This window comes from Pinus tabuliformis, chromosome 5_2 (assembly GCF_031772625.1).
Source record: "Pinus tabuliformis cultivar Carrire ecotype Pingquan chromosome 5_2, CPIR1, whole genome shotgun sequence".
Taxonomy (NCBI): Eukaryota; Viridiplantae; Streptophyta; class Pinopsida; order Pinales; family Pinaceae; genus Pinus; species Pinus tabuliformis.
In genome coordinates this window covers 241127496-241271674 of record NC_142306.1, presented here as the reverse complement: position 1 = coordinate 241271674, position 144179 = coordinate 241127496, and positions in this window count along the sequence as shown.

The window sequence follows — 144179 nt, the reverse complement described above, 5'->3', positions numbered from 1 at the left end:
CTTGATCTGATTGTATCCACTAAATCCATCAAGAAAGGAAAATAAATTTTTCCCTGCTAATGAATCTAGTATTTGATCAATGAATTGTAGTGGGAAATGATCTTTCAATGTTGCTTTGTTCAGTTCCCTATAGTCTACAGATATTATTCATTTTCCATTTTTCTTTGGCACCACAACTAAGGGAGAAACCCATTGACTATCAGAGATAGGGTAGATAAATCCTATCTGTAATAGTTTATGCAACTCCTCTTTCACTATCTCCTTTATCATTGGATTCATTCTTGTTTGCGGTTGATTCTGGTTTGATTGTTTCATATGTGTAAATATGATGGATACATGTTTTTGGATGGATTCCTTTCATATTTGTATAGTCCAGGCAAAAGCTTTTGAATATTTTTGTAATAATGCAATTACCTATTGTTCTTGTGATGATTGTAGATTATTACCAATATTTAAATTCTTTCCAGGATTGATTTCAATGATTTTGCTTTGAGAATTGGTAATTGAGTTGACAGGAAAAATGCTTTCAAATGAATTTTGTAATGATTGAATAGTACAATTTTCCTGAAAACATTGATTTAGAAGATGATTTGCAACTTCATATTGTGTTATTCTTAGTTGCTCAGAAATATCAGGTTCTGAGATAAAAAAGGTATATTAAATCCTCATTTTTTTCTTCTTCTCTAAAATTAAAGGCTTGATTAATACTTAAAATAGGTAGAGCTTCTTCTTGTTGATCATCAGGCCATGATAGTAAAGAATGTGATCGAGAAAGAGGATAGAGTGTGATATGTTTCCTTTTATCTCCATGTGCTATGATCATGCTTCCTGATCTGCATCCAATGAAGGCATCTGGTGTGGCTAACCATGGTTTGCCAAGAATTAAAGGATGGCCTCCTAGATTAGTTTTTGGTTGCAAGATTAGAAAGTTTATAGGATATTCCCATGAATCCAAAGAAACAATGATGTCTTCAAATATTCCTTCCGGTACAACTTTAGATCTATCTGCTAGTTCTAAAATTGTAGTAGTAGGTCAGATATTTGACAGTTTTAAATACTTCATAGTTTATATTTTCATGACATTTATAGCAGCTCCTATATCAATTAAAGTTTTAGGAACTTTTTTTTTTTTATTGAAATGGTAACCATATGCATCCATGTATAAATATATTTTTCAATTTTTGTTTTTGCAGACATCGGATTAGCGAGTTTTCCAATGACTTGGATTGTGGGTATATATCTTTTCTTTCTGCCATTTTTCTTAATACATAATTCCTTTATTGTTTTTGTATAAATTGGAATATCTTTGATAGCTTGCAACAAAGGAATTTTGATATAAGAATTCTATAATTCATCTATGATATGAAATTTGGGAAGAGAATTTGAAGTTTTCTGATCAACTAACCTTTCTAGGAAAGGTGGTGTTTGAGTCATAATAGTTTTTCTTTTCTGAATTTGATTCCTTTGATTAGAATTTTTAGATTGTTCTCCTTCTTCAATTTTTTCTTTTATGATTGGTGGAGAATCTTTTTGGAGAACTTTTCCTGACCTCAAGTGGATATCTTGAATAAGAAGAATATAATATGTAGGAAATAATGTTGTTTCTTCCACATTATAGGCTGGCCTCTCCACTCTGTTACTCAGATTTTCTATTGGCTAAGCTGGTAATTGAATTGGTCTGGGTGGTGGTTGGTTAGAAGGCAACTAAATTTACTGAGTTTGAGTTAGTGCAGACATTGATTGTTGTGTGAATGGATTTGATTGAGGGGATTACTGATATGGAAATGATTGTTGAGGATATGGTTGTTGATATGATTGTTGGGGATAAGATTGATATTGTTGAGGGTAAAATTGTTGGGGAGGTTGGGCTCCATAAGCATATCCTCGCCAACTTTGTGAAGGTTGTTTTTGGTTTTACTAAGGAGGCCAAATCTTCCATGGCATAAGAGTATTCTATGAATTTTGATACTGAAAATTTTGGGGAATTTGTTGAGGAAATTGTTGACATTGTTTGTTCTTTTTGTTGTTGTTTATTCTTTGCTTTTAATACATCAAATTGTGTTCTTAAGGTGCTCAAAATATGCATTTTAAAGTTTTCTAACAAACTCCCTATTTTTTCTCTTGCCAATCCTCCTATTGCTGATTTAGAAGCTCTAGAAGTTATATCTCTTTTTACTTTTGGCTCTACCTCTAGAGTACTTTTGACATAATTCAGCAATTTCATCAAAAGGTAAGTATGCAATATCTCCTTTACCCATCACATTGAGAATATCAAGATACTCATCTCATATTCCTTTAAGAAAAATTGTTCTAATGGTATCAGGACTTAAAGAATGTTGTTTGGATTTTTGCAGGTTGTAAAGAAATCGTTCTAAATATTCTTCCATACTCTCATCTTCTTGTTGAGATATTCTAAAAATAGCTTAATTTGAATCTCTAGGCCTACAATAGGCTTGATATTTCTTATGAAAAATTTTCTTCATTTCTTCCCAAGAAGTAATAGAGTGTTTTCGTAATCCCATAAACCATTTTAATGCAACTTCTTTAAGAGTAGCAGGGGAAAAACGAAGCTTATGTGTATCATTTGAATCACCATAAGTTCTACATAAGATATACAATTCATGAATGAATCAGGATCTTCAGAAGACATTCCATAAAAATTTGGTAAAATTGAAGCTGGAATATTCTTCATTTTTACCTCTTCTCTTAGAATTTCTCTACTATGTACAATTGAAAATCCAAAAGTAGCTTCTTCATCATTTTCTATTTCTACATCTTGTCTTCTCTTATGATCATATTCTCTTTTGGCATCTTCTTCTATTTTCCTTTATGCTTCTCTTCTTGCCTCTTCTTCTCTTCTTCTTTTCCATTCTTTTTGTTGCTTTTCATATTGTAACCTTTCTTTTGGAGTGAGGATGTTAGATCCTTGCCCTTCTTCTGCCATATCTTTTTCAACAGTTTCAAATGTTTTAGCAACAACTTGAGGTTCAACTTGTTTTATTTGTTCAAAGATAGACTGATCTATTTATTCAAGAATAAGCTAATCAATTGGTTTTCTTGTCTCTCTTTGTTTTCCTATGGAAGATGTTCCTATGTGTTTATGTTTTCTCTTCACTTCATAAGCTAACAAAGTTTGTATTTCAACAAGAGTTAACCTTTGTCCCGAATGTTACTTTTCCTCTAACTCTTCCAAAGTTGGTTTTCCAACAATTGGTGTAGTTAATTCAAATGGGGGTAGTCCTGCTTCTACCAGTGGTTTAGTAATTGGCGGGTCTTATTTTGTGTATTTACCCTTTTCATCTCTTTGTCCAGGCATAAATGACCATAATGAAAAATCCTATTTACTTTTTATGTTTTTGTTTTTGTTTAAAGCTTCCTATTTTTATTACCTCTGAATATGCTTCCCCGGAAATGGCGCAAAAAATGTAAGGACAATTTACTAAGTAAACTAACACGTGTTTTAACTGTCAATCTGAGTTTGTAGACATGGAAGCATGCCCAAAGTATATGGATTTCAGGTGAAGTCAATTTAGGAAGGCAAGACTATAAGGTTAAAGGAAGTGCATATTACAAATATATTATAAGTTCTAAAAGACTAAAAAGTTTTTGGTTCAAGATGTAGCGAGCAAGAGAAGAGGCTCCTAACTTAGGAGGTCATGGTTGTCCTTTCTCACAATATTTTCCCCAAGAAGAGAAACTAAAGAGCAGTGGTTTGTAATGTGTAGATAGCAAGAGAAGAGGCTCCTAACTTAGGAGGTCCTAGTTGTCCTTCCTCATAGTTTTACTCCAATAACATTACCATTGCATCAAATAAAACTGGAATTCAAGAAATAATACAAGAAACGCGAAAATGATGATTTTAGCTATGATTCATAACTTGATAGAAAGAGAATTTAACTTAAATTCTTGTTTGTCTGTTCATATTCAAATTTGAGTTTAAACTAACATTATCCCAAAATCACACAAAAAACATCAGACATCTAAATAACTGAATCATAAATCTGAGATAAGAAATATTGAAATTAAAATTACGTTAATTTAATTAAAGTGTACTTAACTTGGTATGGGGGGCCTCCAACCTTGCCTTGTACACCTAAGGAACTCTCAGTTATAGCTAACTTATGAAAATATCTACAACATGAACAATAACTTAGAACAATAGAAAGTATTCTTCAAATTATCAAAAAGTCTCCAATATTCTGAATACAAAATTACATACATGAATGGTTCATAAACTCAGTTTAAATAAGAAAATCATCAACAAACTTTGCTACAATGGCTCTAACAATCTTTATCTATCCTAATCCATCCATCCAGGTTGAAATCATCAATTCTGGTTCACAAAATTAGGCAAAATCCCAAAAAATAATATTCTGCCCCTTTTTAATAGGGATTTCTGAATGACAGGTCAAGTTTGACCAGCATTGACCGGGCTTGTGTTTTCTCAGTTTGATTGAACCAATAGGCGTTCCTCCATCCGTGGTTCCCAAGATTTCCAAATATGTGCTCAGATCTCGCCTAGGTGTCCTACACATATGACTTTAACAAATCTATTACAGGAATTTTTAATGCAGTCCAAATTTACTCTTAAAACCTAATTTTTACAAAAAATTCTAAAAATTGGAAAGCTTAATTTAGTTACTTGAATATGAAAAATAAGAGTAAAATAAAGCATATTTAAGTGAAATAGGATGGAATATGGTGGTAAATGGATGGGTTTAGGATAGGCAAAAATGACCAAAATTAAGGGCCAACAACATGGAAGCAGAGACTGCGCCAAGCCATATACTATGTTATAGGTATGGTCGGCTTTGGAAGAAGAAACATTTCGACGTAATGGACCTTTGGGGATCTTGTAGGGGACCTCAAATTTAGGTAGAGGGATCTGTAAGGTGCCATTTGGTGATGATAGAGGCTCAATAGAAAGTTTGGGTTGGGGATCCGCCACTGACTTGGCAAGGGGCTGGTCATATTGGCACGATTGAGTCTGAAGGTTGACTTGTTTAGTGTTGACTTCATCAGAATTCATATATGGTAATTATTTTGGCCATATTTGAAGGTGGAGGAGCTTCATTACACTGTGTGGCTTGGGAAGCTACATATCCTTGATGGGGAAATGGATTGGTAAGCACAACGGGTTGTGATGAAGTAAGAGGGGAGGAGGTGGAGAAATGGACTGAGGTCCTCTAGAAGTAGTGGCTTGAGCTTCCCATGCTTGGCACATTTGAGGTAAAAGGTGACACTCATGAATTTAGTGGACAAATACTCATGACTATAATAGGAACAAGTTTTATTCATATGGAGAGCCTTGTTTTACTTGGGTTGTCCACCATATTGTTGGGTTATAGGAGTAGGCCGGTCACCTTGAGGGGCACTAGGTGGTGGAACTTGGTTGTGTTGGTTACCTTGAGAGGTTTGGTTCTGGTTATCCTTCCTCTTATTATTTCACTTGGGTTGGGGGGATTGGTTGCATTTTTCTGAGCATACACTTGACCTTGAGGAGGTAGTTATTGTTGTGGCAGAGGTGGAGGAGGAATAGGAGGTTGGGGCATTTGTGCCAGAGGGGCTGGAGTGCTAGGTGATGCATAAGGATATAAGTAATTAGCAGAAACATTAGGATAACCAAGCGAAGCAACAACTGGACCTAGCATCGAATGATGTAGATGGGGATATGCATATGACGTGCTTGTACCTTGGTAAGTGTTGCCATGGGAAGGAGCAGGAGGAGGATAGGTGTAAGTGGAATTGGTCCCCCCTTGGGACTGACCATAACTCATATGAGGTTGAGGGTATGGTGGAGGTTGAGGGTGTGAGATAGATCCAATAATACCATCAGTAGCATGAGATGCCCCGATGTATTAGCAGCACTAGGATGAGGAAGATCGAGAAGGATAATATAAACATATCCTAATTGTGCATAGATCAGGTCATATTTTAGAGCTACTTGTAGTGCTTCTTCCTCAAACTGGGGGAAGTGGGAGGCAACATATTTATCAATCGGGGCTAAAATTGATATAAAGAACCAATACATATTAACACGGTCTTCAAATTTAGGAGCCCTACACATGCTCCTCCTACGTTGCCATTATTGAACATGGTTAGATAGGTGTGTGGTAGAATTTTGACAGAAATAGGTCAAGAGTTCGATACCAATGTCATATCGGAGGGGTAATTGGAAGTATGACATAAAATATTTGGCTTGATTCGTTAAGGTCAAATGGAAGGCATGTCATTGGTCCACATACCACTTAGAAGTAGCTCTACTAAGGGTGCATTGGAAAAGATGAAGACGAATGGAGTCTTTAGTGATGGAAACAGATGAACATCACATATGAAAAGAAGGAACATGAATTGTGGGATATTCTCCAGGATTACCTTCAAACTTTGGGATGTCAGAAGGAAGCTTGGTAGGAATAACAGCCAACTGGGGTCGTGGAGATGAGGATCATTGATGAGTTGGCTGAAATTGGGGACGCTCAAACCAACCATATAGGGGAGCAATGGGAGGTTAGTGACCATACCGGTAGAGTTTCCGCTTGTGAGGTGATCTGTTGTTGAATGTTATTTTTGTTGTGCTAATTTCAACTTTAGATTTAAAATCAAATTCTTGTCAATTTCTTCTTGTGCATAGGTTCTCTTATGGTGTTTGTGAATGCAAACAGGTACATTTTATCAAGTCTTATGTTAAGTTAATCAAAATAACATGAAAATCAAGTGTTGAACAACAACAATTAAATGTACAACAAACCATCAAATTGAACACTTAACACAGTGTTTTGAGGAAGGAGTTCATCCCTCTTGGGCTACATCTCCTTGGTCAAGCTTACATGGCTTATGCCTCTGTATTAGCTCAATAATGGAAAAGGTGTTGTTTACAATGCTCTACTACTCTTGAAAACTACTTCAATGTGCTCAGAACACCAAAATCAGCTAGGAACACCTTTTTCGGATCCCAATTTGGTCAAATTTTGCCAAAGTTATGACCACAACTGTTTTCCCTAGTAAACCTCCTCTAAAACTGGAGGAACTCTAGTTAGTCCTGCTAAAAATGGAATTAGTGCCAAAATTGGAGGACCACTGAATTATTTGCCAAGTTTAACTGCAGTTTAATTATGGGTAAGCACGTATTAACTAGGTGTTAATCCAGATTAATTAGCGATAATCGCATGGTTATCTAATGGTTGGCTTGTAGTTTATGCGAAAGAGGTCACATGGTGGCATTGAATTTCATGGTTATGGTTTTATGTTGCATTTTATGGTTCATCATTAACTGTAGCTGTTACTGATGCATGAAGTGTTTACATGGGAGGGGGCTGGCCTGCGGGCTAGCTCCCTCCTAACCCTCAACTGCAAACACGTTAAAATTTAAATAACACAGATGACCATAACGGTTAAGATCCAAAGCAGTGGTATAACCAAATGTCATGGAGTTTGTTGAGGCGAGGTTATGGGTTTGACCCCACTAACTTGCCCATTATTTTGCCACACTGCACGTAGATAGCCAGTGCTTCGGGAGGGACATGTGGCGGCCTCCGGGCTTGCCACTTGTCCCCTACTCATTAGTCCACCATGTACCAATAAAAACGCTCCAAATAATCAACCTGCAAACCAATTGAATTGTGCCACTTGGTAAGTCCTGATTGAAAATTGACGACCATTGACTCTGCCCACTCACCTACCACGTCAGCAGTACAGACTGCTGACTGTGCAGTGACTACATTATTTTTCTTAAAAAATTCCTCTGTTTGAAAAAGTGGTCAATAGGTTTTATATTTCTCATACGAACTCTTTTTTGAACAAAATGAGTTGAATTGGGATTGTATCACTGAGGTGAACGTGGCCATTCAGGTTTTGAGCGATTCTGAGTACTTTGATGTTTGAGCTAATTTTTGCCCCTAATCTAGATTCCAACCACTCCTTCCCACTAATAGGATTTTGGACCCACAAAAGCTAGTTATCTTATGAGAGTTGAATACTCTTCTTCTTCCCAAGTTCTATCAATTGATTATACTTGGAAAAATCTCCATGAAAACTACTTGGGTTCACTGACATGCCTTGCCTTGCAAATGGCTTGGCACTTCAACCAATGTTCTCCTTTTGCTGCTGACCCAATCCAATACCTGTTGGTTGCTTGTTGATTATCGTGTTGTACCAAAGTGATCCCTCGGTGCTTGGAAAGCTGACTGATGGCCTTCCCACTGAGAACCATGTTCCTCCTTTGAAACCATTTTTCCTAGTTAAGCTCATCTAAGTGAACTACAACAATGAGTTCCAATATCAGTGATAACAAGAAAAGACATGACCATTCTTTTACCTCCACGGTTCCAAATTCCACATCTGGAAGAATGCATTCACCATCTCTTTCACTTCTAAGCATCAACACATCAAATCACATTGTAGACCTTTTGATATTTTACAAGGGTTGTAATTTTTTTTGGCATTTTTGTCCACTTTCGCTTCTTGATTCCATCATCCTCCAGTATTAACATGTTGTTCATGTCATGATTTGAGAATGAAGGCTAATCATGAGCCTCTTTCTCAAGTGTGGACCTTTCAAAATACAACGACCTCTTGTCACAAGAAACACACTCATCTTGTTTTTCAAAGTTAATGGTGTTTGAAAAACACTCATGCAAGAATATAACTTGACGACCTCTTCCTTTTGCTTCTTCAAAGCAAAAAATGTTACATCGTGTGAACATTGCCATGTACTCTTACATCTTGGTGTGTAAACCATCTTGGTGTTTAGTCGATGGATTACTAAACACAAGTTGACAAGACATGCTTCTTCAAACCACTGACTTTCAAGTCAAGAAAAAACATTTACAACAACTTGACGATTTACAACAATAATTCCACATTCTCATCAAAAAAATCGTCACATCTCCCTTTCATCTTTGGATACAAAATAAACTCTTCCAAGTCGATAGAACATACATGTAACAATCAATAGACCACAAAAGTCGGCACTCATGCATGTGCAAATGATCAACATCCTCAACTTGACAACATACATGTTAACAAAGCAATCAACCAACACAAGTCAATCACTCATGCATGTTTAAGCACAATGAAACTATTAAAAATTCCACCGTTCACACACACAAAATCTCATGAATGTATAACAATTCTCAACTCTCTCATAAGTACAATCACAATTACAAGAATCCCATTGGTATGTACGATTACTTAAAGAGCTGAAATGACCAAATTTGTTGCAATAAAGTGAGTCAACATACTCCACTTTCAAACACTTTCCTGGCGTAAACATGCAATTTCAAGAATGCAACATGCATGCAAATTTGTAGTTACAAATTGCCATCCTTTCTACATCTAAGTGAGTCAACATAACTCTACTTTTCCAACATCTTGCTTCATGCAATATGTACATACTTTCAACATAAAAGAAATGCATCCAAATAACAAGGAAATGGATCAATAAGGCAAGATTTGCATCAATTATCAAAAGAAATGCAAGGCCTTAATTGGTTAAGAAATATAACCATCCCTTTCCAAACCATTTCAATGGCGCTTCTTTCAGCTGCACTTCATCATGTGTATCATCCTGACCCACATTAATTATTGTTAAAATTGGAAACTAGGGCCAAACTCCATGTGGGTCATCTTATTAATGGAAACTGATATTTTTCTTGGATCCCTCTCATCGAGAGGTGTAGGATTGATCTAAAGATCATCCAATTCCGATAAGTATTCATGGAGATATGAATTTATTTGTTATGGGACAATTCGTTAAGGTCGGCCAGCAACCAAATAAACGCCACTTATGCTCAACGTTTTAGTATAAATAGAGGTGGCCTTCAAGTCATTTCAACACACTTGGGATCTCTTCCTCTATACTTGTCTTTGGATTTTAGTAGGAGGAGAGATCCTAAGGGATAACGCTGCCCTAATCCAGAGGGCAGAAGCTGGAACTATCAGGAACTGTTGAGAACAACTGGAATTGTCGGGAACTGTCATAACTATCGGGAAAGTTGACGCAGAGGGCAGAAGTCGGAATTGTTGGGAACTACCGAGAACAATTGGAATTGCTAGGAACTGTCAGAACTTCCGGAACTACCAGAAAAGCTGACGTAGAGGACAAAAGTCGGAACTGCCGGGAACAATCAGAATTGCCGAGAACTGTCGAAACTGCCAGAACTGCCAGAACTGTCGGGAACTGTTGAAACTGTCAGAACTACTGGGAAAGTTGATGCAGAGGGCAGAAGCTGGAACTTCCGGGAACAACCGGGAATAGCCGGAACTGCCGGAACATCCAGGAAAGCTGACGCAGAGGGTAGAAGCTAGAACTGTCGGAAAAACCGAGAAAGATGATGCAGAGGGCAGAAGTCGGAACTACCGGGAACTATTGGAACAGCTGCGAAAGCTGACGCAGAGGGTAGAAGCCGGAACTATTGGGAATAGCCGAAACTATCGAAATTTCCGGAACTGTCGGGAACTGTTGGAACTACCGGGAACAGCTAGAAAAATTGGAACTGTCGGGAACTTCCAGAGCATCTGTCTCTGAAGGAGAGCAACATGCAAGGGACATCTAACTAAAATTGGGACAGTTGTAAGGTACTCAGCAACAAATACACCAAGCATGCAATGTCACAGCTAGCATGCAAGGGACAGCTAGCGTGCAACAACAAGCATGCTAAGGAGAACAAGCATGCTAGGGAAAACAAGTAAGCAAGGGACAACAACCAAGCAAAGTGTAGCCAGCACATAGGTCAGTATGGAAACGTGGTGCAGCAATGGAACATAATGCAGTACAATGATGGGTACAGTCATGATTAATGAAGCATGATGAGATGCAGCATAGTGATGATGGGTGCAGCATGGTGCAGCACGGTGAGGTGCAACATGATGATGAAATGTAGCACAATGATAGGTGAAGGAGTCACCTTGGAGAATCAGTTGAAGCAGCGTGTCTTCAACTGATCTCATGTATCATCTTCTTAGAGATGATTTATGCTCTTATAAGTCAAAGTGTTGACTTCTGTTGTAAACGTACTATCTCTCTCTCTCTCTCTCTACTAAACTATTGAAGAACATATAAGAACAATTGATCAAGGGTTTCCCCACATTGGGGTTTGTCCCTGGCTAGCGCCACGTCTTGTGTCCTCTTGTCTTGGCTTGTCTTCTGCGATTTATGTTTATGTTCTATCTGTAGTTTACTTTAATGCTGATGTGATTGCTAATCTGGAAAAGATATTGAGCTAACAGTGAAAATTGAAATAAATTGCTCTAAGCATAGAACATACCTAAAATTAACATGGTATCAGAGCTAAGGTGAAGACAATGCCCAAGCAAGAGTGAAAGAGCAATCACCGAAGACAGTTGGGAAAGGACAAAAGGATCAGTGGATTCCTCGTCCCTCTTCAAATTCACCGAGGGTGAAGTCGAAGCAGAGAATATTATCAGAATGGCACAGTGGAAGTTTCTGATGGCTTATCCAAAGATCACTTCATTGGGAAGTCAAGATCTAAGGGTGGAAGGAAAGGCAGATTCCTTGGTTGCAATAAGTTCAGCCATTATGCAAAGGAGTGTCTGAATGGTAGAGGCACATCTCTGGATGAAGATAAAAATCATTCCAGGGACATTTTCAATGATCAAAGGAATGACAGGTAATGCAGGTCATCAAGGAAATGGCCGACTCTTCAAAGAAAGCAAGGAATCCCAGGTATGAAGAATCAAATGTTGTTTTTGATAAGATAAATAAGTGTTATCTTGTATTGGCCCTCTCCTTCAGATTCTTTGGGAATCTCGCTTATTGATTGTAGTGATTCAAGGCACTTCATCGGATAGAAGGGTGCACTCTCTAAATTGGTAGAGATGGAAACAATCGTGGGCTTATACTTGGAGCCGATGCCACCTATCCCGGAAAGGGTGTAGGGAATTTTACCCCTCAATTGAATGAGGGTAACTCGATTTATTTACAAAATATCTTTTATGTACCTGATTGCAAGAAGAACTTGGTGTCCATTTCAGCAATGGAAGTCAAAGTTTATAGGGTGGCACCCATTGATGGAAAGGTACGTGTTTGAAAATAGCATTTTCAAAGATGTTTTTGAGTTCAGGGTTGTATCAAGTTGCAGGAAGTCCACTAGGGACCATGTCCATTGACACATAGCACCAGAGTTCTGTGAGTCAGTTGGTGACAGGGATGCTTGAATTCAAAAAGAGCATGAAAGTACATGTCTGAGATGTACCAAAGGAAAATATTATAAGGGGACCACTCCCCTCATGTAGCAGGTCCACAAGTTTAGAACAACCCGAGGCGTTTGAGATTCATGATCAGGAATATCACGTATGCAGGTGGAAGAAAGCCCTCTATGGCTTGAAGCAAAATTCCCTGGGCGTAGTATGAGAGGATTGATAGCTGTCAGATGAAGCTGAGATTCACTAAGAGTGAAGCCGATCCAAACCATTGTTTGAAGGTTGTGGATGATAGACCTCTCATACCAACACCTTTTGATTACGATCTATTTCAAACAGGTGTAGACCCTCTCACTTGCAGAAGTAAGAGGGAGTTGGATTCCAGATGTGGAATGGTAAACTGCAAGCCCGTGACTACCTCGAGTATCTTAACTTTCAGAAGTTATATGGTGATGATGCTGGACCAGATTTGGGAAATGCCTCTGAGTTTCATAAACTCATCTGCATTGATGTTCTTGGTGATCTTCTGTCTGGAAATATGTTTTGCAGTTAGCATGGTGAGCTCATATTTGGTTGAGCCTCACTGGATTGGTGCCAAGAATCTTTTGAGATATTTTCAAGGCACAATCTCTCATGGATTCAGATACACTGCTGGAAATATGAAATTGCATGATTATTCGAATGCTTACTAGGCAAGCAGTGTGGAGGATCACTAGAGCACTTCTCAGTACTGGTTCTCTTTGGATTCTGCTTTGATATCATGGATGAGTATGAAGCAGAAGTTGGTTGCTATAAGCACTGCCGAGACCGAATACATAGCTATGAGTATGATCTCGTGTGAAGTTGCATGGTTGTAGAAGCTCTTAAGTGAGCTATTTGTACACATGATGAATACCACTGTGATTCTCTGTGACAACCAGAGGGGGGATTCGATTATTGAGGAATCTCATATTCAATGATTTCTCCAGTAGATAGACATCAGATACTGCCTTATCTAGGATATGTTAAGTCGATGAGCGAGGAGGCTCCATCGCATTAAGATTGATGTACAGGTCATAAACATTTTGTCAAAGCCCCGAGGAAAGGTCAAATTTGTGACTTTCCCGAATGACTTGGAGTCGTTGAGAGACCTTCTTATAAGGGTCCTACATGTTGCAACATACGAGCAACTAGGGGACTTGGGGTACTTACTGGAGCAACATACGACCACAGGGCAAATCACCCTCCCCTAGTGGCACGCTATGTACAGGATGAAAAGTTCAACCTTCCCCTGTGATACCTCGTGGCGATTGTGGAACATGATGATTAGTTCTCCTGTGGGTCAGGATGATTAGTTCTCCCATGGAAACTATAAAACAAGATGATTAGTTCTCCTGTGGGCCGGGATGATTAGTTCTCTTGTGGCGATTGTGGGGAAGGATGATTCGTTTTCCCGTGGATAGGATGATTAGTTCTCCTTTCAAGGCATCCTACCCCTGCAGTTTGGGACTCATGGGAAGTACCTCTCATCTGATCAATGAGCAGGGAAATGGGGTTAGGGACCATAGTAGTACTATCGATGGACACATCGATGTATCTACCGTACTCCCTATGCTAGGATGACCTCCATTGATCTAGGATCAGTATGAGTGGTTTGAGACACTCTCTTGTGATACTGATCTGGGATCAATAAAACCGATTTTGGGTCAGTAAGAGTGATGTGACACACTCTTTGCAAATGAAATTGACTTCGGGTCAGTAGAGAATGGTATGAGACATTCTCAATCAATTCTTCTTCTTCATGGTTTAGCAAAGCAGAGCAAAGCAAAGCAAAGCTCAATAGAGTAGAGTAGTGCAGGGCACTGATGGCAGAGATAGTATAGTCAGACATATGGATCAGCGGATGGAGTTCTACCTAGTTGAGAGGGAGTGTTAAAATTGGAAACTAGGGCCAAACTCCATGTGGGTAATCTTATTAATGGAATTTGATATTTTTCTTGGATCCCTCTCATCGAGAGGTGTAGGATTGATCTAAATATCATCTGATTCCGATAAGTATTAATGGAGATATGAATTTATTTGTGTTATGGGACAATTCGTCAAGGTCGGCCAACAACCAAATAAACCCCACTTGTGCTCAACGTTTTAGTATAAATAGAGGTGGCCTTCAAGTCAGTTCAACACACTTGGGATCTCTTCCTCTCTACTTGTCTTTGGGTTTTATTAGGAGGATATATCCTAAGGGATAACGTTGCCCTAATCCAGAGGGAAAAAGCTGGAATTGCTGGGAACAACTAGAATTGTTGAGAACTGTTGGAACTGCCGGGAAAGCTGAAGAAGAGGGAAGAAGTCGAAACTACCGGGAACAACTGGAATTGCTGGGAATTGTTGGAACTTCCGGAACTACCCGGAAAGATGACGTAGAGGGAAGAAGCCGTAACTGCTAGGAATTGCCGGGAACTGTCGGAACTGCCGGAACTACTGGGAAAGTTGACGCAGAGGGCAGAAGCCGGAACTACCGGAACTACTGGGAAAGCTAGCGCAGAGGGTAGAAGCCAGAACTACCGGGAACAACCAGAACTGCTGGGAACTGTTGAAACTGCTAGGAAAGTTGATGTAGAGGGCAGAAGCTAGAACTGCTGGGAACTGCCGGGAGCAACCGAGAATAGATGGAACTGCCAGGAACTGCTAGTACAGCTGGGAAAGCTAACGTAGAGGGCAGAAGTTGAGACTTCCAAAACTGTCGGGAATTATCGAAACAACTGGGAAAGCTGACACAAAGGGCATAAGCTGACACTGTCGGGAACTGCCGAAACAACCACGAAAGCTAACATAGAGGGCAAAAGCCGGAATTATCAGGAACTACTGGAACTGCCAGGAATAGTCAGAACAACTAGAGCGTCTGTTTCTGAAGGAGAGCAACATGCAAGGGACAACTAACTAACATTAGGACAGTTGTATGGTACTTAGTAGCAAATACACCAAGCATGCAATGTTATAGCTAGCTTGTAAGGGATAGCTAGCATGCAACAACAAGCATGCTAAGGAGAACAAGCATGCTAGGGACAACAAGCAAGCAAGGGACAACAAGCAAGCAAGGTGCAACCAACACATAGGTCAGTATGGAAACATGGTGCATCAATGGCACATAATGAAATACAGTGATGGGTACAGTCATGATTAATGAAGCATGATGAGATGCAACATAGTGATGATGGGTGCAGCATGGTGCAACACGATGAGGTGCAGCTTGATGACGAAATGTAGCACAACGATAGGTGAAGGAGTCACCTTGGAGAATCAGTTGAAGCAGCATGTCTTCAAATGATCTCATGTATCATCTTCTTAGGGATGATCTATGCTCTTATCTAGATAAGTCAAAGTGTTGACTTCTGTTGTAAGCATATTATCTCTCTCTCTCTGTTGAACTATTGAAGAACATATAAGAAGAATTGATCAAGGGTTTCCCTTCATTGGGGTTTGTCCCTAGCTAGCGCCACATCTTGTGTCCTCTTGTCTTGGCTTGTCTTTAGCATTTATGTTATGTTCTATCTACAGTTTACTTTAATGCTGAAGTGATTGCTAATCTAGAAAAGATATTGAGCTAACTGTGAAAATTGAAATAAATTGCTCTAAGAATAGAACATAACTAAAATTAACAATTATGGAATCTTCTTTTCTATTCTTGCCAAAATGACCCCTGTCTACAACATGACCCTGCTTATGGCAATGAGTGAAAAATAATTTCATCTTCTTTTCAACACGGTTTCCATTATCCAATGGACCTCTAGCTTTTTGTCTCTTTTGTTTTGAAAGTTTCCTATGCATGGCTATCCTCTTCCAACACCTCAAAACAGTATGGTCATTCAAACCACAAAAGGAACATGTAAATTTTCTCCAAATCTTATGTGAATATTTACCATGTTTATCATAATCGAAAGCAGCTTGATTAAAGGAAGATTTATACCTTACACATTCACCTTTGTTTCCTTCTTGAGGATGTGAATTTGATGAGCTAGTGGCTTTCTTTGGAATACCAATACTGGTTTCAATGACCTTAGAGCTTTCAATGTCTTCTTGTTTTCCATTTCCACTAGTTGCATGCTTATGAGCATATTCTTGCAAAGTGGGCATATGTTGGAAATACTGGGGGGGGTGAATCAATATTTCTTTTCACTTATCATTTTTATCAGTTAAAAACATTTATATTTGGAACACAGAAATAGATAACAGTAATATATGCTTTTATTAATGTGATCTTTGCAATAAATCAAGTACAATATATATATATATATATATATATATCTATATATGGTTTCAATCAGTTGCCAAGCACCAACTTGGACTCTTTGTGAGGCTCCAACCTCTAGAGCACCAACTCTGTCTTTCAAGGCACCAACTTTGAATTTAGGAGCACCAACTCCCAGGACACCAATCCTTTCAGTTCTGAGGCACCAACCTCAAGGGCTCCAACCCTCTGTTTTTACTGCCTAGATCTGTTTGGTTGTAATTCTCTGCTCCCAACCTTGCTGGACCTATGATTTACTTTTTTCCTCTTGTTCCTTCCACTTCTACCAGAACTTCAGCTCCCTTTTTTTCTTACAGTTTGCCAGCGACATTAAACTTTCCTTGTTCTCTGTTTTATATGCCTGATACATCTGACCTTTGGCTTCCTCCTTGCTCACTTGAGCTTCGGCTTCCTCAACGCTCGCTTGACCTTCTGGCTTCCCTCCTCTGGTCGCTTGAGCTTCAGCTTCCCAATCTATGCTCGCTCGTCCTTTCATCTTCTTTTCATAATCACGAGTTGTGAACTACCATTTTGTTCTGTGATTGATTCCCACAGTAGATCATTCGAAATGATACATCTTATCGTAGATTTATATGAGTTTCACCAATGGAAAGACGCGTTTAGTGGAATGAGGCCAGCGGACTTGAATATTAAAAACATAGTGAAGAGTCTTCCATATTCACAGAAATCATATAGGCTATACCCATATAGAGGTCCCACATGCCACATCATCCTTTTATCGTAATCGCAACTTCTGGAGGTTCTTTTATAAGTCACGTCTATAACATTGCCGATGGCTGATTACCGATTTCCCCTACTGGATGTGATATGATTATAAATTGTTGTTAATAACTACATTGGGTCCATAGCTCCATCGCAATTAGCGGATTTAACATCCCTTAGAGACTAGGGATACAATGGATGCGATATTACATTTAGTCATGTTAAATGGTGCATTCGGGTCCGTAATATATATCGCAATTGGCAGTCTGGCGGTGTCAATTATTTTTAACATTGCAATTCAACAAATGCGATATTTAAATAGGTCATATTATAATGTTGCAGCGGGTCCGCATATATATATATATATATATATATATATATATATATATATATATATATATATATATATATATATATATAGATATATATATATATATATATAACCTTCCCACTCTATAGCATTGGTTATATAGAATTTAACCACATGAAATCCTTATATCTGCGCTATTTCTATTATAATGTTTATATAATAGAAATACACAATAATCATGCGTAACTTACCTTTTCCGCCTTTTTTACAGCCTTTGCACATTTTCCGATGTTTGCCTTTTTCGAATCAATCCTCCATCGTAGATCTTACCATCCCATCTGATGGTCCCAGACTTAACCCGATCAACCCAAAATCGTCCGTTGATCCTTCGTCGTCGATCAACCCACGCTAAATCCAATGACCTACATGCATTTCGGGTGAGCCACTTGTAAGAGAAATAACCACCTGAAAAAGTGGTTTTCTCTCTCCACCCGAGTGCTATGTGTCGCTCAGTTAATGGAATTAGGCTCTCTCCTCTAAATACCACTTACCGCCTAGCGTCCACTCGATAACCACTTCCACTATTACAAACCCACCGGTTAACTGTTGAATGCGGTTACACAAAGTAATGACTCTCCGCTGTTTGCTTCTCGTGGTTTCAAATGACTCTTCCTCTATGCTTCTCTTGCTCATTTGATCGGTCTTCCCTTTGGATTCTGATAGTTCTTCTTTGGCATATATTACATGCGATGCTCCTCCGTTAATTGCTCTTATACTAGCTTCTCCTCTTGATGCATGTTCCTCTTTGTTCCTTCTAATGAACTTCTTCCCTGCTTTGATAGCTCTTCTCTGATAGCTCCTATGACTTCCGATATTCTCTCTAATAGCTTGATTGTCTTGGCTTTCCTCTGGTTTCTCCTCATGGCTTCTTACTCCGCTTCTCCTAGAATATTGCCATATTGACATCAATGAAAATCTAGGCCAACAATCTCCCCCTTTGTTATTGATGGCAATATTCTTCTTCTCTCCCCCTTTGACATCAATGGCAAAGGAGTGCACAAGGACTTCCCCTGTACTACAACATCTTTATGAATCAACTTAAGTGACACTAAAGAGATAACCCCCATCTTTTGATGAAGATATTCAAATGCTTCTTGAGGAAGAGGTTTTGTGAAAATATCAGCTATCTGCTCCTTAGTATTGATATATTCCAAGATGATGTTTTGTTCAACTACTTGTTCACGAAGGAAATGATACTTGATTGGTATATGTTTGGTCTTTGAGTGCATCACTCGATTTTTGTTGAGGCTGATCGTACTTGTGTTATCACAATAGATATAATTGGTTGATTTGTACCTATGTTGACATCTTTTAGAGCTTCCTTCATCCATAGTATTTGAGTACAACAATCTGTGGCAGCTATATACTCGGCTTCAGTTGTAGATAGTGATATGGATGTCTATTTTTTGCTGAGCCAAGATACTAAATAGTCTCCCAGGAAGAATGCATTTCCACTATTACTTTTCCGATAATCGACACTTTCGGCCCAATCAGCATTGTGTATGCAATCAAAGTAAGAGTTGAGTTCTTAGGGTACCAGAGACCGAAATTAGGAGTTCCTTTCAGGTATTTGAGAATTATTTTTACAGCCAACAAATGGGATTGTTTAGGGTTGATTGAAATCTTCCCTCCATTCCTACTGCTTGCATAATGTCGAGTCTCGTAGCAGTTAAGTACAGAAGGGCTCCAATTATTGACCTGTAATGAGTTGCATCCACTAGAGGGGAGTCATCATTTTTGCTCAATTTGCAACTTGTGGTCATGGGTGTGCTCATGGGTGCATAGTCTTCCATTCCATATTTTTTAAGCATGTCTTTAAGATATTTGGCTTGAGATATAAACATGCCTACCGTGGTTTGAGATACTTGTAGTCCAAGGAAGTGAGATAACTCTCCTATCATTGACATCTCGAATTATTTTGACATATTTTGAGAAAACTCATGGCTCATCTCATCATTATTACTAGCAAAAATCAGATCATCAACATAAACAAGTGTGACTAGTAACTTATCCTCATACGTCTTTATGTAGAGATTACTTCTTGCCACCCCCTTCTTGAAGCATTTTTGTTGTAGATAGTGATCCAATCTTGCGTACCAAGCTCTAGGAGCTTGTTTCAACCCATATAATGCCTTTTTCAACTTACAAACACAGTCTTTTCCTTTTGTTAGATTAAACCCTTTTGGTTGCTCCATGTAGACTTCTTCCTTGAGTTCCCCATTTAGAAATGCTGATTTTACGTTCATTTGATAGATTTTGAATCCTTTTGAGCAAGAAAATGCCAAGAACATCCTGATAGCTTTCACACGAGCTACTGGTGCAAATGTTTCTTCAAAGTCAATTCCTTCAATTTGTGAATAGCCTTTACAAACAAGCCTTGCCTTGTTTCTGATGATTTGTCCATCTTCATTCATTTTTTTTTTGAACACCCGCTTGGTTCCTATTATGTTTTTGTCCTTTGGACGAGGTACCAACTCCCATGTCTCATTCTTCTCAATTTGAGACATTTCTTCTTCCATGGCTTTTACCCAATGAGGATCCTTACTTGCTTGAGTAAATGTTTCTGGTTCCATCATGGATAGAAGAGAAACGCCATTCTTCTTTGGTGTACTAGTCATCCTTCTTTGGGTTTGCATCCCTTCATCCATATTGCCAATAATCTGCTCTTCTGGGTGATATTTTTGGAGAATTTCATCTTTGAAGGGGTTTGAGATGGTTCTTTTTCCTTGGTTTTTCCTTGGTATTTTTTTTTTTTTTAGGTTCTTCTTCTTCAATGAGAGGATCAACTTCATGTTCTTCAATTTCTTTTTTTGGAAGGTATCCATCAATTTTTACATCAATGTTTTCCACTATTTTCCGTAGTTGGTTACTGTAGCACATGTAGGCTTTGCTTCTTATAGAATATCCAAGAAAGACCCTTCGTCAACCCATGAATCAAATTTTCCTGGTGAGTCATCATTGATTTTTATGAAGCACTTGCTTCCAAAAATCTTGAAGTATTTTACTGATGTAGGTCATCCTTTCCATAATTCATAAGGATTATTTTCATTATTTGGTCTCAATGGAATTCGATTCAATGTATAGATAGCTGTCTCATCTGCTTCTTTCCATAATTTCGTCTGCAAGTTAGCTGCTATTAACATTGTTCTTTCCATTTCTTGAACTGTTCGGTTTCTTCTTTCAACTACGCCATTTTTCTTTAGTGTTCTAGCATCAGAGAGTTCTCTTTTAATTCCATGTATTTTACAGAACTCATCAAATTCTTTTGATGTGAATTCTCCCCCTCTATCTGTTCTGAGACACTTAATCTTAGAGTCCTTTTCATTTTCCACAAGAGCTTTAAGATTCTTAAAACACTCAAATGCTTCGGATTTATATTTTATAAAATATTCCCACATAATTTTAGTATAGTCATCAACAAATAAAGCAAAGTACCTTTCTCCTTGGAGTGTCAGAGTTCTAGTTGGTCCACATAAATCAGCATGAATGATATCCAAATGCTTTGATGTAGAGAACTCCTTGGTCTTGTGACTTGTTCTAGTTTGCTTTCCATGTTGACATGGGCCACATTCTCCTTGATTTGGTTTGAATAACTTTGGAATGTCTCGTACTACTTTAATCTTGTTGATATTGATCAAGTTATCGAAGCTTGTATGTCCAAGTCGCTTGTGTCACAACCAACTTTCATCTGTTTGACTTAAGTAGCATTTATCTTCTTGAATATTTTCTAGAATATAGATGTTGTCTGGTGTTCTAACCCCTTTCGCCACAAGTTCCCTTAAGGAAGAGTTTCTTATTTCATAGTCTTTGGTGATAAAGACAACATTATGTCCTTGATCACAGATTTGGCTAACACTTAGGCGATTGTGTTTGAGCCCATTTACTAGCAAATCATTTTGAGCTTTTCCTTTTCCATTAATAAGAGTAATAGTTCCTTTTCCAGCAATTTTGGTAGATACACTTCCAAAGGATACATTTCCTTCCTTTTTGTTCAATGAGACAAAATTCCCTTTGTCCCCTGTCATGTGTCTAGAGCACCCACTGTCCACAAACCAATGATTTTCATTATTTTGAGCACATAGAGACAGGCCACATTTATTTGTGTTGGGATTCTCACTTCTTGATTTTCCTCTTTTGAGTGGGAAATTTTTTTCATTGTGTCCATTATTATTACATAATGAGCAATTCAGATCAAAATTGGCCAAGGGATCAAAAGAATTGTAATTCTTGATTTTTCCTTGCCCTTTGGGGCCATATGGTTTGTTTATTTGATCCTTCAGTTTTTGTGTGTCATTCTTATGAGCCATGCAATGTCTAGCTTGATGACCAAAATTTTTTGCAATGGAAAAGTGCCCAAAAAATATAGTTTTGTACCTATTGTAATAGCCATGATTTGAATGAACATTCTTCCTTGGAGTTATTCCCGCTTCATTATTTGGATTTGAGATGGGTCTTTGATGAAATATTGTTTTTTATCTGTTGTAACATCCATGATTTGAATAAACATTCTTCCTTGGAGTTACTCTCTCTTCATTCTTTGGATCTGGGATGAGCCTTTGATGAAATAATCTTTCTTCTTTTGGGTTGTTGGAAAGTACGTCGGCATAGCTTTTCGCATTATTCTTAGTACTTGACGATTCTCCTTTAAAACCTATTCCAAATTTGTCATGTTGAGGTTTTTGGTTATTTAGGATAGTGTCAATTATTTGAGAGCTTTTCCAACCCTTTTTAACTTGCTCCAATTCCTTCCTCAGAGATACTATTTCAGCTTCACATTCTTCACAAGCTTCTTCTTTTTCTTTTAGCTTATTTTTCAAGATATCTTCCCTTCTTTTTGTTTCCTCGTTTTCTACCTTGAGAGAAATGATTTTATTCCATAATTTCTCATTTTATTCAATGACACTTATTAACAATTCATCTACATTTCCATCTAGCCCTGAGTCATCATCATTTGTGAATGCCATGAATAATACTTCTTGGCTTCCAGTATGGTCATTTTCTTCATCTAATTCTTCATTAATTCATCTTCATCAAACTCATCTTGCTTAGAGAGGAAATTTTCTTATTGAACCCTTTCTTTTTGTATACCATCCTTTTAGAATTTTGTTCATCATCACTATCATGCTTATGAGGACATTTTGCAGCATAATGACCTATTTTTCCACACTTGAAACAAATAATAGGGTATTTACCTTTTAGCTTAGATCCTTTCTTCAACCTTCATACAAATTGCGCCAATTCGGATTCAACATCAGAGTAATCACTACTGACATTCCTTTCTTTCCCCTTTTTTGGTTTTGAGACCTTGAACGTTGCATCTTTGGAACTTGGGCAACCTTTTCTCATCTCATAGGCAACAAGGATTCCATGGAGTTCATCCATCTTGAGAGTATCTAGATCCTGCATTTCTTCTATGGCACTTACTTTGGAGTCAAATCTGTTTGGGAGAGATCTTAAGACCTTTTGAACAATGGTGCTTTCTTCAATGTTTTCTTCCAATCATTTAGGAGAGTTGACCACTTCAGCTACTCAGAGAAAGTATGATGCAATATCTTCTTCATCATCCATTTTCAGACTTTCAAATTTTCTTCTATGAGTTTGAAGCTTTGCCTTCTTGACTTTGGAGTCCTTGTCGTATAAGCTAATTAGCTTATCCCATACTTCTTTGGTAGAGTTACAATTCATGACTTTTGTAAATTCAGAATCAGTGATTCCACTAGTGATGGAGTTTAAGGCTTTTGCATTTGTAGCGTAGACTTTCCTCTCGTCTTGATATGTTGGAAGAGTGGAAGGAGCTATGTACTCATTTAAGACCGAATTCCAAAATTCAGGTCCAAGGGACATTAAGTAGTAGGACATTCTCTTTTTCTAGAAACCAAAATTTGTGCCATTGAACAGAGGAGGTCTTCCTGACACTTCTTGATTTCTCATCATGACTAAGAATCCTTCTTCAAGCTGTTAGGCTGATATGAAGAAGCTCGCTCTGATACCAATTGTTGGAAATACTGAGAGGGGGGTGAATCAATATTTCTTTTCAATTATTATTTTTATCAGTTAAAAACATTTATATTTGGAACACAAAAATAGATAACAAGAATAGATGCTTTTATTAATGTGATCTTTGCAATAAATCAAGTACAATATATCAATATATATATATCTATATATATATATATATATATATATATATATATATGGATATATGGTTTCAATTAGTTACCAAGCACCAACTTGGACTCTTTGTGAAGCTGCAACCTCAGAACACCAACTATGTCTTGTCAAGGCACCAACATTCAATTTAGGAGCACCAACTCCTAGGACACCAATCCTTTCAGTTCTGAGGCACCAACCTCAAGGGCTCCAACCCTCTGTTGTAATTGTTTGGATTTGTTTGGTTGTAATTCTCTACTCCCAACCCTGCTGGACCTATGAATTACTTATGTCCTCCTGTTCCTTCCACTTCTGCCTAGAACTTTGGCTCCCTTTTTTTCTTACAGTTCGCCAGTGACATTAAACTTTCCTCATTCTCTGTTTTATATGCCTGATACGCATGACCTTTGGCTTCCTCCTTGCTCGCTTGAGCTTCGACTTCCTCAACACTCGCTCGACCTTCTGGCTTCCCTCCTCCAGTTGCTTAAGCTTCAGCTCCCCAATCTACACTCGCTCGTCCTTTCGTCTTCTTTTCATAATCACGAATTGTGAATTACCATTCTGTTCTGTGATTGATGCCCACAGTAGATCATTCGAAATGATATGCCTTATCGTAGATTTATATGAGTTTCGCCAATGGAAAGACATGTTTATTGGAAGAAGGTTGGCCGACTTTAATATTAAAAACATAGTGAAGAGTCTTCCATATTCACAAAAATCATATAGAATAGGCTATACCCATATAGAGGTCCCACATGCGACGTCATCCTTTTATCGCAATCACAGCTTCCGGAGATTATTTTATAAGTCATGTCTATAACATCACCGACAGCTGATTACCAATTGCCCCTACTCGATGCGATATGATTATAAATTGTTGTTAATAACGATGTCAGGTCCATAGCTCCATCGCAATCGGTGGATTTAACATCCCTTAGAGACTAGTGATACAACGGATGTGATATTACATTTAGTCATGTTAAATGGTGCATTCCGGTCCGTAATATATATTGCAATTGATAATTTGGCGGTGTCAATTCTTTTGAACATTGCAATTCAACGAATGCGATATTTCAATAGGTCATATTAGAATGTTGTAGCGGGTCCGCATACATATCGCAATTAGTGGTTCGGGGGTGACAACCCTTTATAACTTGTGCTATGAGAGTTCCTTACCTTTTCTGCCTATTTTACAACCTTTGCACATTTTCTGATGTTTGCCTTTTTCGGATCAATCCTCCACCGTAGATCTTACCATCCCATCTGATGGTCCCGACTTAACCCGATCAACCCAAAACCATCCGTTGATCCTTTGTCGTCAATCAACCCGCGCTAGATCCAACGACCTACATGCATTTCGAGTGAGCCACTTGCAAGAGAAATAACCACCTGAAAAAGTGGTTTTCTCTCTCCACCCGAGTACTATGTGTCGCTCAGTTAATGGAATCAGGCACTTTCCTCTAAATACCACTTACAACCTTGCGTCGGCCCAATAACCACTTCCACTATTACAAACCCACCGGTTAACTGTTGAATGCGATTACACAGAGTAATGACTCTCCGCTCTTTTCTTCTCATGGTTTCAAATGACTCTTCCTCTATGCTTCTATTTCTCTTATGATCGGTCTTCCCTTTGGATTCTGATAGTTCTTCTTTGGCATATATTACATGCGATGCTCCTCCGTTAACTGCTCTTCTGTTGGCTTCTCCTCCTGATGTGTGTTCCTCTTTCTTCCTTCTAATGAAGTTCTTCCCTACTTTAATAGCTCTGCTCTGATAGCTCCTATGACTTCCGATATTCTCTCCAATGGCTTGATTGTCTTGGCTTTCCTTTGGTTTCTCCTCATGGCTTCTTGCTCCGCTTCTCCTAGAATATTACCATATTGACATCAATGACAATCTAGGTCAACAACATAAACAAATTTCATTCCTCATGAACACAAACTTCACAAGCTTGAGGTAATTAACAGGTAATGAAAGTCCTTCTTGGAACATCTTCATGTGCCTCCTTGGCTTTGGAGCATTCTCCATCACGTTGTTCATAACCAAGACCCCAATACCTAGGCCTTTCCTTAACAACAATTGGCTCAACTATGCCTTGTGCATGTTTGTCAAACCCTTTACCTTCATAGCCAATCTCCATAAATAATTTGGACCCTATTCCTCTAGTGTGTCTTTCAAAAGAACCAAAACATTCATTTTGAGAGGAAATTGAAGATAAACCTATATTTCATAACTCATTTTCATGCACATACTTGGCTAGGGCTTTCTTGGCATCATGGAGTTGAATCTCCATCTAATGCATCTTTTCAAAGAGCTCTTGCTTCTCCTCCTTCATGGCCATCAATTGCTCTTGAAGTATAGTGTTCTCCTTCCTATCTCCATACAAGTCTTGCACCATATCTCTCATGATGATAAGCTCTTGTAACATCTCTTCATCAAAGAATTTTGATAAAGAAGAGGGATTAGAAACATCACTTGTTGAAGTTGCCATCACAGTTGTAATGCATCAAAAATCCTCACAAATATGTAACCATTAAAACCCTAAATGCACAAAACTCAAGCGATCAAGAAAACAACATTGTCTCTGATACCAACTTGATCTATTGTTGAATGTTAGTTTTTCTATGCTAATTTCAACTTCAGATTTAAAAACAAATGCTTGTCAATTGCTTCATGTGCATAGGTTCCCTTATGGTGTTTGTGAATGAAAATAGGTAAATTTTATCAAGTTTTATGTTAATCTCCTAAGCAAAATAACATGAAAATCAAGTCCTGAACAACAACAATCAAATGTACAACAAACCATCAAATTGTACACTTAACATAGTGTTTTGATCCACCATATACCTATAAAAATGCTCCAAATCATCAACCTAAAAATCAATAGAATTGCGCCACTTGGTGATTCCTGATTGAATGTTGACCACTGTTGAACCTGCACAGTCACTTGCCATGTCAGAAGTATGGACTTCTAATTGTGCAGTGACTACATTTTTTTTTTCAAAAATTCCCCTGTTTGGCAAAGTGGTCAACGAGCTTTATCTTCCTCATACTAACGCTGTTTTGAACGAAACAAGCTGCATTGGTATAGTATCACTGAGATGGATGCGTTCATTCAGTTTTCGAGTGATTCTGAACACTTTGATTTTTGAGCTAATTTTTGCCCCTAATCCAGATTCCGATCATGGGGTTACCTTGGTTACCATCATGGTTTGTTGGTGCTTGACATGGTGGCGGTACAGGGTTGGGAAGATGCAGAATCAAAGGAAGAACTAGAAGAATCGGCAAAACCAAAGTCTGAATGAGGATTCAATGAAGGACTAAGAGGATGAACTCTAACTCGACAGGGAGGAATAAGACATCCTAAAGGAAACTAGGTGCGAAGGCCATGAAGTCTCCATGAAAAACACCGAGGGGGCACAATGATTTCAAGGAAAACATGACTCGATAGAATAAAAGGTGATGATATGAGAAAATTAGCAACAAACAACAAGAAAACACCTAGTGTAGTGGTGCCAAGTGTAAACTGACTATATTAATATTCTACTCTAATTCAAGCAAACACATCCTATCAAAGAAAAATGACCTCTAGCCTATAGGTGATCTAAATCCTCAAACAAGTCCTAAATCTATTGTTTCATATGGCTTTCCAAAAGACTTCTTACTTGATGGATTCTTATCCCTGAAAGTAGAGTTTTCCAGAGAAAGCTGGGGTAAAGAACCAATTGTTGCCTGTAGCTAGTCCTATAAGGTGTTTTTCTATGATTAGTCACTATGGTTATTGTTTAGTCTTGAAAATGTCATTCATTTCCATTACACTTTCACTATTATGTCCATTATATCACCTCCATTTCACTACTATGTCACCACATTCATCCCACTTTCATTATCATTGGGCCACATTTATGTTTTTCCAAACTTTATTAATTCTAAGCTTTTAAAGTGAATTTTTGGTTAAAAATTAGAAAATAATATGCATATGCTTATACCTAACAAACGGGTTGAGATTGTTGACATGTGTAGGTTGAAAGGAGGCTTCTAGAAGACCCTTATGTGGCACTCTAAGGCCAAATTCAAATTTGAGTGGAAAGAATCATGGGATCATGAGGATATGTGTCACATCTCCTAATTATATTATAACTCTAAGAAGACATTTGTCTTATCAGTTCCTATTTTGATTAGGACTCTAGAGGTAGAGGGAGAGATTCATGGACTCTCATTAATGAGATGGCTTCTCATCTTTTTGTATAAATAGGAGATCTCTCTCCTTCATTTGTTAGTTCTTAAGTCTTAGTTTGTTAGTTCTTAAGCTTGTTAGATGTGAGATGGCTTTTGAAAGCTTTGGAGAGCTTTGTTGTACTTTGTAATTTTGAAGACTTTGAATAAAGCGTTGATGTTCTCAACATGGAAGGAGATGTGAAGTAGATGTCATGGAGCATATTAGAATGTAAGGTAGAGTAGATTTCATTTTGTAATTTTTCTTTGATTTTATTATGTCATTTGATTTCTTTCAAGTTTGATAGATTAGATTTTTCATTCATCCAATTTTAATTCATGCAAGTGTATTCAACCGGTTGATTATGGATTAGTTTTTTTCTTTATATGTTTTTGCATCAACTAGTGACATGAGATTAACCTCTCCGCTGACTTTGCTTTTCTTAGTTTTTTTTAATTCTAGTTCTGTTTTGATTTCAGTCTTCTTTACTTGCTTTGTTAGTTAGTTTAGAAATCAACTTGCTCATATCATTGATGGTTACCTCTGAAAGCCATAGCTAGACCACTGGTGAGGGATCGAATTATGAATGTGTAATTTGATTTTAGTTTTACTTTTCTGCAATTAGATATTAAATTGCTCATATCATTGTCGGTTACCTCTGAAAGCCATAGCTAGACTACTGGTGAGGGATCAAATTATGAATGTGTAATTTGATTTTAGTTTTACTTTTCTGCAATTAGATATCAGATTGCTCATGATATTGATGATTACCTCCTGTTGTGGCCACCAACAACCCCCCTCTTTGTTTAGTATTAGCAATAACACTAAGCAAATGGGGACTCTTAATAAAAAAATTCAAAAAACATTTTATAAAACTTTTTGTATTCTACTCCTTGAAATTATGTCGCATCGCGTGGAGAAGATAAAACACCCCCTTATGAGAATAATAAAAACTGCGAAGAAGCGACGCGAAATTCATCGAATCGCACACATTAAGAAGCGCTCTTAAATGAAAATCTTAAGAAATCTCCGACGGCCGATGTGCAACGTCGCATATCACAATATCGTATAAGCAGCACACAATGATTTAATGACTCATGCGATCCGCGATGCTGCGATCTTGCGATATCTGCGATAAACGTGATCTGCGATCTGCGATAATCCGATCTGAAAAAATTTGCGATGACACATCTAGGTAATGCGATAACGCGATGCTGCTATCGCCCATCGCAAATTTCCTCGGCTCAACATTCTAGAAAAGTTGTCTATAAACCAAAATTAGGCGCACGCCTTAAAGGAAATTAATGAACATATGCCAAAGTGTCAGTGAAGGGCAGTTTTGTGTTTTTCGAAGAGTCAGTTCACGATGGGTGTCATGATTTTATACATTCATAGAGGTTAGAGCTTTCATATCAGTATTTATTATCATTACTCTTTTCCTTTGCGTGAACTGCAGGAATGAAAAACAGGAAACAATATGAAGCAATGAGCAGGAAACATCTAAGGAAAAGGGGAAAGCGTCAATGCTCAGAGAATAGAGAAGAGATGCCTTCATGAATGGATCTCGCATGAAACAGAACCACAGATTCCAGAGTATCACTCAACAGATGCTGAGGTTGATAGGTGATTCAACATTCAGGGTCAGAAATCTCACAAAAGCAGCATGTTTACAAAAAATCCTGAAACTTCTACCCGGTAAAGGAAAAAGGCGTTAAAGAAAGAAAACGCACCAGAAAAGCTCGGATCAAAGAACAGAGGCAGTTTTCGATGCGCGATTAACGCCTAGTGCTAATTGCGCATCGCTAAGAAAATTGTTCAGAAAGCAAAGTCCCTAACTTGCTTAGTCATTCGCAAGTCCGGAAACTGAAATAGCAAAAGCAGAAGCAGTTTGAGGGAAATTTGGGTTGTTGCCAAGTATATACGCAGTAAATTCGCCCAAACAGAAGATAATTCTCAAAAATATCTTCTATTGTACTAAAAAGTGGTGCCAGCGCTTGCCATTTCTGTTTGCGTAACTCAAACAAAAGTAGAAGGCAACCAGCCGACTCTTCCCAGGCGAATGTTGAATGCTCGCAACATTTAAGGAGAAAATGCAGAAATAGTTAGGAATTAGATTTAGTTTTTAGAAATAGTTTTTCTTTAGAAGAAGGGCGGTCATTTAAACCGTATCCTAAATTTATTTAATTAAGTTAATTAGTTAGCAGTATTTAAACCCTTCTCATGCATTTGGAGAAGGGTCCAGAAATTTGTCAAAAACTTGTCCTCAGAACATGCACTTTTGCACCCTCGGAGGGGGTTTTGATGAATGGATGGATCAAGGTTTATTAATGTTTGCATTTGATATCTGCTACTGATGTTGCACTTATGTACTCTTAGTAGATGTTAGAGCAAGGAGAGATAAAACATTTTTGCTTGAAGCTTATGAGTAGGATCAGTCATAAATGGTACTTTTATCTCTTGACCATTTCTGCTTATATTCTTAAAGTGATATACAGTTTTAGTTGTTTATATGTTATTGCATGAATGTGTGAGTTACCATTTGGCACTTTTGTACGGTGGAGCCATTTATTTATGTCTGATATATGAATAAATTATTATGCGATATGTTGTTCACAACTGTTTTGCCTAACTTTTTATGCAAAGTAGTTCATCTTAATTGATTTCTATTCTTATGATAGCTGAATGATCTTTATTACCAGTTATTGTTTGAAATCTCTTTAGATTGCATAATAGAAGAAATACACCCCGGGTTAGCATAGACTAGATGTGCTATTTTTCATTAGATTACAATAGCGTAAAGTTAGTTTAAAAGTTTGAATTAGATTAGCTTTAAGTATTCTTAGATCAGCAACATCCAATTCTGCACACACACACCCTTAGATTGGGAAACTGGTCCCATTATCCCCAGTCGGACCCGCTATACCAAACGGATAAGGAGCTGCCAACCAAGGTCCGAACCGGGTGGGTATCCCCCTCGTTGTCGACCCGATTTTCGGGGCTTCAACACCTCCGAAAGCCATAGCTAGACTACTGGTGACGGATTGAATTATGAATGTGTAATTTGATTTTAGTTTTACTTTTCTGCAATTAGATATTAAATTTCTCATATCATTGTTGGTTACCTTCGAAATCCATAGCTAGACTACTGGCGAGGATCGAATTATGAATGTGAAATTTGATTTTAGTTTTACTTTTTTGCAATTAGATATCAAATTTCTCATGACATTGATGATTACCTCCGAAAGCCATAGCTGGACTAATGGCGAGAGATCGAATTATGAATGTGTAATTTGATTTTAGTTTTACTTTCCTTGCAATTTTTTATTTCTTTGAGTACAATAGCTTAAATCGCTTTTCTATATTTAGACAGCAACAGAGATAATAGTTTCATGATTAGTAGTTCATTATTTACTTGTTTAAATAGCAGCACAGTTTCCATTCTTGTTCAAGCATTACTGTCATCACTAGTACATTCTAAGACCTTCTGAATTGTTAAGTTCTGGAAATCATTATAGAGGACATAATTGCCTTAAAATCTATATCCAACTTTCCTTCTAGAGACTTAGGAATAGGATTTCCATTTGCATTAGACACTTTAGGAGATCAACAAGAACAAAACCCCAAAACAAAACAAAAACTATAAAACAACGAAGTAAGAAAAAGGTTAACTAAGCACATATGGTGCACCACACTTCATCAATTTACGATACCCAGATTGATAATTTATGTAGAGAAATTTAAGACGTTAAATTGCATAGATAGTTATTTTCACCCCATAGGGGTGGTTGAGTCTTAAGCTTCTTGGTGATCAACCATCGCACGAGATTCCCTGCCATGGGTTGGGTAGCCTCGAGGAGAACCGCTTGCACGATGACCTATCTTAACCCCCTCTGAATCGGGTTTCTGACGCACTCCATATTTGGACTGTGGGATGGTGAAGAAGTTTAAGCTCCCTAATATGTCAACTTCTATGTCTCAATGTAAGTGATCGATGGTTGTTATTGGAACCCTATCCCATCGATCCTACACCTAACTACATAGATTGTTTTGCCCCAGTGCCCAAGTGGGCTTATCTATGTGTGTTGAATTATTAAGGTGCAATGTTTCAAGTCTTGGATTGGCGGTGTTAACCAAGCTCACATTTTCTTAGGGTGTGTGTGTGTGAAAATGATGTGTCTATTGGACATGTTAATTGAGCATGTTTTATGATGCCATGTCCTACTGAAAATAAAGTGCTAAAAAACCGTAAATAATGTTGAAAATGGACAGTAAAATGAACAACAAATCAAAGTAAACAAACCCCCACCCAAGAAGGCTATCAAGTAGCTAAAAAATAGGTGGAAAAAAAGCTACTCAAAGATACACTTATGGCCAAAGGATCTAATTTCTGAGGGATTATGATGTAAAGGAACTAATCTGTTGTAAATGGTACAGACAAACAACAAAAATTAGAGGTGAAAAATGTTGCAAAGGATAGGCAAAAAGCTTTAAAAGCTAAGGAAATTCAAAGGGATCCTAAGGGGGAAGGAAACACTAAAATCTAAAGGGATTAAAATGATGAATAAACCTATCCAAGAGGGCTATAAAACAATGGAAAAAACCCTAGAAATCAGTGGTTGAAAGTGTTGTACCCTAGATTCCTCATCTCAACAAATCTCTTCCTAAATGATGGAGGTGTACTCTAAACCCTAGGGGGATTTGTATTTCCTCAATGAAAAATTACTAAGAGAACATAGGCCTAGGGGTGGCTTAGGAAAGAATAAAAACCCTTCCTAGTACACATGTAGCACAATATATTCTGAACAAATTTATGAAAATGCCAGAATGCGGATTCTGCCCTGAAAGTGCATTGGAAACAAAAAGGGTCCAAAAAGTGCATTACAGAACGTAGATAATGGTCTAAAAAGTGTGTTTTACTCTCGCAACTCTTGCTCAATAGATTTCACCCAGATTTTGTTGTCCCCTGCTTGGCTTGTACCTATGACCTGCGGAAAGATGCGGAAAACCAACAAAAACCAAAAAATTCCAAAAAACAAAGTGGATTTAAAAATAGAAATTGAGAGGCTAAAAATAGCTAGAAAAACACTCAAGAACACTAAAATGAAAGTCACCAAGGATCTAAATTACTACACTAGTGGAGTTGTCATTTTTTGACAACAATTTAGCGAAATACCCAATGGAGTCATCATTTGTTGATGACAATTTTAACGAAAGACCTAGTGGGGTCACCATTTTTTAGTGTAAATATTTTGGAAAAGTGTACCAAAAATTCTTCACTTAATTCACCTTGTGACAAGTGACCCTAACAAAAATATTTAACCTCTTTTATGCTTCATATCTGCAACAAAGCATGATAAAAACCTACAAGGAAATATCTTATGCAAGCCCATAACATATAATAGAAAAAAAGAGAAGTGTAATAGTCTAATAGAAGCTTTTAAATGAAATATAATTTTATTGAAACACCTAGTGAAAAATATTTACAATATGAGTATGTAAATTCCCATATATGGGATGGGTCCTTTTGATGGCCTTGTGCTTCAACAATCTTGTTCTTCTCTCTCAAAATGCAGAAAACCCAAAAGTAAAGTGGAACTCAAGTGGGAGTTCAAATGTTATGAGATCATAGTGGTGATGATGATAGATCATGGTGAAGAATGAATGGAAAACCGTCTTATTTATAACAAAGTATTGGGATCAATCAAGAATTAGAAAGTAATAAAATATTATTGACAAAATCAAAATCTCGCCATCGGGAATACTTTATTATATTTTTTGGAGAGTGAAAAGATATTCAAAATGGTCAAATATCTTTATTTAGAAAATGGTTGAAGTAATTAACAAATAAAATGATTTATTAATCAATTTACAAGGATTAAGAAAAATGTGAATTTGAAGTAATTATTAAATAATGGTTTAACATTTATTTCAAAAATAAAAATAAGGAATAATAAATAAATAGTGATTTATTTAATTATTCCAAGGTGATTTGTCAAGTGTGTTAAGAAATAATTATCAAATAATGATTCAATAATTAATAATAATCAAATAATGATTCAATAATTAATAATAATCAAATAATGATTCAATAATTATTTCTAGAGAAAACTAAATAAATAATGATTTATTCAATTATTCTCATGGGTTTTTTTTAAACAAAATTAATTTAATAAAAATCGTTTACTAAATTATTCCCTATGGTGAAAGTGATTTTACTATGTTAAAATTAATTCTACATGGTGTATTCTGATCCACCTAGTTAGAAATGGCTAGGTGATCAGTTTTTAGGTGATAACAAAATGGAAAAGACAAGGAATGTGAAAATCTAAACTGCCAAGAATTCTTGGTTTTCAATTAAGATTTTATGTATAGACATGCCAACAATGTTGGTTTTCATGTCTATACTTATTATTATATATTTATTTTTAATTAATTGAGGAAAGAAAATTACAGTTTGGTTGGGAGATGAGGAGAAAAATCTCCTTTCTCAACCAACTTGAAATCATAATTATTTTGCAAATATTTGACAAATTCTTCTCTTGTTAAAGGTTTGTGATATAACCTTAGTCTATGACCATTAACAAGGAAGGTAATATTTTCTTCATCAATAGTCTTGATTCTAACTGCTCCATTATCAAATATAGTATCTATCTCATAAGGACCAAGCCAATGAGTCTGAAATTTTTCCTGAAAAACTTTGAATTTAGAGTAAAAAATAAGAGCCCAATCACCTGGCTTGAATTTATTAGCTCTGATAATGCCATCTTGATCTTTGTTGTTGGATTATGCTAGTTCTTTGGATAACATATTGTCGGATCTCATCTAACTCATTCAATTGTGCTAACCTTTGTTTTTGAGCTTCAGATAGATCAAGGCCCAATTTTGTTGTTGTTCTGAAAGTCTCCACTTGGAACTCAATTGGAAGCAAGACTTGCTTCCCATAGACAAGCTCATAAGGAGTGTGTCTAGTAGTATTTCTCCATGTGGTATGGTATGCCCAAAGTGCCTATGGAAGCCTTTATGCTCGATCTCTTCCATGCAAGTGTACAGTCTTTGTCATAATTGCTTCAAGTATTTTATTGGTAGATTTCACTTGCACATTGGCTTGTGGATTATATGGAGTAGACTTCCGATGTTTGATATTTTAGTGCTCCATTATTTTCTGCACCAACTTGGATATGAATTGAGTACTTTGATCTTTCACAATTTCCCTTGGAACACCAAAATGAGTAAAAATATCCTCAAAAAGAAATGTAACTACAACATTTTCAGTAGAAAAATAAAGGGGTTTATCTTCTACCCATTTTGTAACATAATATGTAAAAACAAGTATATACCTTTTCCGCTTAAATGGAGAATTTATTAGACCAATGAAATCTAGATCCCATTTTTCAAAAGGCTCTAGAAGTACTTGAAGTTATAAATGCATCTCGTCTGATGGAATGGGTTTTCTCATTCTTTGGTAGCTATCACATCTTTTGATATATTCCTTGGCATATTTAAAAAGAGAAGACCAATAATCATTAGGGGAATTTTGAGGTCTAAAATGGGCCTCCTAAGGAAATTATAAACATTAGTGGAAATAATAAAATAAGATTAGTTTACATCATCAAATTTTGGAGGGAAAAAAGAAAAAAAATATTTTTTCAACTCATATTTTCAACTTATCTTCCTATGGGTTTACTCAAATTTCAAGCAGCAACACTCGTTGGATGCATAATTTGATTCATCATCCAAGGAGTACCAATATTGCACTACTTTTGATTGACCCCGCTACGTGAAAAATGAGAAATACATGGAAAACGTTATCATAATCACGTTTTTCATGTATTTCTCATTTTTTGTGTAAAAGGGTCCATAAAAATTATGCAACATGGGTACTCCTTGGATGAGGAATTAAATTTTGCATCTAATGAGTGCTCTTGCTCAAAATTTGAGTAAAACCTTAGGGAGATAGGCTGACAATATGAGTTGAAAATGTTATTTTATTATTTTTTAATCTTTTTACTTTGTTACTCGAAAAATGGTGAATAATCCCACATGGCTGACAGCTATTGAAAATAGCAACAAGAAATGTTAAAAATAGAATCTAGAAATTCTAGTTTAATTTTTCCTTGAATAAACTTGAGAATTAAAATCGAATTCTATTCTCATAGTAACGTGTAAATTTAATTAAGTTTAATTAACTTAATTACTTATGAATTTCGAGTTTGAATTCTTTTTGAAGTCATGTATATGAAATCCCTATATTTTATGGGTCTGGGATGAGTTAATTGTGAGTTGTAATTAGATAACTCAGTTTACTGAGTTAAGTTCAGTTAAATTAGTTCCAAACTGTTTGAGGAACTAATAGTGAGTTAACAGTCAGTTGGCGCACATTGATTTCCCATTAATATGGGCTAATCAACCATAGGAATTGCACAAGGAAATAGGGGCTTGGAGAGCTGGAGAATTGGCTAAGTGTTGGCCAAGAGTTTTCTTGTGAGCTGGAGATTGATTTTACTAAGTGTTGGGATTGTTCTTATGAGAACAAACATTGTATTATCATCTTGGATTTCTGATATATGAAATATAGATAGTGGGGTTTTGAGTTATGTCTTTTCCCATATACTTATTGTGTTATGTGTCTTTGATTATCTTCCTCTTGTCGATTATTATTTTTATCGATCTATTGGCTTTCATTGAATGAAAGTAGAAGTAGATTCTTGTCTTTTACTTTAGTACATTGCATGGGCTTGTGAATCTACAGGATTTTCTACATGGTATCAGAGCTAGATTTGTAGAAATTTTCATACTAGAGGAGATTTCAAAGTTTTCAGTTTTTAGTTATAGGTGAAATTCAAATTTGCAATACACACTTCAGGATCGACAGATGGCGTTCTACGGTTTGCCGCTCGAGTATGCCTTGGATGGAAGCTTAAATTATATAGCTTCAAAGGACATGATGAAGGCTGTGTTGGAAGAAAATGGCTTGAAGGAATTCATTGATCAGGACATTCCTAAGCCAACGGCATCGGATGCTCATAATCTGGCCAAATGGAAGAAGTGTGTAACAAGGGCAAGGCGGATAATCCTTTAGGGATTTTGAGACCACATTGTCTCGAGTCTCCATGGGAAGGAAACTGTACATGCTATGTGGAAAGCATTGAAGGACCTTTTCCAGAACAACAGTGACCAAAGGAAGTTGGAACTCAAAGATAAGCTTCGAAAAATCAAGATGGAGGCAAGTGACTCAATTCCAAATTACTTGACCAAGTTCACTCAATGTCGTGATGAACTTGGAAGTTTTGGAATCACGACTATCGAGGATGAGATGACAAGCCTTTCTCTTCTAGGACTCCTAAAGAGTTGGCATAGTTATCAAGACTTTGTCAATGGTCGGGAGAAGCTGTCAGATTGAGAACGACTGTGGTTGGATTTGATGCAGGAGGAGATCAGGAGGAACATCAAACATGGGACCTCTTCCAGGGAAGTGGAAGAGGATTTTTCCTTAGCGAGAAAGGGAAAGAAGTCCCACGGCGAAAAGGGCGGAAAGAATATGGAATTGATGAAAGTCAAGTGTTTTCACTGTCACGAGCATAGGCACTATACCAAGAACTGTGCGCAAAAGAAAGCAAGCAAGAAGGAGACGATAGTATCGGTAATAGATGAAGCTCTAGCTTCATAATTCAAACTTGATTTCACTCATTGCATGCATGGTCAACACTGCCATGGGAGGTGTGTGGTATCTTGATAGCGGTGCCTCATTCCATATGATGGTGAATAGAGATATATTTAGTGACTTTGAGGAGAAAGACCTCATGCAGAGCATAGAGTTTGGAGATGATGAGAGGTATAGAGCTACCAGGATTGGTACGGTTACCCTTTAGAGGGAGTCTAACTCCCCTCTCAGGATCATAGATGTGATGTATGTCCCAGGACTAAAGAAGAATCTTGTTTCAATCATGGTATTAGAAGATCATGGCTATTATGTGGTTTTTAGTAAGGGAAATGTTTTCCTTAGGCACATCACCCAGGGATAGGTGAAAAAGATTGGTGCATGGGTTAAAAACTTGTATGCTCTTGAGGTTCAAGATGCATGCAAAGCCGTGAGGAGCAAGGCAAAGGTTAGAGACTTGGTGGTTTAGATGGAGAGTAAATTACATCTCAACATGCAACCCCAAAAGAAGCCTCAGAAGAAGCTTCAGGAAGATGTGGAACAACCACAACTAGAGAAGCTGAGAGGAGACCGAGTGGAGAGACCCACTCAAGAAGAGAGGAAGTAGTCTCAGACAATTTTGGAGCAGCCACAATTAGAGAAGTCGAGAGGAGAATGAGTGGAGGCATCCACTCATGCAGATACCTCTAGTAGGGGGGAATTTTGAGCCAAGTGGGTAGAGGGATCACATGTAGCCATACTTCCAGGTGTGAGGTGGGGCGATGTGAAGTGATAGTCCCAAGAGGGCTGAAATTGGGTAGGGTTCATTGAGAGGTTTTATCTCATGGATCATACCTTACTAAGGGAGCCCAAAGTACATAGTAGCAGGAGGAATCAGTGTGATTGATGCAGTCAGAGATTAGAGTGACAGAGGCTAGAGTAGTCAGATACTGAAGAGCGCAGAGAGGGTCGACAAGAGTGTAGAAAGGAAGAGTCAACAAAAGTGCAGAGTTTTCAGCTGAAAGAGGCAATAACAGTCAGAGAATTTGATGACAGATGCATCATACTGATTTAGGTTGGATGTTTTTTTGTTTCAGGAGTTGTTGGAGCAACAACACTAGAGAGAAGTGTTGCATGCAAAACATTCCAAAGTTCCAGGATCGGGATCGAGTTGAGTTCCTTTCTTGGAGTATTGAAAATAGATACAAGAAATGTTAAAAATAGAATCCAGAAATTCCAGTTTAATTTTTCCTTGAATTAAACTGAGAATTAAAATTGAATTCTATTCTCATAGCAACTTGTAAATAGTTAATTAAGTTTAATTAACTTAATTACTTAGGAATTTCGAGTTGGAAGTATTTATGAAGTCATGTATATGTTCTCCCTATATTTTATGGGTTCAAGATGAGTTAACTGTGAGTTGTAATTAGATAACTTAGTTTACTGAGTTGAGTTCAGTTAAATTAGTTCCAAACTGTTTGAGGAACTAATATTGAGTTAACAGTTAGTTGGTGCACTAATGCATTAACTAGTGCTACTCTAGTTAACTGAAGATTCCTTCATCGAAAATTCATGCATGTCGATTTTGAGAAAGACCTAGTTGACACTAGAGTGCAGGGACAATGTACAATCAGTTGTATGATTTACTGAGTTGTTCAGATCATGCATGCAATCAGGAACTGAACCTTGAAGGTATTGCCCAATTTTCGATGCACTGGTTTCCCATTAATATGGGCTTATCAACTATAGGAATTGCGCAAGGAAATAGGGGCTTGGAGAGTTGGGGAATTGGCTAAGTGTTAGCCAAGAGTTTTCTTGTGAGCTGGAGATTGATTTTACTTAGTACTAGGATTGTTCTTGTGAGAACAAGCATTGTATTATCATCTTGGATTTCTGATATATGCAATACAGAAAGTGAGGTTTTGAGTTGTGGCTTTCCTCAGATATTTATTGTGTTATGTGTCTTCGATTATATTACTCTTGTCGATTACTATTTTAATCAATCTATTGGCTTCCGCTAAATGAAAGTAGAAGTAGATTCTTGTCTTTTTCTTTAGTAAATTGCATGAGATTGTGAATCTACAAGATTTTCTACATGGTATCAGAGCTAGATTTGTAGAAATTTTCTACAACATCATCATCTTGAATCCTATTGGTTCTTATAAAGTTTATTTTGGTTGTACATTTTTCTTAGGAGGCCCATTTTAGATCTCAAAATTCCCCTAATGATTCCAAAAGAAGACTTTATAAACATTTATTTTATTAGCAAAGTGTCCTCTACATGGTTCATCATGGAAAACTTTCAATATCTTTGGTACTTCATTTTCTCAAACACGTCTTTTGATGATTAAGTAATTAGGTTGAGTTTGATATAATTCTCCCTCTATCCAAGAGTAAGGTGCACTGGATTTGATAAATTTCTTCTTTTCTTTGGCTGATAATTATGGGGGTAACTTTCTTGTAGCCAAATAGTTAGCAATGTCTGCAAATCAAGGAATTTTAGTAGACACTCCAAAAATATATTTGTCAGGAAAATCATTTTTTATAGGAGTATCATTATTAGCATTCTACATTCTAGAAAGGAAATCAACAACTCCATTTTCTTTTCCTAACATTTTCTTGTAACAACAAAAACCATCAAGTAATCATGTCATTAGTAATTGGTTTATTCATTAAATATCTAATAGAATAATGGCATATATGAATGAAAGTTTCATAACTAGTGATATAATTTCAAAACTTATTAATGGCATGCACAACAACTAAAAACTCATTTTTTGTTACAGTGTAATTTAACTTTGCGGGAGTCAAATTTTTACTTCTGTAATAAATAAAATAAGGAGTTAGATATTTGTGTCCCAACACAACTTCTAAAGTTGTATATAAAGCATTAGTTGAAATATGAAAAGGAAGAGACCAATTAGATCCTCTTAAGATTGGTTCTTCAATGATTTTATGCTTCAATGATTCAAATTCTTTCTGGCAGTCAAAATTCCAAACAAAATCACAATCTTTTGTAAGAAGTTTAAAAAATGGAGAGGCTATTTTTGTGAAGTTTTCTATGAATCTTTTATAATATCCTGTAAAACCTAGAAAACTTCTAACATCTCTTTGACAATTAGGAACTAAAATTTTAGAAATTACTTCTACCTTAGATGTATCCACCTTAATTCAATCACCTGAAATATGGTGGCCTAAAACAATTCCTTCATTAAACATCATAAAACATTTCTCATGACTTAATGAAATTTTTTCTTCCTTACACTTAATGATAACTTTTTCTAGCTTTTTAAGGGCTTCTTCAAAATTATTTCCGTAGACAGTGAAATTTTCCATTTAAACTCCTACACAATCATGAATTAGATTAGAAAATTTACCTAAGACTACTCTTTGGAATGTTGCAGGTGCATTATATAACCAAAAGTAACACCCTATAAGCATATGTACCCCATGGACATGTAAAGTTTATTTTGTCTTGATCTTCTGGTGCCAATTGGATTTAGTTATATCCACTAAAACCATCAAGAAATGAAAAATATTTCTTCTTTGCTAAGGTATCTAGTACTTGATCTGTGATGGGTAGTGGAAATTTTTTTAAAGTAGCCTTATCCAATTCCCTATAATCAATGCACACTCTCCATTTTCCATTCTTCTTTGGAACAATCACTAAAAGTGAAACCCATTGGCTATCTAATATCAGATAAATGAAATTCACATTAAGCAGGTTTTGTAATTCCTCCTTAACAATTTCTCTCAGATTGGGATTCATCCTTCTCTAACGTTGTCTAACTGGTTTGGCATTTTCTTGAATGTAAATGTGATGCATACATTTGTTAGGATCAATTCCTTCATATCAGTATATTCCAATGCATACACATAATAATGTTTTTATAACATCCTTATCAATTGTCTCTTTTGAAATTATTTCGGGTTTTTATTAATGTTTAATTTTTTCCTTAGAAAAAATTATACTAAGGAGTTTCCAAACTTTTCCATAGAATGTAAATCCATTTGATGATATGATAAATATTCAATATTACATTGCTCTTGAAAACTTTGATCTTTCTCACAATATGAAGAAGAATCATTATTATTCATCAAATTTATCAATTGATCTTCCTCATCTATTTGTGAAAGAGTAAATATTGTTTGAATGTCATCAAAGTCTTCATTATCATCTAATACCCAAACTTCACTTTCAACTTTAGTTATTGTTTTTTCAAGTGGGTAAAATGTGAATTTCTTAGTAGAGCTACCATCAGAAATGTACATATCACTAGATTTGAAGATTATGAATGCATTAGTTGTAGCTATCCAATGTCTACCAAGGATCAATGGAAGTCCTCCTAAATTATTCTTTGGAGTTAAAATCATAAAATCAATAGGATACTCCCATGAATCTAGAGACGCAGACACATCTTACCATCTGGCTTGATAACAGATCTACCTGCTAATTGTAGTAAAGTTGAGGTATATTGGAGATCAAGAAGTTTTAGTTGATCCGTATTTTGTTTTCTCATAATATTAATGGTTTCTCCTAAATCAATCAAGGTGTTTCAGATTTCAATACCATTAATGTTGATTTTTACGATAGGGCTACCAGGATCTAGATATTTTTGGACTATTTGTTTCCCCGTCATAATATCTACAATATTTACTACCAATTGACTTTTATTGACTTCTTTTCTTTTTCTTCTTGATTTTTTAATGCATATCTCCTTGATTTTTTTTGCAAATATAGGTATTTCTTTTGTATTTTGGAGTAAATGAATTTTGATGCAAATATTTTTCAATTCATTTAGCATATCATATTCTCGTAAAACAATTTGTCTTTCTATTCCCTTATCAATTTTGAGTCTTTTAGGAAAATGAGGATTTTGTAGGGAAACAAAAGGTTGTTCTACTAGAGGAACTGTAGAAGCTGGATTTATTTGGTTGTCAGCTAATTGTGTAGAAACATCTTCCTTTGGATGAGTCTTTTCTTTTTCAGTAACCTTATCCTCTTTAAATTCTTGGATGACAACTAGTGGTGCTTTATTTTGAAAAACCCTACTAGATCTAAGTTGGACATCATTTAGACCTAGTGGGGCTATCATACAAGCTTGAAAACTTTGACACTCAACATTATACACGGGTTGTTGATTTTATTAATTGGATCTAGAAGTATTCGAGCAGGTAGTTGATTGGATTCCTGAGGAAATGGAGTGGATGGTAATGGAAGTGGTTGATGTGATGGTTGTGTTTGAAGTTGTGGTGGAGTTGGTTAAGGAGGGTAGTAATGAGGTTGGTTTGGGGGATATGGTTATTGAAATTGAGGATACTGGGGATTTCTACCACAAGAATTATGCCAACCTTGGGCCTAGGATGGATTCTCAGGTTGAGGTGGCCAAGGTTTCTAAGGTGTAGGTGAATTCAAATTTATTTGTGGTTGTGCCTATGATTGATATTAAGTATTAGGACCTTGTGCCATACCTGTTTTTTAAGACTACCATGGTAATTTAGCAATAAAGAAAAGTGATTTAGCTTGACTTGATCCAGCTTCATCCTAGAAGAAAACCTTACGCCTAGGTATTGAAGGACATTCTTTTGTATCATGATTTTTAACACATATGACACATATCTCTACATTATAAAGAGTACATTCTCTCAGAGCATGCTTTTTCCTACACCTAGGAAAAAAAATAGATAATGCAACATTCTTGGCTTTTTGTGTGTTTTGTATCTTTAGAGTATCTAGTTGTTCACTAAGGTTTCCAAGGATATCTTTTTTGAAATTATCAAGTGGATTTCCTAATTCTGCTCTACTTATTATTCCATATGCATATTTACTAACTCTTGACATAGCTGGATCTCTTGGATTCTTACCATATCTAGCCTTACCTCTTGAAATATGCTTGCACAACTCATAGATTTCATCAAATGATAATTGGGAAACATCTCCTTTTCCCATTAAATTGAGAAGATCAATCCACTCATCTTATAGCTTTTAGCATAAAATTGTTTAGTGTCTCTTCATTTAAATTGTGCATCTTATCCCTTTTGATATTGTAGGAAAATATTTCCACTAGGTCTTCAAGGCTTTCATCCTCCTTTTGCATCATCTTAAAGACTTCATCCTTAAGGTTATGGTGCATACAATAATATTTGTATTTTTCTAGGAATACCCTCTTCATTTCATCCCATGTTCTAATAGAGTGTGTTCCTAGACCCATAAACCATTTAAGGCTCCATATTTTAGAGTACATGGAAATAATTTCAATTTTGAGTATCAAATAAATAGCCATAGGATCTACATAATACTTCAAAATAAAAAATAAATGTCTCGGGATCCTCAATTCCTAAGCCATGAAAATTGGGAAGAATAGAAGGTCAGATATTTTTCATTATGGTTATGGTATCTTCATCAAAGATAGGGAATCCATAAGGGTATTTTTCTCCCCTTCCTCCTCTACCACCTCATCCACCACCTCCTCTATTTCCTCCTCTGCCTCTTCCCCCACCAATCCTAAGTTCACCATCTATATTGTGTACTTATCCTTCCCCTTCTCCTACCATTGTAGATTCCTCATAGCTAATATAAGGTTCAACAATAGGATTGTTTGCTTCTTCCTTTGGTTCTTCTACTAATGGTACCTTGGAAAAATTTTATTCCTCTTCCTCACTAGGGACTTCTAACTCCTTTCCTAAGAGTTTTCTCTTGTTGAAGAGAGAGAAATATAAATCCTTCAGTAGGGGATGTATGTTCTTCAACTACAACTTCCGTGGAAGAAGTTAATGAATCTCTAGATTGAATTTCAGACCTATGTACATAATGAAGTCTATGTCTACTTGTTATGGATGGAATGTGAGTATCAATGGATGTTGTGGCACTATGTGGTCTAGTGGATGTGGTTGGTTATGTTAGTGTTGAACTATTTCCTCTACCTCTACTTATAAATCTACCCCTAGAATCTCATTATCTATATATGAGTCCTAAATGGTTTTAATACGATTTTAACTATGCATCTAATATGATATAAAAACCAAAAATAAAGTCCTATATACACTTCCCCAGCAATGATGCCAAAACGTTGGGTAATTTAATTGGTGGTTAAATTAATTCATTAATTGTCAACTAAGGTTTGTGTACTTTGAAGTGCATGTGCACAATATATGTTGGGATTTCTATTTTTGATTAAAATATGAAACTGAAATGTAATTTCTATTGAGGAAAAGTGCATCTAGATTAACTCGTATCATTCCTACACACATGTTATTTCCGTCAAAATTGTTCTTTCAAAAACAAACTAGTCTTAAAGGTGAATTCAATTGAAAGTTCTATATTATTGAGTTGAATTGAAACTTATTCTCCTTGAAAAAATCAAAATTTACTCTACTGAACTGAATTGAAAATATTATTCTAATGAACATAATTGAAACTGTATTCTACTTGCAACAAATTGAAATGTTATTCAAGTGTTGTAAATTAAAGTCTCTACTCTATTCAACAAAAAGAAAGCTTTAATCTAAGTGGCTTATGATTTTACCAAATTCAGAATTGCATTAAGAAATAGAACTTGAAAGTAATAATCTGAAATACAACTTTGAGGAATATACTAGTGTGTGTAGCTATGACTAGAATCAATTCAGTCATTTACTCGTAAATCTAAAACAAAAGAATTGAAATGAGCAAATCAAGAAAATAAATATTTTTGATTTTTTATCATATGTGAACACTCGACCTATACAAACCAATCAATGTAAAATCACAAAAATCAAGGCAATAATAGAAAGTATCTAACTATTTGTAATGGAAAAGAGACTACTCATGAAACAAATCAACAACTAAACTAACTTACAACTCTTCAAGGGGGCTCCTATTGAGCGTAAGCATGAAAGGACTTCAATTAACGAGTTATTCACCCACACATTTAATCACCAAAGGAACATAGTAATTCTATTAAAATTAGAAGTATTTAATATAAAATAATTAGAGAACTTAAACGTGTCCATTGTCTCACTCCAATGCCATTTATATTCCTCTTATGAATAACAGTTTGAAGAGTTATGAGTCGAGAAGCTAGTTTATATCTGACAACTAAGTAATTAAATCAAGACAGGAATCATGCTTCTCATGATTTGATATGAGAAGAGAAAATAGCGAGAAGATTTTTATTTTGACATATCGTAATCTTGGATTCCAAACTTCTCTCATTCAATCCCATGCTCGCTTGGCGATGCTACAATCTTCCTTCAAATTCTACGCAAGGTTGAAGTATTATAACCAGAGTCGACTTTTGGTTTGACCATTAGATTTATTGAACCTTGTGAGTTGCTAGATCAGTGTAATAGATGGATTCCCATACCTCAAATATTTTCCATATACCTATATCCTTTATTCCTCCTCAAATGCTCTGCAACTTGTCTAACCATGGATGTAGCTGCAAAATGAGTGCATCTTGGTAGCTATAGAAAAGTTTTGATTAAATTTCATAAAGAAACAATAGATTATAAACCATGAATGAATGATACCTTTTATTATGTCTGAGCATATATGAAGTGATCTTTCAACTTGAAAATGTAGCAAAACTATCGTGAAAATGATGGAAATGAAGGTAAGAGGATATAAAAAAAGAATACAATTCAAGACTTCAACACATCCCAAGCCCTTAATCTATCTCTAGACCTCCAAAATAAGTCACCTTGAGTCATTGTATTAGAATACCTTGTAGGAAGCATAGTGAAGCTTTCCTTGTGGTTGAAATCCCACTAAAATCATGAGGAAGGCTATTGAGGTGATAGTGGCAACCCTTCCTCATTTTTTCCATAGAGTTTGTCCCTTGCCTGGTGAGTCCCCTCACAAGGCATGCTATATTTTTTGTAAACATATCTGGCACCATTTTCGTGGAGGTTTTGAGTAAAACTCCTCGTAATATCAATTCTAAGCTTCAATAAAATCTTTGTGAGAATAACCTAAAGATAGAAACATACATCCTCATTTGGTGACTCTTAAATAAAAAAAATTCATTTCCCTTAGTAGTTTGTTTGAGGGAACCATAGCTCTAAGAAGGAAAAAAAAACAATTGCAAGATGACTACATCCTCAAATTTCCCTATAGCTTCCAAATGCCCTATGTTTAGGAGCCTCTTCGACACTTCCTCCACCCCTGGCACAATGGTTAGGTCATGGATTAGCATAACATTCAAACCATTGGATGTGAATGGGTTCCCTAATGCTCCGCATATGTTTTTTGATAAGTATGGGGAATGACTACCAAAATTCAATGGGATAACTGTATGCATGAATTTTATTGGGTTGTTGGTGGAAGGCCAATAGAAGAGGAAGAAATTTTCATCAATGTTATTTTCCTTATCCTTAGAAGGAATTGTTAGGGATTGGTACCTAGATTTACCTACCAAACATCTTAAAAATTAGGACCTTTCCATCAAGCATTTGACAAGAGATGAGCTATAGTTAATGAAGGAATGCAACTCTTGGCTAAGTTCCAAGGAGCTAAGAAAACTAAGAATGAAAGTGTCAATGATTTTAAACAACATTTTAACAAATTTCTTAAGGACGTTCCTCTCTTATACAAACCTACTAATCAAACCATCCTTGACCAATATATAAAGGATTTTCATAGACATATGTCCTATTCATTAAAATATAATGGACCCAAAACCCTAGATGAAGCTAAAAACTATGCTGCTAGCATTGAACATAATTTGAGTTTCTTTAATATTAACACGCTTTCATACTCAAGGGCCAAAGCTTATGTGAGTCAAAGCCAAGTACCCGAGTTGATCCAACCTTGCAAGATTTTTCTCAAAAATTTGATAAAGTCATAAGTGAGCTAATGCAAGGGTTTATGACTATCATAAACAAGCTTTCAATCTTAGAGAGGGAAAAAGGATCCTACCAAAATTATCCTCCTAAGCTACAATTTAGTAATGACAAACATCCTAAGAGAAACCCTTACAATGGCAAGAATCCTTCACAATAAAATGTGCCTTATACAGTTGCCTCAATTAATGTGGTTTCCCAAGAAAGGTTTCATTGGTGTCAAATAAGGAAGATGGCTATAAACTTAGCTCCTCATATAAATCGATAATCCATCAACTTACTATATAATTCCTCCCTACTTTACACCCCCCCCCCCCTTTTTCTTTCTTTCCCTCCTCTTTTTTTTTTGTATTTTTCATTCTAAGTCTTGTTCCAATTTATCCTCTTCCTCCCATCCCCTCGTAATTGGGTTCCTTTATAATACATTTCCCTTATCCTTAACTTTATCCTCTCTTTTCTCCTTATTCAAAAAGTCTCTTAGCTATTTTTTCATAGTATATATATGCATTCACATATTTGAAGCCACCCATCCTTTCTACCTTCCCCCTCCTCCTCCCCCCTTTTATGTTACTTTTAATCTTCACCCCTCCTTTCCTATTTAATTCATTATATTCTTCCTCCCTTCCACTTTTTAGCACATGCGCATGCACACACACATTCAATATTAATTTACCCCCTTTTTAATCCAATTAATTTTAAATTTTCTTTATTGTCCTCCCCACTCCCCCGCCCCCACTTTCATGATTACTTCCCCCCGTCCGCACCCCCTCCCCTCATTAATTTATTTAATAATATATTTTTGACCATCAATCTAAGCCCCTTATTAATTTGTTTAATAATTTTTTTACCATTAATCTAACCCTTTATTAATTTATTTAATAATTCATTTTTTGACGACTAATCTAACCCTTTATTAATTTATTTTTTTACCGTTAATCTCTTCTTTGAATTATTGATTTCACTATTAAAGGATTGATCAATACTCGCTCTTATCATCTTTTATTTTTTTATTCTGTGATGATGGGTGGAGTGTCCATCTAAAATGTTTGACAAGTTTAATCCTCTACATTGTTTGCTTCCGGAAATTTTAACAATATGAATTCCATAGTCAAGAGGAATTCCCTTATAGGCAAGTGGAAGAAGAGGATATCCCGTAGAACCTAAATATGATCAATGACCATGATTAATGAATCATTGTCCCTTTATCAACAACAACATGAATTTTCCATTGAAGAACTCGTTGATGGTCGAAAATGACCTCATCAACATGTGAGAGAGACCACCCAATCAGAGCCCCAACTAAGCGCTTATCCATTTGATGTAATGGTTATGATTGGTTCAATTGGGTCCAATTACCCTCCCTCTTTCTGTTGGTTTATAACATATCTATTATTTACCAATAGAAAGAGAAATAAGATATGCCCTCTTACTATGCACATGCAAGCAAGCAGATCCTTAAGCTGACTTTATGGCTCATCCAAGTTGCAACTAAGGTCTGCCCTTGCATGAGGGGACTTCTAGAATGTTGATTTAAATCTAAATGGAGATTTACTCTACAGTGTAGGTGATGAAAATAAATTCTAAGTCTATCTCGATTAAGAAGATATAGATTTATCCCAACCAAGATCAAAATAACTAAACGATTGGGGAATTTAACATGTATGGTTTATGATGAATATATTGCTAATGAAATAGTTTTACTAGTTGATATTATAATTACCAAAACATGCAATGTTTGAAGATCAATTAACAATGAATGATTGACTATTAAAACCAAGAAAAAATTCTTATAATTTCAATAGTAATTAAATCAAATTTTGATGGCAGATTTCTAAGTAAATAATTACTTAGATATTTGGTTTAAGTACTTGAGCAAAGAGAAATTAATAATAGATCCATGTGACTGTGAATTAGATAGCTAATCTAAAAGACATTCGTCCTCACATCAAACATGGATCCATAATATGCGCAAACTTTACACATATTTGCCATTACATAAATAAAATTTTCATTTAAATAAAAGTATTCAGATTGCAAACTAATGAAACTTGGTCTCTTGCTTTGTTCCCTAAACTGATCTCCAACAATCATTCATATATCAAAATTTGCCACTAACAGAAAGAGTTGCAATAATGCAAACTTTGTCCCTAATACAAAGACTAGATTTTTAAAAGAAAATCCCCATCAAGCCAAATTTGAGCTTTTCCTCATTCCTACAACTATAATATCCTATACAATAGTGCTTTTAGAGCCTTTAATTGTAGAGAAGAGGAACCATTTCCTCATTCTCAAAACTGATATTTATTAATTACAAGAATCTCCGACAATGGAGAACTGTTGAGAGTCATTTTCCAAATCCTGAATTAGAGCTGCAAATTCCCTATTTTTTTTCTTCTTTGTCACTTTTCATTGCTCCAAAATGCCTCATATCTGAACTTCTCCAATTGATATCTTGCTACAAACCAATCAAAACCAAAACCAAAATAAATTAAATTACATATTAGAAATTAGAAAAATAATCTCTCATGAAATTGCTAAATTAAAATAAATGAAATCTAAAGAAATTCCATGCTATGATTGCTTCAAATGGATTTGATTAGCTTTTGAGTATTGTTGGGGAATAAATTAGTTGTAACAGTTTTCCCAAGCCAATGAAATTTTCTCAAATCAAATTAGAAAAACCAATTGTTATTGCAAATTTGTCACTTTGTCTTCTACTGAATTTTTAGGTAATTAAATGATTAAATATTCTAAATTTATCATTATGAGACTAGTCTCCTAGGTTTTAGCTTTTTAACAAGTTATTGTGAGCTTCATTTGGGCTAGTCATTCATGAGATATACCTCTCTAAAATCAAGGTATCAAAACTACCATAATTCTGAAAAAATTAATGTGAGGGCCAAAATTAGACATTTTTAAATTAAAAATCCTAATTTTAAATTAAATATACAATTAAATTAATAATTCTAATCAATTGTATAATTATTAATTGCAATTATTACATTAATTAAATATATACAAATAAAATAAAATTAAGTAAATTAATTATAAATCAATTACATTACCAATTAAATTAAATCAAATATATTAAAAAATGTTAAATTAATTTAAAAACAATATATTGAAATACTGAAAAACCAAATTAGTAATGCCTTTGGGTCTCGTGAATGAGCCCATGATTATTTATAACGGGGAGGAGTATGGTTTGGGAGATATAAGGAGTGAGAAGTGAAGCTATTGGGAGTGATAAGGTGGATGTGAGGGGAGTCATAAGGAGGATTTCGGGGTTCCGGGAGTTATGAAATGGAAAGGTTGCAATGTCTCGAGGAGGAGTGGACAGATAAGGAGGATTTCAGAGCTCGGAGGAATAAGAGTCTTGAAGATATTTAATAAAACGTTATGAGAAGTGAAGGAGTCGAGGTGAGGAGTGAGATTAGGCCGACGTGAATATTGCGATGAGACAATTAATGTTGTTGAAGAATGAGATAAAATCAAGGGTTGCATTACTCTAGAAAACACAGTGAGCCAAATCACCTTCACACAAGTATTAGCAATAACATTGTTCCTCAAAAGAGTGTCAACCCACCTCTATGTCTTTAGATTATCCCAAATCCTAATGCATTCTTCCTCAAAAGAGTGTCAAGCCACCTATATGTCCTTAGATTATCCCAAATCCTAATGCATCTAACTCCCACAATAGGGTGTCTTTTGATGTAGACTTGGGAAGAGTCTTATCAAAAGTAAAGGTGCCCATACCACTCTTGGAACTTATCAAACTTGAACCCTCGATAAGGAAATTTAAAAAGATCCTTAACCTTGAGAAAGGGTATGCGGACCCTCCTATTAAATTACAAAATTTGTGTAATGATCGAAGAAATGGAGGGCATGCACCATTCCTATTGTCCCTAATGATTAATGATCTCATATTGCATAACTATATGTCTAACTCAGGTGTCGAAGAAATTGTCACACCTTTAAGAGTCATGAACTAGTTGGAAATGCAAATTACTACACCATATAATTTTTTTGGGGTTTTGATTCAAAGTTTATCCCTGTTCATGGTTTAATGAAGGATGTCAAGGTGTCATTGACCGCTAACAAGGACTTTTTGGTACTCATCAATATTGTAGTCATTGATGTTCAAGATGCATGGGGCATGATTTTATTAAGAAAGTGGTGTGCTTTTATGGGTGGGGAATTACAAGTGGGCTTGTTATATGTTGCCATACCCACCATTGATGGGAATCCACTTGTCTTGTATAGAGAACTGCACATGATAAAGCATGTTGAATACATAGACCCTTTCCCATTCCTCACACATGCTGGTAAAACCAAGCTTGACACTCCTCCTCTAAACCTACAAGTAGAATGGAGTAACTTTGAACCAAAACTCCTTGAAATTATTGTGCTTCTATAGGTGGGAAATTTCAAATGGACTTGTCATATGTTTCCATGTGTTGTTTTTCCATGACCTTGGTGTCTAGGATAGAATCTTAAATCACTGACACTACCAAACCAAGAATCACAACGAAACTACTTTGCACAACATAATATAAAAAATAGTAAATCTACTAGTGCAAAAAGTATAGACAAATTTTTACAATTTTCAACCCAACTTCGCTATATTAATCAAACTGAGCAATATAACAATCTAGGGCTCTTGTACCAGGGATAATGGCCCTCATACATCCACTAGTACAAGAATACAAAATTGGAGCTTGGTGTCAATCCATCAAAAACCAATCTACACTTAACAAGATACTTTGACCATTTGGTTGCCACATGCTCTCTCAGATCCTCTTGGCCGTACCTTGTACCTTCTCGGTCCTTTAGCTCCCAAACTATGACACTATCTCTATCAACGATCCAAGTCCATCTGGCCATTGAACCTCAACTATCCAATCTTCTCACTAGTTGTGCCTTAGTCCATCAAGCGCACAACACATCGAGACTCCTGTCAAGTTGTTCAAAACTCTTAATATGCCCACTACTGCTCCTGAGCTACTTAAGGACTTCAACCCACTATGGTCTTCCTGCACTGCTCCAATGAAGACCAACATAGGGCATGGAGGGCTACCACCTATCACTACAGGATGTCCATCTCCCACAATAAACATGGGCTAGGAGGATTGCGCATCCTCTGTTGTAAAATTCCTTCTCCACATACAAGTCTAGGGCTGTGAAACTGCTCCTCTGGTTGACCAAACATTGAGCTCAGCTTCTACCACTCTAGCAACCACCTAAGTCCATGAAGATGGTGCACATCAAGTTCCAACTTCGACACTATCATGTTGTCCTCCAAGAGACCATAAATGCCTAATCCACGTTCACACTTGGTCCACTCTCACGCTGCCCTCCAATAGGCCATGAGTGTCATTTACCTGTTGTAGCATCTACTCCTAGTTAGGGCATCCAAACATCTAGGAACTAACATCTCCTAGGACACCCATCCACCTACAAATTACATCAACTCAAGAGGACACACATACTTGCAATATTTTGTTGCTCCTCTTGACATGACACCCAAACAATTGCTGATATAATTTGCTCATAGGATGTCCTCCAACTATCCTAATCCAGGACTACCATACGCCTAACATTCTCATCACCAAAATACCATTTGTTGCATATTGTTGTTGATCTCTTTCCCTAGTGTTCTATACAACCTAGAGCTCTGGTTAGGGCACATTTCACAACCCTTAACCCTGCTCCAATTTTTTGTTCCCCCCTGTCCAAACAATAGTCATCCTTCACTACTCATTCTAGGCCACAATGCATTTCTTTAGGGCTTAAGGCTCCTCCTTTAGACCCCCTGAAACTCACAGACCTACTACAACAAAGGATGTTGCCTTCTAGCATAAGGGACCACCACTATTTGGTTTTCGGCTTCCTCAAGAAGTTTGCAACTGGGAGAGAGGGTCTCTCTAGCCCTCTTGGCCCTCTCAACCAACCTCCACAACGTGTTGTCGTAGCAACCTATTTCTGTAGCCCAGAACAATGTCAAATCCACACACAAATACACCAAAAACTTACCTCAAACCTGCAGATTTCTTTATTAGGGATCTGTTGTCTTTTTGTTGCCTTTCCAAGCCTCCGTGTTGGCTGGAATAGGCCTAGGACACCTGTTGTCTACCTCTGCAAGTAGTCTACACCCACAACACAAGAGAACCTCTCCAAAATAGGTTCCAATCTCGTCCTTCTTGCCTCCCTATGTCTTGCCTTAGATACACACCAAAATTTAGAGGTATCTATGATTATAGATGCACATTGGATATGTTGCAATACATCGCACTTCATCTTTATTTATAGGCATCAAGTTGCTCCAATGAATTCTTCTAAGGTGGCTTTCCAATTTCTGTAAGGTGACCAAAAACACTAGGCTGGCCTAAACTTTGTGACACAAGCCCACTCCACAACTTCAGAAATTAGTATCTCTGCAATGAAAACTCGGAATTGGATGATTCTCGATGTGTTGGATTCATCTCGTCATCTACTATCATCCTCATCACATGGCCCAAACGGTTTTGGCCCATCCATCACATGTTGTAATCTCGTCACGATTTTGGTCCAAACATCGATGGGTATAAAACCCGAAGTTTGGGTTTCAAGCCCACAAGGCCACTTGTGGAGCTCCTTCCTCCAAACCTTTGATCATCAAGGCTTGGAGTACCTCCCAAGCTACAAAAATCAACACCATGACCACTATTAATGGGAAGCCATTATTTTTTATAGAGAACCACACATGCTAGAGCATGTTGAAGACATAGACCATTTCCCATTCCCCATGCATGCTAGTAAAATCAAGATTGACACTCCTAAAAATCCTTGAAATACATATACATCTTGAAAAAATGAGAAATTTAAATGTTTGTAAAGTCAAAGAAATGTCTTCGACTAAAGGTAAGAGTTAGACACACAAAAGCACCAAAAAGAAGCAATGGGTTCATAAACAAGGAAAATATTTTCAAGTAGGATATCTAGTCCTCGTTTATGAAAACCCATGTCCTTTTATAGTCCATGTCAAAGTAGGGGTAGGTTACTTTTATAGAGAAAACCTTGATGGTGAGCCTTTGTTTTCTCCCTTGGAAAGCAAGCACCTCACTTTTTTTAGTGGAACTTGATGCATTTACTTTTCGATAGTTTCACTATGCTATTGTGTTTGAATTATTGTGTGTGCATCCTGATTAATTCATTATTCATGTTGATTTGTTTCAATATTATTTATATGCATTATTAGATAATTTTGATTTTTTATTTTATCTTACCTATATCAGAAGGGTGATGATCAACACCTTTTACAATTTCTTGCAACAAGTTTCTTTGAGTGTATAGGAAATAGGTATGTGAATCCCTAGCGATTGATGGAATTCTCTTGCACTCCCTATTTGAGTACATAGATCATGCATAATATGGTAAGCACACATCCTCGAGATGGAGCTAGATGTTATCCACCAAAACATGGGTAACTCGTAGGAGAAAATTTTCTCCTCCTTGAACATCTATTTAACCAACAACCCTATTGATCAACACCTAACATGATGCCAAGGACCTTCACATACATGTGCTCTAGTCAGATCTCTTTCTCCCATCTGATATTCCTCCTTAAAGGAAGGTGGGTCATCCATTAGATCTTTCAATCGTGAACTTCTATTATTTTTTTGGGTCATATTAATATGAATAAGGGGTGATATGGATAATTGACCAATCTTGATTGTATTCTTGTTCCCTCACTTCACATGGGTGGTTAGTATTTGATCCTAGTCCAGTGGGACCTCCTATAAGGCCTTATGGTTATAAGAAGGACACTACTTCAGAGGTTCTAATTGAAGTAATGTGCCTGTGATATTCTATATTGATCACTTTCCATCATTCCCACTAGTTCACATCCATTATTTTGGTAGGTGGTAATTGGTCATGGGGATTGTAACTCTCTCATCCTCATCCTTGGGTTTGGGTTGGAAAGCATTTCCTTGGAGGTTTATTTAGGTAAAAGAATGATAAAATAAAATAAAGCCACAATAAAAGAAAAGGAAAAAATCAAAATATGTCTGGGACTAAAATAAGCACATGGGGAAAATCTCATTGCATGTTTCCAAGAGAACTTGATTTTCCACACATAAAAAAGAACCATTGTAATGTCTCAAAATTGAAGAGCAATAAATTTCCTCATCTTAAGGGGTAATAGATTCTAATTCTCTCAAATGCAAGCTTGGGAATATGGCTATGCCCCCATGTCAAAGAATGATAAAAAAGAAGTACAAGGTGCACCAAAGAGGTGGAAAAAGCATGCTAAGGAAAGGGGTAACTCATGCCTCCATGATTTCTCCCTTATTACATCTATACACCTAAGATGTTGCACCACCATTAGTTGGTCACTTGGTTATAACAATTGGCCTTGAAGTCTTTCCCACTCCATCGACATCATCTCCAGTTATACCTATGGACTAATGGGTTGACCCAATACCTATTACTTACCCTTGGGGGTTGGAAGCACCTAATAGGGTTATCCATCTAGTTATCCAAAACATAAGAGAGGGAACACCTACATGGGAATTGTTATAGTTAGATATTTGATGGCGATCTTGTGTGAATTATTGGTGGTGCCTCGAACTACAATTATGGTGCAATATGATGCATATATGGTCTTAGTTACCTAATATTTGATTGATTTATACTCGATCTTGAAGTGGTTTATTTAGGTGGTGCACATCACAATATCATAGACTTCTTGAGGTAATTTCCCCTCCTCCTTAGCAGAGTAGCATAAGTCATTCCATCCAGTGAAAATAGAGAGATTGACCTTCATGATGAAACATTACCTACCTAGAGTAGAGCATTGGGCCATTTTTTCTTCCACATGATGCTTGAAACCTATTGGAAACCTCGAATGCTAAAAACATTGAGCGCAAGATTACAAGTGTTGGAGATATTGATGATGTGCCAAGTGGACCCATAATGACTTCAGATTAGCCTTAACACTATTTGATGGGCATACCTTGATCTAAAGTCTACATTATGATTTCCATCCTTGAGATTATAAGGAAGGGCATGCACACCACCTTGGAGCTCCAATTTTTAAGATATTTGATGCCACTTCACCCATTTTCCTATTGTGAGGGTGATGTGGAGAAAATTTTGGGCATGATGTCTTAGCATGGAGATATCTTTCATGACCTGTACATAATCCTTGAACATGTCTAGGAGTATACATAACCTTTTATCCCTTACATCACATTTTGAGGGTTATTAAGCTCATTTGGAGGGTGACATCATAGTACTGGAGAATTTATTCCCACATGTGTGGGATTTTATGGCATTTTTGTCTTATTTTTGAGTTATCAACTTGGCTTGTAACCTCTTTCTTATGGAAAACTAAATTATATTCAGGGATTTTAGTTCATTTTACTTGTAAAGTGAGTGGAGGAAGGCTCATATAAATAAATCCTTCTCCTTACTTCATTATTAATGATCGTCACACATGTGATTGATCCTTTTTTAGAAGAGTGTGAACTAGTATATTTTTCACTACTTGGGAATGATGTAGTCTTCCGTGGATGTGAATTGTTGTTGATGTGAAATTTTCCTTGGAGAGACTATTTTGGGATTAAAAGAAGAGTTATTGTGGAATATTTTGTAAGTTCATTGTGTATTAATGATAATTTGCATGCTTTAAATGTTTTAATTAGGGATTCTCTTGCTTCATGCCTAAAATCATATTATTGGTGAAACTTTATTTAATTATTGCATGTATAATTATGTTCTTCATAGCCTATGAAGGAAATCCTTGTGTCTAGACCTTATATTTTATTTCTGCCCTCACAAGAATAATAAATAGGGTTTTGCAATTGATTCCCTATAACAACCTTAAAATGCTATTGTTTGCATTAAACCTAGTCTCTATTGGAAATCCTTCGTTCCTTTCTTGTTGAAGATCATTTTAAGGATTTTTCTAAGGATTTTATATGTCATTGCATGTCGTAATAAATAATATCAATAAAATCCTAGCTTATAGCAAACTTGTCATAGGTCTAGCCTTGTAGAGCTTGAACATTAGTCTTTAATATCTTGGTCACCTTAGATCATCAAAAGCCCTTAATCTACCTATAGACCTCCAAAATAAGTCACCTTGAGTCATAGTATTAGAATACCTTGTTGGTGGCATTGGGAAGCCTCCCTTATGGTTGAAATCCCACTAAACAATAGGAGGAAGGTTGTTGATATGAATATGGCAACTCTTGCTCGTTGTTGCCATAATGTTTGGCCCTTGCCTACTAAGTCCCCTTACAGGGCCTTCTAGATTTTGCAGGAATATGAACCACTCCTTGGAACACTAACTTATTAGCATAACTCTAGGTTTCTATTTTGTATAAAGGAAAGTCAAATTGGCTTAATCCTTAATGAAATCAAGATTAATCAATGGAATAACATGGAACCAAACAATCACACATAAACTCCAATGAATCGATTAACAAGATATATGAAAGAATTTGAAGTTGTATTGAATAAATAAAACAAAGAATGAGTGATTACAGGTTTGCATTATTTGCACTATTGCCCTATCTTTGATCTCACTTGGACCTTTTCATGCTCACACTTTTATCTATCCCACTACATATATAAAAAATTACTTTCCTAATCAGGAATTTCAACAAACTCCTCTCCCTAATTTATATAGCAATTTCTCGAATTTAGCCATTTTTTCTATTACATGGAAAATTAAATGGCACTCATCTAAGCTCCCAACTATCTAGATACCTTCTATAAATATTACAATCTAGAAACTCTAAATATTACAATTTTAAATGAAAATTTGAGGAGACCAACTTCCTCTAGTATATATTTTAACCTATGAAGGTCAATTATGAGGTTGGCAGGTAGATGCACTTGATCATAACCAATAAATAGTTTTATCTATCTTATGACCACTACATCCTGCTTGAGTTATGTTACTAGCCACATCACCTAATTCCTAACTACCCCAAAGGAAAAATATTGGCCATTAACAAAAAGTGTTATGATATCTGGAAGGAACATTAAATTTTGGCATTGTATGTTATAGACACAAATTACCTTGGTTGTGTGGTTATTCATATATAAATTGGCTAGGATTAGTGGATGATAGGAAATCCACATGAAGTTATGTCCTTAGCCTTATTACTGGAGCAATTACCTGGACCAATACGAAGTGACACATTTCTCTTTCATTTGACAACTTGTAGAAAATGGAACAATTGTCCTACAATAAGTTCCTAGAGAGGATTAAATTCCAAACATTGTAAACAAATTTTTGTGTCTAGAAAAACTTGTTTAATTAAGGCAAAATCTTGTTGTATTGTCTAGATTGAAAGTTAAATGAGGGTGTTAAAATTTAAAGTTCATTTCGACTATATACTTAGGCATATTAATAAATCAACATTTTGAATTTAGTTAATTTATGTTTATTTCGTGTATTAATGTTATAAATAAACATGTACACCATTTTATAGTTTATTAATTTAGGGTGTTTATCGGGTTTACATCATCTCATTATTACAAAAAGAGATGATATCTCTCTTAATTTTAAATCCAAGAATGTTTTCCTATCCTTCAGCTTTGTCTTGTGTTCTTGGTTTCTTTGTGTTCAATTTTCATAATCTTTATTGGCACATTGTGATATTTCAAAGTATCAAAACAATTATTTCCACTTATTTGTACTCTTTTGCATCCTTATTAGGTTGGTGAGGGAATATTTTCTCTTGTTTTGCAATTTATGATGTGCACGGTCGAGTGATTTTCTAGTCAATAATAATGACTTGAGCTATGTACTTGAGCTTGCAATTATGTTATTGTCATGTCAAAGACATTGGTTCTCTTTTCAAAGTTATCTTTGCTACTACAATCAAACAATATTGTATCTCTATGATCCATGGAAAATTCCCTATAGTTTTCTCAAAATTTGTTTCTAAGGTTTGGGTTTGATATTGATGGTCTCTCAAAGGATACATTTTTCAATACGAACAAAGCTTCAATGAATCCAAATTTCTTGACATAGAAATTATTGTTGCTTGCTCAACTTTTTCCTTTTGGACTTTGAACTGTTGAATTAAAAGTTGAAACCTCATAGCAAACTATTTCTTACACATTCATTTGATTTAGTTAGTAGTTGGAGATAAAATCTAAATTTATTAATTGGATCAAAGGGGCAACACTATATGAGAGCTAAATCTAAAATTTCTATTAGGAAAAAATCAAATAAGGTTTTCAATCTATAATCATAGTCTATTAACTTGTGTGAGAAGAAATTGAAAACCCAAGAAATTAGAGAGACATGATAAACATAAGGATGACCAACTAAGAAGTGGCATAAAATTCCTCTCCTTCAACTGGTCATATGTAGGGAATTTTAATGCAGTCATTATGTTGCTATGATCTCACACATTGTTTTTTTGCGAACGTCACCCCTGTAATAATATTCTCGTTCCTCCATTGTAAACCATATTTGTCATGAATGATTTAGTTTTTCTTCATATTAGGGTCATTATCCAGTTCTATCAACAATTTATCAATTATCTATGTGGGTGTTGTATGTTTCCATCATGTAAGTTGAAATTGTTTGCTTAATGAATAGAGCTACTACAAGGTTAGAGCTATTTTTAGGCAATTGAATAATCTCTTTTATTGTATTTTTGTTTATCAAAACTATATAGTTCAAGTATAGGGTTCCATTATGGAGCTGAGTGAACAAAAATTGAACAATGTGCTATGTTTATAAAAAAATGGTATCCTAATGTAACTCTATAATGCTAAAAGTCAGTGATGTTCGATAAGTTTCATCAAGCATGGTTATGTGGTATCCTTTCTCTCTCATGATAATAAATAACTAACATTATTGTGACTAAGTTTTAAAACTCTGAGTCCTAATGATTGTGTTATGAAGATGAATCTTTTTTCAAACATCCCTCTAAGTTGTCTTCCACTTTTATATATATATATATATATATATATATATATATATATATATATATATATATATATATATATATCTATATATATATATATATATATATATATATATATATATATATATATAATTTTTCGGTCTTTGCTTGCACTGATTAGATTTAATGGTTCCTTTATTTTTTCCTTTAACAATGATTCAATATTCATCTCCATCATAACTTGAATTTGATCAACCCTGCGTTACCACCCAAATTTGATAAATCTCATACGAACTACACATTGTTGATAGTGATGACATTTGTCATTGCATAGTTTCTTAAATTATTGAATCTAAATAACTTGAAAAGTCATTGTTTCAAATCAAATTGTCGTAATTGCTAGTGATAAAGAGATAAAGGGTGCACATCTAACAATTAGTAGAAACTATTGATAAGTGTCTCCAAAAAATCACATTTAGTAATTCCAACTACTCAATTCTATAACTGGCACAATAACCATATAATGTGATCGGTCGATTGTAATATTTGCTACCATAAAACCCTATGATGATACAAGTATTACAACCATCCACTTGGATTTCTTCACTACAACTTTATTTGAACTAAAAGACCTTATATCTCTAAAATTGATTCAAAATGAAATTTGAAAATAATTGATGTAAACTTTGATGCAATTATTTATGTGACTCCAACTAAAATTCTAACTCCTTTTACATACGCATTTACCTTAGTGAGTTTATAGTATAAGTTGGTTACCATTAACATATCCCTTCATAAATACCCCTTGAAGTGTTTTCACTTTCAACATTATCCATTTTGCAAAATATCACGAATTATGTAGGACCCAAGCCATCTAATCTTCAATTTCTGAGGATGAGGAAGAAATTTACTATTATACTTTTTTTCATCATCTAGCCACTTGTTGGTCCAATTTGCAATCAATTGGGTTTGTTCTACGTTCTCCAACTCGTTTACTAAAGGTGAGTAGGGTTTGTCCATTCACGTCATAATTTCCAATCATAGGCTTGAGAGTACGAAATCTAATGATACCATTATCTACATGCCAAATGTCAATTGAAATGGTCTTTATCACATATATTTCTTGTAGGTTGTTTGATACATCTTCCATTGTGACATGGTCACAATGGTGTCTAGTGTGGTTGAGACATTTGCAAGATATGTTATATAGTTATATGTTTTGTGCTTTGTATTCATCATCTAGGTCAACCATGTTATTCATGCTTCTAGGGCTTACTGAGTCATTTGATTATTTGTCTTATGTATAAGACCTTTATGGGAAATTTGTCTCAAGAAAGAAATATTAAAATTGATTTTATAGTGTCATTTTTGGACTCCCAAGACCAAGTTTGGCCTGCCAGTGAATTCAAACTAGAAGAGGCCTATTCAACCACACAATATGGGTATACATTGGAAGAGAATTTGACCAAATGAGAAACCAATACAAGAAAGTTCGATATGAACCTAGGACAAAAAGAAAATCAAGTGTGAAATCAAGAAATCAAAGGAAGAACACAAGTGCAGAAGGAGAGACGCAAATTTGATCATGTGAGATTTTAAGCGTTTCTGGTATAGCTACAGGTCCGATAATTGTAGGACAACTTGCAAACCTGATCTAGAGGGCCAAAACTTTGTCAAGTTGCAGAAATCAATAACATTGACCTTTGTTGACTTGGATATACTTTGATTCTTTTGGAGGGATAACTTGGTGCTTGATGTAAGTCTTGGTATTTTTCTTGGGGTCTTAGATGTCTCATTTTGATTTTGTTCTATAAGAAATAAAATAATGGGTTTCCCCCTAAGAGAGGTACATATATCTTGTGTATTGTGTTCTTGTGATCTTCATACATTTATGAATTGGTAATTTCTTTATGAAAGAAGTGTTGAGATTGCAACAAGATGATGGAGCTTAGTGAAAAGAGTCGCCTTCACTAAGTGGGCCCGCAGGCAAATTATGGCGCAAGTTCTATTTTTGGATCCCAGCAGGGATGATCACAGCAGGAGTGATCACAGCAGGGATGATCACAGTAGGAGTGACCACAGCAGGAGTGTTCATAGCAGGAGTGATCAAAGTCTATTTTTAGACTAGCTGTCCAAAATAGAAAAGTCAAATATTATTGTCTCATAATAATATTTGGACTATAAACTTGATCTTATTCTCTTGGAGAACTTTAGTTTGAGCTACAGATGTGGCCCATGCAGTTGTCAGAAGGAAGTACGTTTTTCTTATGAGTCAGTTGAGTTTTTGCATGCATGACTTCAATTAGAACTCAATCAGTTGAGTTTAGTGGAGTTGATGGAGTTGTGTTCAGTTTGACTTGGTTAAACTAGTTGTAATTAGTCTAACTGCAAATAGACTAATGATGAGTTGTTAAACTAATTATTAATTCATAATGCAACTATAGAATACATCAGTTAACTCAGTTGCATGTCAGTGCATGTTCAGTTCAGCAGGGATAGGTGTTAGAGAATCAAATTGCTATTAGTTGTGACTATAGTTGTGCATCAGATCTTGCACAATCAAAGGATTGAGTATGCCAATGAGTTTGCTCATGTATTTGCCCAGTATTATAGCCTCTGCTCACGTCTTACACAGTGTGAGTGATTCTTTGGAGGTGAAATACAAGTTTGGTAAACCATTCTCATTCATTCTTGATCAAATATTGAGCTGTGGAGGCAGGCAAGCAGCGGGGGAGATTTGAAGATCAGATCTGAGCTGTATTGTGTGTATCATGTGGAGATAGTACTAAGTACTTGTGAGGATTATTGTACTATGTATTGTTACATGATTCAATCACTATAATATATAGATAGTTGGGTTTTTTAGCGAGATGCTTTCCCCGGGAAAATACTGTGTTGATATGTGTGATTGATGCTTCTATGTACGCCTGTGAATGTTTCTGCTTTTCTAAATTGATGATCAACATAGAGGAGGTTATGTATTATGCATGTTCTACTTATAAGTGTATAATTAGGATAATATCTGTGAATATGTGTCATATTATTCAAAATTTATACATGGTATCGGAGTTGTTGATCATCAGATCTACTATTCAGGAAGTGTTTACATTCTATTTCTTCCGGCAGAGTCTGTAATCGGGCCAGGTAGCCTCTGGCTTCATCCTTCCTTTGGAAGGTGAGATATCCAGTGAATTCCCATACAGTCAATCTCTGTATGAGAAATATTGTGTTCTCATGAATCTTAGATCTGAGGCAGTTGAGTTGGTTGCTGGTGGAATTGAAATTTGCAACAGTGTTTTCTTGGTGGTAACGCAGCAATGTCTTTCAACGAATTGCGATTGGAGTATGCTCTTGAGGGTAGCTCAAACTATATTGCATGGAAGGATAGGATGGAGGCAGTATTGGATGATAACGGGCTGAAGGAGTTCATATATACGGATGTCCCAAAGCCTACTGATGCTTGGCAAAAGAAGACCACAAAATGTCGAAGGATTCTGTTGGAGGGGGTGAAGGATCACATTGTGTCTAGCCTCCATGGAAAGGCTACTCCATATTTGATGTGGAAATCATTAACAGAATTATTCCAAAGCAAGAGCGATCAGAGGAAGCTGGCGCTCAAAGATAAACTCAGAAACATCAAATGCGAGAAGGGTGACAGTATGCCCAAGTATCTCACGAAGTTCACTGAGTGTCAAGATGAGCTGGGAAGTGTGGGGGTTAATGTCGATGATGAGGACTTGGTGAGCTTGGCTCTCCTTGGTCTTTTGAAGAGTTGGCATTCCTATCAGGACTCTGTCAATGGTCGGGAGAAATTGCCAGGATGGGAAAGACTATGGTCAGATCTTGTGCAGGAGGAGATCAGGCGAAGTACCAGGGATGGATCTTCGTCAAAGGGAGCTGATGAAGAGAATTGCACTTTGGCTGCAAAAGCAAAGAAAGGGAAGAGCAAGAAAGCTTCTCAGTCTGGTGTGAAAGGAAAGAAGCAGGATATGTCTAAGGTGAAGTTTTTTCACTGTCACCAACACGAACACTATGCCACTAATTGTCCGCAGAAGAAGAAGAACAAGCAGGCTACTGGATCGGCAGCAGGAGAGGCTCTAGCCTCGCAGTTTGAGCTTGATTTTTCATTGATCGCACGCTTGGTTTCAAGTGTGATGGGATCAATGTGGTTCTTGGACAATGGTGTGTCTTTTCACAGGACGGGAGATAGAGATTTGTTCTCTGATCTGGAGGACAAAGATCTCGGAGTGCACATCAAGATGGGCGATGATGGTAGATACAGTGCGACCGGTATCGGTACCATTTCCTTTGAGAGGGAGTCTGGTAAACCCTTCGTATTGAAGGAATTCATGCATGTTCCAGGATTGAAGAAGAATCTTATCTCAGTGGCGATGTTGGAAGACAAGGGGTATGATGTTGTTTTCAGCGAGGGAAAGGCTTTCCTGCGCAGCAAGACAACTGGTGAGACCCGGAAGATAGGGGTTCGAGTGAGGAACCTTTATCAGTTGCATGTAGATGGATGCGCAACAATGGCAGATAAGGCAGAAGGATTGGTGTGTTGGGATCATGGCGAGTTGTGGCACAGGAGATTGGGTCACCTTCACCATGAAGCCTTGAAGATACTACAGTAGATCACTAGAGGGCTTCCTAAAGGCACACTTCCGCAGTCAGATCAGTGCAAGGGGTGTACTTTGGGGAATTTTGTGAAAGCCACCTTTCATGAGAAGGATAGTCACGCCACGACGATCCTTGAGAGAATTCACACAGACATGTGTGGACCTTTCTCAGTTTCTTCGACAACAAAACACAGGTATTATGTGATTTTTGTTGATGATTTCTCTCGTAAGTGCTGGATCTTCTTCATGCAGAAGAAGAGCGAGACATATTCAAAGTTCTGTGAATTCAAAGCACTGGTCGAGAAGGAGTCAGGGAAGAAGGTGAAGGCTCTTAGGAGCATTAATGGTGGTGAATACATCTCGGACGAGTTCAAGGAATTCTGCAAGGCAAAAGTGATTCGTAGAGAGCTCATAGCTCCCCATAACCCACAGCAGAACGGGGTAGCTGAGTGGAAGAACAGAACGATTGTGGGTGTTGCACGGGCAATGTTGCATGATCAGGGCCTACCCCTTCACTTGTGGGCGGAAGCATGCAATACAGCAGTTTATGTGTAGAACCGTTGTCCTCATTGGATACTTGGCATGAGTACCCCCGTGGAGGCTTATTCTGGTAAGAAGCCTGATCTTTCTCATTTGAGGATTTTTGGTGCTAACGTTTACATGCATGTGATGAAGGATGCCAGCAAGAAGTTGGAGCTGACTGCAGAGGTTGGGATATTTGTGGGGTACACTGATACGCCCCACAACTATTGTGTGTATTTGCTAGACAGTGGTAAAACTAACGTGTGACGGGATATAAAATTTCAGGAGGAGAAAGCCATGAAGTGTTCGCTTGAGAGGGAGCTACACTTGCATGCAAATGAGGAGCTATTAGTTCCTAAGGATGAGCTTTAGGACGTGGATCAGTCACAGGACGAGGTTCATGGAGTGGAAGAGACCACTCATGCAACGCCAACCATTAGAGGGCGAAAGCGCTTGACAGAAGCTGAGCGACTGGCTCAAGATGCAGAGAAAGTTGTAGGACCACCTACAGCCCAACGCAGGTAGAGACAGTCACCTGATCGGTACACTGGATACATGGCTCTTATGAGCAAGTGTGTTGTGACTGAGCCATCCTCTTTCGAGGAAGCTGTGGAGGATCCCGCATGGGTAGACGCCATGGTGGAAGAGTATGATTCTATTGTCAGAAACAGTGCATGGGAGATTGTTCCTAGACCGGAATGGAAATCAGTGGTGGGTTCGAGATGGATCTACAAAGTTAAGCAGGCAGCTGACGGGAGTTCAAGAATTCCTTGAACTCGTCCGAGATGTATTCACCACCATTATTGCTCCTAAGAGCCTTCACCTTCTTCCCCGACTCCTTCTCGACCAGTGCTTTGAATTCACAGAACTTTGAATATGTCTCGATCTTCTTCTGCATGAAGAAGATCCAACACTTACGAGAGAAATCATCAACAAAAATCACATAACACCTGTGTTTTGTTGTCGAAGAAACTGAGAAAGGTCCACACATGTCTGTGTGAATTCTCTCAAGGATCGTCGTGGCACGACTATCCTTCTCATGAAAGGTGGCTTTCACAAACTTCCCCAAAGTACACCCCTTGCACTGATCTGACTACGCAAGTGTGCCTTTAGGAAGCCCTGTAGTGATCTACTACAGTATCTTCAAGGCTCCATGGTGAAGGTGACCCAATCTCCTGTGCCACAACTCGCCATGATCCCAGCTCACCAATCCTTCTGCCTTGCCTGCCATTGCTGCGCATCCATCTACATGCAACTGATAAAGGTTTCTCACTCGAACCCCTTTCTTCCGGGTCTCACCAGTTGTCTTGCTGCGCAGGAAAGCCTTTCCCTCACTGAAAACAACATCATACCCCTTGTCTTCCAACATTGCCACTGAGATAAGATTCTTCTTCAATCCTGGAACATGCATGAATTCCTTCAATACGAAGGGTTTACCAAACTCCCTCTCAAAGGAAATGGTACCGATACCAGTCGCACTGTATTTACCATCATCGCCCATCTCGATGTGCACTCCAAGATCTTTGTCCACCAGATCAGAGAACAAATCTCTATCTCTCGTCCTGTGAAAAGACACACCACTGTCCAAGAACCACACCGATCCCATCACACTTGAAACCAAGCATGTGATCAATGAAAAATCAAGCTCAAACTGCGAGGCTAGAGCCTCTCCTGCTGCCGATCCAGTAGCTTGCTTGTTCTTCTTCTTCTGCGGACAATTAGTGGCATAGTGTTCGTGCTGGTGACAGTGAAAACACTTCACCTTAGACATATCCTGCTTCTTTCCTTTCGCACCAGACTGAGAAGCTTTCTTGCTCTTCCCTTTCTTTGCTTTGGCAGCCAAAGCGCCTCTTCATCAGCTCCCTTTGACGAAGATCCTTCCCTAGTACTTCACCTGATCTCCTCCTGCACAAGATCTGACCATAGTCTTTCCCATCCTGGCAATTTCTCCCGACCATTAACATAGTCCTGATAGGAATGCCAACTCTTCGGAAGACCAAGGAGAGCCAAGCTCACCAAGTCCTCATCATCGACAGTAACCCCCACACTTCCCAGCTCATCTCGACACTTAGTGAACTTCGTGAGATACTTGGGCATACTGTCACCCTTCTCGTATTTGATGTTTCTAAGTTTATCTTTGAGCGCCAGCTTCCTCTGATCTCTCTTGCTTTGGAATAATTCTGTTAATGATTTCCACATCAAATATGGAGTAGCCTTTCCATGGAGGCTGGACACCATGTGATCCTTCACGCCCTCCAACAGAATCCTTCGACATTTTGCGGTCTTCTTTTGCCAAGCATCAACTTGAGTAGCATCAGTAGGCTTTGGGACATCCGTATCTATGAACTCCTTCAGCCCATTATCATCTAATACTGCCTCCATCCTGTCCTTCCATGAAATATAGTTTGAGCTGCCCTCAAGAGCATACTCCAATCGTAATCCGTTGAAAGACATTGCTGCGTTGCCACCAAGAAAACACTGCTGCAAATTTGAATTCCACTAGCAACCAACTCAACCGCCTCAGATCTAAGATTCATGAGAACACAATATTTCTCATATAAATATTGACTGTATGGGCATTCACCAGATATCTCACCTTCCAAATGAAGGATGAATCCAGAGGCTGCCTGGCCCGATTACAGACTCTACCTGAAGAAATAGAATGTAAAGACTTCCTGAATAGTAGATCTGATGATCAACAGCTCTGATACCGTGTAGAAATTTTGAATAATATGACACATATTCACAGAGATTATCCTAATTATACACTTATAAGCAGAACATGCATAATACATAACCTCCTCTACGTTGATCATCAATTTAGAAAAGCAGAAACATTCACAGGCGTACATAGAAGCATCAATCACACATATCAACACAGTATTTTCCCGGGGAAAGCATCTCGCTAAAAACCCCAACTATCTGTATATTATAGTGATTGAATCATGTAACAATACATAGTACAATACTCCTCATAAGTACTTAGTACTATCTCCACATGATACACACAATACAGCTCAGATTTGATCTCCAAATCTCCCCCGCTGCTTGCCTGCCTCCACAGCTCAATATTTGCTCAAGAATGAATGAGAATGGTTTACCAAACTTGTATTTCACCTCCAAAGAATCACTCACATTGTGTAAGACGTGAGCAAAGGCTATAATACTGGGCAAATACATGAGCAAACTCATTGGCATACTCAATCCTTTGATTGTGCAAGATCTGATGCACAACTATAGTCACAACTGATAGCAATCTGATTCTCTAACACCTATCCCTGCTGAACTGAACATGCACTGACATGCAACTGAGTTAACTGATGTATTCTATAGTTGCATTATGAATTAATAATTAGTTTAACAACTCATCATTAGTCTATTTGCAGTTAGACTAATTACAACTAGTTTAACCAAGTCAAACTGAACACAACTCCATCAACTCCACAGTCAACTCCACTAAACTCAACTGATTGAGTTCTAACTGAAGTCATGCATGCAACAACTCAACTGACTCATAAGAAAAGCATACTTCCTTCTGACAGCTGCATGGGCCACATCTGTAGCTCAAACTGAAGTGCTCCAAGAGAATAAGATCAAGTTTATACTCCAAATATTATTATGAGACAATAATATTTGACTTTTCTATTTTGGACAGCCAGTCTAAAAATAGACTTTGATCACTCCTGCTATGATCAGTCCTGTTGTGGTCACTCCTACTGTGATCACTCCTGTTGTGGTCACTCCTACTGTGATCATCCCTGCTTTGGTCACTCCTGCTGTGATCATCCCTGCTGTGATCATCCCTGCTGGGATCCAAATATAGAACTTGCGCCATAATTTCCCTGCGGGCCCACTTAGTGAAGGCGACTCTTTTCACTAAGCTCCATCATCTTGTTGTAATCTCAACACTTCTTTCATAAAGAAATTACCAATTCATAAATGTATGAAGATCACAAGAACACAATACACAAGATATATGTACCTCTCCTAGGGGGAAACCCATTATTTTATTTCTTATAGAACAAAATCAAAATGAGACATCTAAAACCCCAAGAAAAAGACCAAGACTTACATCAAGCACCAAGTTATCCCTCCAAAAGAATCAAAGTATATCCAAGTCAACAAAGGTCAATGTTATTGATTTCTACAACTTGACAAAGTTTTGGCCCTCTAGATTAGGTTTGCAAGTTGTCCTACAATTATCGTACCTGTAGCTATACCAGAAACGCTTAAATTCTCACATGATCAAATTTGTGTCTCTCCTTCTGCACTTGTGTTCTTCCTTTGATTTCTTGATTTCACACTTGATTTTCTTTTTGTCCTAGGTGCATATCGAACTTTCTTGTATTGGTTTCTCATTTGGTCAAATTCTCTTCCAATGTATGCCCATATTGTGTGGTTGAATAGGCCTCTTCTAGTTTGAATTCACTGGCAGGCCAAACTCGGTCTTGGGAGTCCAAAAATGACACTATAAAATCAATTTTAATATTTCTTTCTTGATACAAATTTCCCATAAAGGTCTTATACATAAGACAAATAATCAAATGACTCAGTAAGCCCTAGAAGCATGAATAACATGGTTGACCTAGATGATGAATACAAAGCACAAAACATATAACTATATAACATATCTTGCAAATGTCTCAACCACACTAGACACCATTGTGACCATGTCACAGTGGAAGATGTATCAAACAACCTACAAGAAATATATGTGATAAAGACCATGTCAATTGACATTTGGCATGTAGATAATGGTATCATTAAATTTCGTACTCTCAAGCCTATTATTGGAAATTATGACGTGAATGGACAAACCCTACTCACCTTTAGTAAACGAGTTGGAGAACGTAGAACAAACCCAATTGATTGCAAATTGGACCAACAAGTGGCTAGATGATGAAAAAAAATATAATAGTAAATTTCTTCCTCATCCTCAGAAATTGAATATTAGATGGCTTGGGTCCTACATAATTCGTGATATTTTGCCAAATGGATGATGTTGAAAGTGAAAAAACTTCAAGGGGTATTTATGAAGGGATATGTTAATGGTAACCAACTTATACTATAAACTCACTATGGTAAATGTGTATGTAAAAGGAGTTAGAATTTTAGTTGGAGTCACATAAATAATTGCATCAAAGTTTACATCAATTATTTTCAAATTTCATTTTGAATCAATTTTAGAGATATAAGGTCTTTTAGTTCAAATAAAGTTGTAGTGAAGAAATCCAAGTGGATGGTTGTAATACTTGTATCATCATAGGGTTTTATGGTAGCAAATATTACAATCGACCGATCACATTATATGGTTATTGTGCCAGTTAAGAATTGAGTAGTTGGAATTACTAAATGTGATTTTTTGGAGACACTTACCAATTGTTTCTACTAATTGTTAGATGTGCACCCTTTATCTCTTTATCACTAGCAATTACGACAATTTGATTTGAAACAATGACTTTTCAAGTTATTTAGATTCAATAATTTAAGAAATTATGCAATGACAAATGTCATCACTATCAACAATGTGTAGTTCGTATGAGATTTATCAAATTTGGGTGGTAACGCAGGGTTTATCAAATTCAAGTTATGATGGAGATGAAGATTGAATCATTGTTAAAGGAAAAAATAAAGGAACCATTAAATCTAATCAGTGCAAGCAAAGACCTAAAAATAATATATATAAGTGGAAGACGACTTAGAGGGATGTTTGAAAAAAGATTCATCTTCATAACACAATCATTAGGACTCAGAGTTTTAAAACTTAGTCATAATAATGTTAGTTATTTATTATCATGAGAGAGAAAGGATACCACATAACCATGCTTGATGAAACTTATCGAACATTACTGACTTTTAGCATTATAGAGTTACATTAGGATACCATTTTTTTATAAACATAGCACATTGTTCAATTTTTGTTCACTCAGCTCCATAATGGAACCCTATACTTGAACTAGATAGTTTTGACAAACAAAAATACAATAAAAGAGATTATTCAATTGCCTAAAAATAGCCCTAACCTTGTAGTAGCTCTATTCATTAACCAAACAATTTCAACTTACATGATGGAAACATACAACACCCACATAAATAATTGATAAATTGTTGATAGAACTAGATAATGACCCTAATATGAAGAAAAACTAAATCAACCATGACAAATATGGTTTACAATGGAGGAACGAGAATATTATTACAGGAGTGACGTTTGCAAAAAAACAATGTGTGAGATCATAGCAACATAATGACTGCATACAAATTCCCTACATATGACCAGTTGAAGGAGAGGAATTTTATGCCCACTTCTTAGTTGGGCATCCTTATGTTTATCATGTCTCTCTAATTTCTTGGGTTTTCATTTTCTTCTCACACAAGTTAATAGACTATGATTATAGATTGAAAACCTTATTTGATTTTTGCCTAATAGAAATTTTAGATTTAGCTCTCAGATAGTGATGTCCCCTTTGATCCAATTAATAAATTAAGATTTTATCTCCAACTACTAACTAAATCAAATGAATGGGTAAGAAATAGTTTGCTATGAGGTTTCAACTTTTAATTCAACAGTTCAAAGTCCAAAAGGAAAAAGTTGAGCAAGCAACAATAATTTCCATGTCAAGCAATTTGGACTCATTGAAGCTTTGTTCGTATTGAAAAAATGTATCCTTTGAGAGACCATCAACATCAAGCCCAAACCTTAGAAACAAATTTTGAGAAAACTATAGGGAATTTTCCATGGATCATAGAGATACAATATTGTTTGATTGTAGTAGCAAAGATAACTTTGAAAAGAGAACCAATGTCTTTGACATGACGATAACATAATTGCAAGCTCAAGTACATAGCTCAAGTCATTATTATTGACTAGAAAATCACTCGACTGTGCACATCATAAATTGCAAAACAAGAGAAAATATTCCATCACCAACCTAATAAGGATGCAACAGAGTACAAATAAGTGGAAATAATTTTTTTGATATTTTGAAATATCACAATGTGCCAATAAAGATTATGAAAATTGAACACAAAGAAACCAAGAACACAAGACAAAACTGAAGGATAGGAAAACATTCTTGGATTTAAAATTAAGAGAGATATCCTCTCTTTATAATAATGAGATGATGTAAACCCGATAAACACCCTAAATTAATAAACTATAAAATGGTGTACATGTTTATTTATAACATTAATACAAGAAATAAACATAAATTAACTAAATTCAAAATGTTGATTTATTAATATGCCTAAGTATATAGTCGAAATGAACTTTAAATTTTAACACCCTCATTTAACTTTCAATCTAGACAATACAACAAGATTTTGCCTTAATTAAACAAGTTTTTCTAGACACAAAAATTTGTTTACAATGTTTGGAGTTTAATCCTCTCTAGGAACTTATTGTAGGACAATTGTTCCATTTTATACAAGTTGTCAAATGAAAGAGAAATGTGTCACTTCGTATTGGTCCAGGTAATTGCTCCAGTAATAAGGCTAAGGACATAACTTCATGTGGATTTCCTATCATCCACTAATCCTAGCCAATTTATATATGAATAACCACACAACCAAGGTAATTTGTGTCTACAACATACAATGCCAAAATTTAATGTTCCTTCCAGATATCATAACACTTTTTGTTAATGGCCAGTATTTTTCCTTTGGGGTAGTTAGGAATTAGGTGATGTGGCTAGTAACATAACTCAAGCAGGATGTAGTGGTCATAAGATAGATAAAACTATTTATTGGTTATGCTCAAGTGCATCTACCTGCCAACCTCATAATTGACCTTCATAGGTTAAAATATATACTAGAGGAAGTTGGTCTCCTCAAATTTTCATTTAAAATTGTAATGTTTAGAGTTTCTAGATTGTAATATTTATAGAAGGTATCTAGATAGTTTGGAGCTTAGATGAGTGCCATTTAATTTTCCATGTAATAGAAAAAATGGCTAAATTCGAGAAATTGCTATATAAATTAGGGAGAGGAGTTTGTTGAAATTCCTGATTAGGAAAGTACTTTTTTATATATGTAGTGGGATAGATCAAAGTGTGAGCATGAAAAGGTCCAAGTGAGATCAAAGAGAGGGAAATAGTGCAAATAATGCAAACCTGTAATCATTCATTCTTTGTTTTATTTATTCAATACAACTTCAAATTCTTTCATATATCTTGTTAATCGATTCATTGGAGTTTATGTGTGATTGTTTGGTTCCATGTTATTCCATTGATTAATCTTGATTTCATTAAGGATTAAGCCAATTTGACTTTCTTGTATACAAAATAGAAACCTAGAGTTATGCTAATAAGTTAGTGTTCCAAGGAGTGGTTCCTATTCCTGCAAAATCTAGAAGGCCCTGTAAGGGGACTTAGTAGGCAAGGGCCAAACGCTATGGCAACAACGAGCAAGAGTTGCCATTTTCATAGCAACAACATTCCTCCTATTGTTTAGTGGGATTTCAACCATAAGGGAGGCTTCCCAATGCCACCAACAAGGTATTCTAATACTATGATTCAAGGTGACTTATTTTGGAGGTCTATAGGTAGATTAAGGGCTTTTGATGATCTAAGGTGACCAAGATATTAAAGACTAATGTTCAAGCTCTACAAGGCTATACCTATGACAAGTTTGCTATAAGCTAGGATTTTATTGATATTATTTATTACGACATGCAATGACATATAAAATCCTTAGAAAAATCCTTAAAATGATCTTCAACAAGAAAAGAACGAAGGATTTCCAATAGAGAATAGGTTTAATGCAAACAATAGCATTTTAAGGTTGTTATATGTGTGTAAGGTTTTGGGGAAATGATTCTAGCATTGATAAAGATAAGGTTATTTAGATTCATGAGGGGAGGTTGTATATGTTATTGATACCTCTTCCTCAAACTCTTGTACACTTTGATATTAGCCCTTCTGAGCTTTGGCATAGAAGGTATGACCACCTCCACTCGAAAATATTTCCCTCTATAAGTAAGACGGAAAAATAAGACCATGAAGAAGTGTGCAATCGATGTGCTTTACGAAAAAATGTGAAGAAACCATTTACAAGTAGTGATACCAACTCTAAATAAATATTAGACCTCATTCATTTTGATGTATGTCGACCAATGGCAGAAGAATCTCTTGGAGGTCATCAATATTATGTTACATCCATTGACGATCATTCAAGGAAAACATTGATTTATCTTCTCAAAAATAAGGATGAAATTTTTGAAAATTTCCAAGAATTTAAGGCAGAAGTAGATATCTTGATAGAAAGGAAGATAAAGACTCTAAGATCTGACAATGGTGAGGAATACATCTCCAAGGAACTTATAGCTTTTTGCAAGGAAGTAGGTATTAAGAGGGAGCTCATAGTTCCCTATAATCCTCAAAAAAACGGAGTGTTTGAATGAAATAATTGAATAATTGAATAATGTGTTAGAGCCATACTCCATGATCAATATATTCCAAAATTATTATGTGGAGAAGCAACAGTGACGAAAATTTACATCCAAAATATAATCTCTCATAGAATTTTTGAAAATATGACTTCGGAAGAAGCATTTTCAGGAAGGAACCCTAATGTAGATCATCTTCGAATCTTTGGATGTCTCATTTACATCCACATTCCAAAAGAAAAGAGGAATAAGTTGGACTCCACCGGCATAAAAGGAATCTTTGTTGTCTATAACATGTCATCTAAGGCCTATAGAATCTATATTAAGGAAGACTTATATTGAAGTTAGTAGATATGTCATTTTCGATGAAACATTTCAAAAAAAAAATTCCAAGGACAATCTCGTTGACTCTGATGAAGAAGAAGTACCCCTATTTGAAGAAGAATAAGATCATGGCAAAAATGAAGTACCTACAATCAATCAAGAATTTGAAGGACAAGTGAACCTATTCAACAATATATCATTCCAAAAAATACAAAAAGGCTAACATGGTTAAGAGCAACTTTACAAGAAGTTGAAGGTCATGTAGCAACAAAAGGGACCTTCAGAGAAAGTAAAAGAGACTAAAATATATTTTGGTTATGCGGCATATATGACGAAGCTTATTGAAGAAGAACCCTGCACCATGAACAAGTCGTTGAACACGCAGAATGAAAGAAAGGAATGCAGGAAGAATACCAATCTATTATAAATAATGGAGTTTTGGAAATTGTTCCTAGACCTAATGACAAATAAATTATCTCTTCCAATTGGATTTATAAATTCAAACATGAAATAGATGGGAGCATTTATAAATACAAGGCAAGCTTTGTAGCTAGAGGATTCTCTTAAAAGGAAAGGATTGACTACGAAGAAACTTTTGCTCCTACAGCCAGGTACAATACTATTAGATTTTAGTTTTCTTTAGTTTCCACTATGGGATGGAATATCCATGAAATGGATGTCAAAACAAAATTCTTGAATGGGACTATAGATGAAGAAGTTTATATTGAGCATCCTCAAGGATTTTAGATCCATAGTAGAGAAAATCATGTTTTCATATTGAAGAAGGAATTATATGGCTTGAAATAATCCCCTAGAGCTTGGTATGCAAGAATGGGTGCCTAATTATTAAGAATTGGATTTGTCAAAATCTCTATAGATTCAAATCTCTATATCAAGGTAGTCAAGAATGAACTTGTCATTATACAGTTATATGTGTATGAAGTACTCATTACAAGTGTAGAACATCGAATTCAAGAGTGTAAGAATATTTTGGCATCTTAGTTCAAAATTAAGGACCTGGGGCTTTTGAATTATTATCTAGGCTTGGAAGTTTGGAAGAAACCAAGGGAAATATATCTTGGTCAAGAAAAGTATGTGATCAAGATTTTGTAAAATTTTGGCATGATGGATAGTAATCCCATGACAACTCCCATGATCACAAATTTAAAGAGGCTGAAGAATTCAAATTCTACCCTTGTTGATCTAAGCTATCGTCAATTGTTTGGATCCCTAATGTACTTAGTGAATTCTAGACCTGACATATGTTATGCAGTAAATCTCATCAGTTTGTTTTAGTTGGAGCCACATCATGATCATTGGGTAGCTGCCAAACATATCTTGATATACTTACGTGGAAAAATTCATCTCTGCCTAAAATATGATGGCAACAAGATTCTACTTTTGGGATTTACAAACTCCGATTGGGGTGGAAGTGAGACATACAAAAGAAGAACTTCTTTAGTTTAGGATCTACTATGATCTCATGGATAGGGAAAATTTTAAGAAGCTACCCTAAATTTATATGTATAATAAATGGGTGAATCCCCATGATAAATAGGAAAAATCGAAGGCAATTTTATGAATAATATATATATATATATATATATATATATATATATATATATATATATTGTTGAATCTCTCACCATATTATATTATCTTGTAAAATCATGGTGAATCACTAGTACTAAATGGCTAATTCGTTGCTAAAAAATCCACTAAAAAAATAAATAAATTTGCATATAAACAACCATATTATAAAGCTAAAGTGGGCCATACACTCTTAAATTTCATATTGGTGGGAATGTTAAAAAGCATGCAATTTAAATGGCACATCACAATGCATTTTGGGAAGCCATGCACACATCTAATCTTGACACCCCAACTTGAACATGGGATAATAGATGCCCCTAAATGATCGTTGGAAGAAACCTTCGGGCGGGAGAATATAAAACTTATTTACCCTCAAAACCATGGGCTAAACCACCATGTTACACAAAACAACTAATATTGTGAGGGCATATGTTTAAGACCATAACAAGCCAAAATGTAGTTAATCAACCAAAAACAATTTATATACTTACTCTGAGCCTATGGGAATTTTCATTCCCTTTTGGAGCACCACATTCCTCTTTAACTAGGTCATCATTGAGACCACTTATGTTTGAATCAAATTACAAGTTCCAACTCAACCAAATTAATTATCATACATGATAATAAGAGGAAAAACCCTATTCCAATTTAAATATATTCCAATTTTTGCTTAATTCAATTCCGATTTCATTCAATACATATATGAAATAATATTGGAATGATTTGTAAGATTTAATTGCTATTGTACTTAGTTTAATTGTTTAATTCCACTTAGTTTACTAAATACATATATAAGATTTATGTTTAATTGTTGTTGTTCCACTTTCAAAGTTTCACACTTAGTTTAATTAATTTTTTATTTATCATTTAGCATGTGACATTTCATGCAAAATGCGCTTATTAAATTCAAAACCTTCTGTCAATCAAATGAAAAGTTAAAACATGGTGCATGCTCTATAAATTTCGTCAATCAACGGGATTTGGGGGAAACATCAACAGTCAAGGGGCATCGCAGGTTTTCAACCTAAACGAAGTTTAAAACGACTTTAAAATTCCACACTCACCTGTTGGAAATAATACTGAGAGGGGGGGTGAATCAGTATTATCAGGTCAATTATTTTTCATTTCACAATCAGATTTGTATACGCTACTTCAGTTAGTAAAAACTACGTATGTACGCAACTGCAATTAAGGAAACTAGCCGACTTGTAATTTAAATTATTCTTTAGATGTTGATCCTTAATCTATGCATCAAACCATATAAACAGTAACCAGGAATAGTGAAACAAAACAAGTAGTCACACATAAGAACACAAGATATAAGGTGGAAACCCAATGTGGGTGAAAACCACCTGCTGCAATTCGTCTCTATCTTCTTTTAATTAGAAACTTATTTTTACAATGTTTTTGTACTGGTGCAGTCCTATACCAATACGCAGGCTGCTACCTGCAAAGGGTTACAACCTTCTCTCATTCTCCAGCTTCTCCTGGAAGGGAGCTACAACCCCTTTAGATCTTGTACTAACTGAGGTACTAGTACGTAGGTGCTGACCTACAGAAGGCTACAACCTTCTCTTTACTTCCAGGGACCACGTTTCATAAATTTTCAAACTGGATCCATCAATAACAATAGTCAATCATCAAATATATCTGCATCTATCAATCTCCTTTGCTCCAATCAAAACTGAATCAAACAATTACTTCTCTGAATGTTGTAACCAGAATACATAAACAGTAACCAGAAACCAATCCTGAACCCAGACCACTGCAGCAATAAACAGAAGCAGCTAAAACATATTTCATGAGACGTACGCTACTTCAATATGTATAAACATGCGTGCATACGCTTATGTATTAAGGCCAACCAGCGTATACGCTATTTTGACTTACTGAACCAGCATGTATACGCGCCTTTGATGTGCCGAACCTGCGTACAGATCTATAAAAGATAATTCACCCTTTCAAATATTCAGACATCAGTTATACCCAGATTATCAGATTTATAGATCAAGTCATGCACCAAATATAACAGATCAAAATCACACAAAGATACTACTATTCAAGCCTTAAGATCTTGACCCATCCATAGGACTTATCCTTCTTCTAGCGCTCAGGTTCCTCCTTGGTTCAGATCCAGCTATGCACCATAACCCAATTCTAGATCTTTCTCTTCATAAGATATTCAATGCTTGAGTGAATATATCTACCTAATGATCTCCTTCCCCTTTTATAGTCTTAGGCCTTACACAATACCATGGTCCAAAACCATAAAGAATCAATACCTTGGACCAAATACCTGGGTTCAACACTTCAAACGAGATACCATGGTCCAAAACCATAGGTCCAAATACCAAGGACTAAATACCATGGACCAAAAATAAGTTTTCCCACACGTACGTGCTTTTCTTTGCATGAAAGTGTGTGCATACGTATACGCGCCTTTTGATCGTTTAACCCGCGTGTATACGCGCCTTGGTTAAGAGGAACCTGCATATATCTCTTTTTCCTTCATTCTAAGAACCTGAACTATGATCTGTCATTTGAGTGAGTTGCCATCAAGGACAACACCTGTGTCATAGCGCCAAACCTGTGTCATAATGCCAACATCACCAAAGAATAACATGTGTACCTTGAAGATTATTTGCAGGATACTCCTACGACGTTAATTCTCCTACATATTTATTCATAGTAATCAATCATGATGGCTTATCTAATGTGTAAAAAACAATCAACAAGTTAGAATAATTGGGTATTTACAAAACCTATTACTCAGTGTTTTAAAAAATGGCTTTGTTTATCATGAAAATTACATTGCTTCTATATTCTCTAGCAGATAAAGACATTGACTTCCAGCGACTATCATATCAACAGACCTTGGTGTCAAGTTCCAACGACTTCTCATTTAAGCCAGCGACTGCATTTTAAGGTTGACCTTTGATCTCATTTAGTGTTCTAAACTATTAAAAGATGGATCTGGTCAATAAAGTGGTCACCATTTGTCAAATTTCTGACCCAAACCAGAACAGTTTTGTTCACCAAGATTGGGACATTTATGACCCAATTTTGTCTTTCCCTATCAAGACCAGATTCCCCCGCTATTTTTTCAACAAGACGATGAAATCAGTAGAAGGTTTAAAGTTTGAGGATTGTGTTTTCCATTATGTATAGTCCCCCCAGTTTTTCATTTCTCAGAGATGTTCATTTGGTTCTTTAAAAATTATTCTCCCTAGGATCCTCTAGTATTATCATTTCCATAACTATTGAGTCTGTTGTCAAAATGTTAGGGTTAAAATATTTTGATTTCATGAATGAAGGCACCGTAGAAATAGGTGAAGAAGTTTTGGTTAAGGTTTTCATGTCGTTATCCCCACCAGACCAACTTGCATTTTTCTGGAATACCTTAAAACCTGAAAATCTTCTACAATATTTAACATTCCCTCTAAAGTCTAAATGGTTTATCAAGTCAGTCTAGATAATTTTGTCTATGTTTAGTCAAATAATTGGTTTAAATCATGATCAAGTTGTCACATAGGGATCTTTAGGTTTTTTATTTTCTTTATCAAATTCTAGAAAGTTTAATTATCCTAAGTACATTTTGGATAAGATTCATCAACAATTAAGCATCTTCAGAACCTTCCAGAGCTTTGGATACCAATCTTACCTTTTGTATCTAATTCTGGACCAGCTCATTGATCAATTTCAAAATGTCTTGGAACTAGAAAATCCTACTCCCTTTGGAGTAAATTTAGTGGTACACAAGGAATTACGTTTCAAAAATTAGGTAGAGGGCTTGTTAAGCTTTGCTAATAAATTCATGTCCAAAGTTTATGAGTTGATTCGCGAAGAAAGCTTTCGAAGGGTGTCTCCTAAATTGAAGAAATGTTTACAACTGAATTCCAAATCTAGAATAAGGGATTGGTTTTTTTTTCAGGATTATACAGTGATTAGGAGCTATGGAGAAAAAATCCAAACTTATGGACTTCCAACATTTCTTACTCCCATGATTTATGCTTTGGAAATTTTGAGGCAGAGATTGAACTCAGACTCGGTTCACTTTACAAGCAAAAATTTAGCCATGTCTTTTAGACTACCATTAACAATAGTTATTTTTTCTATTAAAAATAGAGCAACCGCACAAATTATAGATCAATTACTACCATGCTATAATTTTGAATATTATGTAGCCTGCTATTATGATCCCCATCATATTATTTTAGACAAGAAAAAGAAGCCCAAAAGAGTTGAATACAAGCATCAAGGTGGTCCGGAAATGGAGAGGCTAGAAAATAGATTAGAATTATCTACTATTGAGGATGCTAACCAGGTACAATCAAAACAAGAGGAAACCAAGAAATCAGAGGAAATTTCAACACAGGGAGGAACAAAAATAAAAATTATTACCCCAGCTAAGTGTGAAAGTGGAGCAAAGAGACCCTTGATTGAAGATGTGATGCAATTTGATATTGAAGACATGACTAAGCAAGAAAGGGGAAAGAGATAAAAGGTGTCTAAGGATATAGAGCTTATGATTATAAATGTTGATTCAATAGAGGAATCTTCTACAAGAGAGCCTATTTTTCACTTTTAGGAACAATATTCTATAAATCTCAAAGTAATCCAGTCAACACAGAGTAGGCCTATAATAGTTGAAAGACCTATTACATAACATTAAATTGAAATTAAAAAAGCAGAGTTTTCTTGAAAGATAGGAAAAAGCTAAGAAAATTAAGAACAAAGAGCCTCCTCATTTGCTTACTATTGTAGATAATAAAGATATGTCCTCAAATATTACTGTGATAGAGACTTCTTCCAAAAGCATTAGATCCCAGGAAGGAGTAAAAACAACTCAACTCAAATTAAAGATGAATCAGTTTATGTTGATAAGGTTGATTTTTCAAACAAACTAGCCAACTTATATGTTCATATTTGATAAATGAACCAATATCTAAGGAAAATTTGTAGTCACTGGTGAAGAAATTAGAATGTATACTAAAGGTTGCAAGGGTACAAAACAAAGCATTATTGATAACTAAAGTTGAGTTAGAAAGAAAGGTCATAGATTTTGATGAGGATAATTCAAGTAATGTTGAAACTTCAGGATCAAAGAAGAAGCTTAAAATACCACAAGATACTCAGGACCATAATACACATCTTCGTATAGTCCTTCAAGAAAAGGAGGAACTAGAAAAATTGGTGCAATATGCCAAAGGGGCCATTCAATGTTAAAGAGTTAGGCTAAGGAATTACAACAACAAGTTCAAAATATTTCAAAAACACAATTTGATAGCCTCTAAGGAGATTATCTAAGCCTCATACTAGAAAACAATTGGGTAATTTTAACAGTCAAGGAAATGGAATGCAAAAAATTAAAGGAGGAATTAACTAAGGTAGAGAAAGATAACAAACAAAAAACAAAATCCCTAGAAGAATCTTTGGCCAGACAGAGAGAATTAAAAGGAGGACTAAAATCACTAAAGGCCAGCTTGATTGTTGCTAGAAATGTTATTCGGAATTATCTTGTTATAGAAGTTAAAAGGTTGAAGGATTATTTTGGACAAGTTGAAGATGAGAAGAAATTGGCTAAATCTTGTTTGTCTCAAGCTACTATTTTCCAAAATGATTTAGGAGATAAACCATCCATAGCCATTAATGTTATGAAGTTTCTTAATAGAAGGACCAAATATCAACTAGTCTATTCAAGTATCCAAGATAGGGTTGACCTGGTCTTTCAAGCCAAGAAATATATTGTTAAGGATGGTTTAATAAAGTATGTAATTGGAAAATCATATTATATGCTCAGCAGGGTTGTAGGTTTCAAGGGTGTATTTCAGGATCTCTTTTTTTAGGTTCTTCGGAACGATCACAGAGATCTTATCCCGTATGATGAGTATCAAAGCATAGAAATAAGGAATGTCACCTCATAATTTGACAATGTCTTTACAAATATAATGGGACAAAATATTTTTGAGCTCTTAGAAAAATACTTTAACCTTCTTGATCAAACAAGAATAGTAACAAATGATACCTCCAATTTCATACGCTTATCATGCGGAGTTGGATACATTGTATCAAGAGATGATTACAGCCTCATTTCCATCAACGATTATTTAGCAGAAGATAGTCTCATTCAATGAGAAATGGATTACTTTGGAGGAAGTTGTTTGTGACACATAAGGCTATCCCAGGAATTTTACAAACAGACTGCAATTTTTTTTATTATGTTATGTATTTTAGGATTTTTTCCAAATATTGTAGAACCAAACATGTTTGTAAATTTTTGTATAAATTATCTCACCACGATGCCAAGAAGGTTGGGACTTTGAGAAATAAACCTTTACTATTTTTACTCAAGTTTGATTAATTTAAGGTAGAAGGCACTTAGCTATTTCAGAGATTCTCTTTATGATATTCCAATAGTCAGTCTTCTTGGTTTATGTCTCCTTTTTTTTTTTCCATTGAATGTAATTCTTCATTGTATTTGAATGAAAGTGTATGCTTAAGGAATTCATCTTTTAATGCTCTTTATCATGCATTCAAATATCACCAATTCCAACTAAAGTTAAGCACATAATTCATATAAATGATGCTCTGTCTTAATGGGTTGTTTCCTATTTCTCCCCTTTCTACTATCATCTCACAACAATTGAAATCTAGAAGAATATTATATATTTTTCCTCTAAAATGTTTTTGTAGAATTTTGTTGGTGATAATAAATCATGACAGAAGACTTACATCAATAGATAAAAAGTAGATTCGATTCATGAGTTAGACTGACTCATGTTATCTCATCCCTTAATGGTCCTAAGGGCATGGGGGAACCCGAATAACTTAGTACCCGAAATACTTAGAAGCATCACTGACAGATAACCAACAAGACTCTATACAAAAGAATGTCGGTCTCATGCCAATAGGCCTCCTATGATGAATGCGAAGGAACCTAATACATAAACCATTTTACTCTTCGCTTAGCTACCCATGGCTCATTTCCATTTCCAAAAATCAATGATTATTTTCCATGAAAATATAAAATAAGTATAGTAGTCTACTAGATTCTAAAAGTGAATATGTTAAAGTCATGCCACAAAGTGAAAGGAAATAAAAACAACTTTCTTCAAACCACCAAATATATAAAGAAAACAATAACAATTATAAAACTATATCTATGAATCTAAGCATGAAATAAGAACTAAAAGCATTAAAGGGACTAACATAATATTTGAACAAAACAAATCCAAACCTCAAAACTCAACAAAATGCTCCAAAACGAGCATCATTTAAACCATTAAAATTTTCCAAGATATTAGAGCTAGACATCAAGGTAGTTTCATGTACTTGAATGAGACCATTGTTGTTTTGTGTTAGTATTGTTAAATTAGTTATCTACCATTTAATACTAGTCAGACACTTTCTATGTGAAAATAAATAGGTCCTAGCTTCATCAAATCCATCTTCATTTCCTGTCACGGATAAGAAATAGACAATATAATGATTAAATATGAAATATCAATCTTAAAATAACACACACCAAAGAAATGTAGTTGTAATGTTACAATGAAAAATACAAAATATAGAACCTATTTTTACCTAAAATTGAGATATAATAATCTTGCATGATCAATGGAACATGTATACTAAAATAAGAGTCCCCTCACATATATCAAATTAGATTATGTCTTAGGGTATATCAATTTCCTAGTTCTCATCTTGGTCCTCATTTTCTACATTGTGAACATGATATTCTCCAAATGAACTATCATTATGAGCCTCCAAAACATTATGTTTTGTATCAATTTCATTAGAGAAATTTTTTATATTGTTTTCTCCCCTTCTATCACAATCTAATCGCCAAAGAGCTAGTGCTCTTTCATATGGAAAATTGTTAATGTCATACTTTGTTACATATAATATTAAACATGTATCCACATGTTTATAAAGCTTGTTCCTCAACTTTGACTTCAATAATGATGGTGCCTTAAACATTCTATTATCCTCCATTGATCTCAAAATCATGGTTTGACACAAAATATGCTAATTTGAAATACTCTGATATGTTTTCTTATAGGTATTGGCTAACACTTAAAGTAGTCCATAATCTTGTTATAGAACCATTTTCATTAGGATTCTCCAAAAAAAGATCTTTCTTCCACATTGTTTCAGCAAAGCATCTACCTTGTTGATACAATATTGATGAATCTAAAATACCTTCAATCTGTTCTCCATGTATCGAGACATTCTTGCAAAAGTGGTCCACTAAACATTTTAATCTCTTTTGAAATCAACTTTTAAAGTTCTTGGACATTGAAAATTGTTCCAATATTGAGGGTATACCACACACATGGCCTCCAACAATTCATCTCGAGGAAATTGTTCTCTTATCTTTGATGATATTGATCTTACAATTTCTATCAAATTTTGTGTCACTGAAATCACAATATTATCAAATTGGTCTCTTGAAACGGGGCAATATTTGGTGATTCGTCATGTCTTACTAATATAATGAAAGGGAACCATATACCCATGCATTGCAATACATAATATCCCTTTTTCATCAAATGTAAAAAAAAATTCAGTATTTTTTATATTGATGATCTTAGTCCAACTTGTAAACTATGGACCGGTAAAAGAGTTTGGCATAATATAAAAATTATCCTATGCAAGGCATATTGACTTTCTCACATTTGTGTATTCAACAATATACATTGTGCAATTCTAAGACATTTTCATGATGAAATTCATTTCATGTAGCATAGGAATAATTCCAGCCAATGTCATTAATGTCTCTATATTAGTTAGTCAAAAAATAAGATCTTGAGCTTTGTCTGAATTGTAGATATTTTCATACATCAACCCTACCAAAGATTTGAACTCACTAAATAGTCTTTGAGTTGGTTCATTCAATGAGATCTATCTTGTATCAGCATCTTTCAATAGTTTTTTCCCATCCATAACACCATCTACAAATTGTTGAAACTCTAAAAATCATTTGGGACTACGAGAAAAGTATGCATGAGTCTCACATAAAATATCTTCAACTTTTGAAACTAATGAAACATGGTTACTATTTTAAATGAAAGATTCATCTTATGAGCCATACGATGAATATTAAGCATATATGGAAAGGACGATAGTTATAGTCTAACACAAAGGCCACTCCTTTTTCCTTGCATTACCAATGCTCCATCTGCTCGAACACATACCAACTGTTTTGCAATCATTAAATGATGCATATCACTTTCCTTCAAACTATTAAGAACAATTTCATAAATACTTTCAGCTATAGAAGTTTCTCTTTATCTTTTTAATCCCAAGTAAATAGGAATTCCCAATATGGTCATTAACCATATAAATTCTCATGCAGATCCATGAATTATTATATATAGTCATAACCTCATCCAAAGATAATGCTAAAAACCTAGCATTTACGATCCTCTCTTTCAAATCATCCTTTTCTACTTGAGCTATATATATTTCCCATTCCCAACCACTGATTATAGACCAATGAGAAGATGGAAATTTTGACACTTGAATAAAAGATAGATATTTCATGTGATCTAGCTAACCTATCATAGGACAACCTCTAGTTAAGATGTGAAAAACACATCTCAATTTCATCTTCTTTTATAACAAACTTATTTCCATTGTCTTTCCAAATAGTGATATGATGGTTCCTCCACTTGCCTCAATTTTCTTCTTAATTGTTAAATATTTCCTGTATTCCTCTGCATATTGGATATGTCGACATTCCTTAGAATATTTCCATCTGATAATAGAATTCTCTTAACCATTTACAATTTTCTCTTCATACACCTTTCTTGCATGCTTCTGTATTGTATCTAGGTTCATATGTAATTTCACTACCTTTCTAATTTTCCAACTACATGTATTACATCTATCTTCCTGGGAAACCTTGTTCTTGTTTGTAGGAGATATTTCTTCAATAAATGGAAAACTTGAGACCAAATCTTCTTGGAATTTTCTCCCTATGGTCCACTTGCCTTTTTTCCTTTTTCGTGAATGGATTGTGTCACCTTCAAAGGAAAAACTTTCAACATTTTCATCACCAAATTATGTTGACACTGCATTTATCTCACCCTGATCACTTGAGGAACTCATTATTTCATCCATCATATGGATATCAGATGCATTTTTGTTGGGTGTGAAGCCTGATTATCTTCTTGATTTTTCAGAAGTTTTTTTTTTTTTTTTTTTTTTTTTTTTTTTTTTTTTTTCAGCCACATTGGATCCATGTTCCTAACGAGGTGGAAACATTGCCCATTTAATCACCACCAGGGGAGTCTAGGGGGGTGATGACAAATTTTATGAGCCACCCCCTTGGTGGGGGTTCAGGGGCAGCCCCCTAAAGCTAAAAATAGATGAAAATTGCCTTGTAAAATATTGTAATTTCATAGTCAATAAGGGTCGTTCATTAGGCAGATGATCTAATGGTACAAGTTGTGTTAATTTATGTTTTTTTCCCTTGAAGGAAACCCTCAATTTATATGAGGGAATTTTATTGTGGTTGTGTATGATTATTTTGAGCAAGAGAGAGAGAGAGGAGGTTGTGTGAGAGCGAAGAGGAAATTACAACAGATCTGTTGTAGGTTGTATCTCTTCATTTTGCTAGATAATATAAAAGGAAGGACTAGTTGTTTCTCCATGGACGTAGCCCAAATTGGGTGAACCACGTATATTTGTGTCTCTCTTGTTTTATGCATTTTTGTATTTGTGTTTCCACAATATTTTGTGTATTTCATTGCTCCATTAATTAATTTCTAACAATTTTCACAAGAGTTAACATCTCTCTTAGTAATAGATTATTCAAAGGAGCTTGAAGCATGAAGAGATTGCGTATTCTTCAATGGATACTTTTGAAAGTATGATAATACATCCATTTTCCTTGATGGTTTATTCCCATGATTATATTTTGACATCTCACTGAATATTCCACAAATAAAATTTCAAATCGATCTAAAAACCTGCATCAATAGTTTCTGAGAGTTGAGAATTACTATATTTGAGGGTAGTATTCAAAGTATACTATATGTCATAGTTCAAAAGTACATAAGAATCAATTAAAGAGCCAATATATATTCTATGCCCGATTTATTTTTTACCTTGAACTCACTTAGGGTACAACAAATTTTTACTGCTTCAAAGATTTTAGAGCTAAATATTTACATTTTCCTTTCATCATTATGTGTAGCAATTTGTACCCAAATTGTTTCAATGAGATATGTTTCATATAAATTCACTTGTTCATACAAAATAGAATTTTAATTTGCTAAAGAATTGTTGAGTAAACATTGAAAGAACATATATCAGAAATTGAATTTTGAGGAAAAATGGAATTTCACAAAAGAACTTGTTTAACAATGGTAATGGGAAAATATTAAGACATAAAATATAATAACTCATTTGTATAACATTGAAACAACATCATACCTTGGGAAAACATTGTAAGAACATATATTTCTTCCTATGGGGAGTCCTTCCATTTACTAGCACAAGGCAAAGAAATTGAATATGCTCAGCGTAAACAAAAATTTCTAATTCGAGGAAGATCCACATCAAAGAGATTGAGAGATTCCCACATTGAGACACTTGAATCAAGGAAATCGAAGTGTTTACAGGAACAAGACAAACAATTTGAAAATGGAAATAAAATCCATATTGCCAATCATGTAGAAGGAAATGATCAAACAAAGAAGGGAAACATGGGGAAATAATTATTGTCAAAGAAGGTGGAAGAGTCTGATGCTACAAAATGTATGGAGATTGATGTTAATAGTGAGAAACCGTGTCAAGATATTAATGCTACAAATATCGAGGAGTTCAATACTATGAGTGATATACAGGAAGTAATTGCAGGGATGTTGGATATGAATGAATATGGAGGAATAATAAGAAATACAAACTTAGGGATTTCTACAAAATCAGATAAATCAAACAACGAGATTAAAATTTCAAAAAATATGAAGGATAAAGTTCATTATATTTCTTTTATATTCAAAAAATCACACATCAAACAATTTGGTAGGTTTGATTGTCGCAGATCAAGGTTTTCCATATCAATGGTCCACAACCATCACAGGTTTCCAACTAGTCCAGTCTTTAACGCATCTTCTAAAACCCACATTCACCAGCAGTTTTCACGTGGCTCTGGGAAATTTCATGCAAGATACACCTGAGGATTAACAATCATGCGCTTTGCGAGGCCCGTACTAATATCAAATGTCAATTTGATTCATCCGTCAATCTACTCTGAAGTCTAACACAAAGTTAAATGTCGATTGAGCTCACTAGCTCATTTCCACATCATCACTGACATCACCTCTGATACAATCACATTGCTATTCTTACATCAACAAGATCAGAGGCACACAACACAAAATAACTGAACCAAAATAACGCATGGAGTTTATGAACAATATTGAAGCTCTAATACCACTATACACAAGGAGGAATAAACTCCACGATGGGAAAACTTGTATTATCAATGAGAAATGAAATTATTTATACTTCAGATATATCGACACTATAAAATTATGTCTGGAGGACTTATTAACAGAAAAATAAAAACTAATTTCTCTAATAATGTATAATAATAATCTCATACGTTTAGTTAACAAAAATACGATTAAATATGAGTTTAATGAAATAAATTAGCCTAGAAATAGGAAATGCAAGAGAGAAAAGACATTGTTAGCCTTTAGGCTTGTAAAGATGGAAATACCATACACCTAATATTCAGTAGTCTCAAGCTTATGTTGTAAGTGCTATGTGATTGCAACGCAAATCTTGAAGAAGACACTATGATTTCATATGATTGTTTTGAGAAATTTAAGGCATCCTATATTTTAAAAGAAAAAAATGGTTGTACCTTTTGTTTGATCTGCACAAAAAGGACAAGAATGAGACTGAAGCATCCGAAATTTTCCATCCTTCCAAGCCACCAATCGACAGACCAAACCGAGACTGAAGCATCCAAATAGACTTGTCGAGTATTCCCTTAATAGAGTACACTACAACCCAATTTCTGTTGTGAAGACTCAATCAATCACAGAGTTTCTACACTTTGTCTGCTACCCAAGTTCCCTCATGTGAGACGCTCCTCCCTTAACTATGTGCTAGAGATTTGAATGGATTCATTCTGAGTGTAGAGATCATACAAATTTATATAGGGGGAACAGACTATAAATGCAAACAAACCCCTAAAATTTGAGACAAATCCAACCATAGCTGAGGGAAAAATAGCTTCTAACCAATTCCATTCATAAAAATCAGGGGCTAATTGGAAGCAAATGAAAATCCCACCTACATTGAGCTACATGCAAACAATTTTTTCAAGGCGAATTGGAGCTTACAACGAGTTAAGAGCCATTCCTAGAAATCGGGGGGTGATTGGAAGCAAATCCCACCTGCAAACTATTTTTTCAAGGTGAATCAGGGCTTGGAACGAAAATTTGGAGAGGTGAAATATGATTTATCAGGATTATTTTCCATAATATTTGCGGCTAAAATAAATATTTATTTATATTTTAAATAATTTTGGGGAATGTCCGTAGGGTTTTGGATAGACAGTGATTGGTTGCTCTGTTAAGGAACTCCTTGATGTGAAGTCACCAGTTTAATTCCTCGCCCCGATCGGGGTGATATATTGGACATGATGAAGATGTAGTCTTGCTAAACTTACAAAAAAAATCAGGAAAACTATAGAAAAAGGGTGTAATTTAAAAAATTCTCCCATCCAAAATATAAAACCCCTTAAATTTCACCCATGGCTAAGATTCAACCCTAAAATTTTCTATGCTCATGGATCAATCGAAAACAAGACTTTGTTGCTTTAAGTAGTGTTGAAGTTGAATATGTTATAGCTTGTGAGGTTGGAAAATAAGTTATTTGGCTCAGGAAGCTTCTTACAGTTCTATTTGTAGTACCAATGAATCCCACGTGATATTTTGTGAAAACCAAAGTAGTATAAGGTTGGTTGAGGAATCTATGTTTCATGCTAGAACAAAGCACATTACTAATAAGTACCATTATATCAGAAGTTTGGTATAAGATGGGGTCGTAAAGCTATAGTATATCTTGACAAATGAATAGTTAGCTAACATATTGACTAAATCTCTTCCCAATAAGAATATTGAGTATTTAAGAAGCAAGCTTGGATTAGTTTATATCTCCTATTTGATTGAGAGGGAGAGACGATGTGTTATTGTACCTTAAGCTAGACAAGCTCATATGATGGTACTTAGGGTCGGTATCTTGGCAAGTAGCCTATATGATACCTAGATCCTTGGTTGAGTTGGTATCTTGGCAGGTAGCCTAGATGATACCTAGGGTTGGTACCTTGGTAGGTAGCCCAGATGGTACTTGATGGGTTGATACCTTGGTAATTAGCCTAGATGGTATCTAGCATTATATATGTTGATTATGATACTCTTCTTATAACATTTCAACTTGAGATCATCCTTGTACCTTTTCTACAATTATGAATACCTACCTAGTTAAGAGGGAGTGTTGCCAAATGTAACTGTGCTCGGTCTTCATAATTTTTATTGTATCACTATATATTTATTGTAAAAATGAAATAGAAGAAAAAGATAATTATTTTTGAAGCATGGGTTCCATGCTATTTTTATTCATCATCTAGGTCAAGCATGTTCTTCATGTTTTTAGGGTTTATTGATTCATTTGAGTCTTTGTCATATGTATAAGATCCTTATGGGAAATTTGTATAAATAAATAAATAAAATGATTTTAAAGTGTCAGTTTTGGACTCCCAAGACCAAGTCGGCCCTGCCAATGAAGTCGACCTAGAAGAGACCTATTCGACCACACAAGATGGGTATATATTGGAATAGAATTAAACCTAATGAGAAACCAATCCAAGAAAGTTCGATTTGCACCTAAAACAAAAGAAAAATCAAGCGTGAAGGAAAGAAATAAAAGGAAGAACCCAAACAGAGAAGGAGATACACAAATTTGATCCATTTCAGCTCACATGTGTGATATTTTTAGGGTTTTTGGTACATCTGCAGGTCTGAGAATTGCAAGCTGAGTTGCAGACCTGATATAGAGGGTTGAAACTTTGTCAAGTTGTAGAAATCAAGAACATTGCCCTTCATTGACTTGTATAGACTTTGACTCTTTTGGAGATACTTTGGAGGACAGACTTGGTGCATGATGGAAGTCTTGGTCTTGTTTTTGGGGTCTTGTATGTCTCATTTTGATTTGGTTCTATAAAAAAGAAAAGAATGGGTTTCCCCTAGGAGAGGGCTTTTTCCTTGGCTGAGAGCCTATATCTTATGTCTTTTTTTCTTATGATCTTCATACATTTATGAATTGGTAATTGCTTGATGAAAGAAGAAATAATTAAGAATTAAATGCCAACACGTAATCAAAAGTAATTATCCAGGAAAGAGGAATCACAACCCTAATTTCATGCCTAGATTGATTTCTCAACAATATGGACATGTGATATATATTTGATTTAGTGGCAGTTTTAGATAGAAGGTGTTTCTTTAGTGGAGCATATCTCTCAAAAAAATTCTTAACTTGAAACTTGTCAACCGATACCTCTTATTTCAGAAAATATCATCTACTTGCAACATTGCAATTGGGTTTGTTCGCACTCCACCTGCACTTTGAAAACATAGCTTAGTAACCTAATTTTTTTATGCAAAGTTGTCTATGTAAAATTTGATCACGTATTATTTTCATACTAAGACAATCATAGAATGGTTTTTGATATCTCTTGCTCTTAACCGACAAAACCCACAATTTTAGTTGGATTCATGAGAGAAACTATTTAATCATTTTCTTGTATAAACATTTGTTTTCCTTTGGTCTAGTTCTAGCAGAGGAGAATTCCATTCACCAATTCTATAAGGTTGATGGATATGGTTGAAGTCTATTTGGCGATAAAGTTATTCACATTATGATTTTTATTGTTTTTCTTAATTTCAAATGTTTGTTTCTTTCTCAGCAATGGTTTCAACTGAAGCAACACATTATCATTTGAGTAGTTAATTGCACATATCGTCATAAGCATCTCTATTAACTCGAGATTTATTAATCCCTATTTTCTATTTAGGTGAATACATGTAACCCTAATAATTGAGAAGTTAAGTGGTTTCCTTATATTGATCGAACACAATATTATTACCATTATCCATTATATATAGATAATTCACAAGTGGACTGTAGTTAAGTAACTTTAGTGGACTGTGAGTGATTTTGAGTACCTTCTCATGGGCTTATAGTGCTTAGGATTGATTGATATAAATAAAAGAGGCATTTAATCATCCCCCATATTCTTTTGCCTAATATGAGAATACCTACATTTCCTTGTTGAGTGCCATAAACGTATTATTGGATGTTTCATTGTATATATAATGAATGTGATCCATGAATGTAATTATAAGCCAACATATTGGGGCACCCCCTAAAATATCTCCAACTAACCTTCTCGCAATGATTATATATTTCACATTTTATTGAGACCAAGTCATTCTTCCTTTGTGAGTTTATGTGCTTGAACCACATTTTTACTACTATAATTGGCCCCTTGTTGTAATTATAGTGTGAGTTATAAATATCTATGAGTTAACCTACTATCCATTATGGATCCTACTAAGAGAGCCACTTGCTCATCTCTTTTGCTTTTGGTTACCTATTGAAAAAATCATTTTACCTTGTCAGCATGATTCAATATTAATTCTTCATCATTGCTATTAGATAATTATTATGGGGATCATCTATTCACATAGAGGATTTTAAGCTTTGTTGTGTAGAGTAATTTTACATGTGTTTCTATGAAATGATACTAATATAGAGTAGGATCTGTTGACCACACCAAGTCACATGGAAGAGTTTCCTCTCTCCCAATGATGAGTTTTTCTCCATCGTGGTGGAGATTCAATGAGGAAGTCTATTTATTCATGAGAATATTTTGATCCTTGTTGAAGAAGAGTAAAATGTCCCCAAGAAGAATACTAGATAAATCTCAAAGTAGAGTAACATTGGGTTCCACCATTTTTCTTAAGAAAATATGAAACCTTGTTGAGAATGAATCCCAAATAACATCATCATGATTGGGAAATGAAAGAGTATTGTGTGATACAATGTATTCCATGAGATTCCCATGTACTTTCATGCCTTATGGTTGTTTTCAATGTTCATTATGTTAACCTCATTCTACCATAGTTGGAACACATGTGCATTTGTAATCCCCCAATCACTTTGACACACCTTTGAACCCCAAATATCATTGATCGTCTCATGGTGCAATTGGGTGTGGGATTCCTCCTAACACCTCACAAAATAATTATTTCACTTCACTTTATCTCTATTGATCATCTTTTCTCTCCAACGATCTCCTCATTCAGTGGTCTTATTCACCTATTTTATACATTTCTAGTAATTATTCAATGATAACCTATTAATTGGATGATATGTCCATTGGAGTATGGGATTTATTTGTATATTATATTGAATTGCATTGTGTTGTTGGCTACATCCCCTTGTCCACATTGGGTAAAGGTAATAGTTCTTGTCTCTATAGATTCTCTTATATGATGAAAAGTAGGTCTTCCTTCATATTTGTTATACTCTTCTATATACATTTCTCTTTCATGTTCACATGATATTTGAGTCTATTGTTTAACATAGTTAGTATCTACATTAATTTCAACCAATAATGATTGTCACAATCATTGTGACCAACATGTAGATCTTTGTGGAAACTTTCTCCAAAATTTTATTAAATTTGTTGTTCGCATTATGACTAATGTGTTTTCCTTGATGGAAACCTACTTGATGTGTCGTCTTTTGATGGAAACCTACTTGATGAAGATGCCAACAATATGTGTCTACATGTGATAGAGTGTTTGGTCAAAGGCATAGTAGTTCAAAGGCAGAGGAATGACAAAGATGAAGTTTCAAGAAGTATACGTGGTTCTGTGAAGAAAAATCATGTACAAACATGAGTATGAAGAAGGAAATAAGCATACAATTTCTGCACCATGGTATTTCTAAACAAGTCAGCTCTGTTATATTAATAAGTGTAAGTTCCAGTCATATAATACATCCATGTCCAGCCACTAGTTCCGAGAGCAAAACATTACAACCACAACCACCTGCTCTTCCAAAGAGATGTACTAGCTCTGTGCAGTGGAGAAGCCAAGGCTCGTTACAATACTCTCCAAGCTCTCTCTAAGATAGTCCTATCGGAAGCTTGGCTTACCAAAAGCCTATACAATGAGTTATGAGGTTCTATTTATAGCAAAAGGTGGGGTGACCCTTGACATTCCCCTTTGTGATAGTTCATCTACCCTCATGACTCTTCATCTACTCTATGACTGTTAGATCCAACTATCAACTTTGAACTTCCACTTAACAAGACATTACATTACCATGCACATGTGCCCATGTGAGACAAAATGGATTGAGCAAGCCATGCAAGACATCATTGACACTCGGTTTGTTATGGTGAGACCAACTTCTTGACAAGCTTGTGATGGTGAAGGTGCTGAGATAATGCCAAGATTGGTCATCTGTGATGGTGTGCATGTATTCCATGGTGACATATTACTGAATCAAACTCTTGCCTCCGTTTCATCCGGGTGCATTGGTATGTCTCCTTCGTCCAACTCGTCTGATATCATGTGCATGGTCTTCTTGGGTGCGGCTAAAACGACAACACATTGATGCATAGTGTCTGTGTTGATATTCAAGTGTGTGCTGGTGGTCATGCCCATAAACTTTTCGAAGTACATGTTCAGATCCATTTAGACTTTCTTCTTGTCTTCACCTCGGTGAGTGTGCCAAATGGGTTAGATTGCATGTGTGCACACAATGACATGCATGCTACTAAATTCCCTTGCATGTGATCAACAACATTGCTCACCTTGTTTTCTCTGTGCCAGCTACTGGGATGGATCTATAACTTGAACGGGTGCAATTTCATCTGTGAGTGCGTGTTGCGCCCCCTGATGTACCTGTTCCTGCTACAACTCATTCTCTCATCTTTGCAGCTCCTGTTCTTCCTTGAGTTGTTGCTTCATCACCTGCAACTCCTCCTCTATTCTTTTCTCTGCTCTCGCATGATTGTCTTGTCACATCGTCACCTCATAACCTCAATCTCCAAAGTTTCTTTCATCACAAGTGGATCTACTCGAGCTTGTAACTTTGTTCCGCCTCTGTGTTGTCAACAAACTTCCTCGTTCGTTTGTTGCATCTGGTATGTTGCCTTCAGCTGTTGTTGATGGTGCTGCTTGTTGTGATGTTGTTTCCATCATATCTTGATGTCCTTGTCTATGAACAACTCGATGTCTTCGTGGGTAGGCAAGTTCATAGACACTTGATCAACTACATCCCCAAGTGTCCTCTAGATAATGTCTTCGAATCTTCTCTACTAGAAACCATAATACCTATGCTGTTGAGAGGTAGATGAACACCAACGAGACCCAGAGACATGGCAACACTCATGGCAAGAAATATGTCAGTCAAAAACCAAAATGAACTTGAGAACTGACTTGCAACATACCTGTGTGACTGATCATGAAGGTTGAGCAATTTCCACCGGGAGGGTGGGAGATTGATTGCCAAACTACACAAGGAACATTCTGGGCTGTCAGGAGGCTAACTGACTACTGGAACTTCACAATGCACAGTCCAGCTTGGCCTGCTAAGGACTGAAACTGTACAATGTGCAATTTCAATCAGTAGTGACATGAAACCAGCGAACTGCATGGAGCAGTTTCTAGGGCCAACAAGACACTACCTCCAAGAATTGTGTAATGCAAGCATGGAGTTCAGTGACTGGCTAGACTTGTGTAATTTCTAGGGGGAAGGCAGAGCCTTCGCTTCTGGAAATGTGCAATGCTAGCCGGGCAAGGCAGCCCAGTATGGCCGACGAGCGACTGAAAACATGAGAATTTTGAATGCATGATGAGATGAGTGCAAACAACAGTGAATGATCATTCATGCAAACAACAAGCAGAGGATTCAAAAAATGGGAAAGCATGCATGTGTGTGAAGCGAATCGCTGCAATGGTGACCGTTCATCCAAAATAGTGGCATGCATGCAACAACAGTGAGATGCGAATGAAAACTGAAACGGTGCTTCTACAAGCTAACATGCATTGAAACAACAACAAGCGCTCACTGAAATCAAGCAAAAAACAATCACACAAAGCGAAACAGAAAAAGTGACAGAAATGCAACACAAGACATGGAAAGTGGGCTTACCCCAAAACAGCTGGGTTGAATGTGCTAGTGACTCCTAGATGCAATGTGGGATGTCAAAGCCACAAGGTCAATGCAAGGAATAAGCTATGTAGTGTATGGTTCATGAGTTTTAATAAAATCAAAGATGTGACATGCATGCCACAAATATAGGAAAAGCGACACTTGGTGGGAGGTTTCTAAAATGATCCTTGCATGCAACCTCTAGCTGCTAAAATTAGATCCCTAAATCAAGGGATTCCTTTGCATGCTGTCATGGGAGAAGAAACCCATGCATGTAAATCAGATTTTCTCAGTCCCGAAGGGAACCAGTCAACCCAACTGCACATGCAATAGTCTGCTGAGCTGGGAGGGAAAGATGTGCATTTATGGGAGGGAGCTGGGCTAGCTTCCTAGAGGGATTATACAATTTCTAGGAAGAGCAGCTGACTACTACACATAATTGTGCAATTTCTGGGCTAAGCATTCCTTCTAGGAGGAATTGCGTAATTTTTCCAGTGAACAGTGACAGGCAGATTTGAGCAATTCTGGAGCCCAACAGGCTACCAGACAGAATTGCACAATTTGTGGAGGGAAGGCTGGTTCCCCTCCAGAATTGTGTAATTTCTTAAGGGAGCTCCTCACTCTGTAGCTAGACTAAGTCCAGTGAAATAGCTTGTGAGGGGGATGCAACAAGATTTGATGGACAAGCTATAATTCGCAAGAAAATAACTGAAGCTTGTGTACTTAACAAGGAAAGACATGCTGCTGTGAAAGGTTCGTAGGGAGGCTCCAAAACAAAGCTAAGGTGAAATTTTGGAGGGTGGTGGTAGCCACTACAACACTTGGCGACACATTGGTAGAACTCGAGCTCTCTAAATGGACCTTGTTCGTGAAAAACGAGTCTAACACCTCCAAAGGTATTGTTCAGTTCTCAGTACGTCTTTGTTTCCAAACTAGCTTGATTGTAAGATGTAGCATCTCCCAAGCTCTTGGTCAATTGACACAAATTCCAAGCCAAGCCAACGTAGTTGTTTTGATTAGGGTTGAGGAGTATATGATGCACAAGAAATATAGTCATCAGAGTCTTAGTTTCATCTATGGTGTTGCTCCCCTGCCAGCAGGCTTGGACAGTACCCCAGTGGAGTCATGCAGGAACACAAGCATGGCTCCACTACCAGCGAGCCCAGTTAGTACCCCGACGGAGTTACTTGCATCACCTATATGTGCAAGAAGCCTTTCTCTTCTTTCGCCTTATTCATTTTCATTTTTTCAAACTTTTTTCACTTTTTCATTTTTTCATTTTTCATCTTCGTAACTGTGCATAGAACTTATTCATTTCAAAGGTGAAAGTGGGATCCTGACTTATTGAGAGTAGAAGAGGTTATTCCTTTATAGAATTAGTTTATGTATACCTCTGATGTGCTTGTTAAGGTTTTCCCCCTCACCGTACTCTACTTGACTGAGCTGATGAGGATTAACCCAAAAACAACCAACTAGAGTAGGTGATACTAGTTAGCGTGAAAGCGTTGTGTTTTCACCAAGGTTCACTTCGAACAATACATATTTTCCATTGATGCATCAAGGACTGAAGACAACAAGTTCTTACATAAGAGAGCAAACAACAACTAACAAAATGTTGATAGTTGTACAATTCCTCTTGTACTCTCCCTAACTTGTTTCAAGAGTCGCACACTGTCCATTTGAAACTAACCTACAGACAATAACAAGCAAATAAAAGAAAAAGAAAACCAAGAAGCAGAAGAAAATGTGGAAGCAAAGTGAGTAAGAAAAAAAAACAAGAAATAAAACAAACGCACAAAGAAAGAAGCAAACATGCATGCAAGCAAACAACTCAAAAGCAAACATTACTCCTACTCCTAAGCTAACAATGCATGGGCCTAATCACGTGAAGGGATATTTCCAATGCAGCCACCGACGCATTGGTTGACCCATGTTGGTGAAGGCATGGTTCGTGATCAAGACAACTATGCAAACCAGCAAATAAGAAAGATATAACAGTAAATACAAACACACTCTGAGTTTACAAGCATCCACAGAACAAAAATGAGTGAAAGAGCATGACATGCACTCTGTGGAATTCCCATGGTGTTGTGCTACACTATGTGCAGATGTTGAGTGTATGAATTCTCTTGACTGTGACATGAAAGCAAACGTGAGAAAGGTAGACCACTTATGTTGTGCATGTGTGCTTGATGTGTAAGATTCCTCCAATGCATGAGCGATGGGATCATGTAGTTTGAGTGGAGGAAACGAAATCTGGGTGTTTTTTTTATCTTCAATGCAAAGCACAGAGTGATGAGGAGCCTTACGTGTTTCAACAATTTCCTTATCAGAAGTGAAACCAACCTTAGGACAATGAGGGTCTGACATAACCATTAGCTCGGGCTGAAGTGCCTCGACAGTCTGCGGGGTTTCGACTTCGTTGATAGATAGATCATTGTAGACCAGTGCCTTAGACATATTAACAATGATTGAATCAACATCGTGATCAGATGAAGAAGTAGAGAGATCACGACAACCAAGATCAGAAAATTCAGGATGTTTGTTGGCATCCTCATGATTTGATGAATCGGGCAGAGGGGTAGATGAGAAGCAAAGATGTTCACCCTCTTTGTTTTCAAAAATGATAGATGACAGATTGGACAAATTTTTGAAGGAAGATGTTTCCTCTCCACACTGTGATGACAGACTGACATCCAACGTGTCCTGTGAATCATCGGAAGTAGAAACATCTAGAAAAGGGTTTTCACAGGGGAAATCAATAGTGGAAGAATCACAAGGGATGTCATGATAAAGTGAATGAGGCACGGTTGGAAGGTAGTCATCCGTCACCACGGTTTCTTCTTTATATTCCCGCACACACTCATCATGAATGATGGCACAGGTTGGCTACATAACACCAACTCTATCAACAACTTGATCCTTGTTCACAACAGGTGAGGAGTTCGGAATGGGAAAACACAAGACAATATAATCCGAAGGATTAACATAATTCAGGGGCAGAGGTTGAGGGAATGAATCCATGTGACAACCAACAGGCTTGCAAGCCAAATATGCACAGATATCAAGAGCAGGTGGGGTGGGAGGATGTGACTGTTCAACAGATGTGTGTGCATGATCTCCCACATCACTTCGCAATGGTGGAGTTGTTTGATGAGGTGAAGGCGGACAGTTACTTGTGATAGCAACTATGCCTTCCTGTGATTACGCAACTCCATCACCGAAGTGTGCCAAGAGGGTTTCATATATGTGAAGAAGATACTCAAATCTTCCATAAAGAAATTCCCGATGAATTCCATCTTCAGGAAATCGGTATGCAAGATTACAAAAGCGTGTGTAAAACTGATCAATGGATTCATCGAGTGCTTTTCATAGTTTCAAAATTTCTTGATCGAGTGCTTTCTAGTTAAAGTGATTGAAAGAATGGTCTATCTCTGTGACTAGATGACCAAGAGAATGAATAGATTTTTCGGGCAGTGTGGCACACTAGTGCATTGGGTGCCCTCGAAGCATGTAGACGGACAGCGTGCAGGTCATGTATTCTTCAAAGATTCCATGTATTTTGCATGAGCCTACAATGATGACCGCGTGCCTAACCAAGGCTACGTGGCCTCCACAATCATATGTTTTATGTGACAATTTATCTGAGAGATCTTCTGAGATAATGAATTCGTTTCCATAAGACATACATTCCGGAAGAGGAACTCGATAGTTATTCATGATAGATATGTAGAGATTCAAAACAAATGTGAGGACTCAACTTGTTTCTGGCCCTCCTTCTAGCGCCAAAATGTTGATGGTGCTGGACCTGCCAACATGTAAGGGGATCTCCGTAGTAAGAAGTCCTAATCAGACCTCAGGACGTTTGGTGTAGGAGTCCCAGCAGTGGGTCATATAATACGCCTTGACTGCGATTTTGGAAAGAGGAAAATAAGATGTCTCTGTTGGTAGCAAGGGTGTGATAGCTGCAGCAAGCCAAGGAAGGTGCATGAGAGGTTCTAACACATGGGGGTTGAGATGAGTGTGCCCCTTGGAAACTTGTGATAGCACGAAGTTAAGAAGGGAACACACAAGCAAAGATGCACCACAACATGGAAGGAAAGTTAGCTAGAAATCCAAAGGGATGGTTAAACCAACAACATGTTTCAAAAATATTCATACATACATACACAGAAATAGCTATACATTCATGCGTAAGAAAACAAATACATATATCATTTAGAGTAAATAGATAGTTGAAACACAATACAACATATGCATGAAATGTGTTGGCTCTGTTATATTAAGAAGTGTAAGTTCTAGTCATACAATACATCCATGTCCAGCCACTAGTTCTGGGAGCGGAATGTTATAGCCACAACTGCCTAATCCTCCAAAGATATGTACTAGATCTGCACAGTGGAGAAGCCAAGGGTCATTACAATACTATCCAAGCTCTCTCTAAGATAGTCCTATCGGAAGCTTGGCTGACCAAAATCCTTTACAATGAGTTATGAGGTTCTATTTATAGCAAAGGGTGGGGTGACCCTTAACATTCCCCTTTGTGAGAGTTCATATACCCTCATGACTCTTCATCTCCTCTATGAATATTACATCCAACTATCGACACTTGAACTCCCACTTGACAAGACGTTACATTACAATGCACATGTGCCCATGTGAGACAAAATGGCTTGAGCAAGCCATGCAAGACATCACTGACACTCGGTCCGTTGTGGTGAGACTAACTCTTTGACATGTTTGTGATGGTGAAGGTGGTGAGATGATGCCAAGCTTGGTCATCCATGATTGTGTGTATGCATTCCATGGTGACATCTTGTTGAAGCGAACTCTTGCCTTTGTTGCATCCAGGTGCATTGGTATGGCTCCTCCATCCAACTCGACTGATAGCATGCACATGGTCTTCTTGGGTGTGACTGAACCAACAACACACTGATGCATAGTGTCTATGTTGATATTCAGGTGTGTGCTAGTGGTCATGCACATCAACTTGTCGAAGTACATGTTCAGCTCCAATCAGACTTGCTTCTTGTCTTTGCCTCGGTGAGTGTACGAAATGGGTTAGATCGCATGTGTGTGCACAATGACATGCATGTTGTTGAATTTTCTTGCATGCGATCAACAACATTGCTCACCTTGTCTACTCCAAGCTAGTTGTTGGGATGGATCTATAACTTATATGGGCACAGTTTCATCTGTGAGTGCATGTTGAACCCCCTGTTGTACCTATTCCTGCTGCAACTCATTCTCTTGGCTATGCAACTCTTATTCTTCCTTGAGTTGATGATTCATCACCTGTAACTCATTCTCTATTCTTTTCTCTGCTCTCACGCGATCTTCTTGTCACACCGTCAGCTCATAGCCTCAATCTCAAAAATTGCTTTCATTACAAGTGGATCTGCTCGAGCTTGCAACTTTGTTCTGCCTCTATGTCATCAACAAACTTTCTCTTGTGTTTGTTGCATCTGGTATGTTTCCTTCAGCTGTTGTTGATGGTGCTTCTTGTCGTGATGCTTCTGTCATCATATCTTGATGTCCTTGTCTACGAACAACTCGATGTCGTCGTGGGTAAGCTAGTGCATAAACACTTGATCGACTGCATCCCCAAGTGTGCTCTGGACAGTGTCTTCGACTCTACTCTCCTGGAAACCATAGTACATGTGCTGCTGAGAGGTAGATGAACACCTGCAATACCTAGAGACATGGAAACACTCATGGCAAGCAATCTGTCAGTCGAAAACCAAAACGAACTTGAGAACTGACTTGCAACATACTTGTGTGACTGATCATAAAGGTTGTGCAATTTCCAATTTCCACCGGGAGGTCGGAAGACTGACTGCCAAATTGCATAAGGCACAGTCTGGGCTATTAGGAGATTGACTGACTGTTGGAACTACACAATGCATAATCTAGCCTAGCATGCTGAGGACTGAAACTACACAATGCACAATTTCAGTCAATAGTGACATGCAACCAGCAAACTGCATTGCGTAGTTTCTGGGGCCAACAGGACACTGCCTCCAAGAATTGCGCAATGCAAGCCTGGAGGTCAGTGCCTGGCTAGACTTGTGTAATTTTTGGAGGGAAGGTAGAGCCTTTACTTCTGGAAATGTGCAGTGCTAGCCAGGAAAGGCATGGTCTGGGCCAAGGTAGCCCAGTTCGGCCGATGGGTGGCTGAAAACATGAGAAGTGTGAATTCATGATGAGATGAATGCAAACAAGAGTGAATGATCATTAGGATTCAGAAAACGAGAAAGCATGCATGTGTGTGAAGTGAGTCACCACAACGACAATCATCTTTGCAAAATAGTGTTATGTATGTGACAACAATGAGATGCAAACGAAAACTGAAATGTTGCTTTTAGAAGCTAACATGCATTAGCACAACAACAAGCGCTCACTGAAATCAAGCAAAAAACAATCACACAAATTGAAACACAAAAAGCGATATAAATGCAACACAAGACATGGAAGGCGGGATTACCCCAAAACAACTAAGTTGAATGTGCCGATGACTCCTAGATGAAATGTGGGATGTCAGAGTTGCAAGGTCAATGCGAGGAATGAGCTTTGCAGCATCCGGCTCATGAGTTTCGATAAAATCAAAGATGTGACGTGCATGCCACAAATCTAGGAAGAGAGACACTTGGTGGGAGGTTTCTGAAATGATCCTTGCATGCAACCTCCAGCTGTTAAATGTAGATCCCTGAATCAAGGAATGCCTTTGCATGCTACCTTGGAAGAAGTAGTACATGCATGCAAATCAATTTTTCTCGGTACCGGAGGGAACTAGTCAACTCAAATGCACATGCAATAGTCTAGTCAGCTGGGAGTAAAAACTGCGCATTTTTGTGAGGGGACTGGGTTGGTTTCCCAAAGGGATTACACAATTTCTAGGCAGAGCAACTAACTGCTGCCCAAAATTGCGCAATTTTTGGGCTGAACAGTTCTACTGGGAGGAATTGTGCAATTTTTCCAATGAACAGTGACAGGAAGATTTGTGCAATTCTGGAGTCGAGCAAGCTACCAGACAAAATTGCATAATTTCTGGAGGGAAGGTTGGTTCCCCTCCAGAATTGCACAATTTCTTGAGGGAGCTGCTCAGTCCACAGTTGGACCAAGTCCAGTGAAAAATCTTGTGAGGGTGATACAACAAGCTTTGATGGATAGGCTGTCATTCTGCAAGAAAATAACTGAAGCTTATGTACTTGACAAGGAAATACATGCTGCTGTGAAAGGCTGGTAGGGAGGCTCTAAAACGAAGCTAAGGTAAGATTTTAGAGGGCGGTTGTAGCCACTATAACATGACCTCAAAAGATACTATCAATTATTTAGTAGATGAGGGTACAACTTCCTCACCTTCTCGGTCTACAACCATTTGGTTTGAGAAGGATTTTGTCCCTTGAGTCCCACTCTAAGGTATTCAACATCCCCTCTCTTTGAAGTCTTGGTTCTTTTTTCATGTATGAAATCTTGCTGAAGCTCATCTAGATATTCTGGTGAGAAATCATCTATTGATGGCAATTGAACATGCTCTCCTTGATCATCAATCAAAGGAGGCTCAAACAATCTCAAATTATCAACATTAACAACAAAGTATATTTACATATTAGGAGGAAAATCAAGCTTAAATTCATGGTTACCAATCTTTTCCATAATTTTAAAAGGGCCATAACAGATTGGTTTAAGCTTTTTACCTTCCCCTTGAAGTCTCTCTTTGCTAATATATAACCAAAATTTGTCACCAACTTGAAATTTGTGATCAACACGATGTTTTTCATGCCTTGCCTTATAGTTGCTTTGACTTGTTTCAAGTTGTTCTTGTACTGTATGATGTATCAATTGAATTTTCTCTATGAACTTCCTTGCCTTATTGATGTCACTGTGACCACCGATGGAGAAATATTTCTCAAAGATGAATTCCAATGGCGATCTTGGCAAGTACCCATAACATGCCTCAAATGGCGATGTGTTTGTGGAGGAGTTCTTTGCCCTGTTGTATGCATGTTGTATGTAATGCAATTATTCATCCCACAACTTGGGATGTTTGCTACAATATCCTCTAAGAAGATGAATAACTGTTTTTTTGACCAACTCGGTTTGTCCATCTGTATGAGGATGAAAGACTGTACTATTCTTCAACTTTGTGTCCATCATGTCCCACAAATTTGACCAAAAATTCCCAACAAATTTAGAATCTCGATCAGTGACAATAGAAGTAGGAAGACCAAAATGAACCCAAATGTTTTGGAAGAAAAGATGAGCTGTTTTTTCAACTGTAATTTTCTTTTTGCATTGTGTTAATATGCACATCTTTTTGAACTTGTTTATAACTACATACAAGTAATCATGACCTTTCCTTGACAATGGAACACCTCCTACAAAATCCATTATGATACTCTCCCATGGACATGAAGGTACCGGAAGTGGAGTGTATAAACCAAGTTTCCTATTGCTAGGTTTACTTGTAGCACATAAAGAACACCCTCTTATGAAACAAGAAACATTATCCAACATATGTGGCCAATAACAATACCTTTGAAGATTCACTATTGTCTTGCCTACACCAAAGTGTCCAGCAATCAATGAAGTGTGCACCTCACTTATGATATTGTTTCTTTCTCCCTGTGGAATACATAACTTGCCCAAGTGATACAACAAATTGTTATGTACATGATAATCCAACTCTTCAATTTGGTTTCCTTGACTCAAGATTGCATATACTTCTTGAAAGTCACTATCATTTCCATATTGTTCTTTGCAACTTTCATGTAAAACATAATTATGCTTGAGTATAATAGATGAATTTACAATAGGCCTTGAAAGCATATCAGCTACCTTATTGTAGATTCCCTTTTTATACCTGATAACTAAATGAAATTGTTGTAGAAAACCCATCCATCTGAAATGTCGTGACTGCTGCAACTTTGATTGTGATTTGTAAATACTGCAATGGTTGATGGTCGGTATGGATGATGGTCTCCTTCCCCATCAAATAGTGCTTCCATTTATTAACACTTTGTACCTAGCATAAAGTTCTTTTTCATAGGTTGGATAGTTAGTTACATCTCCATTAAAGATTTCAAAATGAAATGGGCTTACCATGCTGCAATAGAACTGATCCCATGGCATAATCATTTGCATCTATTTGAATCTCGAATGGTTGTCTAATATTTGAAAGTGCCAATATCGATGTTGAACTTATCTTTTTCTTCAAAGCATCAAATGCTTTCTGCTATACATCTCCCCAATCGAAGACTTTCTTGACACTTGTCAATGCATGTAATGGAGATGCAATGGAAGAAAAATTAGCAATAAACTTTCTCCAATATTGTGCTTCCCCTAAAATCTTCTTACCTCTGTAACTGTATTGGGCTTGGGCCAATTCAGAATGACCTCAACCTTAGAGGGGTCTATCTTTAGCTCACCTCCTCCAACAATGTGTCCCAAATACACTAAAGAAGTCTTCCCAAATTCACACTTCGATATCTTTAAAAACAACTATTTTTTTCTCAAGACATCAAGTACTTTGTTTACATGCATGACATGTTCATCTCTTGACTTGCTGAATATGAGGATATAATCTATGTAGACAATGACAAAATCATCTAGAAATGGTCTCAATACATCACTCATTACCCTCATGAAAGTAGTTGGAGCATTTGTAAGACCGAAAGGCATAACAAGCCACTCAAACAATCATTGTTTAGTTTTAAATGCAGTTTTCCAAATGTCTTCTTCAACTAACTTGATGATAACCACTTCATAAATCTAACTTAGTGAAATACTTTGCATACTGATCAAAAAAATCATCAATTCTTGGGAGTGGATAACGATTCTTTACAGTGATTTTTTTTAGTGCATAGAAATCCACACACATGCACCAAGTTCCATCCTTCTTTGGCACCAAGACAATGGGCAAACCACATGGCGAAGTAGATGGGCGTATGATACCTTTGTTCAGCAATTCTTGAATTTTATTTTTTATTTCGAAGCTCTCCATAATAGACATGCGATACATGCCAATGTTCAGAAGTGGAACATCCTGTTGCAACTGAATCTCATGCTGAATTCCCCTCTTGGGAGGTAACCCCTTTGGTTCCTGAAACATCTCGCCATTCTTGCTTACCACATCAAACAAATCAGATTTCAATTTATCATCACAACCTTTAAAAGATTCATAATCAATATCATTATTTTTCTTAATTATGAGAAGCACAAAATGTTTACTTGCATTTACTAGTCTCTTCATCTCCCCTGCATTAACCAAAGAAATGTTCAGCTTTTTACAATGGGCTCTCACTATGTACTCCACCCCATTCTTGAGAAATATGTATTTGTTGTCATGGCGATAAAAGACTGCTTTTCTATCATACAAATAAGGACTACCCAAAATGATTCCTGATATGTCAAGTCGAACTACATATAACTCAACTTCATCAATGAACTTTTTAGTAATGGAAAATTTGAATAAACTTCCTTGTACATTTTCAAGGTTTAGTTTTTTAACCAAGTCTTCTAAAATCAAGTTTGATTGTGACCCACTATCAAATAATGCATCAATATTTGTATGATTTGAAATCACTCTAACATGAAACAACTCTAATATTGACTCTTCATTTGGAGTGTTGTTTTGACTATGTGATGAACTAGTGCTTGCAACAATTTCTTTTCCTTTCATCATCGTGGCTTAAATCTTGGTCTCATGACCAGAATCTGAACCAAGGTCATGTTGTGTGGTAGCAGTCATCTTTTTCTTTCCCTTATTGTTTTTGTTTCTTAGGCCTTAATTCGGGATGCAATTTCCAGCAGTGGGCTTCATCATGCCCCTCTTTGGAACAATGTTTGCATGTGATTTTCTCCCCATCTTTCTTCACAATTGCATTTTTATTTCCCTTCAATTTTCCACCCTTCTCTTTCTCCTTACCCTTGAATGGCTTCCTCTTACTACCCTCTTCCTGAATGTTCTTTCCTCTAGATTCAAGGTGTGTGGGTTGCACACATACCTCATCTAAGTTATTTATATTGAACATAAGAATAGTATGTTTCAAATAGGAATGTAAATGCCCAATATATTTCAGCAATGTGTCTTGGGAATTAAAACTCACTCCTAATAACAAAGCCATTTTCCTAAACTCATGTGTATAATCTTGGATTGATTGGCCTTTAAGCTACCTAAAATTTTTCCAACTCATAATGGATTTTTGCATATAGGCTAAAGGATAAAATTGTCTTTTAATTGCAAAAACAAATTCAACCCAGGTGATGGATATCTTACCATGGATTCTCATGTCCTCTTGAGTATTTGCTTCCCACCAAACTAGTGCAACTCCTTCTAGCCTCAGTGAAGCCAAATGGATCTTTATGTCGTCTTCTTGAAGGTTCTAAATTCTATAGTATACCTCCAACTGCCGAATCCAATTGTCCAACTTTTGTGCATTCACATCTCCATTGTACATGTGAAGTTCAAATTTTATGTCCAATTTAAGTAATGGAGTCTTTCCTTTTTTGGGTTTTTGAATGAGTATGGGAAGTTTCAGTGGTGGTAGTGGAAGATGATGTTGTGTGAGATGATGGAGATGATGAGGATGGTGGAGATGGAGGTGGATTTCCACCATTCCCTTTGGAATCCTTCTTCTCATCTTTTTTGTCCTCTAAGCTTCCTTCTCCATGTGGAGGTTTGGAACTCTTTCCAACCATTCTAGTGTTACTATCTTCATAGAGGACTTTAACCATCTCAGTCAAAGTATATAAAGCTTTCTTTAATTCTTCCTCTTTTGAAGAGGGATCTTCAAGCTCTCTTTCTCTCGACATAATGGCTATGGATTTAAGCTCAAAAATTGGTACTGCTTGTACCTCTTCAACCTCAGGTGAAGGCAAAACATGAGGAGTTTCAAGTGCACTGGAATTGGAACTTTGGGTGGTGGAGATTGTGGCCTTGTGGCTCTCCTTCTTCTGGGCATTACCTCAGGAGTTGCAACCAATATCTTCCCTTCTTCTTTCTACAACTTTAACCTTGTAAGCATCACAATTTTGCAACCATTAAAACCCTAATTGCACAATCTCAAGCAATCAAGAAATTCAACCTTTGCTCTGATACCAACTTGATCTATTTTTGTATGATTATTTTTGTTGTGCTAATAAAAATTACAGATTTATAAACAAGTTCTTTCTTATTGCTTCTTGTACTGGGGTTTCCTTAGTTGTTTGTGCATATAATTAGGTAAATTTCCTTAAGTTTTAACATGAAATTCATGAGAAAAATAGCTTCAAAACAAATTCTGAACAAAAAATATTAAAAGTATAGCAAACCATCAAAGGGACACATTAACACAGTGTTTTGATGAAGGAGTTCACCCCTCTTGGGCTACATCTCCTTGGTCCAGCTTCCATGGCTTAAGCCTTTGTCTTATCTCAATGTGGAAAAATGTTGTTTTACAAAGCTCTATGGCTCCTGATACTTACACCAATATGTTCATAATTTCAAAATTAGCTAAGAACACCTCCTTCTGAGCTCAATTTGGTAGAAAATTTACTTCTCTAGAGTTCAGTCAGTCTTTTCCTACATTTTCTCCTCTAATTTTGGAACATCTCCAATTAGCACCACTAAAATTGGTGGCAGGATTGAATTTGGGGGCACCGCCAAATTTTTTGCTAGGTTAAACTTAGGGTTAATTAATATTTAAACTATGCTTAATTGGAGCTAAACACATTATTATCACGAAAACCAAAGATTTTAATGACCCAAACGTAACCTCCAGCGGAACTTGTTCACATGCGATAACCGTCACATTAATGGTTAGAGTGGAACCAGAACTGTCAGCTGACCGTTACAGTTATGGTGATGGTGTTCACATGTGGAGTTGTCGCGTTAACCGTTGGCCAAAACCGTCAGAACTAACGCAAACAGTTTGCAGATTTTGTAACTGTGTTCACATGCGATAACGTTAACCATCAGAGTGGTGGATTATATAGCCATTAGGGTTAACAAATTGTAACCACTTGTGGTTTGAAGTGTTTTGTTCACATGGGGGGAGGGTTGGCCTATGGGCTGGCCCTCCCCTAACCACCAACCTCCAAACCCATAAGCTTAAATAGATGCGAAGAACGTTAAGGATACGAACTACCTGGTAGCATAGGCGGTAAGGCATATGGTTTGAATATGTAGGTCATGGGTTCGACCCTAACTTACACCAATAAATTTTTCTCCAATGCATAGACCACCAACCCGGCCTTTGGGAGGTGCCACATGGCGGCCTCCGGGGTTGCCACATGGCATTCTTCCATTGGTCCAGAAATGCACCAATAAGAACACACCAACAAATCACTTGTACAAACCAACCAGTTAATGCCACTTTTCCATCCTTGATTCGCTATTGACATGCATTGACCATGCCTAGTCACCTGCCTTGACAGCAGTACAAACTGTTGATTGTGCAGTGACTGGGCATTTTTTTGCAAATTTCTCCTATTTAGCAAAGTGATCCGAATACAATAAATTTCTCATACGAACTCAATTTTCAACGAAACAAGTTGCGTTAGGATCATTTTTCCGAGACAAACACGATTGTTTAGATTTTGAGCCATTCTGAGAACTTTGATTTTCGATCTAAATACTGAGCACATGATCAATGTATGTATGTATGTATGTAAGTATGTATGTATGTATGTATGTATGTATGTATGTATGTATGTATGTATGTATGTATGTATGTATGTATGTATGCATGTATGTATGCATGCATGTATGTATGTATGTATGTATGTGTGTATGTATGTATGTATGTATGTATGTATGTATGTATGTATGTATCTCCCATGAGTAATGGAAAAGTTATAATGAGACTCTGAACATGAAAAAGTCGACAACTGATACGAATGACTTGGAGGGCCATGCAGGCATTGTTTGGGGACCACGAGGAAGCCACGCGGAGAGTCTTGATGATATGGCATGTGGTTATTGGTCAAGTCTTTGAAATATCATATCTTTTGATCTAGAGTTTGGATCAAGATGAAATTTATACCATGCGAAAGGTCTCAAGGAGACGATCTCAATCATGTTGTCTATTTTAAGCTTTGAGTAAGTTGAAAAAGATCATAAACGTTAGACCCCATTTCCATAATGGGACATTAGAGGTCGGGTCAAAATAGTAACTTCTCTCTTTCTATCTCAGTAGGACGATGGCTGGTAAGGGGTTGTGTTACATAAATTACCCTCTTCTCCATGTGGAAGCAACGAAAACAGAGCCTAATGGATTTAGACCCAAAAATAATCACCATCTGAACCATAGAAATTCAATCCCCAATCACAGGGAACACCCTTAGAACAAAAACCAATATGAAACCCTCACCCACATGGAGGACTTTACTAAATATGCAAAGCTACCTCAGGAAAATGAGGGTCATCAAGGCACAATAGCTCAGGATCCCTCCAAAAAGAAGAAGAGAAACCTTGAGAACTCAGCTAGAGACACTTCAACCCTAATGGTTCTAGAAAATATGGAGGTTGAAGCTCCTAGAATAGAAAAAATAATCCCAAAGGTTAACATTGTAAGCCACATGCATACCGATATTGAATATATAGTGGATATGAAAATTGATGAGAAAATCTTATCAAAAATGCTATATGAACTACAAAATGAAGATCCTTGAGTAGTACTAGAGCCCAAAATGTTCCAACTAAGTCAGAACCTGGTCAATGTTCAAAACCATTTGTTTTCACTCAAAAAGGGCTAGCACCATTAAGAATGCCTCCTCGAAGAATCCAAGTTGACTCTCAAATTTTGCCATGAAGAGAAGAGGTGGGGTAGGATGACCACTCAGGAATTAATTCAACAAGCGGGAAGCTTATTATCTAGCTCAAGGAAGGTACATTTTATTTCAGAGACCTTTCCTCCATCCCCCTCTTTCTTCATGAATATTTTTTCCTGGAATATTATAAGGGGCTTAAATAGTAAAGCCAAGCAATGGCACCTTAAGGATCACATTAAAAAAAAATCTTGGCATTAGTATTTTGTAGGAGAAAAAATGTACAAGCAATAAAATGCATACCATTTCTCAAAAATTCTAGAAAGGGAGATGGGTTCAATCCTTAGATGCAACTAGAACATCAGGGGGATTTCAGTAATGCTAAATTCAGAAGAGGTAGATATAAATGATTAGATCGCTATGCCTTATATCCAAGTAGGAAGAATGTATCCCATTGGTTCAAGGGACTCCTCTTCCATAATGACTATCTATGGGCCACATCAATCTACTCATAAATGACTTTTATTGAGTAATATTGCTCTAGTTCATAGGCTCTTCCAATTCAAATATTCCATCATTTGTGGATACTTTAGCATGATTGTATCTCCTGAGGAACAAAAGGGTGCTATTGAAATATTGGATGGGGATTCCACCATCTTCATAGACACAATCAAAACCATGAAAACAACAAATTTCCAAAGGTTAAATGGCCTGCACATGTGGAATAACAAGAGAGGAAACAAGCATCAAATAGCTAGCAAACTATATTGGTTCTTGATCTCAGAAGATATGCTAGAAAAGGGATTTTTCATGGAGGCTTGAATATCATCTTATGCTAACTCAAACCATTTACTTATTGCATTGGAAGTTGATCTCAAATAAACCCCAAGAAAGTAGCCCTTCTGATTCGAATATTTTTGGCTCACAAATCCTTCATTCGTTATAAAAGCTAAGGATTGGTGGCAAATATTTGAAGATACAAGAAATTTATAATGTAAAAATTCCAACAAAATCCCGAGATCCTCAAAGCGCAGATCCAAAAATGGAATCAATAAGAGTTTGGCAATATTTTTGAAGAAAAGTCCCAGCTTGAGGCACAATTGGAGGTAGTTCAACAAAAATGCATCCTAGAGGGATGCACCCAAGAATTAAATCAATGGGAGGGGGATCATATTGCTCAGCTATAACAATGAAGGAGGAAGGAAGAAATCCTTTGGTGAATAAATTTAAGAATTAAATGGTTAAAAGAAGGTGAATGTAATCCCTGATTATTCCACAAATATATGCTTAGGCATCAAAATCAAAATCAAATTTTCTCCTTGAGAAACTCCAATGGGAAAAGAATAATATCTCACACTAAGATCAAGAGAGAACTTTCCACCTTCTACAATAATTTGTTAAAGGAACCAGTTCCTCACCACATCCCAAAGATTGTTAGTGATGGTCATAATTTGGCTCAAATGTAAGGAAGTTACAAAGAAATAAGTGCAAGAAGCATTCATGTTCCTTCGAAAAAATAAAGTGCAACTCTCAAATGGTTTCACCTCATATTTCTTTCAAGCCTACTGCTATTTTTTGGGGGAGGAGATCCATGCTCTCGTAGAGAAATCACATCATTCTCAAACAATCCAAAAAACACTGAATGCCACCTTATTTACTCTAGTCCCCAAGATGGTGGAGATTATGGATTAAAGCGAATTTAGGCCCATAACTTTGTGTTATGTCATATATAAATTCATTTTCAAGATCATAACTACTAGAATAAAGCCCCTTCTTCCTACCTTAATCTACAGAGAGCAATCTAAGATAGATCAAGGACAGACATATATTAGATGGAATCGTGGTGGCTCACAAACTCATTCACTCCATGAAAAGACTCAAGAAGGAAGGTATGGTAATCAATCTCAATTTTTCTAAATCTTTTGATAAATTGAATTGGTCTTACCTCTTCCATATTCTCAAAGCTTTTGGATTCTCTAACCAATGGAAAACCTAGTTCTCAACTATGTTTTCTACTCCTTTTTTCTCTATTTTGATCAATGGGTCCCTTTCCTCTCCCTTCGGAGCCTCCCAAGGCATCCATAATGAAATTCCATTTCTCCCATTCCTTTTCGTTCTAGTTGTTGAATACCTTGGCTGCTACCTGAAGGTAGCAATGCTCAAAGGATAAACTCAAGGCATTGAACTAAGTAGGTATATGGATCCCATAACCCATCAACAATTTATAAATGATACAATGCAAATGGGTTAGCCCACCATCCATAGAGTGCTTTCCCTTAAAATAATCCTTGATGATTTCATGGAAACCTTTGGAACCTCTATCAATCGCTCCAATCCATAAATATTTTTCTTTAACACACCTATAATTGTTTAGGCTCACTATGCTAGAGTCATGGGATTCCAGTGAGCTACCCTCCATATCATTTACCTTGGCACCCCTCTTGTGGACAAATCTCTAAAAACCATCCTTTTGAAAGATTTTTTTGGAAACAATTACAACCAAGATACACAATTGGACATTCAAATCTTTGATCCTTACTAGAAGACTTGTTTTACTAAAATATGTTTTATAAGCCCTTCGTATTTATCAAATATTGGTCCTAGCAATGCCCAAAGGATTTCTGATATCAATCCAAAAATATATATAGATATTTTATTTTGGGTGGCACTACTAGATAATGGTAGTGGACATTAGTTTCTTAGAGAATTGTAGGGAGAAATTTTGTCTCTCAAAAAATTGGGGTGGCCTTGGACTAAGAGACCTGGAAACAAAAAAAAGTAATGGGTGAGAAATTGTGGTGGCGATGGCTAGGTGATAGTTTATGGAAATCCATACCGAACAATAAATATTACCCAAGATAGAGCCTTGTCTCTAAGCTACACTTTCTTGAACTCACCTTTGGTTCATCGACATAGAACCTCAAATATCTAGATAAATTCATGGTTCAAAAGAACTCATTCTAGGAAGTACATAATGGGGGTTATGCTAAATTCTTGGAGGATTCTTGGCATAAAATCCCCCCTCTATAATCCTCACTCGATTTCCTTAATTTTGTAGATCTCATGAGAGGAAAATGATTCACATATGTGGCACACTATTGCAAGACTCACAACATCAATTCTCCCTGGAGAATCTAGAAATGAAAGGAAAAATGGGGCTTTGACATCCCCCAAGATGAATGGCATGCTCTAGAACATGAGCTTAAAAAAATAAAATAATGTGTGGGTATAAGCTATCTAGAAAATTCTTGTTAAAATAATGTTACTCTTTAATTCTCGTAGACAACTTACCTCTAAGGGATAAAATATGGTCACAGATCTGTAATGGATATTGGTGGCCAAAGATAGTGCACTTCCTTTACATGCTATATGGTAAATGAACACTTACGTGGGATCACCTCCAAAAAAGAGGTTTTGAGGGTCCTTCGTATTACCACCTTCGCAAAGATCATTAGGAAACAACCAATCATGTTTTTAATGAATGCTCCTACACAGAGTATCACTAGACATAACTTGCACTATTGTTCAGACAATCTGACTATCACACTCAGTTGGACATAGTTGAAACTATCTCTTCCTATTAAAAACCTACCTTAAAGAGTCCTATACTCAACAAATCTTTGTTTTTGGATCCTATATTTGTTCTCTAGTCCCTCTGAAAGAAAAGAAATCGAATAATTTTTATAGGACTCTCAAGGGACCCTCCAAACATTTGGCTTCAAATTTATGCTAATATCATAGAATCCATCCTTGTCTCATGTTGGTTGGAATACAATTAGAGCTCCTCCCCATATGAGTTTGCATTCTCTCTTCTCTGGGCATATCTTAGCATGTTGGTTGAGGTCTCTATAACTCATAATACCTCCTCTCTAACTTCGTGGTCTCCTCCACCGTATATCTTCATAAAATATAATTTTGATGGTGCCTCCAAAGGAAACTCGGGCTCTATTGGTTTTAAAGGCATCTTCTAAATCCATAATGGATATCTTCTTTTCCCTATAGTTGCATCTATGGGTATCAATAGTAACAATGTTGCAGAAATTTTCTCCCTGGAATAGGGTCTCTGAATAGCTCATGTGCAGAGTTTACATAAAATAATAGTTAAAGGGGACTCTCAGTACTTGGTGATCAAAACTATTAAAAAATTGTAGCATGGATCTCAACTTGAAAATATTTCTTCTTGTTGGTGATTGTATAATTATATATTGAGAATTTCATATCTCCTTACTCATCTCCAGATCATTATTCCAACACACATACGACGAACAAGCAAAAAAATTGCTAATTATCTTGCAAACATTGGTAGCACTAACTCTAGAATCAACATGATGACATCTTGGGATTCACTTAATTAACATTATCTTAATATTGATAGTCTCAATATTATAGTCAAATATTAGGATTATCCATCCTCAACCTCACATGCAAGATTAGTAGAGTCCCCAGCTAGGAATGCTAATCAATCCAAGCGACTCAGGAGGGACCCCACGATGCTCATAGGCGCCTCCAATTTTTCTCCAGAAGTCATTATCTATTATTTATATAATGGTATTTCTTTAGTGTTTTCATCATTATACATAGCTTATGGCCAACCCAAAGTGACTACCTGTGTCAAAGACTCTCAACTCCCTACAATGAATCCCTATGGATGCACTAGGCTTTTCCTTGAAGAGATAGCTCATGATATTTATAAAGTAGATCTAGAATGGAGAATAATTTTGTTGAGGTACTTCACCCTAGCTGGAGTGCACCCAAATGGCCAGATTGGTGAATATATGGAGGGAATTCCAAATAACTTCATGTAATTCATCCATCAAATGGTTGAGGTTTGGTAGCTAACACAGACAGTTTATGGTAATGACTATCCAACAAAGGTTCAAGAATAAATTCATGTGACACAATTGGTTGAAGGTCATATGTCTACCCTTCAGAATCCATTTACATCAAGTCACATAAGTAGTACAAATTATCATTTAGGCACTATATGATCTAGGGGATCTACAAAATGCTCAAAAATCAAAGTTCTCAAATTCCCCCAAAACTAGCATCAAGTCATAGAGTTTGTCGTGCTAATTCCAAAATGCTTGAATAATGTCAATATGACACCGTATGAGTAAGTTATGAGGTTATGAAGTTTCGTTCAAACAGTCAAAAACTCAACTTGTCAGGTTGAATTTATAGGGTACGACTTCTAACATGGCAGTCTATAGAATGGCATGGTAGGGTTGAATAAATGTATGGACGACAGGTGGGCGAATCATGAGAGGTAAAGTGGAAGTTGTTTTTTGGCTATATGGTTGGTGAGGTGGTTCAATCATAGGCCACCACGTGGGCCAATTAGAGGGCACCACGTGGCCCTATGAAAGTTTGCCATGTGGCGTCGAGTATCGTGCCAAAAATTTGTTATGGCCAAACTGGCCTCTAGCGGAATTGAACTACCAACCTCCATCGAACCACAATTGTTGATTGACATTCATAGTGGGCATGTCATATTTAAAGTTTCATCATTCAACTATTGGCGCAAAAAACAAGTAGGTCGGCAGGCTAGCCCAACCGGCCCAGCCTGTATTTATATCATATTTAATGTGATCATCAGTGAAGGAATTAGACGAGGGCTATGGCACGGAGCCTGACCCATGGTTGTATGAAAAGTAATGTGACCAAGTGTGGAGGCGAGTGTGTGAGGGGTGAGGGCCAACGACCTATTTAATTAAATAAAATCAACCAACCAATGTTGAATTTTTCGACTGACAAATCAAACCCCTGACCTATGGGGTGTTCAACCAACATGCCACTCTTAGACCATGGTCAATTTTGTTGAGTGATTTTGGAGCGTAGAGATTTTTTTAGAGCAATTTAGTAGACAAAATTTTGGAGGGTATTTTGCTCATTTTTAAGCCTTTTTGAGCTCCGGGAGAGCCTAGATGGGGGTTTTTTAGTGTTCTGAATAGCATGGAAGTGTTATATTTTTAGTCTGAAGCTTATAAATTGATTTATTGAGCACTTGAACATTTTAATAAAGTGGTCACCACTACAAGATGGACCCAGAAACGTAGCTCAAGTTGGGTGAACTTTGTTATCAAGTTGTGTCTTATCTACATTGTGTTTTTATCCTCTTTGCTCTATAATTTTTTTTCAATTTTACTTATGTTTATGTATTTTCTCAATTACAATCTGTTGCAAAAAGAGACAAAAACTAGCTTGAAAATTGTTCAGTAATACCTTCACTTTTGTTTATGGATCACTAGACATGGTACCTATGGTCTAGAAACAATGGTTGCATCTGAATAGACTTCAAGAAACAGCACTTTTATCAAGTTTTGGTCGATGCATATAGGAGATGTTATAGTTGTTTTTTCCTCTACAGAGAAGGGTGAACATGAATTGGGTTGGAAGGTTATATCTAGGATAGAATAAATATATAGATATCAATGGAATAGGGCAAGTAAAAACCCATGGGATGGGAATACAGATTGATATGTACACAATTTTTTATTAAATAATTTTTTTTATATGTGATCTATATTATACCTATCCATAAATTGCACATGTGGTCCCTTCATTATTACAATGACCTATTACAAATAATTTACAAATTAAATGTACATTTAACCCCATAAATGCCACCCCTTGGTCATACCATATACATATAACCCAATGTAGGCCCTCCTTGGGGTCATAACAAATAGTTTATCATATTTTAACCTGGAATAACTAGAGGGGTGACAACCACCAGATAGCTAGTCGACTGGAAAAATTCCTAATTTCTTAATCCTTCATGTTAACTTGACAAGGTACTAAAGCTTCCAACCTTCCTTCAGTACGGTTAAACCTTTGGTTAATCTATCTTTTACTGGAAAATATTGAGCTTTCAAGCAAAATACCCTTCATATTTCAAAATTTATGGCTATCTCACCCATACTTTAAAGAAAACATCCACAACTCGTGGAATGAAGGAGCTATACACCATGGTTTACTCATGTATTATTTTCAACAGAGACTCAAAAATTTAAATCAACATCTCAAAAGCTATAACAAAGATGTATTTGGCAACATGTTTCAAGCTTATAAATATCTAGGAGCTAAGTTATAGAATTTCAAGAAGAAATCATCATTAAAGGGCAATCAAAAGATTTGAATATTAGTGAACATGAAATTATCCAATAGTTGGAAGATATACTCCTTCAAGAAGAAAGTGTATGGCAAAAAAAATCAAGAATACAATGGCATAAAGAGGAAGGAAAAAATTTGAACTTCTTCCACATATTTGTGATAAAACAAAAATAGTTGGACAAAATTTCTCATCTCAAAAATGACCATGTTATGGATGTTACCTCACATCAAGATATTGAACATGAAATAAATAACATTTTTTCTTCTCTTCCCATTGAACCCCAACATGAGAACTCCATTGATATTGGCAAAATTACTAAGCATGTTCCTAAATTAGTAATAGATGAACATGCAAGTCTCACGAGACTCAATACCCTCCTTTAAGTAAAATTTCTTGCCATGAAAATGGCACCTAAAAACTCCCTAGGAAAAAATGGTTCCACCTTCAAATTCTACCACTAATATTGGTTTATTTATAAACATGTTTGGGACCTAGTTGAGGAATCAAAATGAAAAATTGGAGTCCTCCTTGCTCATTACACTCATAACCAAGGAACATAATATTATCAACCCCAACAAATTTAGACCCATTTCTCATTGTAATGTCATCTATAAATCTGTTACCAAGGTCATTTCTAATTTCATAAAATCTCTTCCCCTTCATGGTTTCTCTGGAGAAAACATGCTATTTGGAAGTGCACTAGATCTTAGATAACATCATTTTGGCACATGAAATTGTCCACTCCCTTTAAACATTTAAATCTCCATGTATGTTTTTTTTTTTTCTCAATCTGTCTACTTCTATTATTATACAAAAAGGAACAAAAAGTTACAGCAAGGCCATAGCCTTGAAAATCTTTCCAAGAAGTTGGCAATTTGCACAAATGTTCATATTCTCAGTTCTCAGTAGACCTCCATCTATAATTTGGCCTCTTATAAGACCCGAAACATTGTTGAACATAGACGATATAACACGATACATAAATGACACAAAGACATGCAGAGACCTGACACAAGCATAATTCAAGATACAAAACAGAGTAGTGTTCCTACTTCTGAAGCTGCCGAGAGCAGAAAACCAGGCAAGGTCAATCATCATCAGTAGTGTAGGGTTCCTCAATGACCCTACACCCGAATTGTAATGAGTCATCCGAGTCGGAGTGAAGAACCGCCGAGCCTGTTGGTTCTCTCTGAGTTGGCTCACTTGGACCTACAGGGACAGCCTGATTCGCCATAGAGGAGCTTCCCATGGGCGGATGCTGACTGTCTATTGGAGTCGCCCTCCTCTAATCTACAGGTATTTCAGGATGGGCTTCTCCCTGGCCTCTGAGATCTTCGCATTTTTCGATAGTGACTGAGACAATAAAGGTGGAATTAGCAAGAGTACAGGGGATGCGATAGCGAACAGTGGGGTGGGCTGCATGCTCACAATCATCCCTCCTACCACGCCCGCGACCTCTGCCTCTACCAGATCTGGTGACAGGGGGACTGCTTCGCCCAGGTTCCAGCACATCCGAGGAAGAGTGTGAAAGAGGGGTTGACCGCTGAGAGATGGCACGTCCACGGGAGCCACCTCGCCTGCTTAACATCCTGAGCCGTTCTTGCGGCATTGCAAGGTGCAGAGGTTTATCGAATGAGCAGAAACACGGAGGGTAGTAACCAAATTCAGACGGAAACAGAACTCCCACTAAGTCGTAGGCCCCTGGAACCCGAGCCCAGCATTTGAAGAACACTCTTGAACCTGGAAAGGGGACGGACTCAGGCACGCTAATGGAGTAGCTCAGAGTGACACATAACACAGTGATCCATAAGGCTGCAGAAGTGAGCGATGGAGCCGCGGGAATGGAGCGTATATGGTGCGCCATTGCACAGTTAACCATGAAGCGGGTGGAGGAGTTAAGAGTCAGCATTAATAATCTTGTGCGAGACCAGCTCGCTCGTCCTGCGCAGTACCCCGTGGCGTGCTTGGGCTGACACATGCCCATGTGACACGCCACCTGCGTACCCTCTATGCTGTCAAACACCCGCATCCAGGAAAATCTCCATGTATGTTAATCAAACTTTATATGTCAAATGCCTTTGAGAAACTTAACTGGAAATACATCCATTCTATTATGATTTCTTTTGGCTTCCATTCCTTGTGGGTCAACTAGGTTCTCTTCTTTCTTTCAATCCTCCTCTTTCTCCATCCTCATCAATGGTTCCTCTTCTAAAACCTTTTCTCCCTATTGAGGTATTCATCAAGGTATCCTTCTTTCCCCTTTTCTTTTAATTGTTATGGTGGAAGGTCTAGGAAAATCCTTATCAATAGTTTTCCTCTCTCATCAGATTTTTGCTCTCAGAATTCACTCGAATACTCACCCTCTTGATCCCCTTAACCAATTTGTGGATGATACCCTACCCATGGTCTCCCCTATTGTGTGGGAAGCATGGGACTTAAATTATGTACTAGAAGACTTCATGGATGCATCCAACAGTTCCATTAATCACCTTGAATCCCAAATATTTTTCTTCAATACTTCTTTCTATATTCAGTTTCATCGTACTTGTATTCTTGGCTTCTTCAGAAGCTCCCTTCCAACCAAATACTTGGGAATCCATTTTATGGAACATGGTTCTTGCAATGCCACATGGGAAGATCTACTTTCAAATATCACTCTAAACTTGATAGCTAGACTTCTCACTCATTAAATATTGTTGCTTGTCTAATTCTCCTCAAATAAGTTTTGGAAGTGATCCCTCACATATTTTCTCTATCAACCCCTAAAAGAACTTTAAAATCCATTAGCTCTATACAAGGAAATTCCATATGGCGATGCAATGGGCTCTAGTCTAATGGGCCATGCTTTGCACCCCAAATTTGAAGGGGGAGTTAGGCCTCATATACCAAAAACTTATCATTAAAGTGTTGGGAGAAAAAACCTAGTACCATTAAACTCAGATAAAATGAGAATTATGGAATGGTCTCTTGAAATGTAAATTTGCTAAGGAAATCGACGATCAATATATTATCATAATGAATGGTGGAAGACCTAAATATTGTCTCTAGAACATTGTGTGGTCCAACAAATTCCTCATTCAACAGAATTTATTATGGGAATTTCATAATGAAAATCAACACCCTTTTGGTAGGATTCCTATAATTAGCTCCCTTAGCTTTAGAATCTAACCCAATTCTAATCCATTCAAGTATTTGTGATCTCCACATATGGAACTTTGTTTCACCATTATTAGAATAATCAATCAGAGAACACCAATTATATACATTGGCTCTACCTCCTCATCATATTCCTCTTTATGATCGACTTGCATAGCCTTAGAAAAAGAGATTCTTCAATGAAAAATAAAATATTTGGATCTTTTTTATAAACTTTGATGGGGTTATAAACAAATTGGGACCTTCAATATCCAAGAACCTTACTAGATAGTGACTACTCATCAAAGAATCTCTCACAATCATATTTAGCAATAGATATGATAGAATAATATCTAGCAAAAAAACATGGAGGAGTTTGGTTCAAGGTTGTTGCGAGTAACTTAAAAGAAAACCTTAAAAAGGTTTCCACTACTTTCTCTACTTAATGTTATGAATTTCTATTGACTTTAACTCCTATGGTTCTATACTTAGTCTTCTCGATCATCCCATCTTTTTATTGTATATCTTAATGTAGTCACATATGGGAAAACGTGTGGTTTCCCTATATGAAAGGTTTGTAATAGTTATTTTGTTTTAAACTTAATATATAAGGTTCCATTTCCTTGTGGGTAAATGTAAAGTTTTTTTTGTGTTATATGATTTATAGGTCTCATGATAGCTCTAAATTTCTAGTATCATATTGTTTATGATTTATTAGATATGTAAAAATATATGTATTCTATTTTAAAATAATAAAACAAAGTGTAAACTTAAAAAGAAAAAGAAAAAGAAAAAGAATTATATATATATATATATATATATATATATATATATATATATTTATTTATTTATTTTACTATTAAGAATGATTTTAATAATAAATCATTTTAATATATAAGACATTTTATTTTATATAAAAATCAATTGATAAATAAATATTTAATTAAATATTAATTAATTAAAAGATTAATAATTAATTAATATTAAAATTATAAATAATAATTAATTAAATATCATATATACATGTTAGACATATATATACAATTGATTTAATTTTAAAAGATCTTTTATAGGAATGATTTTAATAACAGATAATTTTAATATTATAATATTTTTATTTTATTAAAAAATAAATTGATAAACAAATTTTTAATTAAGTAACGATTAATTAAAATAATAACTTAAAATTATTTGTAAATTATATAGAGAGAGATATGGACTTGTTTGTAGTGGGATTTTCTGGAAGTTTTTTGGAAGCTTTTAAGGTGGGTAACTCTTATATGGAGTTGTTTTTAGTGTATTTTTTGGAAGCTTTTACGGTGAGTTTTTCTAGTCAAATTTTTCTAAAATCCAGCAGAAATTTATTGAAATCACAAGTTTGATGGGTAATCCTGTGCAATCGAAGTGTCCTAGGGGTTTTCCATTGTGCTGAATCCATATACACAATTAAAAAAACTAGTTTAAATAACACAAATAAAAATTTCATCTCAAATTTTTCCAGCGGATTCTGGCACCTAAAAGTCCAAAAAATCACACTAAAGACAACTCTTATATATATATACATAGTAAATCTAATTGATATAAGTGGAGAGAACTATATCAAGTACACAAAATAGTTAAGATTTTACCACAAACTAAGTGATCATCGATAATGCATCTTTTAACCACCATTAAATGGTTTATTTTGTTAAATACTGAAATGGTTTATTTTGTTAAATACTGAAACGCGTGGATGGGCTTTGGTAGATCTAAAATGAAAGTCACATATGGAGAGAAATGAAATGAATGGAAAGGAGAGTGAAGTGTTTTATAATATTTTTAATAATTATATTCTAGAAGTAGATACTTATATCACATGGACATTTATTATTTAAAGTGAAAATTCATTTGAAAACATTTTATATTATTTCTTGGATGATATAGAAAAAAAGAATATTATCACAAAAACAATTTACTTATTCATTTAATTAAAAATCAAAATTCTTCAACCCTAATTTCAAGATAGAGCAAGCCTATTACCATAATGAAATGTTTTGTAAATTAAAAAATAAAAATTCTTCAACCCTAATTTCACCATAATGAAATGTTTTGTAAATTAAAAAATAAAAATTCTTCAACCCTAATTTCCAAGCCTATCACCCTAATAAAATACTTTAGAAATTAAAATGACTAAAAAATTTAAAATGAAATAACTTTTCCACTATTTACTTAACACTTTAGAAATTAAAATGACTAAAAAATCTAAAATGAAATAACGTTTCCAATATTTACTTAACTGTATTATTCTCACCATATTCTAATCTATATGGCCATCCATAAAATACTCAATTTGATAATTGATGAACATCCTTTAACGGAGTATTGACCAATGCACAATTTTAGTGACGATTAAATTTATTAGGTTTCTCATAGTTAACTCACTTTCTCAGGTTGTGAGAGTGCAATTTTTGTTAGTGTTATTAGATTTTCGAAAGATGAGATAAAATATCAAAACCTTTTCTTCTGGTTTGTTTATATATATATATATATAAAACGTAATAATAATACTATTATAAGATAATTTAAATATTTATAAATAATTAATTACCAATTTATAAGTTAATTTAGCTAATCCAACTACTTACAAATACATTGACAAATACTTTTTAAAATAATATTAATTATCAAATTTTAAACTTTATAAAACAAAAAACCAAACCATATTAAAAATAATTGTGAAAAAAAAAAAATACAATTACAAAATAAATAATTCTAATAACTTAAATGGCTGAGAGTAACAGGTTATTAAACCACATGACATCCTAGCTAATCCAGCTACTTACAGGCATACCAGCAAACAGGTTATTAAACCACAGGACATCCCAGCTAATCCACAGGAATACCAGCAAACAGGCTATTAAACCACAGGACATCCCAGCTGATCCACATACTTGAAAGAATACCGGAAAATAGATTTCAGATTTTTGAGGTGACTTGAAGCAATGTTTCAGTGTTTTCATGTTTTCATTTAGGATTAGAAAAATGTGGCTTTTGTAAATTAAAAGTATGAAAATGCTCAATAAAAACATTTTAAATTAAAATTTTGAAATATTATAAACATTTAATGTTTCCAACTAAAATTTAATAATTATTTTTGCTTTTTTATTTTTGAAACATTTCAAAATTTGGGATAATCAGAATTCTTACAGAAGCTAAAAGGATGGTATTTCCTTAACAAATTCTCTAGATTCACATATTAAACCATTCTTTGAGGTAGCGCATGCTGTATGGCATGCAACTATGCTGCTTTGAAACCATCGCTTATATGCAAGAAATGGAGGCATTGGTTTATGGGTCAGAAGCAATTTGGAATTATACTTAGTCATGATGAGAATATAATAATGTAGTGAAATATTTTAGAATTATACTTAGTTAGGACAAGAAGATAATGATGTAGTGAAATATTTTAGTGAATTTCATTTTTTTTAATAGAGTTGAATTATTTTTATAAATTTTTAATTATATAATTTAAATTTATTAATATTCCTAATAAATATATAATTTTATTATTAGATTTTATTTAATATAATTTGATTTTAATAATTAATGTTATATATTAAAAATATTATCTTTTAAAAAGTAGTTGTTTATTATAGTTTTAATTTAATTAAGGTTTTTATATAGTTTTATATTTAAGTTGGTGTTATGATTTGTTTTTTGAGTTTGTCTTGACAATGAATCACACTAAATAGTTGGAAACAGACAATAAAATCTCTCCTATATAATTATTACAAAAATATTTTCTTAATTATTCAATATAGATCACAAAAACTTGAAATCAGAAGAAAAAAAAAAAAAAATATATATATATATATATATATATATATATCAAAATATTTTAAAAATTAGTATCAAATATAATATTATTATTATTATATTTAAGAAATATGAAATATAGAAATAAGTCTTTTTAATTAGTCACATTGTTAAGATTTGATCTAGCTTTCAAATTAATTAATGTAGTTCATTCTAAATATGAAATTCTTACATCTGAAACTTTTGTGATCTATATAATATATAATGTGATTAATCTTAATAATATAATTAATCCAAAAATTATATAATATATAACCAAATTAATTAAAAATCGAAATTAAACGCTGGTTAATTCTATATACTACAAAAACAAAAAGATGGCCCCTGTAGCCTTTTCATTTATAATGAAAGATTTGAAAACAAAAATACCACAGATTTACAGCTACAAGAACATTTCATTTCATATTCTATCCGTAGTTTCGGCCGTAACTGGTGCGATGATTAATTCTTTTTGCTGCGGGATTTGATGTGGTGATGTAACAGAACTCGCTGCAATTGGGATGTGAGTGATTAACCAAAGGAAGTGCACGGTCCCTCGCCTCGTCCTCGTCCTCGTCAATCAGCTCTAGTAATGACACCACCTTCAGTTTCGTTGCACAGTAGAGAATGTAATCCAACTTTCGCTGAAATTCTTCCAAGCGATTCTCGACGAAGACAGTGAAACGCAGCTCCCCTGTTTGATCATTCATTTTCTTCTTCACGTCTGCCTGGGAAGCATTGCATCGAAAATAGGAAAATTTAAAAGTGCAGTTTAGCAGATGATCATAATCCAAAATTTCCTAGTGTAAGCGATGGTTATATCCTTGGGTAAGAAGTGAGTGGGCGGCGCTTCGGCGCAAAGAATTGAAGTCCCCGCATATTATTACAAGAGGATTATCATGGTTATTTTTGACAAACGCCTTCAAGTGTTTGAGCAAATAATAGATTTCTGATGATGTGATTTGGTTTTTTTTGGACGGTGTACTGACTTCTTTCTTTTTTTTTTCCTCTTGTTGTGTAATAATTTTGTTGAAAATCTTCTTTGATCAAATCTGTATGGTCCGATGAGTATAATCTGATATAAATACATAATTTAAAAAAAATGTAAATTTTTTTGTGATTGAAATGAAAATCTGTTTTTTCATATTATATGAAAAATGGCTGGGGCTAATCTTTTTAAAAATATATGTGGGTTTTTTTTTTACATATATGTATCAGAACAACTGACAATCTTCACATCAAAATATTCACATTACAACCACATAGAAACTTTACATATCCAGTTCAATAGTTGGTAGGGTGTGTAGCAGCCTACCGCCCCAACCAGGGATCCATTTTTTCCCTATTATAAAAATGCATACAAATAAAAATGTAATTTTTTTTTCTGTGATTGAAATGAAAATCTGTTTTTTCCATCTTGAAAAAAATAATAGACCTGCCATAGCTTTACATCACTGTTTTTAGAATGTGCATGGATGTGAATCAGTTTTGATTTGTTAAGTTCGTAGTGGACGGATTTGAAGTATATAAACGACATTTCTCTGCATGCCAGCCTTTTATTCGAAAATACCCACAATACCGCATCCATGCAAATCCAATACCCACCCTCTTGCACAACCGTCTAACTTATTATTTCCAATTCTACCCATAAACATAAAACAACAAAAAAACATTTTTCTGTTCCGGCTGGAAGGATGGGAAACACACAATTCTCAAACGTGAAGAACCCAAAGCATAAACAGTTTAAAGCAGTACTCCGAGTCGTCAAAGTGATCATTTTTTATATCAGATGGAAGACTACTTGCAGATCCTCTAATGAAGCATTTGGAATACCTTTCAGTTTTATATAAATTAGTCTCAGGAGTGAAGTTATCATGAAAATGGTATGCTCTGCGCCACGTAACTGGAATGACTAGAGCATAACAAACAATTCCATGTAACTAGTTTAGTACAATACCCTTTCTGGGTTTTTTATAAATAAGTTTCAGAATTGAAGTCATCATGAAAATGGTGTGCTTTGCATCACATGATTGGCATGACTCTATACAGTTTCAGTGGGTTTAATGGTTAAGAAGAGGTCATAAGTTCAAGACCAAAGAGTTAGAATATTATGTATGCCTTTGTAGACTTAGTAGTCAAATTACTGCATAGAGGTGAGTCCCTTGCCCTACAAAAAAGAGATATCATAGAACAAACAAAAACTCTTATACACTAATTTAGTGTTTAACTTAACTGTGAACTTAAAAATAAATATTATTATTATAATAATAACATAACAAACCATTCCGCGTGACTCGTTTAGTACAATGGCCTTTCTGAGTTTTATATAAATAAGTCTCAGCATTGAAGTTATCATGAAAATGGCCTGCTCTGCATCACAACTTGTACGACTCGAGCATAACAAACAATTCCATGTGACTCCTTCAGTACAATGCGTTTTCATGCAACTCATTTTATTCATTTGGTATGAAAACAGAATTTCATATAAATTGTCTCATATATCCGTCACCATATATCCATCACAACACAATTAAATGAAAACTTAATTTTTCATGCGACTCCTTAAGGATAAGGAAAGCAACGCATGCTATTTATTTGGTATCAAAACATAATTTCATGTCAATCGTTACAAGAGAATTAGGTGAAAGCTTGGGAGCATCTTTCAGGCACTCAGACGATAGGTTCTATTGAAATCCTTTTCAATTCCATTCTTACCAGTGACTGTAATTTCCCAGGATACTCAAATTCTCCTCTTTTCTTAATATTCCAATGAATTTCTATTAGACTCTACTGGGTTAACATTAACTTAGCATTAAATTTTTACATGAACTCTTCTTCTTTTTTGATATGAACTGAACATTTTTTTATAAGGTTTAACATAAACACAATTACATTAGTAAATGTGGTTAACATAGCTGATAGACATATGCTAAAATTTAATCCTCGTATTAATTCAACTTCATAAAATTATTGAATTAACTACAATACTACTACAATGCTACTGAATTAACTACAATACCAATAAAATATGTTTTTTATCCAATATATTCCAAATAGAGTTATAGGACAAATATTTCATTAAATAATAACAAAGTATGAAATATTATAATAGATAAACATTTCCATTGTATTATAGAACGTGTTTATGGACATTACCTTCATAATAATTTCCTAGTTAAAACAAAAAAGTTGTATTAGAGAAAGTGCTTATGGACATTAAAAAAGTAGTATTAGACCTTGTGCTTATGGACCAAGGTTGCTTGAAAGCAAATTTTTATATAATATATATTTTCATATATTTTGATGCATATATGTCAACAAAAGCATGTAGAATGATGAATTAAATATAAAAAGCATAAAAACATGGATTGAACCATATAACATTAATCATCTAGAAGTTATAATCTTCATCAACCATGTCCACAAGCTAGTAACATACAACATATCGAGTCTCATGATTCATCAATCTTAAAGGTTCAAGCTTTCAAAATTCAATATATAATATTTATCATCATTGATCACTAAATTTGTAATGTGTACTTGTAACCATTACCATTACCAAGCAACCAAACAATAACAAAGAATATCTAACATGAAATGAAATGTTTCAACTTCCAACTTTCACCTAACATCATATTCATAACTCATTATCAATGAGTTATAATTGCCAACTTCAAACTTCAAACTTAAATTGTCATACAAAAAATGTCATAATAAATATGAAAGAGTCAACATTTATAAAAACTACTAGAAACTAGAAAAAACAAGTAAATCTATTATCTATTGCTTCGGCCTCTTGCCACAAGAAATGTCTGATTGATTAGAAGCTTGTGGTGGTCTACAGGAGTCTCCTCCCGCATAGGCACACAACCATGTCCAAAATTAGAACCAGAAGGCGTGTGACCTCCACGTGAGGATGTAGGTGGAGGCGACGACAACAAAGGAAAATATTGTGGAACTTGAGCACTACTACTAGATGATGGGGGTGGCATGCCTCTTGTTGTTGCTTCATCATCATCTTTCAAAAGTTTCGTTTCCAATTCTTCTAGATGTAGAGTATTAGCCTCCAAATTATCTTCCTCTCGGTTGTTGTCCCAAGTCATATATGATGTATCTTCACGAGCCCATTCACAATAATGTGTCAACAACCTCAAGTTGTAGGGCACATAAACCAAGCTTTTTCTACTTGGTTTTCATTGAGTCTATTTCTTCTCACATTATGGATGAAGTTATAGGTGCTCCAACATCTCTCTGTAGAAGAAGTATTTACAACCTGTGAAAGCACATTTTTTGTCAATTTTGGCAAAAGTCCCTAGCTGCCATACATGTCCAACCATGTGACAACATCAAATTTGTCCCTATCTTCCATTGCATGCAAAGTACCAAATGCTCCAGTGCCAGTGAAGCATTTTCCTGATTCAAGATGCAATCTAGCACACTCCTCCCTGTCAAGGACCATCTTGTCTAATGTTGTCGTATAGCAATTTTGTACCTCCGGATTTGTGTGGGGTTTGTCCGTAACACCACCCAAGGTACAGGTTTTCCCAACCAAGATGGAAAGTAGTATTTTAGCATAAGGATATACTCCAAGGCATGTAGTGGAACATTAATTTTATCCCGTCATGCACACACAAAATTGTAAATAAAATCATACAAGTTGGGATCTTTTCCCTGAACAATATATTTTATTTGCCCCAACATGTTATCCATGTGCTCATACACCTCCCCGATCACTGGTGCATGTGTATCTTCAAAATGAATCATGTCATAAATGGGCTTGGTGTATTGCAAAACATACCTCACATGTGCCCAAAATAGACCATCAAAACCTTTCTTGTCAAGTGTCGTTTTGTTGGGTCCCTATAATACTAGTGATTACCCCATTACTATTGTAGTTATACCCCTTATTTATATTGATGTACCCATGTAGTGCCCATATTGTTACTATTGTGCCACATAGAAGCCCACTATTGTTATTGTTGTGCCCTACAATATTATTGTTATGTAGGCTTTCATTGTATTGGGACCACTTAGACTCCTATATATAGAAAGGAGGTATTTTCATTTGTATCATCCAAGAATTGTTCATTTATGTAATGTAAAGGAGGTTGCCCCCTCGAAGAGGCTGAATTCTAAGGCGTGGATCTCTCTTTTCTATCTATTTGTGAGCTGGTTTCATAACATTTGGTATCAGAGCTTTGGATTCTAGGGTTTCGCTGCTCCAAACAGGTCATCGTGGAATTTCGCTATAACTTTTTTTCTGTGATGTTTCAGAAGTCGCAAAAAAAACCCATTTGAGAAGAAATCGCGTTGAACCTTGGGTCCGAATTTGAGAGCTTTTTACATGATATTTTCTGAGATATGATCTGAGGAAGTTGATCTTTTTGCAGACTCCTGAATTACACTCAAAACAGGTGACCTGGGGAAAATCGTCATAACTTTCTTTCTGAGCATCGGATTGAAATTTCGTCAGAAGGTACAGAAAGAGGACGGACTGTAGTTTTCTTTTATATGTTTTTCAGATCCAAAGGTTGAAACAGTGACTCGTGGCACGTCGTACAAGTTCGCTCTACTGAACTAGTCTATAATCAAGTCACTGTGGGAGATTTCACATAACTCTTCCTTGGAGAATCCAATTTGGGTCAAACTTGTGGCATTGGAAAGAGGACACAGAGGGCTACTGCAAGTCACAAATTCAGAACTAGGTGATTGAAAAGTACAGAGTTACAGTTGTTTGAAGGTCGAGCTCCTAAAATCAAGAAAAAGCAAGATGAGGAAGTTTGATGGCAAGGATCCGGTAAATTGGATACTTCAGATGGAGCAATATTTTGATCTACATGGTGTACAACTGTTACAAAAGGTATGTATTGCATCTTCATATTTAGAACCAGATCAATTTGTATGGTACAAAGGGCTTTGTTCTTGTAAACAACTTGTTACGTGGTCAATTTTCACGGAGGAAATGATAGCACATTATGAGGATACAAAGAGCAACACCTTCTTTAGAGTAACACCACAACAATTGGAAAGAGTAAAAGGGCTTTGTGACATAGTGGAAAGCAAAATTATGGAAACCAGGAAGTGTACCCCTCACAACTATAAAGATGGAAGTGTTGTTTCTCCTAGCCTTCCACAACCTACAAGGGTTACACCACAACAATTGGAAGAAAAAAGAGAAAAAGGGCTTTGTTACAATTGTGATAGAAAATGCACTAAAGGTCATAAGTGTGCTGAGAAGAAATTATTTTACATAGAATATGAAGAGGAGGAAGAAAAGGATCAAGAAACAACAAAAGAAGAAGAGATACGTCAGGACCCCACCCCAGAGAAAGAAGAAATGAATCAGACGATATCTTGTAAAGCATTGGCAAGAATTACCACTCCTCAAACCATCAAGATAGAAGGACAAATCAAGAAGAAAAAGGTGATAGTGTTGATTGATTCAGGAAGCACCCACAATTTTATTCATTGTAGGGTAGCAAAAGAATTGAATTGCTTCCTATATCCAGCACCAGAGTGTCAAGTGATGATTGCAAATGGAGGAACAATAAATTGCTCTGGAAAGTGCCATAATATCAAGCTATCCATGGGAGAATATGTATTGACTAGCCCAATGCTTTCCATTCCAATGGGAGGTGCTGATGTTGTACTAGGAGTCCAATGGCTACAATCCTTGGGTACAATAGCTTTTAATTTTCAAGAACTTTTCATGAAATTTTCTGTGGAAGGAAAGGAAGTTGAATTAAGGGGTATTGCAGGGAAACCAGGAAAGATAATCAGCTCTAATGGTATGACAAAGCTTCTAAAAAAGGAGCAAAGGGGTGTAATTGCACAATTATGTTCGCTAGATGTTTCCACATTAGAATCATCTATTTCTCCAGATCTCCAAAAAGTCCTGGACAATCATTCCAAGGTATTTGAGACTCCCAAAGGTCTCCCACCTATGCGTGATCATGATCATGCTATTCATCTGATTCCAGGAAGTGTTCCTCCAAACATCAGGCCGTACAGATATCCCTATGTCCAAAAAAGTGAAATTGAACGTATGGTTGCAGAAATGCTAGAGGCTGGTATAATTCAACCGAGTCAAAGTTCCTTCTCTGCTCCAGTAGTATTGGTGCACAAGAAGGATGGATCATGGCGCATGTGTCCGGATTATAGGGAGCTCAACAAGCTCACTATTAAAGATAAGTTCCCCATTCCTGTCATTGATGAATTACTGGATGAATTGCATGGATCAATTTACTTCACCAAGTTGGATCTTCGTTCAGGATATCATCAAATCAGAATGAAGATTGAAGACATTCCAAAAACGGCATTTAGAACTCATGAGGGTCATTATGAATTTTTGGTCATGCCTTTTGGCCTTACCAATGCACCTTCAACATTTCAAGGTTTGATGAATTCAATTTTCAAACCATTCCTTAGAAAATTTGTGTTAGTATTTTTTGATGATATACTTATCTACAGCAAGTCTTGGAAGGATCATGTTGAACATGTCGACAGGGTGCTACAACTATTGGAAGAGAAACAATTATATGCCAAAAGATCCAAATGTTTCTTTGGAGTCCAGGAGGTGGAATATTTGGGTCATATTGTATCTCATGAAGGAGTTAAGGTAGACCCTACCAAAATTAAAGCCATCAAGGAATGGAAAATTCCCACATCCATAAAGCATTTGCGCGGATTTCTTGGGTTGACAGGGTATTATCGCAAGTTTGTTAAGAATTATGGGAGAATAACGGCACCTCTAATGACATTATTGAAGAAAGATGCATTTTCATGGACTCCGGAAGCAACAAAGGCCTTTGAACATCTTAAAGAGGCAATGTGCCAAGCACCGGTCTTAGCTACACCGGACTTCACAAAAACCTTTACTGTGGAATGTGATGCTTCAGGAAATGGAATTGGTGCTGTTCTAATGCAAGATGAAAGACCCATTGCCTTTGAAAGTCGTCCAATCAAGGGAAAGTTTCTAAGAAAAGCTATTTATGAGAAGGAAATGTTGGCAATACTCCATGCACTTAAGAAATGGCGACCCTACCTAATGGGAAGACACTTCAAGGTAAAAACAGATCATGATAGCCTTCAATACTTTTTAGAACAAAGATTATCCTCTGAAGAGCAACAAAAGTGGGTCACAAAGATGTTGGGTTATGACTTTGAAATCATCTACAAAAAGGGGAAGAAAAATGTGGTGGCAGATGCACTCTCAAGGAAGGATGAGGATGTGGAAGCATTGTTGTGCGCTATTTCTATCATCCAACCAGATTGGATAAATGAAGCAAGGGAGGAATGGAAGAATGACGAAGAAGTATGGGCACTTATTCGAAAGCTACAACAAGATTCCAGTATGTCTGATACATTTAGCTGGAAAAATGATTCGTTATGGTACAAAGATCGCTTATACCTCTGTAAGAATTCCCAGCTAAAACAAAAGATTCTTATGGAATTGCACACTTCTCCCTTAGGAGGGCACTCAGGATTTTTAAAAACTTACCACAGGGTGAAGAAGGAATTTTTTTGGGATGGCCTTAAATCAGATATTCATAAGTTTGTGGCAGAATGTTTGGTTTGCCAGCAAAATAAAGTTGAAACAATTAAGACACCGGGTCTATTACAACCTTTACCCATTCCAAGCCAACGTTGGGAGGAGGTATCAATGGATTTTATCACAGGTTTACCCAAGTCTGAGGGAAAGAGTGTCATCATGGTGGTAGTTGACAGACTTACCAAGTATGCACACTTTTGTGCATTATCACATCCATTTAAAGCCAGTACAGTTTCTACTGCATTTATGGAAACAATTCAAAAGCTACATGGAAACCCAAAGATTATTGTAAGTGACAAAGATCCCATTTTCACTGGAAATTTTTGGACAGAATTATTTTCTTGTCTTGGTACTCAGTTAGCTCATAGCTCATCTTATCATCCTCAATCTGATGGGCAAACTGAGATAGTAAACAAATGTTTGGAAGGATACCTTCGTTGCTTTGTATCTGATAAACAGACACAATGGGTCAAATGGTTGCCTCTGGCTGAACGGTGGTATAACACTTCCTTTCATACGGCAACAAAAATGACCCCATTTATGGCACTTTATGGGTATCAACCACCATCCATCACATCATATTTAAGAGAAAATTCTAAGGTTCAGGCAGTGGAACATCACATCGAACATCAACAACAAGTCCTCCAACTCTTAAAGGATAACCTTGTGTTGGCACAGAATAGAATGAAACAACAGGCAGATCAGCATCGCAGTGAAAGAAGTTTTGATGTAGGTGATTGGGTATTCCTACGGCTACAACCATATAAGCAAATGTCCCTCAAGCAAGCTAAGAAGGATAATAAATTATCACCAAAGTATTATGGTCCGTACAAGGTGTTGCAAAAGATTGGTACTATGGCATACAAATTGGAGCTTCCTACAGCTTCTCGATTGCACCCAGTTTTCCATGTTTCATGCTTAAAGAAGGTTATAGGCGACAAGCTCCCAGTTCAAACAATATTGCCAGAACTTGACGAAGAAGGAAAAATTATATTGGAACCGGAAGCAGTTATAGAAACAAGAACTCGACAGCTACGAAATCGATCAATTTCAGAGTACCTTATCAAGTGGAAGAACTTATCCGCTGAAGATTCCACATGGGAGGACGAGAATTTTATGCAGAAGTATCCTGAACTACTCAAGCGTTGAGGACAACACTTTTTTGAAGGAGAGGGGCATGTTGGGTCCCTATAATACTAGTGATTACCCCATTACTATTGTAGTTATACCCCTTATTTATATTGATGTACCCATGTAGTGCCCATATTGTTACTATTGTGCCACATAGAAGCCCACTATTGTTATTGTTGTGCCCTACAATATTATTGTTATGTAGGCTTTGATTGTATTGGGACCACTTAGACTCCTATATATAGAAAGGAGGTATTTTCATTTGTATCATCCAAGAATTGTTCATTTATGTAATGTAAAGGAGGTTGCCCCCTCGAAGAGGCTGAATTCTAAGGCGTGGATCTCTCTTTTCTATCTATTTGTGAGCTGGTTTCATAACACATTTGAACCCTATCCTTTAATACTTTCCAGTGTTGACTTGATACCATGCTAGTCAATGACTCTCTTATCTTCAAAAGGCACCTAAAAGTGAGGTAATAGCTAGAAAATCTAGTCTTCGTAATCTTCAACAGCTCCAACCTTGAGTGACTGTGGAAAAGCCCATGGGTATTGCTATGATTAGTAATACATTTTATCATTCTCTTGCCTCTCATGCACAAATCACTAATCCATTTATATTGAGGATGTTTGTTCTTAATAATATCATGTGTCAAAGATTTCATTGTGTGAACCAAAAGCCCAGACCAAAATATGTTGGGGTATCTATCCTCAATAATTTCTCCTGCTACCTTACAATTAGAAGCATTATCAGTGATCACTTGGATGACATTGTATGGCCCAATATTTTTAATTGTTTGAAGTAATGGTTCTGCAATGTGGATGGCGGCCTTGAAATTTTTTGAGTAATCATATGCTGAAAGGAAGACTGCACCACTAGTAGACACACCAAGAACACTTATCAATGACTTTCCTTTTACATTTGTTCAACCATCAGATACAATGAATACCCCATAGTCATTCCAATAATTTGTCAATTTACCCAAAGCATGTGATAGTTTAGCTTTTTCATGATCAATTCCCATGGTTCTAGCTATGTCATACCCAAGACTCTTGTATCCTCTAGGGGCATCATTGATGGCGAAAACCATTTCATGCCAATAAGTTGAGAAAATAACATTGAATGGTATCCCACATGCATAGAGAAACGGGAAAAGTTTTGCAATCTACATCATCCCTACACCCTTGATCAAGGGAATGTGATATGATTATACACATTAAAGGGATGTTTGTGCATGTGCTTCCATATCCACTACCATGGGTGGATGTTGATAGAGTTCTTAGTCTGTGTGATGGTGGGTTAGTGGTGTCATGTTCAAAGTCACCCTTTGATATTTTATATTTGTATTGGACTTCCTCCTCTTCTCTTATGTATTTGGATCTTTGTATTGTGACACACTTCCATAAGTTTTGATTCCCATTTGTTTATTTCCATCCCATGCCCTTTTCCCATAGAGATGATTTCCAGCATGGGTCTATGAACCTGTGTAAGTGTTTTTGCAATGGACACATGTAAACATAGTGGTTCCACCCTTTTCGCTCCTGGAAGCCTAGTAACATATTTCCATAATGGGGTTTAGTATGCTTTATTTTTTGTGCCATCATCATCTCCACTCTCATTATCCTCCTCCTCCTCACCAAGATACTCCTCTTTTCTAGGGTTTCTTATTCCACCACTACCCACCTCGTCATCGTCTTCATCATTCCTCCTTTTGCTCCCCAACGTCATCATAACCAAACGAGGAACCAAAAAGAGAATGCCAAGCCACATACACATCATGTTGTAAGTTTTGAACTTTGGTGGAGTTATAGATTCGTTCCTGCAATAAAATGGAGGAATGGGAATGGGAAAGGGAGAAGATAAAATTTTCATTTAATAATGAACATATAAACAACATAAATGCTAGATTAGAGTTTAGATCCTACCTATTTGACTCTTCAATAGCCTTCAATCCCAAGCTCTAATCTCCCTTGCAAGCTCCTTAAACTCCCAAGAAACCCTCTCAATATTATTTTCAATCTTCCTCCTCAACTCAAGCTCCTATTCCAAAATAACTCTCGCTCTCTCAATATGAAAACGGTACATTGTGGGAGGGGAAGAGGGCCTTTTTTTTTGGCCCCTCCCCTCCCTCCAAAAATCGAACAAGTCAATTTCGCCCATGGGGAGAAATTTTTTTAATGCGGGAGCAGTCAGGAGGGATCCCTCCCTAGCCACTTCCACCTTTAAAAAATCACCCTTAAAGGGAACGATAGAGGTTAGGGAGAAAATTGTCCCCAACTGCTACCTAGTTTTCTCTAGAAAAACCAAGGAGCGAATTTTTTTTAAGGGAACACACTCCTAGAATCCGCTCCTGCACAAATTCGCTCCCTGTGGGAGAAAATTCTGAGAGTGCACTCCCAAAGTCACTTCAGAACCTCTCCCAAGCAAAGCACGCTTCGAGAGCAAGGGGGGTGCTCCCCCACAACCCTATTATGGACATTACCTTCCAAACAACTTCGTAGTTTAATAAAAAATTATTACCTACATTGCTCCTTAATTATTGTGTCCAGATAGGTGGATGTGGAAAATATACCTTTTCAGCGATGGTATGCATTTCTCTCCTTTGTAGTTCAGAGGTCTACGCAAGGATTTTCCAGATCCCAATCTGCGGCATGAAATAGTTAGGGTTTTGCCACAAAATTAGTGGTTAGGGTCGATAATGTAGCTTGTAACAGTTGTAATTTTGGGTAAGTGATGATGCATGCACCTTTACATGGTTTATTTTCTTAAACAATGAAATAAGTGAATGGGAATGAAAATCACTGATGGAGAGAGTGGAATGAAATGAATGGAGGGGAGAGTGGATTATTTATTTTTAATTATATTTTAGAATTTTATACTTGTATCAAGTGGACACCTAATTGGAAAACCATCTGTAAACCTTTGATATTTCTCATTAGATTATGTATAAGACGAATAATATTCCCACGGATGATGTATAAGACGAAGCATATTCCCACAAGAGAAAATATTAACCATTAATTTAATTAAAAGACAAAATTATCCAACCCCAATTCCAATATAAACTACGCATATCAGTGTAATAAAAGAGTTGAACGTACTAGATCATGATTAGAGGTAGGATGAATAATTTCATTCACAAAATAAAAATAATTATGGCCTTCACTTGTCATATATGATTCTCATTCAGTGGAAAAGAGGAATCACACTTGTTTAAGGAATAAATACAGTTGTCGAGAGGTAATACCCACTTTTCCAAGAAGGTAAAGCATGAAGAGTTGAAGTAAATATTATCTTGATCGTGAAACTTGGTGAAATATGGCATGCCATAAATAAATACAACATTTTTGTATTTCTTTAATTTTCAATAAGGATGAAGCATGCCATGCCATGCCATTGTTCCAAATCATGGTAACTAGCTTGGCATGCACATTTTTTATGATGGTCCTAAGGACAAGGACCTGGATGAAGAAGGATTAATATTGATCAACTCCTTGATGTACTGAGTAAAGATGGGATCTAGACGCTCATTGACTCATCTAGCAACAACACCTATTTTGAGAACCAAATTTGCATTAAAAAAAATCCTCGTTCACGCTGAAAAGAAATTAATTTACCCCAAATCCTAGTAACACAATCATAACCAAATATAAATAAAGCTAGACTGATCTCAAGCCCATTTGTGAGATTTATAGCCAAGGCCACCCAATAGAGATACCAATGACAAATTTGGAAGATACTTGGTCACCTCCCCAATTGAAATTCTTTTACCAAACCGTAACTTATGTCTCCTGAATTGGTGGAATTTCTTCATGCTTTAAGATGCATAACCTTAAATCATTTTGTGGATATTGATTGTGGAAACCAGTGGGAACAAGGATGGTTGACTTTTGAACAGTTGGGCCTTCCTTAGGCCTTCCATGGACAATAGAATAGATTTACTAATTCATTAAGACGCACACATATAAAAGTATCATAGTATTATGATGAATTAGTATGGTCTCTTGATCCAAATGGACAGTATACTCCTAAAGAATGCTACTTGTTTTTTATTACTAATAGAATTCAAGTTGTTCAAGGAGACTGGTGGAAACTAATCTAGAAATTGAAAATTCCAACAACAAAAAGGATTGTTCATGTGGTGTGATATCTCAAACAAATTTCCCACAATAGAGTACTACATAGAGGGGGGTTTTAAGACAATTTCTAAGTAAATTGTCTTAACTTGAGACCAAAAAAACTTGTAAATTGTCTTAAATATTTCTTTTAAGTGGGTGTCTCAAATTATTGTCTTAAAAGATTGTCTCTATAAAGACAATATAAAGCACAAGTATTATTGTCTCTTAAGAGACGATTCATTCAAAAAATTCCTTTAAAGGGTGTTAGCTCAATGGAAGAGCACATGCCTTGCAAGTAAGAGCCTAGTGGTTTGATTCCATCGTGCCTTAACATGAAATAATCACTGAAGAAACAAAAAGAACCACATTCTATATTTTCTTTCTAAAGAGAATTTTGTATTGTCTCTCAAGAGACTATAGCTATGATTAAATATATATTGTCTCTATAGAGAGAGATTGTCTTCAATCCAAGTTATTATCTCTATAGAGACAATATGAATTTAATCTCGGTTATTGTCTCTCTAGAGACAATAAAAAAATCTCTTTAGAAACAAAATATAGAATGTGAATCTTTTTGTTTCTTCAGTGATTAATTCATGTTAGGGCACGATGGAATTGAACCACCAACCTCCTTCTTGAAAGGAAGGTTCTCTTCCATTGATCTAGCACCCTTTAAAGAAATGTGTTGAATGAATTCAACTCCAAGAAAACAATTTGAGTTAAATAAATCGATGTTCAAATGAAAGATGAAAACTACATCCCATACCTCTTTCAGAGTCAAACATTAACAAGTCTAGTGGAAAATTTTGAAATGAAAATGCCATCAAAGGTGATTACTCTTCTTATAAGTGGTCAAGATGACTACATTCAAGACTTAATGGTCTATAGTCGCTCAAATTTGACAACCAGATGGATGGTAGATAGATATCGGGTCTCAAATTCAGCTCAAAATAGAAATGACCTGATTTTTGGAGGTTAGTGTTTTAGTGATGTCAAATCTTTATCCAAACTATATACACTAACATGGATCTGCAATATCTAAGCTTGATCATCCAATTGTCGCTATTAGTTTTTGTTCTAAAGTTTTGAAAATTCATGTTCCAATACCTATACATATTTCATAAATTTTACCTCTTTGTTTATTCCACACAGTTTAGTTTTATGTAATTCCTCTATTCTCATCTCTAAGCATCGTTTCAGCTAAAAACAAAGAATATAAAATAGTAACCAAGAACCAACTTAAGGGTTGCTTCCCAAAGAGGATCTTGAAAGGTAACATATATTTTCACATGAGATAAGTTTGCTCAAGGCATAAGCATTTTTTGATATAATAATAAACCCTTATATCCACATACAAACAAGTAGAGTTGTGCATTCAAAAATTACATTCATAAATAGGGCTTCCATTTATCTATTTCCACTCCACTTCATGTAGCTAAGTACTACCAAACAATTCCTCATTTGGAATGACTTTCCAAAAAAAAGGTTTGATGAACTATTTACTTATGTATGAAGTATGCATGTATCTATTTTCTTCTTGTAGAATGATGCACCGCATAAGAGATTTATATTGACGCATATATATATATATATATATATATATATATATATATATATATATATATATATATATATATATATATATATATATATATATATATATATATATATATATATATATATATATATAATGAACATTAACACCAATAATATTTTCATGTATATATATATATATAGCCAAATGTGTGCATTCATGCCTATCCAAAGACTTGAATGTACAAATTACTCATTCTTATCATGAACTAGGTTTTAGGTGCATTCATTATGAGTTCATGTTCCTCTACAACAATTCTTTAATTAGGGCTCTCAACGCAGGGTTTGGTGGAGATTCAAATTTAACAAACATAAGACTTATGTTTGAGCACCCAAAGATTTAACATGCTCGCCAAATATAAATAATATAAAATCTAAGCAATTACTCTCTCTCATAGCTAAGCACTCAATATCTCTCCTTAACTTACATTATTGTAAGTTGTTCAACCACAAGTTTCTTTTAAGGGCATACACTTCAAAAATTTCACACTTTACCACACATCAACAATGAATGTCTAGGTGAAAGCATGGGCTTGGGTAACACTTTTTGGCGAAAGAGGGCATGTTTGGGTGGAAAAAACAATGGCTCGATTGAGCCTTTTCTAAGCACTCGATCAAGCTCCTTGCGCACTAAAAATGCATCTCGATCGAGGGTTAAAAACAAACCCTTGATCGAGCTATAATGTTTGGTCGAGTTATAATGTTCGATCGATCATTATGGCTCAATCTAGCTTTAAGGCTTGATCGAGCCCTTTTTTATATAAACACTGCTCCCACAGTTTGTGAGCGCCATTTGCATAAACTGCACGTAAACTAAGAGCTCAACTGAGAGTGTGAGAGTAGGCCGACTGAGAGTATTGGAGCTTAGTTCATCAATTGGAGCATGGAGCATTCAAATCAATCTCGCCAACCACCCCACCAATGTCCTAGAGGCTGAAACGAAAGTAGGTTTTCTATCGTTTGTCTTTCTTATTTAATTTCCTTTGAAAAATTATACAAATTAATTAAAAAAACAACCATGTACAGAAACTATGAAAACCAATTAATTAAAAAAACCCATACAAAAACCACAAAAAAAACCCTTCAAAAGAACTTAGAAAATCACAAAACCATAAAAAAAAAAAAATAAAAAAAAAAAAACTTTCAAAACAAATTAGAAGACTACAAAACCAACTTAGAAAACCTTCAAAATAACCTAGAAAACACTTAGAAACCACAAAAAAACTATAATTTAGGTTTAAAATGTGTTTTTTACTTGCGATGTTTATTAAATGCATATTTTCTTATTTTAAATGGTAAAAACATCTTTTTTTCTAAATATTCTAGGTTTTAAAGTTTTTCTTTAAAAAATTTGTGAAATAATAATCATTTTTTAAAATGTATTTTAAATTTCTAGCAAATTTGACTAAAAATATACCCAAAAAACTCCAAATCAGAAAACAAACAAAACTATAACCAATAAATAAGTAAATTAAGAACTTGAGCTTGACATAATAAATATGGTTGCTCATGGTAAACCTCTATTTATAAAATAAATAAATAAATTATTTTATTTTAGTATTTTAAATTTAAATTAATTTATATTTCAAATACTTTTTTAATAATAAATATAGTATGATTTTAGTTTAATCTTTAAATTTAAAAATCTAAAAGAGGAAATTTTGTTATTTAATGAATTATAACACATCATTTTATTATATATAACAAAATATTTAACTTAATTATATATAATATTTAATTATAAGTAATTATAACATTTAATATAACATATATATAACTATATAACATAAGAGAACTATATGTAACTATTATTTAACTATAACATCACATAACTATATATTAACATAATACTCTAGAGAAAATTTTAAATCACAAGAAATCGGACAAGAAAGAAACAACTCTCAAAACAAGCAGGGAGAAAGCCCCGCCCAACAACAAAAAAGTGAACTCAAGAACCACTCAAGCATTAACAGTTATGAGGATTCGAATACCGCACAAAATAAATCTTCATTTAACAGCAAAGCAGATCTCCTAGACCAAACTTCTTCTCTAACTATCTTCAAAAGGACGAACACAATAGATCGCAAAGTTAAGACACCAATGTCCCGGGAACCAGAAGAGATGAAGGAGATGCAAGATAAAGGAAGTTGGAAGACCGTAGAGAAAAAAAAAAGAAAGCTACAACACCAATCTCGCCAAGAAAGACGAGGAGCCAGACAATTAAAAACTAAGAAAATTATAGGTCCGATAAACCAATTTGGTCTCAGTGAACGTTAACCACCACCACCACCATCATCATCATCATCATCATCATCATCATCATCATCATCATCATCATCAAGTTTTATAACTATTTAACATAACATATATATATATATATATATAGAGAGAGAGAGAGAGAGAGCGCATGTTACAACATACCATAACTATATAATTATATATATTTAACTAAATTATAATTTAGGTATAACATATTTCTCACACATACACATATATATTTTATTCATAACATAAAGTTATAATATAAAACTCTCTAATTATTTAACATGTATAATATAAAGTTATTTAACATAACATATATATAACAGAACATATAACATAATTATAACTATATATATACATACATATATATATATATATATATAAGGAGTTTTAACATATCACATAGTTATATATATATTATTAGTAATTTAACATGAAAAAATTTATAACTATTTAACATAGCATAGTTCTATAATTATTTAACATAACATATAAAGTTATATATATATATAAAACAAAATATAACATAGTGTAACATGTATTGTGTATAATTATAACATAATATAACTGTAACATTTAACATAACATAATTATTTAAAACATAAAAAACACACACATATTGTAACATAATATAGTATAACATGTATTGTGCATAATTATAACATAATATAATTATAACTATAACATTTAGCATATATATATATATATATATATATATATATATATATATATAGATAT